A 144,179-nucleotide genomic window follows, 5' to 3' on the forward strand; every position below is an offset into this window, starting at 1 on the left:
TATAACTATTTCTATAAATTTTATTATTAAAAAATTAATTATGTATTATCTTTTAATGAATTTTTTGGTTGTATTCTAGTGATAATAAATACGAAGAAAAAACAGTGCTTAGCGAGCTCGAAAATTTTGCCGACCCACGGTCTTGGTTTTAAGGAGTTGAAGCAAATAAACAATGCGTTGTAGTAGTAGTAGTAGCTCAAGGATGAAGAATCTTGAAGACGCCATTATCGCAGAGCTTTCTGCTTCAACAAGCCCTTCAATGGCGATAGACCCTGAGCTCGTACGCCTTCGCTTGCAGCAGTTGCTTCCTTCTTTCCAAACCCCCGTTCACCCTCCTTACTCTTCGGTAACTGTCAATCTCCCTTTCTTTTTCAAGAAAGAATTCTTTCTATTTCTTTCAATTACCCTGTTGTTTGATGTTCGATTCTGTAATTTTATTGAAGTTTTGTTGAATTTGCGTGCAACCCAGATCTTTAATTTGTTTTTTTATATATAGATACTTATATGGAAGATTATTGAATTGGGAATCCAAGATATGACGGCAAAAAAACCCGTTTTCCTCTTTAGAAAAGAATTGAAATTTTAGGTCTTTAATTGTTTATTTATCTTCTCACTGTTGCCTTTCTTGGTGTTTTTTTAAAAAACTATTTAGATGATTCGACAAGCAATTTTGAAATTAAATGAGGAGTGTGGATCAACTGAGGAGGCTATGTCGAGGCATATAGAGAAAGAACACCCGGGTTTGCCATTCGCCCATGCTAGTTTCTTGAGTCATCATCTGAAGAAGCTTTGTAGTGAGGGAGAGCTTATATGTGTTCGTAATGAACGGTATATGATCAATGTGGATGATGATGTTATCGAGAATGTTGAGAAGGGCGATCGTGCCTTAGTCCAAAGGGGGAGTGAAGTTGAGGCTGTTGATGGCTGGAGTGGGGTAAATGAGGATCGAGCTCCGGAATCTGAGAATCAATATGAAGTTGGAAGACGAAGTGCTGAAGTGGATGCCCGGAATACAGCGTGTGAGCAAAGAATGGAAGCTGGAAGGGAGTCAGTTCAATCGGTTCAAGAAGGTCTAAACTTTAGCGGACAAATCAAACCAGGTAACCAGTTAAAGATATTTTGTGCGAATGGAGACATTGTATCAGGTAACGATGAACAGTATATGGTCCAAGTGGACGATGGTGATTTCGGGAATGAGGAAATGAATCATGGATTGAATGTCTCAAATAGCGATGAGAAGGAAGGTCAAACCTTGATTCAATTAAGTGGGAGAAGAGTCGAGGCTATTGATGGATGGAGTGGGGTGAATGGTGATCAAGCTGCGGAATCTGAGAATCGATGTGAAGTTGAAAGAACAGAGGGACCCAAAGAACAGAAGGAAGTCGTGAAGGAACCACTTACAGATGCTCAAGAAGAAAGTCAAAACTTTAGTGGTCAAATTGAAGTGAGTCATCATTTGGAAAAGCACATGGAGATTGATTGTGCCAATAACGAACACTATATGGTCCAGGTGGATGGTGGTGATTTGGACAAAGAAGATGAGGAGATGAGTCATCGGTTAAGCATTTCAGATAGAGATGAGAAGGAAGATCAAACCGTTGTCCAAGTAAAGGGGAGAGAAGTTGAGGCTATTGATGGCTCAAATGGGATCAATGGTGATCAAGATGCTGAATCTGAGAATCAATGTGAAGTAAAGGGGGAAGAAGTTGAGGCTATTGATGGTTCAAATGGGATCAATGGCGATCAAGATACTGAATCTGAGAATCGATGTGAAGTAAAGGGGGGAGAAGTTGAGGCTATTGATGGCTCAAATGGGGTAAACTGCGGTCAAGCTGCGGAATCTGAGAATCGATGTGAAGTAAAGGGGAGGGAAGTTGAGGGTATTGATGGCTCGGATGGGGTAAACTGCGGTCAATCTTTGGAATCTGAGGATCGATGCGAAGTTGAAAGATTTAATGTTGAAGTGAGCAGTCAAAATAAAACATGTGAGAAAATAATGGAAGGATTTGAAGAACAAAACGAAGTGGCAGAAGAAGTCGATGCAGCAAAAGGAATGCTAACTAAGGTGGCTCAAAAACGAAGGGGACAAAAGAGAAAAAGACAGAAGAATACTAAACGACAGATAAAGGTAGTTCATCCTATATAAAATCTGTTTATTGTATTCCAATTAGCTATATTTTCTTCATATAGTTCTTGTAAAAAAAAAACTGAACAAATAAAACACGACTGACCTGGTTGGGCTTAGTTGGGTGAATTAAAGGAGAATTGGGGTTTTGATAATGCTTATTGCTGTCTACTGTGCTTATGACACTATTATATGAATTCTGCTTATTGTAATGTTGCAATTTCTTTGTGTGAGATAAAGGATTGTTTGAATTGGTCATTTCATGTGCACAAAGATTATTTCCATTGAGAGAACTATTCAGTGTCCCCACAACCACAAATAATGTGTTGGAAATGCTCAAGTCCTTAAGTACCGTGATTTATGTGTCACATTTCGAATGGAAGTGATATTTGTTGACGTAGGGTAATTGTTGCATAAAATCCTCTCTTTTGACTAATTTTCTGATGATTTTTAGATCTTCATATTTTAGGTCACCCTTTAATCAATGCTAACATTGTTACATTACAGAAAGAGGGTTTCCATCATCAGTTGAGCATTTCAGATAGAGTTGAGAAGAAAGATCTAACCTTAGTCCAAGTTGTGGAATCTGAGAATCAACGGGAAATTGGAGGACATAGTGTTGAAGTCAGTGATCAAAATATAGCATGCAAGCAAAGAATGGAGGAACTTGAAGAACAAAACGAAGGCAGAAAGGAATCACTTAAAGAGGTTCAAGAAGAAAGACTAAACTCTAGTGGTCCAATAGAGGTGGCTGATGAAGTCAATGTTGCAGTAGAAAAGCTAACTAAGGTGACTCGAAACCGAAGGGGACTAAAGAGAAAACGACAAGCGAAAACTAAAGGACAGAGAAAGGTAGTTAATCTCTATTTTTGAAAGAAAAGTGGGGTCTCGTTAAACATAAGTAATATAACAACTGTTTTTAGTATTCCATTTAGCTATACTATTTTCCTATAGTTGTGATAAAATGGTTATAAACTGAACAGATAAAATATGCTTATCTGGTTGGGTTTAGTTTGGGGGAAAAAAAGGTGAATTGGGTTTTCGATAACACTTATTGCTGTTTACATTCTTAAAGTAATGTTTCAATCTCTTAGTATGATAAAGGTTTGTCTGAATTGGTTATTTCTTGTCAAAAAATATTATTTTCATTGAAATAACCATTCAGAATCCTCACAAATGATGTGTCGTAAATGGTCAGAGTTCTTGAGTACCTTGATTTACATGTTAAATTACATGTAAAGAGTTTCCATTGTTGGCATATTTTCGGTCGGGGGATATCATCATTCTTCAGTTGCTTTCTATAATTGCAAAGATTGCAGTATGCAGTATTTATTTGTGATTGAACTTTCAAAACAAACAACTTATTGAGATTTAATTCTTTGTTGAACTGAAACAGGTTCTGAAGAGTGATGATGATATCCCCCAGCCTACCATGGAAGTCGAGAAGAAATATGTCGAGGAGCAACAACAGCAAATGGAGGGTGGAAGTGGAGTAACAAAATCTGCTGGTAAACAAGAGCAACTACAGCAGTGTAAGATGATTAGTGAGCAAGTCCACCCACACAGCCTGAAAATCGACATCAGAACCAACATGCTGGTATTGCCTTGTGATAGGGATGTAAAAGACGTGAAGACTCGTCCAAAGCGTTCTGTCCGTCTTTTAGAAAAGCAAAAGAAAGAACCTTTAAAGCATGAGGAGCAGCAGAAAAGAAAGCTTCGCGACAAAAGATGGCGTTCCTTTATTGTTTGTGCACTACCAGCACCGCAATCAAGGACAAATATTGACCTGAATGCAGGTAAGCGAGTGACAGACTCGAGGTCTGCATCTCTTGGATTGAGAGAGTCAGGGGAGATCCTTTTAAGGCAACTTAAGCGTTCTACTCCTACAAAGCCTAGAGGTCTTCGAGGGAATACATCTAAGAGGTATACTCAAAGTGAGCCAAAACCAGATCGTGTGTCCAAAGATCTAGAATTCGAGAAGCAAGAACAGAAGCTTCGAGAACCAGAAAAGCTCCCGGAATATGAATTAAAGACCAAGCTAGCAAATTTTGGGGGTGATAAGGCAGCTGTATCGCCATCAATTAAAGGGAAAGCCTCAATGGATCAAGGGAACCAAACGGGTTTGTCAGGGGAGATCCTTTTAAGGCAACTTAAGCGTTCTACTCCTACGGAGCCTAGAGGTCTTTGGGAGAAAAAATCTAAAAGGTTTTCACAAAGTGTGCCAAAACCAGATGGTATTTCCAAAGATGTAGAACTCGAGAAGCAAGAACAGCGGCAGTTTCGAGAACCCAAAAAGCTTGAAAAGTATGAAATAAAGACCAAGCAAGCAAAATTTGGTGGTGACAAGGCAACTGTATCCCCATCAATTAAAGTGAAAGCCTCAATGGGTTTGTCTATTGTTTGTGCTTTGCCGGCATCACAGTCAAGGACAAATATTAACTCAAAGGCACGTATGCCACCGACAGACTCCATGTCCGCATCTCCTGAATCGAGGGAGTCAGGGGAGATCCTTTTACGGAGTCTTAAGCATTCTACTCCTAGAAAGCCTAGAGGTATTTGGAGGAGTACACCTAAGAGGTTCACTCAAAGTGAGCCAAAACCAGAGCAAGCAAATTTTGGGGGTGAGGAGGCAACTGTATCCCCATCAAATAAGGTGAAAGACCCCATGGATCCAGGGCACCAAAGGGACCGAATAAAGGTTTATGTTCGGAGAAGCAAATCCCAGCTAAAAGAACCCGGAAACCACAGCATTTGAAAAGAAACAGCTATGGGAGTTCCACATCTGTGACTGAATCAAAAATGACCAAGGGTTCCTTCCTGAGAACCTCAATCATCTGTAAAGAAAAAAGGGGTACTTTCCTGTTGAATCTACCTAGTGGTTATGCAGTTGGCATCCATATTAACTATGGTACCGTGCCGCCGGTTTGTCTGTTTTCTTCTTGCTATGGTGTTAGCTCTGTCACAGACTATTTTCTATGGCTTATCGTTGATCGAATGCTGACCCCGGTGAACCTTTGTTTATTTTCTGTTTCTGCTTTGAAACTATATGCTTGCTTCTGGTTTACCCATTTCTATCTTCAGATCTTTTGAAAGCATTGATATAAACTTATTGTTGATATTAGTGATACTAATGTTTTCCATGCATTATATTCACATTCTGGATTTGGGTAATTATTTGATACATGTGATCGATGTATAATAATACTTTATTTATTTTAATGTTTTTTTTTTGTAAAATCATGTATCGTAATTATGTCCGAGGATAATTTATTGGCATAATGCCAAAAAAACCCTTCATTTTTGATCATTTGATCACTTTAACCCTTATCCTATTTTTTAGTTAGTTTAACCTTTAACATTTCACTTTTGGTTAGAATAATTATCATTTGATGAAAATTGTTAACTTTTATTTGAATGGAAATTATTAATCGATTAATGTCGATTGTTAATATAACAAATTAACCTTCTCCAATAAAGTTACAAAGTGAATTGGCAAATTGTCTAAAAAGATAGGGCCAAATAAGGGTCACTTTTATTATTGAGAGTTAGAATAATTTAAGAAGAGAATAGAGCCTAAAATGGTATGCAATTAAATGTTAATGGCTATTTATAGTATTATCTCTATGTTCTAATGTAGGTTTGATATATAATTAGCATTGAATTTATTAGGGGTGGTAGACGGGTAAAATTTTGTGGATTTCGCATCTTATCCGCATCACTTGGGAAGGGGATGGGTATTAGTTTAGTGAGTAGTGGGCGAATGTGAATATAAAAAGTCATACCCGCCGTAGGTAGTGGGTCGGTGATGGGTTTAAGATCTTACTCGCTTCGCATCCCCCCTATATCTTCCCACCGACTAACTATCCACAATATAAAGTTTAGACCATTACGAATTTAAATATAATTTCAAAGATTATCTTGTAAATATTAAGATTTTGTAGGATATGATCAGTAATTTAATCAAATATTAAAGTATAAATATTTTTTAAATTAAAGTATGTCGTTTCTCCTATCTCAAATTGGTGGGTATACACGGGTACAAACTTGTACGGGATAGGTGGTAGATAACCAGTTAGATAATGGGTGTGGAGATGAATTTAAGAATGTAACCGCGTGGGCGGGTGTGGATTTAAAATTTTTACTCGTAGGTGTGAGTAAGTCGTTAATACGAAAATATTAAGTTGGTATGGTGATGGGAGAAAGGGTATACGCACATGTCCCGCTCGTTTGTCATTCCTAAAATTTATCAACTTCTTTCAATTGTTTTTTTTATCCAATTCAGTCCTTGAATTAGCCATGACTTTACAATGTGGTGACTGAATTTAAATAATTTTTAACATATGGTGATAATTTAAATAATTTTTAGCATGTGATGATATGGATATTTTAATAACCAATGGAATTGCAACATGCATTATTAATTATTAAATTGAAATATCACATCATATACGTAACAAATTGAAGCTATAAATCTAATAAAAACAGAACGCAGAGATAAAATATTTAAAAAATACAAGTTTAACTGCCAAAATAGACATCAAATCATAGATTAAACTTCTAGAATAAAAATATTGAAAAATTAATAATAAAAGAACAAAGCAAAAACAGATAGAAGAAAGACTTCTATAATTATAAACAAAAAAAAGTTGAAAAGGGATTGGAATTAATAAAGATAAAGAAAAGTTATAAAACGGTCCCTTGATTATAGGGTATTACTTTGTTAAATATCTTAGTTATAAAAAATTACAAAATAGTTCTCTATAGGGAGTTACTTTGTTGAATCTCTTAACTACTAAAAGTTACAAAATGGTCACCCAAACTATTGTTAAAAAAATTGAAGATTGTCTGAGCTATATGTTAACCTACTGACTGAGATATGATAAATTTTGATCTCATAATCTCAAACGACTATCGTATCTCAATAATCATGTTAATGTCCAACTCGGATGACTGTTAATGTTTTAATGAAAAAGTACTAGTTTGCAACATAATTAATAATTGACTGACTATTTTATAACTTTTGATAGTTGAAGAGTTTTGTAAAATAGTATTATATAGTCGAGGGAACATTTGTAGTTTATCCTATTAACTAATGTAGGGACAAGTCAGATGATCCAACCCATGTCCTAAGCATACTCATTGGGCTATCATTACATAAATTATTAATATCCACTTCGATAAACGCGCAACTTACTTGTATCTCTACTGTTAAGCAACACGGTTTCGCCGCCCCCACCGGTGGCGCCCACCGTCATTTCAAACTATAAAAACACCGTAAACTCAAACGCTATTATCAAATATCAATCCAAAGCCATGGGATCAAAATCTATCTGCGTAACTCCTTTCCTTTCACGCCTCCCAAATCACTGACCCAGGAAATCGACCTCCAAGGCGACGCCGACGATATCCGCCACCAGAAGATCGGATAACGATGATGACCCAAACTGCAACTGCGGCGGAGGACGACGGCGACCCTTCGATGAAAACATGATTGTTCTGCGGAAAAGGATACACGAGATGAAGATGATCGAGCGGAACTACGAGCCGCCGGCGGATTGGATGGAGTGGGAGAAACGTTATTACACGAGCTACGATTCGATCATATGCGATGTTCTGGGCGTTTTGCAGTCGGTGTTGATGAATACACAGCCGAGCTTCGCCGTGGGGATGGTTGCTTTGATGGTGTTGAGTTTGCCGGCGTCGGCGGCTTTCGTTGTTTTGCATGCCGTTGACGTGATTAAGAGAATAGTCGAAAGTGAGATTCATTTATGATATAAAATCCATAATGAAATCTGAAATATAATACTTAAGAGTGTTGAAATATTAATTATATAATATAATATAATACGTAAATTTATTTATTATAGTCACTTAATTGTAATTTATCGGGAAATTTTTTTGGTAAGGAGTATCATGACTATTAATGTTTGTAGACTTTCGATGTAGGTTTCTTTTATTGGTATTTTTCTCGATTTGTGATTCTACATGATTACATGGTTGGTAGTTTTTTCGAAGCCTGGTTTCTCTGTTTGTTTGTACAAGACGATCCGTTGTTTATCGTTAGGGTTGAACAAAACTCGACTCGACAAATAGTCCATTGGTTTTTACTTTTTAATTTTGCTCATTTTTTCTTTAAATTCGCTTTTATCTAAAATACATTCTATTTTTTTATTTGAAAAATGCATTCGACTTTGTTATTCTTACAAATAGGCCCTTGTTTTTTTTTGTTTTTAATTATTTTCAATTTGTGCACAAAAAGAAAAACAAAAGAAAATCTAATTTAGCAGAACAATAAGGACAAAAAAATGTAACTTATAAATTTTATCACTTCAAATTTTTTTTTCTTATTTTGATCATTAAAATTTATTTTTTTAAATCACTCATTAAATTTTTTATTTATTTCTATTTTGATCACTTGAATATTAAATAAAAATAAAAGAGTGACATGACAGCCACATCTATTGATATAAATTGATTTTTATTGACATGAATCTCATGTCATTTTTCTTTTTTCGTACTTTTTAGTTTTTTTTAAAGATGAAAATTTTATAGTTTCATGCTTATGTCATATTGAGGACACTAAAATTGTAATTCTCTAACGCTTTCTCTGATCACTCAAAATATTGATGAACTCATCTTATTATCTCTTACCACTCTATAAGTTTAAATTTTACCTAAATCGCTTTAAGACTCATAAAACTCCAAATCACTCTAATCTTTAATATCCACAATCTTTAAACTATCAGTTTTGGCCCGTTTTAGTACCTAAAATATCAATTTTGGCCCGTTTTAGTACCTAAACTTTCAATTTCTTTAAAAAAATCAACGTTAAATTTTGAACAAGGGTACTAAAATGAAACAAAAACAAAACTTTAGGTATGGTTTTGAAAAAATTGAAAGTCTAGGTACTAAAAAGGACCAAAATAGATAGTTGAGGTACTAAACTCATAATTTACCCAATCATAAACAGTTACGTGGTGGAACGAACTGCAGCAGTAATCGCCTGCTCTTTCTCAGTATTTCTAACGCAAAATCTAATGCTCTCTCACTTTCACTATCTTTGATCGAATCCTTCGTCAGTAAGATCTCTTCTCTTTAATTTATTTTCCTTTTAAATTTGTATTATTTATTAATGATCGTACATATTTTTATGTTTCGATTTCGCGTTGGTGAATTTGATTCCAAAAAAAGGTAAAAATGTCCGGCGTATCACTTGCTATGGCTCTTAGAAGTGATCCCGATCACACGGTGGCGGCAGGAGAAAAACCGGAGCGCAAACCGCAGCTACAGCCGCAATCGGAGGTGGGCGGCAGCATAATGGGATCGTTGCGTGTGATCGAGCTCCAACTGGTGGTTTTCATCATGGTTTTCTCGATTAGCGGCCTCGTCCCGCTCATCGATTTAGTCTTCCCCGCCTTCGCCTCCGCTTATATCATCGGCCTCTCGCGCTTCGCCTTCCCGTCCTGCGGTTACGTGCCGACCGCCTCGCAAGAGATTTTCCACGGCAGCAAACTCTTCAGGCTCTACGTGGTCATCGGGACGACCATCGGGCTTTTCTTGCCGCTCGCTTACGTCTTGGGCGGCTTCGCGAGGGGCGAAGATCATGATGTTCGAGCGGCGACGCCGCACTTGTTCTTGCTCTCGTTTCAGATTCTAACGGAGAATGTGATCGGCGGACTGTCTTTGTTTTCACCGCCGGTGAGAGCACTCGTACCGTTGCTATATACAGTCCGGAGGATCTTCGTTCTCATCGACTGGATCCATGATGTTTGGCTCATCAAAGCTCTGCCTACAGATGCACGACTGAAGGTAAATTTTCTCAACAAAATCCGCCACTGTCGATCATTCGACGTCTAGTTTACGATTACATCGGTTGTGCAGGACATCGTATGGCATTGGTTTGGGAAAGGCCTGGCGGTTGCGAACCTATTGTACTTCTCTATCAATCTCTTTCTCTTTTTGATTCCGCGATTCCTTCCTCAAGCATTCGAGAGGTATTTTAAGGAAAGGGTTGAGATACACGGCAAGACGGCGGAGGATAACCGTCCTACGGCGGCGAACAAGCCTCAGTCCACCAATAAGAAAGTAGATTGACTCGGAATGTGTTCAATTGCTCAAATTCGGATGTAAATGTTTAGACAATGGCATGTGTTTGATATACATTAATTATTATTTTAGTTTAGAAATAATGTAAAAAATTACTTTATTATAAATTACATAAATGATTCCCGATTATAGGATACTGTCTTATTAGGTATTTCGATTATTAAATGTTACAAAATTGTCCTCGAACTATAGAATATTATTTGTTGAGTTCATTGACTATCAAAGTTATAAAATGACCACCCGATTATTTATTATGTTCTAAACTCTTTTTCCGTTAAAGTGACGATATTCTGAGCTAAACGTTGATCTATTGATTGTGATATGATAAAAGTTGATCTTAGAATTTCAAACGACTATTATATCTCAATCATCATGTTAATGTCCAACTTAAACAACTGCCAATTTTTTAACGGAAAATGACGAATTTGGAATATAATGATTAATGAATAGTCATGTGATTATTTTGTAACTTTTAATTGTCGAGGAAGTTAACAAAGTAACATTCTATAGTCGAGGGACCATTTTATAACTTTTAATAGTTGAAGACCTTAATAAAACAGTATCCTATAATCGAGATAATTTGTGTACTTTACCCTACTTTATTATTAGTTGAATAGTAAAATGAGCTGAAGGGTCAATACAAATTCGTTTGACATGATTAGCTATTTTCGTGATATTCGGAGAAGTCAAGGGGCTTTTATCGAATTATCCCACATAGTTAGCAAAATAATCACGTTGCTAAGCGCGAACAAAGTAATCAAACTCTTGAGGCTTCATTGTAATTGTTGTATTTATGATAAATAATAGTACCACGTAGTTTATCTGATGCGCGTGAAGCTATAGCCAAGCGGCTGGAGAGTGTTTACTCATCCATTTCGGCAAGTTCTTCTTTTACTGGCATAACTTCCTCTCTTTTAAATTTGTTCATACACTGCCTACATCCATGAATGGTCATTCTATGGAGTACCAAATGACATGATTTTGGCATCCATATTTATGTCTATTTTTCCTAGAAATTGACCAAACTCTCCTCTGACCCTCTTTCTTTTAAAAAAAAAAAACTGTTTCCTTTGTTGCCTTCTAGGTTACCAGACGACATCTATCCTCAAGAATTGAGAGTGTGGATAATCGCCTGGATGAAATGGCTGATATCACTACTACTACACAAGAGGAGGTGAGATAGAAGCTTAAGTTTCATGTATCGATCCCTTTTGTTATTCACTGACAATTGATTGATTTGTTATGATACAAGACGAATAAAAGATGCTCTGTAATACCTCAAGTATCATGTCAGTGACTTCATTGAAAAGATTTAAAATTTAAGGATTTAATCGAATAATGATAGGGTGCAATTTAAACGAGATTCGCGACTGCTTTCTTTGCTTCTATCAATGTGTATGTTTTTCTATCATCTTCATAGGATATGACAAACGAAGGGGTAAACTGGTTGTGTGATTATGCCCAGACTATGGAACAGAATAAACCCACTTATCTGATCTGCAATGAACTATATGTTTTCCATCGTATCTCTTCTAACCTCCTAGACCCGGCCTGGACGTCACGGTCGAATTTCGGAGACCACGACATCGTTAATTAGATTGAACAGAAATCAAGAAGAACTCATGTCTTGCCATGCATCGTCGTTAAATCGTCAAAAGAATTCAAGAGTTCTTTGTACTTAAAAACATACCACGAGTTCTAGATTCGAAAACATTAAGAAAATCATTATCCCAAGTCCCATAAAAAGAAATACACAATATATATATATATATATATATATATATATATATATATTCAACATAAAACAAATAATAAAAAGTCCGAAAAGAAAACGTCCATACAATGTCTGGAAGATAATGACAATAAACGATCCTCTAAGTATGGATCGTAAATCCTAAAAGTCTGAGTAATTTGAAAAGACGAAAACTAGAAAATGAACTACGAAGCCCAGTATGCCCTCTAAAGTAAAGTAGATAACCAAGCATACACAGAACAATACAATTAAAGTACAACATTAAATCCGAATTTAATGAACATAAATCAACACCAAGGGCACTCTACTTTACCTTTCGCTATAGAGAAACATGACAGGGTTATAATCCCATGCAGATGTTAGAACCGGGAATTAATCTCAAATAGATGTCAGAACAGAGAATTAATCCCATGCAGATCAGAAATACATCAATAAGCAGATAAACAGTGGTGCTACATTATTCAGAAATATGAATGATACTGGTAACTGCAACCAAATTACAAACTTACTTTAAGCAGAAGTATTAACATAATAGTCAAACTTATCCGAGTATCAATTAGGTAAAGAAGACACACCTAAAGAAGATAACCGATATCAACTAAGCCTTACGCTTCCCACAGTCAATAGTACTAGGTCCTGCAGATCGAGAACCTAAAATAGTACTTTACCATAAATACAGATGCTAACCACTAAATAGAATATGCCATAAAATACCAATCTAATACTTACCCATATCTCAAAACTAGTGACTGGAATTGAGCTGAGGATGACAGACTGATCAGGGTCTATTGGAAAGCGCTCGGAGATACGAAAGTACCTTCATAAAATTAAATCAAAAAGTGAATTCAAAATCCCACACTTTACTTAACATAATTAAGATTAAATACGGAAAATGAGGTAAAACAAGGTCAAACGACTCAGGACGTTGAAAAACATAAATATATTGATTTTCGAAAAAAGTCAACGGTCAAAGGTCGGGTTAACTGGTTGACTAGTCCAGCTGCAAACCAGTTCAGTCGGTTTTGAATTTAAAACCTCATGAACAGTGACAAGATGGACACAAGGACGCCGGCGGTGAGAGTCACTGAGGCCGAAACGAAGACCAAACGGAGGGAAAACACAATAACTCTAGTGAGTGAGAAAAATAAACTGTTTGGGAAAATAATTTAACAGAACACGGGGAAAATAGCGGAAAAGGGAGTGATTTTAAGTTTTAAACCCAACCATGGGCAAATTATGCCTTAAGCCCCTGAACTATGCTTAAGTATTATTATTTTTAAACCTTTCAATTTAACCCACAACAACTAGGGTGTGTGACATCTCTCTTCTTTCAGCGGTATATATTTGTCAAGATTTTGTTATGCGAATGAATATACTGTGGTATGCTTGAGCTTGAAGCTAAACATATGAACAGATGATTATTGCTCTTTTGGATCACTGCCGATCACAATCACGTTTCTACAGCTGTGTTTTTATATTCACTTATTTTAGACGTTGGCTTTCATGCTGGTTCCTATGCCTCATGTTTCATCGTCCCGAGTGTTATTCAACTCTTGCAGGCTTCACCCACAAGCTCCTCCCGGCCAGCTCTTGAATCCCCCAAAGAAAGCACCGTCTAGGGTCAGATCCTTTTTCTCTTTAATGCACTGTGTGATGAATGAATACTGCTCTGAAATTAAATAATGGAACTTGGAAGTTCGGTTCAAATTTGTTCTGACTTTTCATCAGACATGTATGTAAAGATGACTGTCCAAAATTCTTCCGAAAATTTAGAAATAATGAATTTACTTATATCCGACACTCGCTTAACTTCGAGATACATAGATTGGAATCAAATCATGGCATCAAGTCCAAACCAAATGGTTCATCTAAAACAAGTTTTCGTCCCTTCTAGTAAATCCTTCTCTCCCATTTGGTTTCTGGCAGGTTAAGAGATCTTCCAGAAATGCTTTCTCCGGCTCTGGCCTTAAGGTTTTAGCCCTATCTCTCTCTGTAACAATTGGTCTCGATGTATCCTTTTTATGGTTTCAATGCTTATATTACATATCTGGTTTTCAGGAAGTAGGTGAATCAAGCAGCCATGATGTCAGCAACGGTAACCGGGCTCCAGAAGACGATACCAACGTCTCCTCAAGTTCCGGTTTCTTCGGGACAATGTTTTCCAGTCGGACCAGTTCTTTTCCTTTCCTTGCAAGAACTCGCAGCGCAACTAATGCGGTGCCACAACAGGTGGGAGGATCAAGTGGACAACAATAGCAAACACCCTATTTTCTGCTTGATTCGTATGGATGGCCTCTCCAGGCCTCAGGATTGTCTTAAAGACTCTTCAGTTCCCTTTGAATCGACCGGGAAATTTTAGATTTCTTTTTTATGTTATTTAGATCGTAGATTAAAGATTTGATGGATCATACACTTTCATCAATTAATAGCCTATGTGGCATGGTTTGGTTCGGGTTTTGGCCTTAAGTTGCAGCTGCATTTAGAAGATATACCAAGTTTGAATTCCATACGTAATATATTTCAGTTTAGATTTTATTCTTGTCTAATTTTAATTCGTTGGATATAATGTGGATAATGTGTATAAATCAAATTATCTCGGTGGTTAAAGGAATTGTTATTTTTAGAGGTTACGGTTCGAATACCAACAACTGTAGCAGGGTGATTGAGCATTCATTGTCAAATGGTTGAGAGTATTTAGAACATATAATATGGTGTTTATGCAAAGAATGTAAGATTATTAAGATATTAATTTTATTTGGGAAAAGGTGCTATTGATTAAATTAATAAGAAAAGGTGTAAATTGTTCAAATTACGGGGTGTTATGAAGTAATAAAATCTATTAGGTTAGTGATTAAAATATATATTTTCAAACATTAGTGACTAAAAGGAAAATATATATGAAGTTGAACAACTGGTTATGTAGTTTACCCTAGTGTAGTAAGTAACTAAAACCGGCGGCGAGGGGGTGTATACGTTGCAAAATGCTAACCATGTAATCGAACTCGTAAATCACCTCAATTCAAACCACAAAGCAATCGGAAAATCCAGTAATCAATGGAAAATTCTAATTAATTTGTAATTTTAAAGCACCAAATTCGTTTCTTTGTTCTGTAATTTTTGTTTCACCGTACTTTAGCAGTCGTCTCTACTGTCCCCGTATAGACGCCCACAACGTACAAACATACGGTTCAAACCGTAGTCGGCCATGGCTCTTCCTCTTGGCAAGTTAACTATCCTCGTCGGTGCAGGTCTGCGCTATCATCGCTCTTCTCCAATTTTTCATTTTTACGAATCAGTTATTGTTCCGTGTAATCGGGTTTTGTTTGGTTTAGCGAAACTAAATTTAGCGTTCGATCTGGACTGGTGTTCTGTTGTCGGGACTAATGTTGTTTAGTGCTTAGATTGATTGTGAATCTGTAGGGAATGTGTGCTCCGGCAAAGCTATGTTTTAGTGCTCTGTTAGATAGTGTATTGGGGAGCTGGATCATTGCTGTGGTACTGGGATTTTAATTGGATTGCAAGATGGAATCTTGTTTTTGTTAGCTGAAAGATGATCCACCTGCTGGAAATTGTTAGAAACGGCGAGGCCGGTGGTCTTGAATGATATTCGATCGAATAGTAAATGTCATTAGAACAATGATTTAGTAATCTGATTGAGATACACATTTTATACCGGTGGAGGATGATCCTATCTACTTGTTATGATACGGGACAGTAAGCTCATGAGGGATTTACTTTTTTGTGTTCTTAATGGATGAACTGGTTAGATGAATCATTGCATTGATGTTAGGTTCAAAATAGTATGTCCATATTTGAACATGTTAATATTTTAATATGTATTCCTCTTTAGAGGAGTCACGCAGCTACCAATTTAGCCATGCATCTTGTTCGTATGATTTTTGGCATTAAAATTTAGAAACTCTACAGTTTCAAGATTTTCCATGCATAATCCTTTGCATAAACGTTGAGGTGGACGTACATTAAGATGGGGGTTGAACTACCAAAATAAAATGGGTTAAAAGCACCTTTTGTATTGATTTGATTGTGAAATGTTGATGGCTTGTTGAACCCTGTGAATTGCATGGAAGTAGGACAGTCCAAATGAGGGGCTGAAGTTGTTATTACTTTAATGAGCATTCCCTTTTAGAAGAGCAACGCAGTTAACAATTTTGACACGCCTCTACTTAAATTAGCTGTTGTTTGTCCTTTAGGAGTTGTTGGCTCAATTCTTGACAAAGAAGGAGGCATGTCAAGTGTTTCTGATTTTGTCTCTGGTGCTTTCAAGGTATTTTCCTGCTTTTCTGAGCCATGGCTTAAAACCAAAGACATTTGTCTGTGTTCCTTAAAATATGTGATTTTGAGATGATGGTGCATTTACTTTATTCCTGAATAGGTAATTATTTGTCTCCTGCTGCAGATTGCTTATCGGCAACTTAAGCACGATGATTCCACACCGTCCGTAAACAAGCCACGCAACGACTATTTGGTGGCTCAGGTTTGTATATGATCTTCTATGTCGATTATGAGTATAGAATAATGCTATGAGTGTCTACTAAACTGGCAGTTGTTTGTGTTTCCGATGTTTAGAAGTAATTTTGCTTGTTTGATTGTTATGGTTTAAAACTAAAATGGCAACCTAAAATGTCAGGTTTATATTCATTTGAATCAAGAAAAAAAAATTAGTCTGACCAAAAAAAAGCATGAGATATGGGAAATTGGCAGATTAAGTTTGTGTACGTTACTGGTTATCCTATGTATTTTCATGCTTTTTTTACTTTCTTGAGCAATATATGATTGATGATGTTAAGCATTCGTGACATTTTTGTTACGAATTCTGTGTATATCATATAAGGGAAAAATTTTCGAGATAATGTTCTCGAATTTTTTATTTAACGATATAACGTACTCCCAAGATTAATTGTTCAAATAGGGCGAATTGCACAGTGTTGGCCGTAGGTCGCCATGCCTTCCGGGCGACCTACGGCGTGGCAGCTTCCGGCATAGGTCGCCATGCACTCCGGGCGACCTTGTAGGTCGCCATGCACTCCTGGCGACCTTGTAGTAGGTCGCCATGCACTCCTCCTGCTCCTCGCGTGATTCCTCTTGCCCTCGGATGCCCTCGCATAGCTCGCTCGAATGGCCTCGGTCGGATGCCCTCGGTCGGATGCCCTCGGTCGGATGGCTTCGGATGCCCAACGTGTTGGAACGTGCATGACACATGCAATCTCTCTCATAGCTCGCCGGGAAGACATGACGACCTAGTAGGTCGCCCGGATGGCATGGCGACCTACGACCAACACTGTAGATTTCACCCTATTTGAGCAATTAATCTGAGGAGTGCATTATCTCGTGAATTAATTTATTCGAAAACGTTATCTCGAGAGTTTAGCCATCATATAAGAGATGACGACTCTCCTATTATCCTAATTATATATTCTTCTTATTTTTTTCATTTATAGGCTAATAGCCGAAGGCAGGAACTACAAATCTTGGCTTCAAACAGACCAATTACCATTGTTACCGGACGTGGAACAGGTTATGATTTCTTTATCTTGCACTAAATGGCCCATCTTCTAACTAGGATTCTTAGCGAAAGTATTCCAAATTTTATTTTCTTGTCATCCTTTTATGTAATATGCACAACTAAGATGGATCAATTAATGATTATCCTCCATCTAATTCGAAAATTTTATTTCCTCCCTCTAATTCAAACAGAAAATTATATACTTTCTACCCGAATCCAACCCAACTTGACCCAAAATAATATATTTATAAAAATATTACTTTTATTCAATAAAAATAGAGATTTAATTGAAAAAATAATATATAAACTAGTCTTATTGCAATTATCCCTAAATATACGAAGTAAAATTATATTTTTTTCAAGTCAGGTCATATCGAATATTTTTCACCCTAAACTCGAACCCGACCCAACCCGAATATAGTCTCTAAAAACCTAATCCAAACTCGAAATTATTTTTCAAAAAATCCAATAAGATAGGTTCAAGTTGAGATCTGTCAAGTTCGGGTATGTGCCCATCCCTAGGAATATTATATGAAGTTGAATGCTTACCCTTAGAACCGGGATGGACATAGGCAGGGATGTCCTCCCTAAAAATTTAAAATTACCGTATATTTTAGATTTTATCTATATATGTTTTTATTGAAAATTTGTTTTAGTTCCACTAGAATTTTATAAATTCAAGTTTCCGTACCATAAAATCTTATATCCGCCCGTAGAATATAGAATAATCGTGTTAAAAGTTTGCAACAAATCACAGTTCAAGAAAGAAGAGAGAAGGGCAAGTTCTGGTCAGGCAACAGCAGCCCAAATATCGGAACGCGGTTCAAATCCCCATCTGATGCTTAGGTACGAACCGAAAGGCAGAAGTTTCTATGACAGAACAAAAAGCAAAACCAAGTTTTGGTCAAAAAAAATCCTTTTACATTACTTTTCTTAGGGGGTTTTTTAAGCATAAATTCCATTTGGAAGCTTCACTGCATTGGAACATCGAAAGCCTCTAACATTATCTACATGCAAAAATTATTCCATGCACTAACTTTGTATATATATATATATATAAAGAGGAGAGTTTGACCGTCGTTAACAACAACAGTCCAACCCCAAAAACACCATCTTTTCCTCTTCTTCTTCTTGGAGCTCAAGCTCATTGCTTGGACTACACTTCAATGGAGACCACTCAGAAAAAGAAAGGCTTCTTCAAAACCAAACTACCCAACCCTTTCTCTCGACCCTCCACAATCTCCAACACCGACCAGAACAACATGTCAAAGGTAAACTATTCGACGATTCCGATGGTGTCCAAGCAATCGACCGCCTTCAAGCAACACGAGGCCGTGTCTTACTTTAAGTCGCCTAGCTTCTATGACCACAAAGGCTATGCCGATGAACCATGGGGTTGTGGCGACCAAAACGTGGATTCCATGGCAGCCACCTTTATTTCCGATGTCAGACGACGGCGTTTCGAGTTCAATGGGGTCGACAACTGAGTCATCTTCGCAATGGCTGAGTTTATGAAACTAGTAATTTGGCTATATAGGTAACAAGGATTAGTGCTTCTAGTGATGAAATTTTATCCATCCTGAAGCGTGTTTCTGTAAAACCTACTATGGGGTTATCACAAGGTTAATCTCATGAGAAATTTGAACTATCAAGTTCGAATCTTATGATACGTAAGTATTATACGTGGGATTGACTCTACTTTTATATTAATTTTGAATCTTATTTTATATCAATAATATTATTGTTATATTAATTAATTTTGAATCTTCTTTTTTATCTTTGTTTATTAGCGGCGGCACCAACTTTAATGTTGGTAACCGACGGTCTTTTTATTTTCTTTTGTTTTTTGATTTCAATAAGTCTGATTGTATGACATCTATCTTTATGTCACGTCTTCAATAGTAACCAAAATTGTTTGATAAATTACTATAAGCCAAGTGATAAAATATTAATGTATTGATTCGTATTTGAAACTTAAATAGTCTTTTTTAAATATTTCATTTAAAGAATATATAAAAATACTATTATAATAAAATTCAGTCAAAGATTTAAAACAATAAAAAGATATAGTAAAAGTAGTATTTATGTGCTCAAATGAAGTACGCATAAACATTAAACATCGATGAAGGTTTCACCAAACCGCATGTTTTGGGACCAATTTGGAACCATATTGTTTAACCTTAAATAGATCAAAACAAAATGTCTACATTTGCTCCTTTGAGATTGAACAAATTGGGCCTCTCTTCCATCTTTGTTTTCTAATAAAACTATTAGATTTTATCTCGTTGTCAAAGTAGGTGTCCAACGTTTCATTTCGTTCTCAGTTTGTTTCTTTTTAAACGTCCGATAAATTCGTTTTCAATAGATTGAATAGTCAAGTCTCAAACACTTTGATTTTGAGAACCTACATGTTCCCCGTGCACCAATTTCGATCTATGCATCTTTATTCTTATTTTGACGACTTTAAATACCCCAATCATCAATCTCGTGTTTGGTTATTAAATAGGGGATTTTAATTGTTTTATTTAAAGGTTCTATAAATAATATAAAAAGATAAAATACTTACCAATTGTCCTAAACTGTAATTATTTAATTGATTCGATGACATAAGATGATCATTAAATTTATTAAATTATTATGAAATGATCACTTTATCATCATCGGTCATCAAATGGATGACGAATAATTTAATTATTAATATCTAATTTGGTCAGTCAATAGTTACTAAAATTTTATACTTTCTCAATATTTCTAGGTAATAAAATTAAGGGTAAAGTATAACAAATGGTCCCTTGAGTATAGGGTATTGTTTTATTAAGTCCATTGACTAATAAAGGCTACAAAATGATCCTTCAACTATACAATGCTGCTTTGTTAAATCCATCGACTATTAAAATTTATAAGTTGGCCACTTGACTATTCGTTATATTCCAAACTCGTCTTTTTTAGTTAAAAAATTAGCGATTGTCTAAGTTGGACGTTAACATGATGGATGGAATATGATAGTCGTTTGAGATTCTAGGATTATACTTTATCATATCGCAATTAGCAAATGAACATTTAACTCATAATACCATCAATTTTTTAGGGCCGAGTTTGGAACATAATGAATAGTCGGGTGATCATTTTGTAACTTTTAATAGTCGAGTGAATTAGAACTAGAAAAGTAGGTTTTATTGATGGCAAACAACATGAATAAGGCAAAAAAAAAAAGAAAGTAAAAGGGGGTGTGAACGTGGTTGTTACTTGGTGGGTTTCCCATGTGCGGTGGTTGAGAAAAATTGTCCAAAAAGTAAAGCATTATTGATGATAAGGTTGAATAAATTAACCCACTTTCATTTGAAGTGTTTGCAATTTATATTACATGAATGGAAATATGTGCATGCATTTGTATATTGCACCATAGGACAAGAACGGTGAAGAAGAAGACCCAGACAAAAGGCAGACCAAAAATGGTTCGTTTCTCTTTACAAAAGAGTGGTTCACCACTTGTACCGCCCACAACCATGGAATAGTGTAAAAATGGTGCACTTGCAACTATACAACATGTGGTCCTGCTATCCCACAAGAGCTTCCAACTTATGATGTTGGGGTACGACAACTTAATTCAAAGTTGACAAGCGGTAGAAACGCGATAACCGAAAATATTACAAAAGAATATTTTTGGTTAGTCGCGACCTAAAATATTAATTTTTCTAATTCTTTTAACATTCTCGGTTGAACATAAAATGTTACAAAGAATGTAACGTTTTCGGTTGCCAACAAAAAATGTTACGAATAAGGTAAAATTTTATGTTCAATCAAAAATATTAGGAAAAAATTAATATTTTATGTTGTGCCCAACAAAAAATGTTATATTTTTTATAACATTTTTTTGTTGTGCTTATTCCTTAACTTTAAATTAGAGTGTCATTACCAACAATCAGTTGGTCTAGTGAGTTGATGCACTAGTTCCCTTAAACATGATCAAGAATTCAAATCTTGACGTTTGTGAAATACGCAAATTGGATTGGAAGAGTCGCCCTCGCATTTGCATTACATAATTTAGATGAGTTAATCAATAAATCAGATACAAATGATTAATTAAATAAAATTAAACTGTCATTCCTTAAAGTCTCTCGTGATATTTGTATTACTTTTTGTTTGAATATTATATTTCCCTTGGATTGATTTGGAGTTTTTTTCTTAGAATAGGCACTTGGCTATAATTTAATAAATTTTAATCCGAATTGATTTTATAAAATAAAACATTTAGAAATAAAGATTAAATCAGAAACCAAACCCAAAAATAATAAAAAAAATGAATAGAATTTTAAATTTTATTTAAAAAAATAAAATTAGAATAATTTGTAAAAACAAAGATATATCAATAAACTAAAAAAAATAGGAATAAAGTAGGCCAGCTCCTTGACACGACCTGCCCTTGAAATAACCCCACTAAATGTGATTTTCGTAAAGAGAAAGTTTCCAAAAATGGAATAAGGTCCACGTGTCATTATAGTTGACGTTGACCTTGCTCGCCTTAAAATGGTAATGAAATCTGACATTTGATATTGCAAATTGAAAGGTGGTCCATCAAATTTGATTAATTTTTAATAATGTAAATTGCATTAAATATCCTCCACTTTGGGTCAAATTTTATATTTTTCTCGAATTGTTTTAATATTTCAATCATATCCTCCAAGAAAAGAATTTTCGGAGATCCCGGGTTCAAGCACACAGTAAGGTATTTAAACATTTATTGTTAAATGATTGAGAGTCTATAATCCTTACCATCTAATTTATTCTAATTTATTGGTTAATATATTTAAATTAGATACTACGCAGATTTATTATGGTAATAATCCTCTTAACTCAATTCACTATAATAACATCGCCATTAGTGCTTTCTTATTCTTAATTGATATGGAAAATGTTCACTTCGAACTTGAAATTAGTTTCGTGCTCCGACTCGAACCTAGGCAAAAATACATGAGCTTGAAGTCAAACATATGGACAAAATTCATTTATGATAGATAAATAATTCAAATTTTATCTAAAATCTTGAAACTTTTAAACATAATATTTAGTTCGGATCGTAAGATTTAATTCCATGCTAAACCCGAACTCGAATTTTGAAATCTTTAAAGTAGGGATAAATACAAGGGATCCCATCCACCATTTACATCCGCTATTGGATTTGAATGGGATGTTTAGTGATGGTCCCCCGCGGCGTCAGCCTCGCAGCATTGATTTGGATGGTTCAAAATTCAGAATTTCGATGCAATTGAATGTCAACAAAGCGTACACTCCTACTTACCATGTTACCTTTGTGGTTCCAACATCACTTTTAGTTTTCGTTCACCATAAAACAATGTTATTTTATTTTACTTTTGGGTAAATTACGTCATTTTAGTATCTAAATCACCCGTTTCGGTTCATTTTAGTACTAAAGCTTTTAAGTTTTTCAAAATCATACTTAAACTTTAGTTTTTACTTCATTTTAGTATTCCGTTCAAAATTTAACATTAAGTTTTGAAAAAAATGAAAATTTAGATATTAAAACGGACCAAAACTGATAGTTTAGGTACTAAAAAGTTAAGTTTTTAACGACTGAATACTAAAATAAAATATAAACTAAATATTAGGCATGGTTTTTAAAAATTGAAAGTTTAGACACTAAAACGAACAAAAACTGATAGTTTATGTACTAATTAAATGTGTAATTTATCTTATTTTTCTCGATAAACTATAATTTATTTATTGAATCATAAAGTTTCTAAACCTAATTTGTCAACCTCGTTAAAACATCTTTAATCTTAATTGAAAGAAAATATGGTCTTCTTTTATACAAAAGCATAACCCTTACAAGGTAGAAACCTTATTTCCCTACCACAACCACCAAGCTTAGAATAATTCATTAAAACATGGTTAATTATGTTAAAACACGTGTAACTAATAGATATGATGCGTCTTTATCATAATATATCAATATAAATAATATAACATCCATGCAAAATCAATAGATTCCTGGGTTTTCGCTAAACCAATTATACATGGCAATAAATAACCTTAAAGTCCACAACACCATGGTAGAGAATTAAGAAAGAAGGTTTGAAAAGAAAAAAACGTGGGTTTCGTCGAGAAGATCAAGACATCGACCAGGAATCAGTGTGGCTTTTGGTTTTGGACAGATTGATGAACGCGAAGCTCCATCGCTGTCGAGCGGCCCCGCACTGATTCATGACTGAGCGTCTGCGAAATGAAGAGCACAGTAGCACTGATGATGAATGGTTAACCATCGCTGTCAAAAAGAAAAGCTTTTAACTTTATGATTTGAAGGTCTCACTCACAAATTTATCATTTTATGGGGAGTTAATGTGTAATTTCATCGTATAATAACCTTTAAATTTACAATAGACAAGAAGCGAGGTTTCATATGTTGTGATTGAGTTACCAATTTAGTCCATCTGTCATGTCATCCGCCACATCATCAACCATCGTGGACTGCCACATCAACGCTGTAACGATTAACGAAGAAAAACATTGGTCAAACATTTATTTTATGAATTGGAGGCCATATTGAGAGAGAAAAAATAATATGAGGGTCACATTATTTTTTTTGTAAAAAGTACAGGGCCCTCTGATGGTTTTTTGCCTTTATAATATTTAGAGGGACTTAGACGCAATTTTACCCCATCCGGTTCGATCAAATATATCGAAATCTGGTGTTTAATAAAAATTTAAATCTCATCAAACGACCTCAGTAGTTAAAGGGGTGGTTGTTATCTTATCTCAAGGGTTTCGAGCATGACGTTTGTAGGGGTATTTGAGTATTCATTGTCAAAAGATAGAATCTTTCGATTTAATACTACCTTAATCAACATATTGAAAACATGTTAAAAAGATCATTCGTGTGATAAATATCTGTTGTATTTGATATGAATTAATCGATTAATAAATTAAATATAAAAAAATAAATCAAATCCTGTGCAAAAGTCAAATTGCACTTTAATTTGGGGACCGCTTCTTCCTTAAAAAAATCATCATTTTGGGAAAATTTGTTGGTTTCTTAAATTTGCTAATGATGTGAACAAATTGGACATGGACACCGAAATTGACATACAAAACAATAACAAGCGTTGAATATAACTAATGTTTATTAAACATGTGTATTTGGTCCGATGGTATATTTTTTACTGCAACGTCAAAATATACTAACAAAATCGACTTACTCCAACGTCCTTATAAAGCTAACTCTTTTTCTATATTTAATGTCATTGTTTAACGAGTTTAAGGTTGAACTAATCCCATTTAAGCAATTCATGGTCACTTTCTTACGGGTCAAACGGGAGAAAGGGGGGGGGGGACTCGACAAACAGCATATTCTGATTAGACTAATAGATGAATCGAGGAATGTCACGGACGATCATATATTCTGAAAATTTCGAATTCTTGTATAGTTTAAATACAAATTTTTAAAAAGTTCATGTACTTGATATAAAATTCTATGTCTGTCCATGGTTGAACTAGGGATGGATCTAGAAGTGTTGGGGGCAATCGTATCATTAAAAAAATTTAAATTCTCGTATATTTTAAGTATTTTCTTTATATTTTCTATAAATAACCTTGTCGAAACGATTTTTTTCTTAAAGGTGAAAAAAGGTGAGATTTTGAAAACCACATTAATTCTTAATTATCCCTTTTTAATTTAAAAACAAATGCGATTTAAAAAACCTCTCGTTTCGAAAAATTTTGAATTTCCTTTACGATTGAAAAATACGGTTCGAAGAGTCGCCACCAATCTTTGACTAGGGTGTGATTGGGCACCCAAAAATGTTTTGTCATTTTAAATAAAAACTAATTTTAATTAAAACAACAAATTGAAGTCTGCGTTACCAAAATCCGAGTTCGGGAGTCGGTTACGTGTGGGGAAGGATTAGCACCCCCACAATGCCCTAAATCGGTACCTAGTCGATTAATTAACGTCTTTACAATGAACTTTACAAATTCGAATTTATTTTGATTTTTGATCCCATAAAAAAAACTGTAAATTTAAAACGTTCAAAAACACTCAAGCAAATTAAATTAAAATTACCAAGTCATTTTAGAAAGATAAAGAATGTTCGATTATTTACAAATATCGAGACCAGATCTTAAAGATATAACAACCTTTTCTCGATATATTTAAATAAACGAACATTTCTTTTTCTCTCGTTCCAAAATTTTAGGTGATGAATCAATTTTTTGGTTTCACTTTCAGGATACACTTTTATTTTAAAATCATTAAAAGCGGACCTCAAATCAGTTATGACTGCCCACTTAAAACAATTTTAAATTAAAAGTGTATTACCCTTAATTCGATTATGAATATGTCGAGTTATGCACATGAGGATATCATACAAATTGTGCAAAAAGGAAGTCATGCCAAAATTAATTAATCAAAATTAAAAATATCATACAACGTGACATACAAAAAAAATATATACATATACTTTAATTAAAAATCATAAACCATGCATATTAACATATAATGTACAAATGTGACTTAAATACAAAAATGAAAACATGACATGCTAAACAATAATTTTTTTAAAATATATATACATATTAAAAAATGACTAAATTTAAATATACATAAAATTAAACATGCAAATCGAAAATTAAACCAATGACTAAAATGAACAACACGCATAAATAATAGATTTACACCTAAATAACCCAAATTAAGTAGTCTCTATGTAATTTTCCTAAAATACTAATCCGAAATGTTTAAGGGCTAAAAAAGTAACATAAAAAAAATTAGAGTTCAAATGCCTAAAACAATAAAAGTTAAATACAATAATACTACTTGGGACCGAAATTAAATGCACGAAAGCTATAGGAACAGAATTAAAAACATAAAAACTACGACATAGGGACAAAAACGAAACATAAAGAAATTAATAGTTCAATGTCTGAAACGGCAAAGATTAAATACAACAACACTTAAGACTAAAATTAAATGCGGGTAAAATAAAGAGACAAAATTGGAAATAGGAAAATATTCAGTTTGGGGACCAAAATAAAAATAAACACAAAAACTAGAGGGATTAAACGACATTTTCACCCTAAGGATTCGGTGGCTAAAAGTTAATTAACCCTAAATCTATAATATATATCCTAATTTTAATCTAAATCTAGACTAAACTTAAACCTAAACACACAGCCGCTCAACCTCTCCATCTCCTCTCTTCCACGCACAGCCCTGCACCTTCCCTTTCTACTCATTCTCGACCTCCTTCTCCGATGGCCACCGACGAGAGCCTAAACCCAAAGCCTCCCTCTGCTCACCGACCCCCGCTAAGGAGCCGGAACAACCCAGGTAAACTCTAAAACCCTCGTCCTCTCTTTCTTGTTTTATTCTAGTTTTTCTAAATTAAATCTCACATTTTCCATGACAATGGAACCAACACATAGAATAAATGGAGTCAACAAGACTCCATTGGTGTTCAGGCAGTCTAGGTAAGTCCTAACCCCTCTCAAATTTTCAGTTTTGAATAATTATAGCATACGAAAAAAAAAACAGATTGGAAAACAGAAATAAATGGAAGAAAAATACCTCGAAAAAATGTGTATTTAATTGCTTTCTCTGTTTTTTTTAATTCTGAGATTACACCTCTTTTTTCCTTGTATTCCTTTACACTATGAAGTGTTGATATCTAACAGAGTCCTCGGCTCCTAGTCATTTCTTTTCTGCAATGCTTTCCTTCGTTTCTGGTTCTCTGTCTGTTTCTTGTGTGCGTTCTCCGGTTCTGTCCCAAAAACCGCCCCTCACTGATTCTGTAAATTTTTTTTTTCTCTCTTTCCTTTAGTTTTAATCCCATTAAAACTGATGATGGGTGGTTATCTCCTAAAAACAAAAACTGCTAAAAACCGACCCTCAAACTGCTCTCTTCTTGTGCATATATCTGTTGTACATTGGGCTTGAATGGGGCCTGTAATTAGTTTGCTTCGGGCCTAGACTCGGATAAAAACGAGCATCTACAGCTGCCCCTCTTTGCTCATTGTCGTATAACGAGAATAGAGCAAAGATCAAAAGATGATCGAGTTTTTCCGGTCATGAGAACTTCAAAAGATTAAACCACTCACTGTTACTTCGGGATAAATGAGACTTGAAAAATCTTCGAATGATGGGTCTGCTCCCTCTTGTTCAGGGAGTAGAATTTGAATAATCTTCTGCTTACGGGTTCGCTCCCTCTTGCTTCAGGGAGTAGAACTCGAATAATCTTCAGCCTACGGGTTCGCTCCCTCTTGCTTCAGGGAGTAAAACTCGAACAATCTTTTGTCTACGGGTTCGCTCCCTCTTGCTTCAGGGAGTAGAACTCGAACAATCTTCTGGTGTGATTCTGCTTCACTATTCTTCCATGAAGGCTCAACTTCGAGGGTTAAACCTGAAAATCAAACGTTGTCACTCATTAATGTATGCTTGAAGATTTGAAAAACATTATACTCGAAAAAATTAGAATTTAAGAGAATCTTTGAGAATCCATTTCTCTTGCGGGAGCTTGTCTCGCAACAACTAGATATGAAAATCTTCTTGGACTCGACAGCCATCTAAACCTCTCTCTTTCTAGGACCTTGAATTAGTTAATGACTCCTGATGCGCATTTCCTTTTAATCAATTGATCTGCTTCTTTGTACTCGAGAACCTTCGCTTTCTTCCCACATCTGATGACCTGATAGTTTGCTCCAACACTATTCCGAAAAGGCTTAAAATGGCCCGAAGGACTTATCATCTCACTCAAAAGACTTACAAATGACCCGAAGGATTTCATCATCATGCTCGAAAGACTTACTGATGAATTTACTTCACTACTCTTCGGTGAAGGCTTACAAATTATCCGAAGGATTTAATCATGCTCGAAAGACTTACTGATGGCCCGAAGGATTTCATCATCATGCTCGAAAGACTTACTGATGGACCGAAGGACTTATAAATTGTGAAATTTTGAAAATCGCATTATTTGTTTTCAAAAATTTCATCTTCTCAAAACATCGTTTTCATTTTCAAATTCTTTTGAAACATCTTACCCGAAGGTTTTACGGATGGCCCGAAGGACTTATCATCTTGCTCTAAAGGCTTACAGATGACCCGAAGGATTTAATCATCATGCTCGAAAGACTTACTGATGGCCCGAAGGACTTATAAATTGTGAAATTTTGAAAATCGCATTCTTCGTTTTCAAAAATTCCATCTTCTTAAAACATTATTTTTTATTTTCAAATTCTTTTGAAAACATCTTACCCGAAGGTTTTACGGATGGCCCGAAGGACTTATCATCTTGCTCTAAAGGCTCACAGATGACCCGAAGGATTTAAGCATCATGCTCGAAAGACTTACTGATGGCCCGAAGGACTTATAAATTGTGAAATTTTGAAAATCGCATTCTTCGTTTTCAAAAATTCTATCTTCTTAAAACATTTTTTATTTTCAAATTCTTTGAAAACATCTTACCGAAGGTCTTATGGATGGTTTGCTTCACTGCTCTTCGGTGAAGGCTTAAGATTGACTTGCTCCAATCTCATGTGTGCAAGTCTTTCCAATCGATCGATTCACTTCTTTATACACAAAAATCTTTGTTTTTCTTCTATATCTGATGGTCATCACTTCAGAGTAATGCTTCTTCTGTGGATTAGACCTCTCAATTCTTCAGGGTATGCCTCTAAATGTAACTCCTTGCGTTTGAGGTTAGAAATTTTCCCTTCAAACTTGTCGGGATTTTGACATCATGAATCTTCTCTTTTCACAGGAAGATCTGTCAAAATCATGTATTTATGCATGAAACACTAATGCAATTAAATGTATCAGTGTAATGCATTTTCTTTTATGCAAATGATGTTTTCATGAATGCATAAATGTTGAATCAATTTTCACTTGGCTCCAGAGTGGTGAGCTTGATCTTCTTCTATTTGATCATTCTTTCAAGGGTCTACTTCATATGCTCGTGTAGCAACTCACGGTTTCCTACTTGCATCTTTGACAAGCCCTCTGATCTTCTTCTTGTCGTCTTTGTTTTCTTTCTTTATTTCGGAGAAAGTGTTTTCTCTCTCAACATCTTACTATAGTAAGAAATACGACTGTGTTGCCCCATTTCCGTCCTTGGCTCAATTATACTTTCAGAGTTGTTCTTCCAGGACTCTGCCATTGATCAATGCTCAGTTGATTTGCTTTACAAGGTAAGCTCTGCTCAAATTCACGGTCTGCCCCTAACACTTCAAGTTGTGAGGCTCATTCTCAATATCTTCTTGATCTGAATCTTGTCATCCCAACATGATATGGGTTTCTGGTCATGCCCCAAAGTGGGTACTCTTGGATCTCTTTGTGCCCAACATATCATAACTTGAATGTTCTCATTCTCGTGTCACTACATAGTAGTGTTGTCAAGTAGTTTGAAGGCGTCTCTTCACATTGTCATAAACACTTAAGTGCCTAATTTTTCTAACAAAATGTCTTGCATTTTATACAAGTTGTAATATGTGCCCCTTCTGAATAATGAGATCATCTTCTTCTTGATGGGTAATTGACAACGTCATAAGGAAATTTTATAAGTTTCATTCTTCATTCATTCTGTTCTCTTGGACCATCTACTTCAAGATCGTGGAATACTTCATGTTCTGGCATTGCTTATTCCTTTTCTCCAATAGAGGCATAATGAGTCTCACAAGCTTCAAGGACCTTTCACACTTGAAACTGTCATGTTTGAAAATGTTTTTCCCTTTTCTCTTATTATAGGGATCAAAGAATGAAAGAATTTTATAAAATATTGCCCCTTAATTCAGGCTCACAATCAAATCAAATCATAAACATGAGTTCAAAGAATATCAAAAGAATCAATAACTATTTAATTTTTCAGAGTTATAACTCTTTGACAAGTGTCAAAATTGATGAGTTGGCTTCAGGTTGTCTTCCTATTTTTTAAGGTTTCGGCCAACAAACTTACATTTCTTTCTCGGTCCTTGTGAACATCACAACATACCCCTCCTTCTGGCTTGGTATTTTTAATCGGATACGGACAAAATGGCGCAACTAGCATAATCAATTACTAGATTTTCTAGAAAACTTCTATTTCAGTTCTCTACAATCTTCCATTTGTTCAAGCTTCATAGACTCCTCTAACAAAGGCAGTGCAGAAATATCAGTCTAAAAATGAAATTTCTGAGTGCTCGTGTGAAATTTACTATAACAGGTGTTCCTTAACTCCCTTAGTCCATCTTTACCGAAACTCCTTATTCATAAAATTTGCCATTGTCTGGCTAGCTAAATTCAGCTTTATTGTAATTTGCCTTTATCGGGCTAGCTGAAGGGTTCATCTCATCACAAAGTCTTTGACTTGACAATCACAGTGGAGCATACACCGAATTGCCAGGTACCCGATCAAGGTCATGGTTTGAATATAATCTATTCATAAAGCCAGGGCTTTCGAGTTTCCTCTATAACCAATTGCTTTAGCGGAATAGCTCAGCTTTATTGTACACATATAATATAATCATTTTTATCAGGCTAGCTAAATTATGTCCATAAAGCCAGGGCGTTTAACCAATTTCTCTAGAGGGACAGCTCAAGCTTTATTGTATACATATAATATTATAATTTGGGTATACGGGTCCAATTTCTTAAGCTTGTCAAGAAGAACCTGTCATAGTCTAGGTGTTGTTGAAAGTCAGAAAATATCATCGTTAGAGTTCAATTTCCAAGCAACTGACCTAAACTAGATTCACCTACTCGACTATTCCATCTGTAAAGATCATAATCATCCTTGAACGTCATCAACAAAAGTGTGGTCTATTCAGTTTCGTGACATCATACACAAAAGATGCCCCACGTTGTCCGCTCCTATACAAACCTGAATACCAAACCTATTGTTCATCTCCTTATGATAGAAGAAGGCTATATCGGTCCTTGCAATAGAAGGATATGGTGTTCGATTGTATCTTCTGGAGATAAGGTAAAGGTCTTTGTTTTATCAGGTTTCAACCATGTCATCTTGTCAAAGATTTATAACTCTAATCATTTACAGAGTTTTTAATTCAGTAGGTATTCAAAGAATTTCAAGTTGCAAATTCGATTCAATGTTCACCATCCTCAAAGTAACATGAATTTATTTAAACATCATTATAAAAAAAACTGAGAAAGGATGAAAAACAAGTTCAAACATGATGTTGCAAATGAAATAAAGCTCCATAATGAATGAAATGATCTCCTCCTATCTAGGAGGCCTCATTACCCATCTAATGTCGTGGCACTTAACTCAAACGGATGTTACATATTGCTCTTTGATGCCCCACTCGAGCTCGTCATCCACTGTTCCACTAATTCCTCTGTTAACGTCCCAGTTGCCACAAGCATCTCTATCTCCTTTAACAGCGGCCTACAGTTTCTCGTAGAATGTCCCAATGCCCCAAGTGGAAATCACATACACTATCTTGATCATAGCTATGAGCAGAAGGGTCTGGTTGCACTTTCACTGGCCTCGGTGTGAGGTATTGACCTTCAATCAAATGGGGATACAGATCTGAGATAGGAGTTTGGAACACTTTCAAAGCATTTTTCGATCTTGGGACTTTCTTTGGACGCCTCGAGTAACCCACTACCCCTTTTCTTTTACGACTTTGAGAGCTCTGGACGTGACATTCATTCACCTCATCAGCTTGTTCCTTTTGATCGGTTGGGTTTTTAGAAGTGTTTTTCAAATTTCCTTTGCTGATTGCATCCTCAATTAACTCTCCAGCTGTCATAAGATCCTTGAAGTTATTCGTCGACTTTCCCAACATTAACTCAAAGAAAGGAGCTGGAAGAGAATCGTGAAACATATATGATATTTCTTCTTCTAACAAAGGAGGTTGAACTTGTGTTGCCACTCCTCTCCATCTTATGGCATATCTTTAAAGCTCTCAGTAGCTTTCATTCTTATCCTTTGAAGGTCAGGACGTTTTGGGGCTAAGCCTTTAACATATTGATATTGTCCCAGAAAAGCATCAGCTAGGTTGACCCATGTCTTGATCTGTTCTTTGTTCAAACGGTTATACAATACTATAGCTGGCCCAGCAAGACTATCATGAAAGTAATGAATCAACACATTGTCATTATTTAGGTACCCTTCCATCTTTCTACAAAACATCTTTAGATGAATTATGGGACAACTAGTGCCATCATATTTCTCAAAATTAGGCACCCTAAATTCATGTGGGATGACCAAATCAGGGACCAAACAAAGTTCTCTAGCTTCTAACTCCTTGTGAGGGGCATTAACAATCTTCATATCTTCAATGGCTTCATTCAACCACCTGAATTTGTCTTCAAATTGTTCAAAATTGATGAGGCTCGTCCCTAGGTCTGAGTTAGACGCTCCAGGGCAAATTATCACTCTTGATGTACCAGTCTGATGAGATTGATTTCCTTTATCCTCTATTTTCTCTTTACTAGCAGCCTGTGGTACCAGTACCTGGATCATTTGATTCGATATGCCTTGCAAAGAACCCGATGCTTGATTCCCCGTATCTTGTTGTGACCCGACTAACTGCTCTTGCAACTGATCTTGTGATCCCTTATGAGATTGCTCCATTATTTCCATTTGCTTATTCATGACGATGAGGAAGTAGTATGAATGGATGATATTGTTATTACTGTCACATAACCTTCCATAAATTATTTCTGTGTTTTTATAATTAATGCATGTAAAATGCTTAAATAAATACATATAATGCAAATGCCAGATGCAAATACAAAAGGTGTCATTCCAGAGTGACCATCTTAAAACAACTTTCATTGAACACAAAGGTTTCGGTTCATCAAGCAAACTTTACATATAACAGACAACTTTCACTCCGAACTTTTCTATCTCCTTCAAAAGCCAATTTAATTTCCACTCATGCTCGGGGGTTGAGTTGTCAATCTGCTTTAATTCTCTTGCAAAGCCAGCTAAATCAACCCATTTCTGAGCCACATTGCTTGCTTGGGTCATAACTTCTTTCATGACTTTGTCCCTTTTCTCTATCTTGAGTGCTGATTCTCGGAGCTGTAGACACTGATGTTGAATCTTCCTTGTAAGAAAGTCATTGTGGTTATGAAGCTCTTGCATAAGATCACTATAATCATCCACAATCTTCATCAACTTCTTGTTCTTGGCTCTAACGGCTTCTAGCTCAGCGTCATTCTCCCGCTTATGGCGCTGATATGAGATTTCCATATTGGCAATGGATCTGTTCAACGTCTGAATTTCGGCTTGATATTTTCCCAAATTATCAACAACTATATTGCGTCTTATTTCTGCAATATGTAAATCATGAGAAAACTTCTCGGCTCGACCCTCGTGTACCTTACAATTCCTTCTCCACTGTTCAGCGTCATTCCTCAGTTTAGCGACTCCTGTTATCCACTCATCTAGTACATTTCCCATACCAGCAAATTTAAAAGCCTGATTGATCCTTTGAAAATCATCTCGCATGGCTTCCATTTCTCTGCTCAATTTATCATTTTCACTTCTTAAATGACGAATCAGAGCTTCGTATTTTGGCAAACAATTTTCTTCTTGGATTTCCTTACTGATACCCTTACCTTTGGTCATTGTTGGTTCAAACTCAACAGGATAATCTGTTTTCAAAATGGGTTGTCCTTTCAATTCAAACTCCAATACTCCATGATCTAGAAGAAGTTGGACTCGACGTTTGAAGGTAGAACAATTCTCAATAGAATGTCCTTGAACTCCAGCATGATATTCACAACGAACGTTGACGTCATACCAACTTGGATATGGAGGTTGCAAAGGTTTTACATAATGCGGTGCCACTTCTCGGGCTTCTAACAGTTCATCATACAATTCCTTATATGATATTGGGATGGAATCACAATGAGAGCCACCTCTCAACTTGGGTTGAATTGGAGTTTCCATTTTTATTTCCCTTGATGTTGGAAGTAAACTATCAAACACCAACGAGTTCTGACTGCATGGCTTCTTTTCATCCTTCTGAACTTCTATAGTTGCCACTATTTCCTTGGCATTTCCAAACAACTTGTTGATACGAACAATGATTGTGCGTGATTTCTGATACTGACTAGAATCAACAGGTTCTAAAGTAGTCCATTGCGTATCTGACACCTCGAGATTGTTTTCATTGAGTTCTTTCTTTTCTTTTGTAGAAGTCTCTCTTCCTATGGACAAAACATCTATTCTATCCATCATCTTGGACATTTGCTCTTTTATCTCTCTTATCTCATTGTGCTCTTTGTGCGCCATATGATCTTTATGCACACAACCCTCCACTATTCTCGAAGCTTTCATAGGATGCCACTTCTTGACTATGTTATAGCCTGCTTGATCACGAAACCCTTTGTCCGTCATGAAAACCTTTTACTATGATGACCACTCACAATCAACACCTTTTGAATATGTCATGATCATGCAATGCGAACAAAGAGAAAAAATAATAATAATATAGAAACAAGTTAGTACAAATGAGATAACAAAATGACAAAAAGCAACAATAACAAAATAAATAAATTAATGCTAATAAGAATGCAAATGCAAATGCACATGCACAAGGTGTTAATCCTAAAAGTGACCACTATAGAACAACCTTCATTTAGACAACAAGAATTCAGTACACCATGTAGTCAAAATATAAATGTGATTCTTCATTTCTTTATTTCCTTGAGCCGTACTCTTCATGGAATCTAATATTGCGCCCAAAGTTGTCGGCGTACTTTATCACCTTTAATGACACCAGATGTCTTTAAATTGAATCTTGAGGTCTCCATTTTTACTTTCAATACAAAGTGATCTTCATGTCTTTGTGAAGGGTCTTCTTGTCCTTGGTATAATTATATCTATCTTCTGAGAATATCTTGGCCTTCACTCTTTTAAAGGAAGTCTTCAATCAGCTTCAGATTTCTTCATTCATTGGATGTCCTTCGTCATGGATCATCTGAATATCTTTGAACCTCCTGATTTTGACTACATGGTTAAGAATTTCTTGTTTCATTATGACCAACCTTCTTATTAGTCAATCACTTACGAATTAACCCCTTGTGATGACATGAAGATGCGAATGCAATAAAATCAAAATAAATAGACATAGAAAAAAAATGGGTTAGTACATAATATCAACAACAAGATAATAAATATCATAATCATTAAATAAAACCTACCCTTACATGTTGGCTACCCAATCATGTTTTAGTAGATCATACCCAACAAGATATCTACCCACATGCTTTGTTTGAACATTAAAACCCTAACCGTATAATATCTAATTCACATGCTTTCTTGACAAATAAACCTAACCGCATGATTTCTAGTTCGCATGCATTTATTCGAAAAGTGAAAATAAATGACTCAAAAAGCTTTTCCTTGTGTACCCTTCTCACGGGACTCTTAAGGTTCGGGTTAGGCTCGACCTAAGTTCGGGCTCTATGTTCACTATATGCTGGGTTCGGTTCTAAAGTAATAGGTTCTCGAATTGTCCTTGTCGGTGCCCCCTTGGGCTGTCGAACCCTCAATCCTGGCCCATCACAGGCTTTAAGGGATCGAGTTCAATTTCGAGGGAACACACCTCCTTATGTCCATGCGGAGGTGATTACCATCACGAGGACCATAAGGCGTGAGCTCCAGGAGCAATCCACTATCCCATGCGGAGGTGAAAACCACACGAGGGCATAGTCTCTCGCTCCTACTTAATTTGGACGGAGCGGGGTTTTAGCTCATGTCATGAAAATGCTGTTGTGCAGTGTGTGAGGAAAAGCGAAAAACAAACAATAAAAACACTGAAAATCAAATCCCAAAACACACAATTATTCTGAAACCATTAGCAAACAGATCAATACAACTATTTAATTGTTAATCGAATTAAATTAAAAAACCAAAATACAAACAAAACTTATTAAAATCCAAACAAGGGATCAAAAACCAAATTAAAATGAATTTATAACTTTCAATTGCAAAGACAATCAATTAATCGACTATCGGCCTGACTCTCTAAAAAAAAAGTTCCCCAGCAGAGTCGCCAAGCTGTCGAAACGATTTTTTTCTTAAAGGTGAAAAAAGGTGAGATTTTGAAAACCACATTAATTCTTAATTATCCCTTTTTAATTTAAAAACAAATGCGATTTAAAAAACCTCTCGTTTCGAAAAATTTTGAATTTCCTTTACGATTGAAAAATACGGTTCGAAGAGTCGCCACCAATCTTTGACTAGGGTGTGATTGGGCACCCAAAAATGTTTTGTCATTTTAAATAAAAACTAATTTTAATTAAAACAACAAATTGAAGTCTGCGTTACCAAAATCCGAGTTCGGGAGTCGGTTACGTGTGGGGAAGGATTAGCACCCCCACAATGCCCTAAATCGGTACCTAGTCGATTAATTAACGTCTTTACAATGAACTTTACAAATTCGAATTTATTTTGATTTTTGATCCCATAAAAAAAACTGTAAATTTAAAACGTTCAAAAACACTCAAGCAAATTAAATTAAAATTACCAAGTCATTTTAGAAAGATAAAGAATGTTCGATTATTTACAAATATCGAGACCGGATCTTAAAGATATAACAACCTTTTCTCGATATATTTAAATAAACGAACATTTCTTTTTCTCTCGTTCCCAAATTTTAGGTGATGAATCAATTTTTTTGGTTTCACTTTCAGGATACACTTTTATTTTAAAATCATTAAAAGCGGACCTCAAATCAGTTATGATTGCCCACTTAAAACAATTTTAAATTAAAAGTGTATTACCCTTAATTCGATTATGAATATGTCGAGTTATGCACATGAGGATATCATACAAATTGTGCAAAAAGGAAGTCATGCCAAAATTAATTAATCAAAATTAAAAATATCATACAACGTGACATACAAAAAAAAATATATACATATACTTTAATTAAAAATCATAAACCATGCATATTAACATATAATGTACAAATGTGACTTAAATACAAAAATGAAAACATGACATGCTAAACAATAATTTTTTAAATATATATACATATTAAAAAATGACTAAATTTAAATATACATAAAATTAAACATGCAAATCGAAAATTAAACCAATGACTAAAATGAACAACACGCATAAATAATAGATTTACACCTAAATAACCCAAATTAAGTAGTCTCTATGTAATTTTCCTAAAATACTAATCCGAAATGTTTAAGGGCTAAAAAAGTAACATAAAAAAATTAGAGTTCAAATGCCTAAAACAATAAAAGTTAAATACAATAATACTACTTGGGACCGAAATTAAATGCACGAAAGCTATAGGAACAGAATTAAAAACATAAAAACTACGACATAGGGACAAAAACGAAACATAAAGAAAATTAACAGTTCAATGTCTGAAACGACAAAGATTAAATACAACAACACTTAAGACTAAAATTAAATGCGGGTAAAATAAAGAGACAAAATTGGAAATAGGAAAACATTCAGTTTGGGGACCAAAATAAAAATAAACACAAAACTAGAGGGATTAAACGACATTTTCACCCTAAGGATTCGGTGGCTAAAAGTTAATTAACCCTAAATCTATAATATATATCCTAATTTTAATCTAAATCTAGACTAAACTTAAACCTAAACACACAGTCGCTCAACCTCTCCATCTCCTCTCTTCCACGCACAGCCCTGCACCTTCCCTTTCTACTCATTCTCGACCTCCTTCTCCGATGGCCACCGACGAGAGCCTAAACCCAAAGCCTCCCTCTGCTCACCGACCCCCGCTAAGGAGCCGGAACAACCCAGGTAAACTCTAAAACCCTCGTCCTCTCTTTCTTGTTTTATTCTAGTTTTTCTAAATTAAATCTCACATTTTCCATGACAATGGAACCAACACATAGAATAAATGGAGTCAACAAGACTCCATTGGTGTTCAGACAGTCTAGGTAAGTCCTAACCCCTCTCAAATTTTCAGTTTTGAATAATAATAGCATACGAAAAAAAAAACAGATTGGAAAACAGAAATAAATGGAAGAAAAATACCTCGAAAAAATGTGTATTTAATTGCTTTCTCTGTTTTTTTTAATTATGAGATTACACCTCTTTTTTCCTTTGTATTCCTTTACACTATGAAGTTGTTGATATCTAACAGAGTCCTCGGCTCCTAGTCATTTCTTTTCTGCAATGCTTTCCTTCGTTTCTGGTTCTCTGTCTGTTTCTTGTGTGCGTTCTCCGGTTCTGTCCCAAAAACCGCCCCTCACTGATTCTGTAAAAAAAAATTTTCTCTCTTTCCTTTAGTTTTAATCCCATTAAAACTGATGATGGGTGGTTATCTCCTAAAAACAAAAACTGCTAAAAACCGACCCTCAAACTGCTCTCTTCTTGTGCATATATCTGTTGTACATTGGGCTTGAATGGGGCTTGTAATTAGTTTGCTTCGGGCCTAGACTCGGATAAAAACGAGCATCTACAAACCTAATTTTCGGTTCCTTAAGTTTCTAATATAACTTTCTTAAAAGCCTTGTACATATAAATTATATGTTAGAGTTGAACCATTAATATAAAAGTAACTATGGACAAAGTGGGTGAATCCAAATAAGAGAGCATTTAATTTATCAATTAAAGGGGGAAAATAAAATCTGAATGGATGTATAAATATGTATTCTTTTTGTAACCATGTTTAAGTTATTGATGATTAGAGCCATCTTATATTCTTTTTGTAAAGTTTGAACTATTTGATCGGTACATAAATTATCAGTTTTGTTCCATTTTAGTATCTAAATTTAGATTTTTTTCAAATCATACCTAACGTTTAGTTTTCATTTCATTTTTGTAGCCTCGCCGTTAAAAACTCACCTCCTGAACTATCGATTTTTGTCCGTTTTAGTATCTAAACTTTCAAAAAAAAATTAAAAACTTAACGTTGGATTTTGAACGGTGATACTAAGGTGAAACAGAACTTAAAGTTTTTAACGAGTACTAAATTGAAACAAAAATTAAACTTTAAGCATAGTTTTGAAAAAATTAAAAGTTTAAATACTAAAACAGATCAAAACTAATACTTTAGATACTAAATACGTAATTTGTTTGTTACAAAACAAAATCTCCATGGTAGTTTGGTAATTATAAGGGAACATAAGAAAGTTCAGTTTGTTTTAAGGTTAGGTTAAATGCCCAAAGAATCCGTAAATGTCAGGTGGATTATCACGCATCTCTCTGCTTTCATCTCTACTCGACACGTGTCACTGCATTTATCGGTTAATGTTCCATCTCCTCATCAGATATCTTATCAGTCTAACGATGAAAAAAAATACATTTTATTAATTTAAATATTAAATTTAAATTTTGTTAAACCTTTGATAGGTGTGATGTCACGAGTTAATTTAATATTAAATTTTATTTCAGTTAAATATTATAAAAAATCAAATTTAAACATTTACTACTGTATCTGATATTAATATTTATGGCGACAATGCTTTTAATTTTTCTATAATTTTCTATATATTTTAAATAAAATAAAAAACTATTTAGGGTCGAACATGAAATTGTTAGATTTGAATATAAACCCTTATTATTTCACTTATATTAATTGAATCAACTACATCCTATGCCAAAGCTACGGTGGGAGGGGCCGTAGCTAGGGTTATAATTTAATTCGAATTCAACGAGTTTTAATTTAATATGATTTTGTAAGATCGATCTCTTAAAAAAAGCAGGTACATGTCAAGTTTGTAAAGGGCGATGTCAAATCTCGTTTAGGGTGAATTTTTTTGACCCGATCCGATATAATAGTATAATTATTCTATCTTTTTAAGAACAATTGTATGGTATATCTCTATAATTTTTCGATCATATTATATCGATATAATTCGTTACCATCTTTGATTTTGGCCTCTCAAAATTTTATATTCGACTATTTTTAAATCTTTGTTAATTTTAAAATTTTATAAATTAACTCTTGATCCCTCAAAATTTGTTATCTTCAATTGTTTGTTAAGTACTATTAGTTTTGAAACAAGGCGAATTAAGCATTGACTTTTCAAACTTTTGAGTCAAATTGCTTTATAGGTCCCTTTCAGTTTTAAAATTAGGCAAATTAAGCCCTGACTTGTCATTTACTCGGTTTAAATATATATTAAATCCATATTAATTTTAAAATTAAACAAATTAGAACATGTCATCCTAATTTTTAAATTTAAAAATAATTATTCAATAATTAGGTTATGACCTTCATTTTACTACTATTTATTTTTGTCCTGTAAAATTTTATCTTGACTCCGTCCTTGACTGTATTACATATTTTATTAGTGTTCTACAAAGTTCACTTCAGATTACGAGCAATATTTTATTGATAAATATTGAGTTCAATGATAAGTACATCGTAGTCGGAAAGAGAACGTAGGTTCGAATTAATCTTCTATTACCATAAAACAAAACTAAAGATACATCTTATTTTGTGACAAAGTTCTTAGTTAAGAATATCAAAAAGACCAAGAGAATAAATAGAGAAGAGGGGGGCCATTAAAGTCCCTCACCAAGAAGGAACCGAAAAACTAGTGAACCCCATTTCTTTTGGCTTTGAACCGATCAAAAGGGGAGATTTCTTTGGTTTTAGGGCTAGGGTTTCGGTCTGATTCCGAGAAGGAGAAATTACTAAAAACGAAAAATGGGGAGAGGTAGGGTTGAGCTGAAGAGGATTGAGAACAAGATCAACAGGCAAGTGACTTTTGCCAAGAGAAGAAATGGTTTATTGAAGAAAGCTTATGAGCTTTCAGTTCTATGTGATGCTGAAGTTGCTCTCATCATCTTCTCCAATAGAGGAAAGTTGTACGAATTCTGCAGTAGCTCAAGGTATGCATACACACATACACACACATAAATATGCATATACATACTATATATAATCATCATCAAACAGCTAACCCCCTTTCTGCAGCTGCTCTCATCATACTTGTTATGTTTGCTTGCTTTGGTGGAATGTTTATAAATGTTCTTTGTTCGTGTAGATCTGAAAAATCTAGGGTTTACAATTTTCTTCTGAGTTTGAAGAATACCCCAGAGATCTGCTCACATGTTTCCAGCTCTTTGTTAAGCTTCCTAGGGTTTTAATTGTTTTTAAAAATATAGTTTCTAATCTTTGTTTTGATCGTGAAAAGTTGGGAAAAATAAGAAACATGTTTGAAAATTAAACCAGACAAAAACCCAATGGATCTTTGTAATAAAAAAGATCCCCATGTTTTCTTGTGAGGCAATTGAGCTGCTTCAGAGATGTCATGGATCAAATCAGAGCAGGGAAGACAAACAAGACATTTCAGTACAGTGTCGGATTCCCAAACCTTTTCCTGTTTTTCCTCGGAGGATTTATGTCTGATTCTCTCCCCATGATCAGTTAAAATGATGTGTAAACGGAGAGATCTCTTCATGAATGCCTCTAGGATTTCTAGGGTTTTTTATTTTTCTTTTCTTCCAAACGCTGATTTTAAGGTTAGGGTTTTCAGCTTCTAATTAAACATCTTTCTCTTTGTATAAAATTATAATTCAATCTCGAACTTATCAACTCCGTAATAATTGTTATTACACGACATTACGAGCGTATTTGTAGATTTTACCTATTTTTTCTATCATGTTATTATTCATTATGTCTGTAATTACAATAAACACAATACGATTTAAGCATCGTTTACAATAATGATTGTTAGAAGACAATTGTTGTCATTATGTTTCATTAACTGACTTGTATATCCTTAAATTTAACTAAATAACTGTCATTACACGATGTCATAATAAATGTTGTTTTATAGTTTTTGCAATTTTTCGATCATGTTAATATTCATTATGTCTGCAATCATAATAAACACGATATAACCAAAACATTATTTATGATTACGATTGTTTGAGAACAATTATTATCGTTGTATTTTATCAATAGACTTGCATATCTTTAGTTTTAACTAAAAGTTAACTGATTAATAATGTTGTAGCATGCTCAAAACATTGGAGAGGTACCAGAAATGCAACTATGGAGCTCCTGAGCCAAATGTATCATCTAGAGAGGCTGCTTTGGTAACATTTAACCTCTGCTCCGAGTTACATAGACATTAATTTTAACCATTAAATCTCAGTAGATCGTAACAACAAGAGTTATTTGTTACTTAATTGAGTGTAAACTATAGTGATTTATGAACTTCCATCAGAAGAATATTAACTATAACATAAATATAAACAATACGATGATATCTTTACAGGAATTAAGCAGTCGACAAGAGTATCTGAAGCTTAAAGCACGTTATGATGCCTTACAAAGGTCCCAAAGGTGAGTTAGAAAACAACCCTAATGATCCCAACTCTAGGTTTATTCAATTATACTAATATGAATTTAAAGATAAATATATATATATATATCTAATACGAGTATGATCAAAATTTTTATATTCTTTATACGAATTCGTAAAATCCCATATTATTATAAGTATATACATTGATAAAATTTTGATTTGTTTATTAGGAATTTACTAGGAGAAGATTTGGGTCCTTTAAACAGCAAAGAGCTTGAGTCGCTCGAGAAACAGCTTGATTCATCACTGAAGCTAATCAGATCAACTCGGGTACTTTTTACATATTTCTCCGGATTAAATAAAATTATATAAATTTTTCAAGTAAATTAGTGAAAAATTACAGTAAAATATTTGTTAGTAAATTAAATATTGTGTTGTTGTAGACCCAATACATGCTTGATCAGCTCACTGATCTCCAAAGAAAGGTATGCCATTAACTATCTTAATTATGTACCAAAAAAAAACTATCTTAATTAATTAATTAATTAATTAATTATATGATTAATTCTTTAAATTCCATTATCTTTAATGCAGGAACATCTTCTTAATGAAGCCAATAATACCCTAAAACAAAGGGTAAGCTTTCTCTCTTATTAAATTAAATTCGGTTCGATCGAATAATTAACATTTTTTTCTTATAATTTAGAATCGGAAACCGAAATAAATATATTCTCTTTATCATCAAATCGAAATCGAACTAAATTCAATGAAAATCCAAACCGGATTACGGTTCGGATCGGTTTAATATAGTTAGTGGAAGGGTACCAAGTAAATCCACTGCAGATGAATCCAAATGCAACGGAAGATGTAGGCTATGGCCGTCAACCGGTTCACCATCATCCTCACCATGGCGATGCCTTCTTCCATCCATTGGATTGCGAGCCGACTTTACAAATCGGGTACGTACATTTCGATTCGATTTTCTAAAGAAGCACTGTAATTCGATTTGATTTCCAATTTTCTCAATTTTTATTTCCGATTACAGATACCAGCATGATCCGATGTCGGTCGTCACCGCGGCAGGTCCGAGTGTGAATAACTATATGACTGGTTGGTTGGCATAGTATTTATATATATGAAGGAGAAGAAACCATGGGCATGGATTTCTTCATAAGAAACTAGTTTATGTTATGCCATGAAAACAAATAGGTATAATGTCATGGACTTATTATTATTGTTATTATCATAAGCTACGTGTCTTTAATTAGGATGAACTATAAGAAACTCTGTGTGAGCTAGACAGTGCATCTTTGTAAGAAGATTACTTCCAACTTTTTCTTTTGAGATTAATCTTATATTAGTTTTAATTGAAAATTAGTTCGATTTTTTTGATGATACGAGAAGAAGATAATTCTATCTCACTCTTCTGGTAAAGATGAACATCGAGTCACAACATCATTAATAGATAAATATGGTATGATTAACATTTCTCATATTTTTTTGGTATATTAATATCTCATATATCCTCCCTCTAACCATACCATGTTTGTTCATTGAGGGAGGATGTATGAGATATCGAGAGGTCACTCACTCCTACATTTGGTATCGAATCAATCTTTTTTATCTAGTAATTAAACTATCAATTTTAGTTTGTTTTAGTACTTAAACTGTTAATTTTTCAAAATCATACTTAAAGTTTAGTTTTTAATACAGTTTAGTACATGTCGTTAAAAACTTTAATTTTTATTTTATTTTAGCACCCCATTCAAAATTTAACATTAAGTTTTGAAAAAATTGAAAGTTTAGGTACAAATGGACCAAAACTGAAAGTTTAGATACTAAGCACATTAAACTTTTAACAACAGAGTACTAAAATGAAATGAAAAATAAACGTTAGGTATGATTTAAAAAAAATCTAAGTACTAAAACAGACCAAAGTTAATAGTTTATGTACTAAATGAGTAACTTACCCTAAAAATGATTAAAAAAAATGAAAAAAAAAATTCATTTGAAAGTCATTAGGCTAAAGCCAGACGTATCACAATTCACATGCAGATTGGTTTTAATTGGTTGAAGCACTCGCATGGCCCTATGGGAATGATTTTAATACAAGGTAAAGTAAAGTGCATCCGAACTCATGTTTCATCATTTCAGATTTTAAAACAATAACAATTTAATATATTTAATGATTATCTATAACTTTTGAAACGAAAAATGATCATTTAAAGTTTAGGTACCAAATATACAAATTACCCAAAAAATTAAAGATTAATTGAAATTCTATGACTACTAATCTTGATTTGGAGCATTACGCATAAGTCACTCGTATATTACTTGTTCATATTCGTTTTCAAGCTAAATTAAAGAATTCAAATCATGCACAAACTTAAATAAATAGAGCACCAAGAATGCCAAGAGTATGAACGTTCAATATTGAGCGTTCAGCTTTGAACGTTCAATGTTGAGCATTCAGCTTTGAACTGACTCTTTGAACAGACACGGCCTTATACTTACCTCATATTAATTAAAAAAAATAAACAATATGAAATTCACAAATGTTTACACATGAGAATCCTTGTGCAAAGGGTACAGTTTATTTGTTAAGATCATTAGGTTAAAAAAATATCCAAATCATGAGAATCCTTTCGCAAAGGCATATACATTGCAAAAATATTTACAAAACAATGTCAAAAAAACATGAAATAATAAAGTTGAAAAGGTCAAACCATGAAAAAAATGAACCGAATCAAATTATCATGGACGGCTCAAAAAATCTGACCAAATCAAACAGGTCTCTCCCTTAGCCCGTTATCGGCTTAAAAATTAAAATAATAACGATAATTAATGAGGGGGGGGGGGGGAACAAACGAATACAATACTTATAGCCATTTTGCTCTTTAGATCTAACACATGAAGACTGGAAATTCTAAAACATCAAAACCGGCTTCTATAGGCAGGCAGCTTCCTCGGGCTTGAATCAAACCTGCAGTTTTCTCCATGCTCGTATGAGCATCGGGGACTGTGCAGTATGTAACACCGACAAAACACGGAGTTCTCAATTCAAGACGATGACCGACAACATTATTCCAAGGCAGGGACAACAGATACCACATGCAGCGAAATTAACCAGCAATGCAAATTGAGCCACAAGGGAACTAAGCGTAACTTATGATGTGGCAAAATATGCGACATTGTGACCAATCACACTAGAGTAATTTTCATATTGGGCAACATTGTGACCAATCACACACGAGTGATTTTCATATTGGGCGACAAATGTGATTGCCGGAAGATTATAGAGGAAATCACCCACAATCACAACGATATTGTTCTTGATTATAGACCGGATTGGAGGGGGGGTCTACTTCATACATTCAAGTATGAAAACAACTGAAGAAAAATCCAACTCCCCGCATTAGCTGACAATTTAACTAGTTAAAGAATAAAAAACTAAGTACTTACTATCTCTAACAGAAGCTTTCTGTCAAAACACCTCAACACGGACAAGTAGATAAATTGAATGAAAAACAGAAAAGATGCAGGCTGCAGTATATTCCCCACTAGCAAGTGTAGCAACATAGTCACTGGAATCAATTAGCTGATTCCAAAGTACAAAACCTAACTAAAAGATAAATAATCTGGGATCAACCTGTAACATATTTCCCAGATTAGATGGCTGACACATAATAAAGCATCTACGATCCATAAAGACCCAAAATACCATGGCATTAACACAACTGGACACTGATCATGAGAAGGTAGAGTAACTCGACAACTGCTGCAACATGAGGACGACACGACCGACTTTCAGACACCCAAACTGAGCAATGCTGGACGACAACTCTGGACCTTGTCGACCCTCAAACATGTCCTAGTACTCACTGGAACAGTAGATAATTGCAAATCAATGGAAAGAAAAACTAGCAAGGTGACATTCAAGTGTTTGTGTAACGAGCACTAAAATGCAGTAAATATAGTAACAGTTGAACACACAAATGCGAAAGTGAGATAAAAGAGGTAGGTGAAGGTCAAAAAATTCTTTAACCATGAATAATTAGGAGTATTGAAAACTCGTTGAATTCTTAACTTGTACAAATGTGGTCAACAAAAACAATAACTTCAAGTAACAAACTAGAACGAGAAAATGCATCAGAACACAAACCTGATCATTTTCATTTGCTGTTGGTGAGGTGTACTCATTTGACTCAGCCGGTTTTTCTGCTCCACAATTTTGTCTGTTGCACTTTGTTCTAAACGGATAGTTAATATTGCTACATTTCTCACACTTCCAGCTTCCCTCGGGCATCTTTTGTCCTAAAAAGCATGAAACACATGCATAAAACTTCAAAACATAAGAAGGTGATTTTTACAAATTCAAAAGAACTTACTTGAATTTTTATCTGATTTTGCAGCCTGCATTTACAAAAGAATATTGTTATAAATCAGAATATTCAAAACACAAAACTGTAATGAACTACTTTATGCATTAAGATGCTTTAAATAAAATCAAATCAAGACAAACCTGAGGTCCAGGCTTTGGTGTGTTGCATTTCCGCATGTTACAGACAGCTCTGAAAGAGAAGTTAATATTCCCACATTTAGGGCATTTCCAATCATTATCACGTATAGCATCTGCAAAAGATTAGTAGAATCAAGTTGTTGCATAAAATAGTTGTGATGCTAAAATAAGGGTATCTATGAACATAAAAGGTAGAGATATGACATACCAGAACCCTTTTTTTGTGATTTATCATCTGGGAAAAATCCTGGCCTTGGTCCCTGTAGGTGAAAATATATATCACATCACAAAATTTAATACCTACATAAAAAAATTGTAGCTCTGCTAAATGTTATAAAATAATGGTCCAAAGAGATTAGGAAAATTCCAGATCTGCAAAACATATATTGGTGGTAAAGACATGCTTTCGCTGCAGGTCCCTAAAAACTAAGCTTGCAACAAAGATAAGTGCTACGAAAGGCTCAGCTTGCAATACTAATTACAGTCCGAAAAAAGAGTGATTTCATAATATAATTAACCCTCTGACATACCATTGGTGGCGGACCCATGGGCAAGCCAAAACCATAACGGTCCATCAAAGGAGTTATGCCATACACCCCACCTGAAAAAAGAATAGTAAAACTTACCAATGGGATACTTCAATAGCATCATTTACTCACCAATATATGCACGGAGATTGTAGGGCATATTTTGCAGCTAAGAATGAATTATGATCAAGTGTTCTATGTCAAGAATTTAACTAGAATGAAAGAATAATAGGAGAACAGAAAAGTAAAATGAAGGAAAAAAGAAAGCATTTATAAATGGAAAAAAATTACCATTTCCAATCATAGAACCACTAGAAAAAGGGGGTGGCCCAGACATATGCAGGGGATGAAACTGCCACCAGGAAGACGACTTCCATACGGATAAGCTGATCCTCCGGGAAATGGAATGTCATACGGAGGAATAGAGGAACCATTGAAGAAGGAAGACCCATAAGGTGGCACACCCAGATACATTGAAGATGGCGCACCAGGACCTACATAAGGAGCAGGTGACGAATAATTTGGTGGGGGTTGTTGAGGCTTGGCAGCAAATTTCTGCAACAAAAAAATAACAACTTAATCTTAGAAGTAAAAAATAAAAGGAGGGGTTAATTTCTGAAGAGAACAAACAAATTGAAAAGGATCAATATCAACATAGTTCTTTAATTCCGCAACAGAACATATATCAAATTTAAAAGAATTATCACCAACAGATTTTCTTAAATGAAAACAGACTAACTAGACTGAATAAAACAAAGAATGCAGTTCGTTACTTCCGTGCACAACACGACACACACCGATCATTTTTCTTTATCTCAGCATAGAACCAAGTAGTAAATGCGTTAAAAACAACTAGCTAAGCACAAATTTCAACGAATCTACTCTTTTGTTACTCATTCAGTCATTCTCTTAAAACAATTTCAATCCGAACATCAGTAATTTATAATATGAGCCAAAACTACATCGACAAAACCAACCACATGCAAAAACCGGGATATTCTTCGAACATGATGAGGCTAATACCATCATTACTTACTGAATTATGACCAGCTGGCCTGGGTTGAGTGCAATTGCGCATATTGCAAGTAGTCCTAAATGAAAAATTCACATTATAACAACTGGGGCATGTCCAATCATCTTCCCTACGACTACCTTCAAATTTTAACAACAAAAATTACACACACAAATAAAAAAGGTACAAATTCAAAAGAGATTAAATCCAATTCATTAGCATACCATCCGTTCTAGCACGCTTCGCAGCCGAAGAGTTTCTATTATAGACCTGAACCACAAAACAAAACAAATACAATTAAATCACCTTAACATATGCAATATTTTACTAAAAAATCCAAAAGAAACCTATTTTCGGTTGCGAATTGAAATTTGATATATATTTTTTTTACGTTAGATAAACTTGGGATGGATGAATAGGTAAAAAATAGAGGGGGAAATCAAGAGATTAGGGGGGAAAAAGACTACCTGAGACATTGAGGCGGCGACCGGCGGAGATCTGGATTCCGATTTCGAAGACTCGTAATGGGAGAGAGGAGAGGGATTTTGCCCTAAGGATTAAAGGCCGGTGACGGGATTTTATCTGGAAAAGTGAGGTGATTTTATAATTAGGTTTAGGACGAGCATGAGACTCAAACCTGACACGTTCCTAACTTATCTGATCTCATTATATTTTTAAAAAAAAAAATTGACTTCGGGTCGGGTTATGTCAATATTTTTAGAAATTATGTTTAGTTCTGCTTCGGGTTCATGTTTAGTTAAAAATATTCAATCTGATCTGAATAAAAGAATTTATAATTTTATCTTATATATTTAGAGATAATTATTAATTTAATATTGTATATTTAGAGATAATTATAATAATATATCTTTATATATTATTTTTTAATTAAATCTTTATTTTTATTGAATAAAAATAATATTTTTTTAATAAATTCGGGTTGGATAGGGCCAAGTTCGAATTTTATTTTAAAAAGACGAGTCGAACTCAAGTAAAGTGGAATGTATATATTTTTCGGGGACTAGTTCGAATCAAGTGGGGATGTATAATTTTTGGGTTGGTAGGGTGGATCAAAAACCCGACCCATACTCATCCCTAATTAGGTTAACTACCTATATCACTTTAATTTCATATTTGCACATATTTCTATTAAATTCGAAAAGAACATATTACAGTCACTTACATTATAGATAATTATTATATTTTGGTTGAACTGTTAACTCATATAAATTTGACGATATGATACATTAGTTAAAAGAGATTAATTTTTATTTGATTCCTAAACTTTAGATAGAATATTAATTTAGTCATAAATTTTAAATAAAAATATTATTTCAATCCTTAAAATTTAGATAAGATATCAATTTGACTTATAATTTCAACCAAAGTCTTTCATTGGCTGCCACTCATCACCGTCAACGTGGGTCAACGTCAGTTCCAATCGATTGATACCACCAACAATTGTTGAACCTTAAAATTTACAGTTTATTCCTTTTTGATTTCCGAGACACAAATTTAATATTCATTTCACCCAAAAGAATATCTTAAACTAAACATATATAGCATAAATTTTTTCTATTTCCGTAGAATTGATCATTAATATTCATTTGAAAATTAAGACATGAGATGATGATAGCAAATAAGATTATACAAACCGATTTATCAAGCGAGTTCGGTGGTAAACGAATTATTATTATTTCTTGAGATCTAGAGTTCAAATACCAAGAATGTTAGAAGAATGAGCGTTCAATGCCATCGCACCTTATTTTTATAATATTAGCGGCTAATGGCATCATAAAGTAAACATCCGAATACAATTAGGTGAGTATAAAGGCGATGAAAGTGATCTATGAATCAAACATGACAATCTAGTGAACTAAACGATTTAATTTTCATCTCGAATCAAGCTCGAACCGAAATTCGAATCTTGAATTTTCTTACTAAACTATTGGGAACCTTCGAAGTTAAGAATTGTGCACAATGAAACATATATAGACGATGAATAAAACTTTGCAGCTGAAATTTTGTGTTAATTATCACTTTTTGGCTGAACGCATGCAGCATCCAAATCCAGGTCCCACGGCTAGTCTTTCATCAACCTTCAACCCTAGCAAGTGAAATAAAAGTCGGAAAACGAAATCGTTCAAACCCCTCGATGAATCAAGGGTAAGATAAAATGATAGAGACAGTCTGATATTCTGATCCAATACGAGTGTGTGATACGAATATGTTCATATCCTCATACCCTATGTTCCTATGTTGTTCTGATATTTCATTTTGTTTTTCGAGTGTCTTGTCCAATACTCGTGTCCGAGACATATTAGGACATGAGTACGATGATACAACTCACCAAGAACTTTCTAAATGCATAAAAGAAACTAAAAATACAAATACTTATTCGGATAAATAAGTAACCATATCAGAAAACATGTCGGATTCAGGAACTTCAAAAGAAAAGATGATCCGGAACAGTATAGAAAATATCGACGGTAGAAAACTTACTAGGCCCTTTCTGTGGACTTTTCCTCCGACTCAGAATCCACAGAATTTAGGGATGTTATCTTCCCGAACGACTCTTTTGCATCACCAAAGAAGTCTTTCACTTTATCAACAACTGTTTTAAGCTGGTCTTGTGTTGGAAGCTGAATTCCATTTGGAACATATATATATATATATGTATTTATGTTAGTAAGTCGATAAAGGCTGTCTTATTCAGGATCGGTAAGTGTAGGACATTGATATATGTCCAACGCAGGTAGGTTCAACTTTCTTTTCCAATATTATCAAAAAATAATTTCTATGTTCACCTCGATAACATCATTGGTAGCAACTGCAGCTTTGAGATTACCATTTTCCTGCACATTTAGTATCAGCAGTGAGTTTCCTCATCATCTAGGTGCACCAAACAAACAGTCCTAATAAATTATGTTATGTCGACTCTTCATCTTTTTACAAAACAAAATATCCGCGTCTGACACAAATATTCGACATTTTCACCGAGTCTGGGTAACATTGTTGAAGATAATAAAGAGAGAACCAACTCTGAACTAAACTTTATAAAATATAAGTGGGGAACATTACAACAAGTTTGTAACCATATCTGAACTCAGTAGCAGATTGCAGAATTCGGAATTGTTTAAACGCTGTCTTCTTAATCTCCTTCTCATCCTATTTGGAAAAAAAGAGAACAAGTAGTCAAGAAAACATTAGAACTCGGATTGAAATAGTGGAAAGTAATTAACACTGAAAAAGTCAAAATTCGAAAATATGAAACATTCATATGCTATGTTGCTTGAGTTTTTTTTTCAAAGTACCTGTTTCCGACCATATTTGGAACATAAACATGAAAATATTGGCAAAATAATGATCTAATGGGGAGATAATGTTAGGATCGAGAGAATTTACTCTGTAAATAACTGCTGCGAGATTTCTGGCAAGCGTATCTTTGTAGATGTACTTTCCTAGGAAATTGTCCTTTGCTGCAACCATGATCTTTGCAGTGGTGCCACCAGTTATAATACTAAGCGGGTACCAAAGATTAACCTGCACAAGCGATGAGACTTTTAATAGTCAAGAAAAATGCAGCAACATCATTTATATTGAAGCTAAAACTAGCCGAGCTACGTTCATGTTGTAAGAACCTCGAGCTCAAGTTTGATTTCAAATTTGAAGCTTAAAACTCAACATGAGCTCAGTCAAGTAGCAGTTTTAAAACTCAATCGCCATGCTTGATTTCAAGCTAGCTCATTCATTTTTGCTTGACATCGAGTTTGGATTTAACTCTGAATTAAATCTTAAGATAGTTGAATTCGATTGACTCGATAGCTCGAGCAGCTTTTCAATATTAATTTAAAAAATTAATCGAATAAGCCCATGAGATACTCGGATTATGTACAAACTACAAAGATACTCAAAGTTAATTGACTATATAGCTTGAGCTCCATTTCAAGATTAATTATTTATACTCGAACTCAAGTTTGAATTGAAGTTTTTCGATACTAATTAAACATAAAAAAAAGATCATTTAAGCTCTCGGACTACTTGAACAAAGTATTAGATACTCAAATTCATCTAGCTCAAGCTACTCGAGCTTGAGCTCAGCTCAGCTCTATACTAACTGAGCCGAGTCGAACCCGAACAATTTGTGAATATAATAGGAAACAAAATAAATACTTTTTTCAGGGGACGTTAATAATCGGAAACTAAACATTTGTTAGTGAGGAAAAGATACAAACATTGGCCATGCGTATGAAGATAACAAAGCGAGGGTTGCCATCGTCTTCAATCTTAGGCAAAGGAGGAGGCGGTTGCCTTTGGAACTGACGCGCCGCCATCCCCTTCTTCCCTTTAGCTTCGACCGCCAACTTCCCTCCTCCATGGCGCTGCCTCCGGCTCTGCTGCTGCGTCAGCCGCAAAGGCGCCGTTTTCGAACTGAACAGTGAGTGTTTCACTAACCTATCGACCGGTTCGTGGTGAGGTCTCGAAGTACACGACGGAGGAAGTATCACCAGCGCATATAGCGACATTGCAACCTCCAAAGAACTGAGAGGATGAGATTTTGAGAGAGAATTTTTATCTGTGGAGTGGCCCTTATCCACGCTTTAAGGATTTTCTGAGATAAAATAAAAAATTAAATTAATATTCACCAGACACGTGGCGTTTTCTCGTACCACTATAAATTTGTGTAAACTACACAAATGGTCACTCAACTATATGATTCTGCTTTGTTGAGTCCCATCACTAAAAAGTTACAAAATGATCCTCAATTTTAGGGCGTTGTTTTGTTGAATCCCAACTATTGAAAGTTACGAAGTGATCATTCAATTATTCATATAATATATTTTTTATAACTATCAGTATGGAAAGACGAGAGTGACCCTCCCTATCTAATTTGTTTCATTCGCAAACGTTAAGATTCGAACCTCTGACCTTATTTAAGGGATCTGATGTCTCATCCTATTAGAATAATTGATTGTTAGTAAAGTGAAAATTTATTAAAATATTAATAAAGATATGATATATTAGATATCGTTTATATAAGGTTTCAAGTTCGAATCATTGTGTATGCAGAAAAACTCTGCTGAGAGACTCACCCACCAAAGCTATGTGTACAACCTGAGTCGGTCCAAATTAATCAAACTAAGCTTTGAAACTGAGGGCAACAAAAAAAATGCTCACGTTAATATATAATCTTACTTTAATTGAAAATATTATTTTACGTAAATATACGTGAATATATATTTACGTAAATTAGTTGTAAAGACTATTTTTATTAACGTAAATAATTAGAGATAAATTTTATTTTAATATATAATCTTTTAAGAATGTATATTTAGGCAACTTAGTCACTATCTTCGTAATTATCTACTCTCTTTCATTGATCATCTCCAGCCTCAAATTTTCATGCCATTGTTAATGTTCTACCCCGAACAACAAGGTTCCGACAACGACGACCGATGTAACGGACTTACCTTGACTGTGGTGGTTTGGTTTTCTTCCTCGGGGTGTCACACGTGGTTGGGGATGCTTCGTCGTTTTTTCATTCCGACTCGTGTTGAAGCATTGTTGGCCTTTTATTGGAACAGATGCACAGGCCGAGAACCGTGACCAACATGAAGGGGAATCTAGTTGCCAAGAGATTTGTCTTCAAGAAGCATCAAACGTGAACATCAGAGCCATATACAAACGACGTCCGAACAACTCCTGTCGAAGTGTTGTCGGCTTTTATTTGAAACCGATACATGGCTGCCGCGCAATAAAAACGAGACCAAACAAAAACTTGCATGTTAACCCATGCAATAAACTTGCAAACAAGGATCGATCCTCTGCTTTCGAATCATCATTTCCGGATCATAAGCCGGCCCGTGATCATAATCCACGTCATGGAAAGGCCGATGGAGTCCACGACATCATTAACTGGGCCATGAAAAGGTAATTCTGACTGACCCGTCTAGGTCGGAAATACTATTTTAATACTAAAATGAGTTATTTGAACAGTCCAAAGCTTGTATGTGCATGGCGTTTCGACTGATACCAATACTAATACAGTACTGACTACATAAAGATACTGAAAAAGAAAAACTAAAGGAATGAGAGGAAAATATGGTAAAAAGAAACCCCGAAACGATCTAACCGAATAAACCGATAACGAAATATACGCTATAAGCACAAATTCAAGAAATATATAGATTAATTTAGCAAAAATGTTTTATTAGGTTTCACTAAATAAGCTGGAACCCTACAATACAGAATAATCTCAGATTGTCATATGCAAAGAAATTCACAATATATCAGTTCCACCCCAATAGAAAATCTGATAATCTTGAAAACGTGTTAATAATATAAATATATATGTATCTAACCTGATGAGCTGTTACCGATCGATTTTCGGGTTTCGAGCATGTCTTCCCTACTGAAATCTTTCTTTTCCGCGAGTTCTTCCAAGCGTTTCCATGTATTTTCGCGTTTAGCTTTGTTCTCTTCGTCTTTGGATTCGTCTTCCTGGAACTTAAGCAAGCATTCCTTGTACAGCTCTGGATCGAGATCGTAGAAGATTTTGCGGATGTTTAGAGTCAAGCTATGTACAGCTTGATTCCAGTGATTCCTCGCATTTTTCTCCAGTGCCGGTAAAATAATCGACAGTATTACTTTGCGGTTTTGAATGATTAAGTTCTCGATGTGATCGTTGTTCCACAAAAATAAAGCTCGCTCGGCAACCTGAGAAGTGGACAAAATAGACGAAAATCAACAGTTGCATTCGTTGAGGCAAAAATTATGAGCTCCATGTAAGATCAAATTGGTAGAACCCTTACTCGGACTCAAATGTAAGTATCGGATATGGGTATTGGGAAGATCATATCCCTACACCCATGTCCGAATATGCGTTGGAATAAAGAATCCGAACAATATAGGTAGAACCTTTCTTCAGGCAACACAGTATCGCCAAAATCAAAAATGAATTCATAAATGAAATGGAAAACAATATATATCTAAATAGAAATAGAATCCGGGATTTGTCGCTAGATCTTTCAACGAACCTCTCTAAATACATGGAAACCTAGGAAGAAAACTTAACATACCCATGTCTAACCCTTATTCATGTCGACACTTACACCCAAGTCCGAGTAACATATGTGTCGAACTGAGATACTTCAAGCAAACGAAGAGTCGGATCAACAATGGTAAGGGACTCTCACACGAAAGAAGATGCAAAGCAAATTACTAATAGGATGTTAATGAATTCAAATAACAACATTTTAGAAGATGCCCGTAGCTCAAACACTTGACCTCTAGGTTGCTTCAACCCATTTTTCTTGAAGAATCTGCTCCCGAAGCCCGTGTCTGATGCCTGCCTATTCAGACATGGGTATAGAGATGACGCTCCAAGGATCCTCTAAAAGCATGAAAAAACTTTGAAAACAAAAAAAGAAACTCATGTAGGACACATACTCGTTTCTGACACTCAAACCGAACTACCGAAGTCCAAGTAACAAAGCTTGACCCTTTATTGCAGTAACCATCATTAAAATAAGAGTTCGACCAACAATACTTCCCAACCACAAAATATATTCCAAAGAAAAAGGAGTTTTAGTTATAGATAGTTAACCTTGCTGATCTATTCCAATTTGCCAATAAGGCCACGGGACACACTCGAAAGCAGAAACAGCGGAACCGAGCCACGCTACAATTCCATTTGGTAACATTGAACTTATTTGTTAATTTCACCAGTGGAACCTCATGAGAAAACATTCAAAATAACTTCTTATAGGGACCAATCCTCTTTTGGAAAGTGCTCAAGCATTTCCCGACTGTACAACTAGGTTCTAACTTCTAATCTGAACAGTACATTCGACAATACAAAGTTGACACCGAACGGAACGACACCAAATGTATAAATCAAAATAATGCTTAACCTGAACTAATCGCAAAATCAATCGGTACATGTTGTCCTGGAGCATTTGCTTTACTTATCCTTGCATTATACATGTTCAGACATTGGTACAGGATATGGCTCACAAATTCAAGGAAAAACCTTTGAAAAAAGCATATTCGTATGGAACACGTATCAGCATCTAACACTTATCCCCGAGTTTGAGTAACATAACTGAAAAATGCACTTTAAATGCAGAATGAATCCAGATCATGGCATATATGATGCAATATTGGGTAAAGACACTAAGGTCTCCAAGTCAAAGATATGAAGTAGACAGCGATAAAACAGATTAAGAAATAACGAAATTAAGGCAAAGCAGAACATAACTTTCAAAGTTTCTCACCTGAAAGTGCAGACTGTTCAAACACTGAGCAATTTGGTGAAATAACGGCACCATGCAGCGCTGAAACTCGGGTGGCTGAGTTGCTTCTAAAACTTCCTCCAATTCATTTAGGAACATGACTTCCTTTGAACTATTTGTGATGGGCCAGTACTTTAATAACCCCCTAATGACAGTATCTGCAAGCTTGCAGTCTTTCTCGACAAACTGCGTGATGCAGTAAGATAACTGTTGGTGATACATTGCTAAGCATTTCGGTTTGTGCAAAGGAATTAAAACCCGAACAAGGAACACTTTATGCTCTTCTTTCAGTGGCAGTGCAAACCCGTTAATAATGCTGCCCAAAATTTCCAGAAGTTCAGCAATCCCATTGTGTTTCTCGGTCTCGAAAATAAAATGGAAAAAAATGTTGTTTATAGTTTTCCTAATGAACGGTCGATGCGCCATGAATTTCCCGTAGATGCGATGAAGAATTGTTTTCAAATATTCCCTTTCTCTAGGATCTTCAGAGTCAAACAAGTCAAGCAATTTCATGATGAAGGATTGATCGACATATCTTTTGGCTAATTTTGCATCGGTCTCAGGTGAGGCTATAAACCTCAAAAGAAACTCGTATACAATTTGCAAGTGTGGCCAAGCAGGATCCATCGAAGGTTCCTCCTCTTCCAAATCCAGGCCTTCTATGACTTTATTCTCTCGTGGTTGCGGAATAAGATTCCTAAACAAGTTTGCTGAAACCTTTTTAACAATTTCTTGCAGCACAGCATCCAGGAATTTCCCATTCGCGGAAGTCACATACTCGACAAGCTCTAACAATGTTTGCCGCTTGATCTCCTTTTCTTTGAGGTTCTTGGTGGGATCGGTGAAATCAAATACGACACAACACAAGTTAAGCTTCTTTATGAATAAGTTCTGCCTCTCAGAAGCCGGAACATCTTTGAAAGCAGGCAATGCTTCGAAAGAAGAGAATACATGATTCCCATTTGGCTTCAAACCTGAACTTTTTCGTCCAACATCTGGCGTAGAATTAGGTACAGCGACCGACGAAACACTCAAATTCCCAGACTTGCCGGCTCCTAAATTGCTGCCCCTCGAGCCACCACCCGAAACACTAGAATAAGTACTATGGTGTCCACCGTGTTCACGATGATCACCTGGCTTCGAAGATTTCCGAGGAAGCTTACTTAGAATCTGTTTGAGCATGGTTCATTCCCCTTAATTGCACAATGCAGATTCCGGAAAGTTATGTCAAACACCTAAAAATTCTTAGCACCAATCAGCAATTCATCGATAACCGAATCTACCTTCGATATAAGCCATAAGTAAAACCCGAAAATCATAAATCATAAGGATAACTTAAAATATGATATCTACGGTGGAACCAAAATCAAACTGCTAAAATAAGAGAACTAATCGAAATTCAACAACTTTCGAATCTCAAACATCCAAAACATAAACCCTTATTCAGCTTCAACCTCCTGGCTGAAAATCAACCCAACAACTTTGTCTAAAACAGTACAGATTGCAAAGAATTCAAACTAAAGGGACTGAAAACAACAAGACCCAGAAATTTAAACTCACTAAAAAGAAGAGATCAACACTAGTTTCTCTGTTCTTCCACAAAGGAAAGTTAAAAATTCAAAATTATAAATTTGAGAAATTAAAGAGAAAAAGGGGCTGCTGAAACACTTACAGAGAAGGTAATTTCAAGAGAATTCCATTTTGGTTAGCTCGTGGGTCTTTGTTGACTATGATTAGCTCTTCCTTCCTGGTCAAAAGTTCAAATCCATAACAGGAACCAGAAAGATCAACAACCGGTGTCTGGTAACGACGTCGTTAGGAGAAAAAAAAAGGATTTTGTCTTTTTGGGTATAATACACCATAGTTCACTGAACTATTCTCAAATTATCTTTTTAGTATCTAAATGTTTAAATATTACAAAACAATCGTTAAATTTCTCAAAGTATTACTAAATAATCATGGGTAAATTACATGTTTAGTATTGAAACTATCAGTTTTGGTCTGTTTTATACCTAAACTTTCAATTTTTTTCAACCATACCTAAAGTTTAGTTTTTATTTCATTTTAGTACTTTTGTTCAAAATTTAACGTTAGGTTTTGAAAAAATTGAAAGTTTAAGTACTAAAATAGACCAAAACTGATAGTCACGTTAAGTTTTTAAGGTGAGGTAGTAAAATGAAACAAAAACTAAACTGGTGGACACGAAAGTTCAGTAATTTCACAAATGAATTATACTCCATTTGATATTATTTCCAGGGTGAAGATACTAATTTTTTTACTATAATTATTATTATTATAATTATTATTATAATTATTATATATATTATTATTATTATTATTAAATAATTACAAATAATATTATAGGCCCAACAGACTGGCCCAAACAAAAAAACCCCTAAAACCTATTTAGGGTTTATATCTCAGCCAACCGCCGCCTTGTTTCTCAGCCGTTGGATCTAACTTAGATCCAACGGTCCAGATGGCGCCAGACGAAACCCTAGGGTCATGATACCCTAGGGACTACACCAGCTGCCGCCGCTCCACGTCGCTCCAGCCGCTGCCACGCCCCAACCGAAGGCTCCAGAAGTTCCAACGCCAGCCGTCCACGTTATGGCCATGGGGTGAGTCACCACTGGGAGTCCGGTGACTCACCAGACTCCACTCTTTTACCCGGTCCGATGGCCACACCGGTGATGGCTATAAAGCCATCACCCCATTTGCAAAGAAAAAAACAGACCCATAGAGACAAAAACCGAGAGCAAAGATACAAAAATAGAGACCAACTCACAACAACCAGCAACCAAAAACAAAAGAAAAGGGAGGAGAGAAGCTTACTGAGGAAGCTACGACCACCGGACCTCTTCAAACGTCACCAAAACCTTCAAAAATCGAAGGTACTTTCTTAGATTTGCTCCGATTGGGAGCGTTTTAAAAGAAAGGAACACCGGAACCGTCATTAGGACGGTCCGATCTACATAATGGTGTAAAAATAAATTTTTCCGGCCACCGCATCCGGTGGCCGGCGGTGAGAGTCACGGCGGCAGACGGCTGCCGTCCGGTGACTGGCTTCCCTCCGATGAGGGAAGCTAGAGAGAAGGGAGAGCTTTTATTCTCTCTCAGTTAGAGAGAGAAAAAAATGAGAGATGGCCCGAAGGGCCAGCCGGATTTGGCTTTAAATAGCCCTTCCCGAACGACGTCGTTTCGGGGAGGGCTATTTGTGTAATTAAATAAAAGATAAATCCTTTCCGCAGTCATCCAAATTTGTAAACTTTACATTTTAGTCACTAAATCAATTTATAATCCTTTTAATTCGGTTCTTTAATTTTAATTTTATTTATTTTAGTCCTTTATATTAAAATAATATATTTAGGGTAAATAACAGATTTAGTCCGTTAATTTTAATAATTAATATTTTAATTCCGAGTAAATATTTTTTAATTTATTCTAATATGATATTTGAATTTTATATAATTTTATTTTAGTCACCAAATTCATGAATAAGGAAAATAACATGTTTAATCCCTGAAATTTTAAATAATTATGAATTAGGTATTTAATTTTATTAAATTATAACTTAGTCACTAATTTTAAATATTTTCATAAAGTTTTACTGCTTTTTATATAGTTCTAATTTTTTTATTGATTATTTATGTTTTAATATTACTTGTTTATATATTTAAATGTTTTATTATGTAATCATATAAATATATATAATAATAATTTATATTTTTTCATAAATTATTTTAATATTTATTTTTCAATATCGAAGAAAATGGCAGTCTTAATACAACTGGATGTCCTATTCTGGTATTTTAAAATTAAATATTTAAAAGAAGAAAAAAAATTATTATAATTTAATTTTGTTTAAATTATATTGATATTTATTAATATCAAAGAAAAGAGCTGTCTTAAGGTACCTAGAAGCCATTTTCTGATATTTCTAAATAAGTAAATATCTTATTTATGTATATTAATATATTTTCGTAAAATTACCTGAAATAATAGAATTATGAATTAAATATATCCTTGAATTTTTAAATTTTTAATAATAGAGACAATTTATAATTAAAAAGTACCAATTTTGGGGCGTTGTAGGGGTGCTAATCCTTCCCTAAACGTAATCGACCACGAATCCCTTTTTATTATTAAAAAGAACAAATTTTTGGTTATAAACGCAGATCAGTTCATTTTTTTAATTGATGTTTTCTTAAAACTCTTTTAAAAAATAATTTTTAGGTATTCGACCTACCTGACCCAAAAGGCCGATGGCGACTCCCAAATTATTTTCAAAAACATTTATTCACATCAATTTTCCCGCCAAATAAATATTTCGTGCCCGGACGAAAACCGGTTACGACAGCTTAGCGACTCCGCTGGGGACTGGTCAATCTTTTAAAATCAATTATAAATTGTCTCTATTAATTATAAATTAAAAATTCATATATTTAATTTATAATTCTTTCTTTTCAAATTTTTATATATTTTCATAGTATTTATATATTTTCTTATTAATATTTTTATTTGCAAGTATTTTATTTCATTATTTATTTATTCTATTAGAGGTTTGAACATTTCTCCTCACACACAACACTTGCATGGCATAGCATAAAGCTCTATAATTGAGTTTGTCCCTTTTAAGTGGGAGTGAAAGCGACGTCTTCGTGAGAATTTATTCTCCGTGTCAGACCTAGCAAGTAACTTTCGGGGTTCATATACTTTATGTCTTCGTGAGAATTTATTCTCCGTGTCAGGCATAGAGAAATGTATCCCCTCGAATTGAACTCGATCCACTTTAGTCTGTGATGGATTAGGATTGAGGGTTAACAGCCCAAGGGGGCACTAACAAGGACAATTCGGGTACCTTTATTCTTAGATCTAAAACCTTGCATATAATAAACCCTAGAAACTCTTCCGATCTGAAGCCATGCTGAAATTTTGTCCAAAATAGGTGTACACATAGGAGAAATGAATTCTAACTTTCCTGTTAATTTATTTATTCTCTTACTGATTAAATTACATGTAAATTTAAATTATTTAAATTATGAAAAAACATGTTTAAATAAAAATATTTTGGTAGATATTATTATTAAATTTCTTTATTATGTAAACTAATTCATTTCTTTTTTGTGTGTTCTTTATTTTTTTCTGTTTGCATAGCATCATACAGGATAAAAGGCATTGATCCTCGTGTTAATTGTCTCATTGGAAAGCCTTCATCCATGGATAAAAAGTGTTCAAATCAAATATTTCTAAACTCAGAAGTAAGACAGTAGGCTGAGGACTTACAAAGACAAGGAGGAGACAGTCTGCAAGATGATTATGTATCGGACTTGGCCAGTTATGCTCCAGTTTCACTAAAAAGAAATGACATGCAAGATTTGCGAAGCATTTGGGAAAGTTGGGACTCAAACAAAAAATTGCAGTTTTATCAGACTTACGGAGACATCCCATATTTGCTCTATGTCGAAGTTGATGATGAATTACTCAGAGCCCTAATTCAATTCTGGAATCCAGGGTACAATTGCTTCACTCTCAATAAGGAGGACTTGGTCCCTACTATTGAAGAGTACACAACTTTGCTACATATAGAAGGGGCTTTGGAGAATCGAATCTATTCAAAGTCAATTAAAACTCAACCCTTTCGAGTTAAATTAGCAAAGATTGTCGGGGTACGAGAAGAATGGGTGGCATCCCGTACAAAACAAAAAGGCGAAAGCGAAGGCATTTCTTGGACCAACATTAAAGAACTTATTCAGAGTCATCCAGACACTAAAGTACGATTCGATCTATTTGCTCTGGGTATGTATGGTATGGTCATTTTCCCAAAAGTATTGGGATATATTGAAGTTGCAGTAGTAGATTTGTTTGAACAGCTACAAAAAAAGATTAATCCTACTTCTGCAATTCTAGCAGAGACTTTCATATCGTTAAATGCTTGTAGAAAGCTAGGAGGTGGACGATTCTCAGGGTGTACCCAGTTGTTATATGTTTGGATCCGTAGCCATTTCTGGAGGACAGAAAAGGTTTCATACCGATGCTTTAATACGGATTACTCACCATTAAAAGAATTTCTGGAGCAAAAATGGCCGAAAGAAATTAAGAAAGATATGTGGATTAATGCCTTTCGAAATCTGCAAAGCAATGACATCGTTTGGCGAGCCCCGTGGCAAATCCAAAGGGAATTCTTTTACAAATGTGGTGATTACAATTGGATAATGCTGCTTGGATTATGGGGAGGAATTGGATATGCACCACTTCTGGTCATAAGACAGTATGAAGGTCGTCAATTTGTACCTGTCACCGCTGGATTACATTCATCTGAGTTCGCATTCCACAGCAAAAATTATAAAAGAAATATCATGGAAGCCGTTACAGCTTGGAAAACAACCTTTTGTATCCGAGCTAAAGCAGCAAAAGAAATGCTAACTCCTGATTATGAGGAATGGAGATATGTCAGGAAAAATGAAAATATTCCTCTACTAGATCAAAAAGAGGATATCTCTATGGAAGATCGCATTAAGGTGGTTCCATCAGAGATTGAAATCCTGAGAGCTGAGTTTGAAGCAGAAAGAGAAGGCTGGTCGAAAGAATTAGAGCAAATGAGACAAGATAAAGCTATGTTGGGTGTTGACATTGACTTTCATTCATCACAATGTGCAATGTTGAGAGAAGATAAAGAAAAAGTTGATGATGAATTCAGAGCATTAAAGAAAAATTACCAGAAGTTATATAAATCCCGGAAAGTATCAGGACCAAGCCAATCAACAGTACAGATGACCAGAGAATTGAACATCGAGAAAAGACGAGTTGAAGATCTGAAAGGAAAGAATAACCGTCTACTCAAAAGCCTTGAGAAAGGAAAGCAAAAAATGGAAGATTTTGAGGTTGACAGAAGAGAGCGAATTATAAAACACAAAGCTGAACACCGCGAAATCATGAATGAAATGCAAAGAGAAAGGGATCGAGCCAAAGATTTAGAAGAGATGAAAAATGACATCTTTGATAAATTTGAAGGTGAGAAAAATATCATGTTCAAAGGATTTGAATCTGAAATGAACCAGTTGATTGCCGAACTTGAAGTCAGGGGCCAAAAGATTGAAGAGTTCAATATTGAAAAAGAAAAATGGGAGCTGGAAAGAAAGAATTTCAACACCAAACTTGAGGTAGAGCAAGAAGTGGCTAGCAATTGGATACAAAGATGCAGAAACAAGAATGTTCAAATCCAGAAGATTAATCAAAGAACGCAAGAAGCACGAACAAAACTTGAAGAAGATCTGGATCAGTCTAGAAACAAAAACTCAGAGTTTAACGCTTACATTTTGCAACTTGAAGAATCATTATTTCAAGAAAAGGTTCGTCTAGGACCTAATGATCTCAAAGAAAGTAATGAGGAAAGTGCTTCACTGCGAAGACGCATTATAGATCTTGAAAAAACTCTGTACAATTGCCAAGTCAGAATCACTGAGTTAGAGCAAACTCTTGAAGGAACTAATGAACAATGGCAAAAGTCAACTGATTTATATGTTGAAAGAAGTGAAGAAAGAAGTAATATGGTGTTCGAGGCCATGGTACAAATGAGCGAAGTTGCTAGATATGTTGGGGAACTAGCTGTTGAAGCTAAAATAATTGAGCATCACGTTGATCCAGTTTCTAAGTTTGGAAAGAAGGTGTCATGGTTAGTGAAAGAAATTATAGAGCTTAATAGGAAAGCTACGCCTTATCTGTAGTTATGAACTATTAAAGAAACTTTTGTATGCCAATGAAAGTTGTTCTATGACAGTTAAATTTTTGGGATCAATACCTTTTTGCATACATACATTTTGCATACATTCATTATTCATTTCATGATTTTCTTTATGTATAATTTTTATTATTAAGATAAAATTCATTAATTAAAATTTGGAAAAAATAATATCAGAAGATTTTTCAATCGCAGTTATTCTGGCCAAAAGAGAAATACAACATCACTACGGTACTAGACAAGCTACTAAGAGAATTATGGAGGATAAAATACAACGTATTGAGGAACAACATAATAAAGAACAAGCAGAAATGAGAATGAAGCTAGAGAAAATTGAAGCCAGTATTGCAAATTCACAAGACACCATGATGCAGAAAATAGAAGACATGTTTAAAAGGCAGGCTATTGTTGGAAAAATGCATGAAAATCATGTATCTTTCGACCAAGAACCTATGTATCCTTTAGGTTTTCCACCAGAACCAATTTATCACTCTGGTACTACACCTATACAAATCAATGCTCGCAAATCAGTATTTCAATAAGCCAAACCACATGAAAATCGACAAGTGGATCCTGCATCTTCAAGCAAAAATCCACTTATATCAGATGTGAAAATAGGAGATTTTAATGCTGAGCATCTAATCCCAGATTTGAATGAGTTGAATGAGAAAGAGAAAATAAATGAAGAATTGACAAGACAGATCAAGAGCTTAGAAGAACGAATGAAATCCGTGGAAATAACTGAATCATTCTACGGGTTTGACGCTAGTGAGTTGAGTTTGGTTCCAGACTTAATCCTCCCCATCAAGTTCAAAGTTCCCGAATTTGATAGATATGATGGTACCACATGCCCTTCATCCCACATTACTATGTTTTGTCGCAGAATGGCAGGATATGTGAAAGATGAGAAATTGTTAATTCACTGCTTTCAAGATAGTTTGACAGGACCAGCTTTAAAATGGTATACTCAATTGACCAAAGCCAACATTAGATCCTGGAAAGATCTGGCTAAAGCATTCTTAGAGCAGTACCGCCACGTAACAGACATGGTCCCTGATAGATGGACTCTCCAAAATTTGGAGAAAAAGAATAACGAAACGTTCAGACAGTATGCTCAGAGATGGCGTGACACGGCAACACAGGTTCAACCACATTTGTCAGAAAAAGAGGCCACAGTAATATTTTTCCATACATTGAAAGCTCCTTATTTAAATCATCTAATGGGGAATGCAACCAGAAATTTTGCAGATTTGGTCATTTCTGGAGAACTCATTGAAAATGTCTTGAAAAGTGGCAAAATTGAATCAAATGAGGGGTCTAGTTCCAAAAGACCTATGTACCGGAAAAAGAGAATGAAGTCAACAATGCAAACTCTTACAACAAGGATTCATCGAAAAGTGTTACAATAACCTAGCCAATGGTTAAGAAAGAGGAAACAAACACTAATCGAGCAGAGTCTAGAGGATCTCGAAAGGAAAATGAAAGGTTGTCTTTTACACCTTTACCAATACCATATGATGAGATCTATGATTCACTGTTAAAAGCAGATGTCATACGGCCCTATCCTTTGGTTCCCATGCAACCACCATTCCCTCTATGGTATGATGTAAAGGCACACTGTGTTTACCATGAAGGAATTATGGGTTATTCTATTGAAAACTGTTTGGAATTCAAAAGGGTGGTTCAAAATTTGATCAACACTGGAAAGTTGGAATTCAATTCACCATCTACATCAAATCATCCATTGCCAAATCATGGAGATAAAAACGTGAATGCAATTCAGGAAGAGAACATAAAGAAAGAAAAAACTGATATTTCTGAAATTAAATCTCCTTTTGTTTGGGTATTTCAACAACTCTCTTTAGCTGGTATAATTCCACAACAATTCAGGCCAAAGCATAATGAAGGCAAGAATTATTGTGAATATCATCAATAGAAGGGGCATGAAATTCAACTATGTCCTGAGTTTAGGGATTTGGTGCAAAAATTGATGAACAACAGAGAAATAGAATTCTTTGAAGAAGAACCAGGGAAAAAAGAAGATGATGTTTGCTCATCAGAGGATTCTAAACCTAGTCAAAGAACAAATGATCCTGTGATCATTAATGTGAAATCATCTACGGGGATTTCTGCACCAACAAAGCCGAAAGTAGTTATCACCACTCCTCTACCATTTCCATACAAAGATACCCGCAGGGTACCTTGGAATTATACTACCAATATTTCAATGGTAGGAGGATCTGTTTCTCTAGAAAAAACGGAAGAGAAAATACAGAGTCTGGGTTTGACGTCTGAAGCAGTAAGTGAAGTCGGATTCTTTACAAGAAGTGGGAGCTGTTACTCTCCCGAAACATCCAATGCCTCGGAACAAGTGAAAACAAAAGGAAAAACCATGGTAATACCCCAAAAGGTATTTGATGATGAATCCCCTCCAGCATTCAATGAGCCTGTGACAGAAAAACAAGCGCAAGAATTTTTGAAATTCTTAAAACATAGTGAGTATAGTGTGGTTGAACAACTACACAAACAACAAGCGAGAATTTCTATTCTTGATCTATTGATGAATTCAGAAGCACATAGAAATGCTTTGATGAAAATGCTCAATCAAATATTTATCCCTGAGGATATATCCCTCAATAAACTTGACAGAATTGTGGGACATATAGCCGCTGACAATTACATAACGTTCACGGATGATGAAATACCTGAAGGCGGAATGGGGTCAGTAAAAGCTTTGAATATCACGACACATTGTCATGGTCATGTGTTGCCAGGAGTATTGATTGACAATGGATCCACTCTCAACTTGATGCCTCTAGTCACACTTCAAAGAATGCATGTGGATAAATCACACATGAAGAGTTATCAGAATGTAGTGCGAGCCTTTGATGGTACTAAAAAAGAGGTGCTTGGGAAAATGGAAATACCGTTGTTAATTGGACCAGTCGTGTATAATATTGACTTTGTAGTGATGGACATCCACCCTACATATAATTGTTTATTAGGGAGGCCATGGATTCATTCAGCAGGAGCCGTTCCTTCTTCATTGCATCAGAAATTGAAATTTGTTGTTGATGGACAACTAATATGTGTCGGAGCTGAAGAAGAAATCATTGCGTCTGTAACAAGTGATGTTCCATATATTGAAACCAATGATGATGCTCTTGAATGCTCTTTCCGAGCTCTTGAATTTGTCAATGCAACTTTTATTGCAAAAGGAAGCAAAATTCCATATCCCAGATTATCTGATTGTACCAAGATGACGGTACGACAAACTTTAGGCATCGGAGCTAAAGCTAAGAAAGGTTTAGGAAAGAATCTTCAAGGGATTTCGGTTCCTGTAAGTATAAAGATGAAGAAAGATCGTTTTGGGCTTGGATTTAAGCCCAATTTTCAGCAAAAGAACAAAGAGATGAAAAGAAGATGTGAAGATAGAAAGGCAAGGTTGAAAGGGAAAGAAATCCTTTGGGAACACATGTTTTCCCACAGTTGAAGACCACATTCAGATCAGGGGGAACAATTAATGTAGAACAACAGCTTGTTGAAGCCTTTAAAGAAGAAAAGTTGACGAAAGATCGAAGCATAATTGAAGAAGCTATGAATGGATTATTTATCAACATGATCATGAATGACAACAAGACTGGCAAATACTTGGATAGGATTCGCCCATGTTTTCCTGGAGAAACACTCAACAATTGGACCACTGAAGATCTTCCTATAGTTTTTAATATTAACGCAGAGTAATATTCAGAACTAATCTTTATGTTTAGCTCAAAAGTATGAAAACTTTTTGTTATCTTGTAAAGGAAATTAGGTTAAATATAAGAAATCTTCTTTAAAATTTTCAGATGGCAATCAATCTTTACATTTTCTTACATTTTTACATTTATTTATTTCATAAATTTACTATATTTCTTTCGGAAATATGTCCGACTTAAATTTGCAGGTGTCACCATGTTAATAGCATGTTTATTCCTAAATTTAATCAAGAGATAAATTTAGAGCTAACCCATATATCTGAAAGAAATCAATGGGTGTGAGGATGAACTGGAATGTGATGTTCCTACTGAATTATTAAGACTGGTAGAAAAAGAAGATAAACAAATTCTACCTCACAAAGAAGAGATTGAAACTGTGAATCTGGGAACAGATGAAGAAATAAAAGAGGTGAAAATTGGTACTACTCTGACAATCCAGAAAAACAAGAATTGATAAATCTCCTTCAAGAGTTCAAAGATATCTTCGCATGGTCTTATCAAGATATGCCTGGTTTGAGTACAGATATAGTAATGCACAAGCTTCCAATCAATCCAGAATATAAACCGGTCCAACAAAAACTCAGGCGAATGAGGCCAGAAATGTTGTTACAGATCAAAGAGGAAGTGATGAAACAGATCAATGCAGGTTTCCTACAGGCAGCTAAATACCCAGAATGGGTAGCCAACATTGTTCCCGTACCAAAGAAAAATGGGAAAGTTCGAATGTGTGTGGATTACAGAGATCTCAACAAAGCTAGTCCGAAAGATAGCTTTCCATTACCCCACATAGACACATTGGTAGACAATACTGCAGGATACGCATGGTTTTCATTCATGGATGGCTTTTCAGGATATAATCAGATAAAAATGAATCCTGAAGATATGGAAAAAACAACATTTGTAACCATGTGGGGCATATTCTGCTATAAAGTGATGCCATTTGGATTGAAAAATGCAGGGGCAACGTATCAAAGAGCAATGGTAACTTTGTTTCATGACACGATGCACAAAGAGATTGAAGTATATGTAGACGACATGATTGCCAAATCCCGAACTGAAGAAGAACATATTCAAAATCTGAGAAAGTTTTTCCAGAGATTGAGGAAGTATCAATTAAAGCTCAACCCTGCTAAATGCACTTTTGGGGTAACTTCTGGGAAACTTTTGGGATTTGTGGTCAGCAAAAAAGGAATCGAGATTGATCCAGATAAAGTAAAAGCAATTCAAGATCTTCCACCACCCAATACAAAAAAAGAAGTTCGAGGCTTTTTGGGAAGATTAAATTATATATCTCGGTTCATTTCTCAATTAACTGACAAATGTGATCCAGTGTTCAAATTACTTCGAAAGAACAATCCTGAAGTCTGGAATGAAGAATGTCAAGAAACTTTGGATATTATTAAGAAATATTTATCCAATGCCCCAATTTTAGTATCACCAATGCCTGATAGACCATTAATTCTCTACTTAACGGTCTTTGAAAATTCAATGGGATGTGTACTGGGACAGCATGATGAATCTGGAAGAAAAGAAAAAGCTATTTATTATCTGAGCAAGAAATTTACTGATTGTGAAATTCGATATCCACCAATACAAAAATTATGTTGTGCCTTGGTGTGGGCTACTCGAAGACTCAGACAATATATGTTATACCATACTACTTGGTTGATATCAAAACTTGATCCTTTGAAATTCTTAATGGAATCACCAGCTTTGACAGGCAGAATGGCTAGATGGCAGATGTTATTATCTGAGTTTGATATTGTATATGTCAACCAAAAAGTGATAAAAGGAAGTGTCATAGCTGATTTTCTGGCCAGTCGTGTATCAAATGATTATCAGCCTTTGAGTTTCAATTTTCCCGATGAAGATTTGTTGTGCATATCCATGAATAAAGAAGTCAGGACAAATGATGCATCTGCATTTTGGAAGCTTTACTTTGACGGAGCATCTAACGCCTTGGGACGAGGAATCGGGGCAGTGTTAATTTCTCCAGAAAATATTTATTATCCCTTTACAAGTAGACTGGAGTTCTTTTGCACCAATAACATGGCGGAATACGAAGCTTGTGTCATGGGATTGAAAGCAGCTATAGAAAGAAAAATCAAATGTCTCAAAATATATGGAGATTTATCGTTAGTGGTGTATCAATTGCGAGGAGAATGGGAAACAAAAGATCCCAAATTGTTGGAATACTGAAATTTTACCCTCGAATTAGTGAAAGAATTTGAGAGAGTCACCTTTAATTATCTCCCTCGAGAAGAAAATCAAATGGCAGATGCTTTGGCTACATTAGCTGCTATGTTTCAGGCAACTAAGAAAGTTGATATGATGCCAATCAAAATGCAAGTATACGAAATTCCTGCACATTATTATAGTGTGGAAGAAGAGGTAGATAGTAAACCATGGTATCATGATATTCTGCAATATATCAAAAATCAAAGTTATCCACAAAATGCATCTGAAATTGATAAAAGAACCTTGAGAAGAATGGTTGCTGGATATTTTCTTGATGGAGAGATTATGTATAGAAGAAGCAATGATCAAATGCTATTGAGATGTTTAAATACCAGCGAAGCTAGAATCATCATTGAAGAAGTACACAGTGGAATATGTGGAACACATGCAAATGGTCTTTCCATGGCCAGAAAAATAATGAGATATGGATACTATTGGGCTACCATGCACACAGATTGCATTGATTATGCAAGGAAATGTCATAAATGCCAGATATATGTAGACAAGATTCATGTACCCCCATCTCCTTTACATGTAATGACATCACCCTGGCCATTTTCTATGTGGGGAATAGATGTCATTGGAGCAATCACACCAAAAGCATCGAATGGACATTGCTTCATCCTTGTGGCAATTGATTATTTTACCAAATGGGTTGAAGCTGCTTCATATGCTAATATTAAGAGGTCCACAGTCTGCAAATTCATAAAGAAAGAGATAGTTTGCCAGTATGACCTACCAGAAAGGATCATTACAGATAATGCTCTGAACCTGAACAACAAAATGATGACCAAACTTTGTGCACAGTTTAAGATCAAACATGCAAACTCAGTGGCATATCGTCCAAAGATGAATGGGGCAGTTGAAGCAGCAAATAAGAACATCAAAAGAATCATTACAAAGACCACTGAAACTTACAAAGATTGGCACGAGAAGTTGCCTTTTGCTCTATACGCATACCGAACTACTGTTCGAACATCTACTGGGGCAACGCCTTTTTCTTTAGTCTATGGGATGGAAGCAGTCTTACCAATTGAAGTTAAGATTCCATCGCTTCGAATATTGAGAGAAACAAAATTGGATGAATCCGAATGGATCCAAGCTAGATTTGATCAATTGAACCTTATTGAGGAGAAAAGAATGAAAGCTATTTGCCATGGACAGATGTATCAGAAACGGATGATGAAGTCTCATGACAAGAAAGTACATCCAAGAGAATTCCAAGAGGGTGATCTAGTACTAAAAAAGATCTTGCCTATACATAAAGATTTCCGTGGGAAATGGATGCCTAATTGGGAAGGGCCATACGTTGTAAAAAAGGCCTTTTTCGGAGGAGCGTTGATCTTGGCAGAAATGGATGGAAAAATTCTGAGAAATCCAATAAACTTGGATTCTGTCAAGAAATATTATGCTTGAAGAGAAAAAGAAAAGAAAGAAAAAAAAAAGAGAAAAAAAAAGAAGAGAAAAAAAAGGGTCAAGGTGAAAACCCGCAAAGGGCATCTTGTAACCAAAGGAAGGATTTGAGTTGAAAACCTGAAAGGGAGGCTCAAATGCATGTTGATATTAGGCATCTGGTAATTGAACCCTCTTAAGATTTTGACAGTTTGGGAGAAACTTCACATCTACAAGCATTTTGACAACGTTTGAGATCTTCCAGACAAAAGCTTACATCATTACTCTAAATTGTGTCAATTTGATTAATTTAGAAATACTTAGGCTAATAATTTGTTGAGACATTTGAATTTTTATCAATCTTATGCTTGTTATAACTTTGAATACAATTCTATTTATTTATTAACAAATTCCAAGTTCAATTTATTTGAGATTCAATTTATTTTCGAAAATTCAATTTATTCTTTTATGAATTAACATAATTTTGAAATAAGTTAAAGATTTCTGAATATCACTTTATGTTAATACTTTTAAATGCATGGAATACAAAGTAAGCCAATCATCATCATCATAAATCCATGAACAAGTCATTATTTGCACTCTGGATATATAGGATAACATTGGTTACAGTATTCCAAAAGTTGAAGATGACCAGTTTTACTGTTAACTAAATCGTTCCATGATTTGAAAAGAGTGGGATATATTGGAACAGCAGAAGAGACAGCTGTTGTAGCAGTCATTGCAAGAAAATGCACCAACAAAAATCTTCTAGTTCATCATGATGATGTTTATTGCTTCCATTAAGATTGTTACACGGGATGCTACCGATAACAAGGTCGAATCTGCCAAATCTACTCATCAATTGCTCCAACCGATCATCATTCAGTTCTTCAACATATGTTTTCAAAGATATGCCAAGACAGTAGAAGGCGACCTCTGCAGCACTGATTCCAGCAAAAAGAAACAGGACATTGATATCACTGGGGAACATATCTCTAGCAGATCCTCCTCCTCGTGTATGGTTTTTAAGGAAACCTAGAAGCATTTCCGCCTCATCAAGTTCAAGTTGAGCAACTTTATTCCTTCCAACCCATATTAGATTCCATTTTTAGCACTCATCAAGAACATACTTCTGGACACTCGAATGTGGCTCATTGTCTTAAGCTTCAAGAGCCTTACAGATCCTTTCTGTCAATTTGGCACTTCCTGTACATATTTATAAACATTTCAACTTTGTTCTTGGATCCCAAGAAGGCCATCATTTCTTTGTCAATGGAAAAGCATCAGCACATGGAGGAAGCAGAATAAGAGAAAATCTGTTCTTAATTGGCAGAATTATGAATATAGCCCTTTTCAGTGCAGCAACATGAAAATACTTTGAATCTTCGAATTCTGGCTCTACATCATTTTGGTCCAAACATTAACTGGAACAAGTGCCATGTGCTCATAACATCTTCTGGAATTGTTCTTTGAGTTATCTGATCTGGTTTGGTATGAACCACAGAACCAATCATTGAATTTGGAAGATGAATGTGCTCATAGCATCTTCTGGAAGTGTTCTTTGAGTTATCTGATCTGGTTTGGTATGAACCACAGAACCAATCATTGAATTTGGAAGATGAATGTGCTCATAGCATCTTTTGGAAGTGTTCTTTGAGTTATCTGATCTGGTTTGGTATGAACCACAGAACCAATCATTGAATTTGGAAGATGAATGTGCTCATAGCATCTTCTGGAAGTGTTCTTTGAGTTATCTGATCTGGTTTGGTATGAACCACAGAACCAATCATTGAATTTGGAAGATGAATGTGCTCATAGCATCTTCTGGAAGTGTTCTTTGAGTTATCTGATCTGGTTTGGTATGAACCACAGAACCAATTATTGAATTTGGAAGATGAATGTGCTCATAGCATCTTCTGGAATTGTTATTTGAGTTATCTGATCTGGTTTGGTATGAACCCCAGAACCAATCATTGGAATTAAAAGATGAATTGCATGATCGTCTTCATTAAGAAGCTTCTTTTCAAGCTTCTTCTGTTTATTCCTTTCCTAAAAATCATAGCCCAAGTTTCGCTTTTTCTTGTAATTGGGATCATTGCATAATGGCTTCCCATTTTTTACCGGAAGAAATGCGTCAGCAGCCTTAGCCATTTGAGCAGCACATATAAAATCTATCAATTCTGCAATTGATGAATCTGGACCACATCTCTCCATGGCTATTGAAGCTTCAGCCTCTGAGAATCCCATTTTTGTCAAGTATAACAGTTTATTCTCCTCATCAGAATCAGAATTCAAGATTTCTCGGTATTAAAAGAACTATCGATATCTGTGAAATCATCTTGAAAGGTCACTTCATAATCAGATGAGTTGTTATCAGAATTAACATGTTGCATGAATGCAAGCTTTTCAAGAGCCTATACTATTGAGTTTTATTCTCAAGAGGTTTTGTGACATTATATCTACATCGACATTTGTCAAAGATGATAGATTCTCTAATTTGAAGAAGAAAGATCTATTGGGTTTCTACAACTGAAGAAATACTCAGTTCACCAATCTGAAATCAAATAACTTAACATTCATGCATCATATTTAGGCATTTGCAAAAATATGTGCATTTTCATTCATTCTCATCCATGTTGAATTTTGACAGGAATTTCAAAGATTTTTAGCAAAGATTCAAATCCATCAATTGATGGATCAGCATTACCAGATAGAGTTCATAATGAGAAGAACTCATCATCTGAAGAAGGAAGAAGAAATTCATAATGAGAAGAATTTGTTCAACTTTTTGCTTGAATTCATCACTTGATGGATCAACTTTTCCAGAGAAAGTTCATAATGAGAAGAACTCATCTGAAGAAGGAAGAAGAAGTTCATAATGAGAAGAATTTGTTTAACCTTTTGTTTGAATTCATCATTTGATGGATTAAAATTTCCAGGTAGAGTTCACAATGAGAAGAACTCATCATTTGAAGAAGGAAGAAGAAATTCATAATGAGAAGAATTTGTTCAACCTTCTGTTCAAATCCATCACTTGATGGATCAGCTTTTCCAGTTCGAGTTCATAATGAGAAGAATTCATCTGAAGAAGGAAGCAGAAATTCATAATGAGAAGAATTTGTTTAACCTTTTGCTCAAATTCATCACTTGATGGATCAACATTTCCAGAGAAAGTTCATAATGAGAAGAACTTATCTGAAGAGGAAGAAGAAGTTCACAATGAGAAGAGCTTGTTCAACCTTTTGCATAATTCTATCACAGAAGCAGATAGATTAGCATAAACCTTTCCAGAGAAAGTTCATAATGAGAAGAACTCATCTGAAGGAGAAAGAAGAAGTTCATAATGAGAAGAGCTTATTTAACCTTTTGAATGACTCTATCACAGAAGGAAATAGGTCAACATCATCCCCAGCAGAAAGTTCATAATGAGAAGAACTTATCTAAAGAAAGAAAAGATTTTATTCAATATTTCCATATTAATCAAGTGAAGCCAAATTGATAAAAAATTTATTATCTTTTCGTCTTTGTCCTATTCTTGTTAACACAAGAATGAGCAAAGAGGGGCAGCTGAAGATACTAATTTTTTTACTATAATTATTATTATTATAATTATTATTATAATTATTATATATATTATTAATATTATTAAAAAATAATTACAAATAATATTATAGGCCCAACAGACTGGCCCAAACAAAAAAAAACCCTAAAACCCATTTAGGGTTTATATCTCAGCCAGCCGCCGCCTTGCTTCTCAGTCGTTGGATCTAACTTAGATCCAACGGTCCAGATGGCGCCAGACGAAACCCTAGGGTTATGATACCCTAGGGACTACACCAGCTGCCGCCGCTCCACGTCGCTCCAGCCGCTGCCACGCCCCAACCGAAGGCTCCAGAAGTTCCAACGCCAGCCGTCCACGTTATGGCCATGGGGTGAGTCACCACTGGGAGTCCGGTGACTCACCAGACTCCACTCTTTTACCCGGTCCGATAGCCACACCGGTGATGGCTATAAAGCCATCACCCCATCTGCAAAGAAAAAAACAGACCCAGAGAGACAAAAACCGAGAGCAAAGATACAAAAATAGAGACCAACTCACAACAACCAGCAACCAAAAACAAAAGAAAAGGGAGGAGGAGGGAAGCTAGAGAGAAGGGAGAGCTTTTATTCTCTCCCAGTTAGAGAGAGAAATAAAAAAAAAAGAAATGAGAGATGGCCCGAAGGGCCAGCCGGATTTGGCTTTAAATAGCCCTTCCCGAACGACGTCGTTTCGGGGAGGGCTATTTGTGTAATTAAATAAAAGATAAATCATTTCTGCAGTCATCCAAATTTGTAAACTTTACATTTTAGTCACTAAATCAATTTATAATCCTTTTAATTCGGTTCTTTAATTTTAATTTTATTTATTTTAGTCCTTTATATTAAAATAATAAATTTAGGGTAAATGATAGATTTAGTCCGTTAATTTTAATAATTAATATTTTAATTCCGAGTAAATATTTTTAATTTATTCTAATATGATATTTGAATTTTATATAGTTTTATTTTAGTCACCAAATTCATGAATAAGGAAAATAACATGTTTAATCCCTGAAATTTTAAATAATTACGAATTAGGTATTTAATTTTATTAAATTATAACTTAGTCACTAATTTTAAATATTTTCATAAAGTTTTACTTCTTTTTATATAGTTCTAATTTTTTTATTGATTATTTATGTTTTAATATTACTTGTTTATATATTTAAATGTTTTATTATGTAATCATATAAATATATATATATATATATATATATATATATATATATAATTTATATTTTTTCATAAATTATTTTAATATTTATTTTTCAATATCGAAGAAAAGGGCAGTCTTAATACAACTGGATGTCCTATTCTGGTATTTTAAAATTAAATATTTAAAAGAAGAAAAAAATTATTATAATTTAATTTTGTTTAAATTATATTGATATTTATTAATATCAAAGAAAAGAGTTGTCTTAAGGTACCTAGAATCCCTTTTCTGATATTTCTAAATAAGTAAATATCTTATTTATGTATATTAATATATTTTCGTAAAATTACATGAAATAATAGAATTATGAATTAAATATATCCTTGAATTTTTAAATTTTTAATAATAGAGACAATTTATAATTAAAAAGTACCAATTTTGGGCGTTGTAGGGGTGCTAATCCTTCCCTAAACGTAATCGACCACGAATCCCTTTTTATTATTAAAAAGAACGAATTTTTGGTTATAAACGTAAATCAGTTCATTTTTTTAATTGATGTTTTCTTAAAACTCTTTTAAAAAATAATTTTTAGGTATTCGACCTACCTGACCCAAAAGGCCGATGGCGACTCCCAAATTATTTTCAAAAACATTTATTCACATCAATTTTCCCGCCAAATAAATATTTCGTGCCCGGACGAAAACCGGTTACGACACAGGGCAATTGAAACTTATGTTACTCGAACTCGACTGTGTCCAATACGCATTTGGTTTTGGCTGATTGAGACAAATTTATTGCTTGATGTCAGGGCAAGTTGCAGAATATGATAAGCCTGGGAAACTACTGGAAGACAATGCTCCTTGTTTCCGAAGCTGGTGGCTGAGTTCTTGATATCATGGTCCAAAAGTAAAAATGATCACCATTTAGAATCTGGGTTGATCAACAGCAATGTACGGCAGACGAACTGAAAAAACATGTTGAGGGGTATCCCAACGGAGAGTGCCTCGAGAGCAAGAGCGGTGTTGAAGATTTCTGCCATTGAATGCTGATGACCAATGGATAGAAAAAGTTGCAGAGAATGATTTGTTTGATCCCCAAATGATTGAACATGGCAGCCTGTCGAATAAATCATTGAAGGAATTTTGTTTTTCGAGTGTAAGGGTCGAGCCCAACAACTGTTTATGACAGTGGAAATGATCATAGGAAATGATGTTACACAAACCAAGAACATGGTAATCGATGGTGGCAAATTTATATATCAGATGATGTGCATGAAAGTAGCTAATATATATTGTACAAACCAAGAAACCAATAACAACATATATAGAAAGATGTTACAGAATGAACAGAACACAAAAACAAACAATGATTCTTGAGAACATAAACCATAAGCCCTGGCCTTTTCCTGCAACAACAACAAACATAATTGTTCAAAGCTTCTTGAATAAAAATCCAATCGGATGTCGCCGTATTGTTTGTGTCGATTGCTTCAACGAAGATCACTGAATCACCATAACCTAATAAGAGTACATTTTTTAGGCAGTTAGACAGAGTAAATGAACGAATGAATACGTCCTGGGCTATGGAATATAGTGCTACTTACGACGGGAAGGAATCGTCTTGTTTTGCAGGAATCATTCGAGCCAACTCGCTATATTGAATATTGCTTCATTGCCTTCTTGTCTAATTAACTTGATGCCTACGATTGTTCGCTGATCCATCCTTTTTGATGTCCATGTTTTCTGAAGAAGACCGGGCGAAACGTGACCCAAACGAACTTCATTTAGATCAGGTAGACTTTCCCAGTCATGCGGCAGTGTCGTGAAATCTTCTCAATCAATGCTAAACAGCTGCTGAAGAGCAGGCATCACTCCTTTGTGATCACAACTTCTTTCAAACGAGGGCAAGCTGCAATTTTTAAAATCTTGAGCTTTTGGAATCCTTCAAGGAAGTCTAATCTCTCTCCCTCATATGCATTTAGTTGTTGGAGTTGTAAAAGATTAGGCAATGCTTGGACGTGAGGAAGAAAATCATCCCTCAATCTAGACCCGCGTAGAGACAATCGCCTGAGGCTGTCGAGCGAGTTAAACCAGTGCGGTACTTTGTCCAGTTTCCCGATTAGTCCAAGTTTCTGAAGGTCAGGGGGAGCAGATCCAAGAGCTTCCATCTTCGCTTGCTCATCTCTATTACATGATTTAACCACCAAGTCTCGAAGGTGTATCATTTTTGCAATGGCAAAGCACAAATTTCCTCTTTTCCTTAACATTGGCAACGTGAAGCCCTCTCAATTGTACCATTTTACTGAGTTGTTTGATGAAATCGCCACTTTCTTCCACAAAGGTCAAAACATGCAAGTTGCTTAGCAACCAAATGTTGGATGGAATTATAGGGCCAAACCAGTGATTTAATTTTAGGTAAATTACACATTTAGTACATAAACTATCAATTTTAATCCATTTTAATACCTAAACTTTTAATTTTTTAAAATATACCTAACATTTAAGTTTTGTTTTAGTTTAATATCTCACCGTTAAAAACTTAATGCATTTAATACCTAAATTATCAGTTTTGATCCGTTTCATTACCTGAATTATCAGTTTTGAGTCATGCCTAATACACACATTAGAAAACATATTACCAGTATCTGGTAATTTACACACATTCAAAGGGCTAGAGTGAAGAGATGTGTCAAAGTATTTGCTAGAACCTAATGATTGAGTACTACTTCCCTATGTAAACGCTCCAGGTAGAATGCAAGCTCAAAGGGTATAGACTAAAGGGATGATTTAGGAACTTATCCAAAAATTTCCAAAATGTTTATGCTATAATCAGAATTAGCTACCAAACTTAAACAATTAATTAGAAAAGCATTTACTTAATAAGCTGATAAATAACTGTACCCTTAAAATGCCTTCAAGGATACCAAACTTAAACAATTAATTAGACACTGGCCTTCATTATGTCTTTTTTGTGTACAGGGCCTATGCCTATACCACTAACAGGAATATTTACTTCTGGAGTTGTCAGAAATTCCAGCAATGCTTCCAAAGAGCCGAGGGTAGATGCTTGTACATAGACCCCATCCCCACTTTTGTCAATCCTACCCATGACCGACTGCATATCATCCTTGACTGCTTCTTTGATGTCTTCTGAATTCAACGCTCACATCAATATCTGAGTAACATAAGCATTGACAATGTTTTGCTTTGATCACATGATATATATATATTATTTTGTAGAAACAAATGTTAATTTTAATTAGTGTATAAACAGGAGGCAAGTTCTTTCCTCAGCGCCATATTTATTGGATTTTGTTCAGGTAACTATGTTTTAAATAATCATAAATGGCATGGATTTTTCATATATTTGGAGGCCATATCCCTCATTCATGTGTTGGACATGAGTGTTGTTATGGACGCCCGAAGTGCCATTGTTACAGATTTTTCTTGGCTCATATTGTGAACTCTTTTTTTTCTGTTAAAATCAACAATGCAAGTTTGAAGGGTCATTTCCTGACGGGACGAAGTTAATCACTATTCACAACCCGATCTCAAGCGAAAGTGGAAACCTGAAGCTTGCATTATATGGTTCTTTTCTACCTGGTAGGCCATGCATATATATATTTGGAAATGCACACTTCCTCAAAGAATATATGCATAATATATAAGTGATTTTACATGTTATTGATCCAAGTGTGAGTGTTAGAGGCTGATATGAGTCTAACACGGGTATGTTCTATGTTTTTCTAAGTTTCATTCCATATATCTGTAGGGTATTTGGAGGGTCATATTCAAATATGTGCCAGACATGTATATTTTAAGCAAATATATGCCAGACATGTTTAGAGTTTGATCAATTCCACATCAGTTTCAGTCTATATCATTAGGATTTGAGTGCGAGTGTTAGATACGGATAATGATTAGATTTTTCTATATTAATAGGATATGAGCAGTGTTAGATCTGGGTATGATTAGATTTTTCTAAGTGTTTCGAGTGAATCCTTGGAGGTCATAATTCTGCATCCATATGTTGAACATGAGCATTTCAAGAAGAATGTTAGGTGCCAACAGCATAGCTTTTGGTACCACTATATCTATGTGTACATAGCTATGTATGTGAGTTTATGATACGAGTATGTGCCTTATACGCGGGTATGTTCATATTTTTCCCAAGTTTTTCCCATGTCTTTGGAGGATCTTATCTCCATATCCATATCTGAAAATGTATCTGACATGTGCCGGACACAGGCACTTAATGAAAATGGTCTTAGTAACATAGGTACAGAGAATTGACCTCCAATACCATGCCATATAACTAACCTATACACTTCTGTTAAATTTTTCCAAGGAAGAACTGAAAGATCTCTGTGCTAACCAACAATTTTTCTGGTAGGAAGCCATTATCACTTTATCGAGGTAAACCCTCACCTGGATTTCGATCGAAGTAAAGCATTAGACATGCGGCTAAATATACCACCGGGAACAGCAACAAGATTTGAGGTCGAGCATTTTAGCCTTCCTCTGTTGATAAGCTTTTTGTTTGATCATTGGTTAAGCCACATAAGAGTTATTCATTGATCATGTTGTGAGCGTCGGTTATGTATATGTGTTGACACAGGTATGTTCAATACTTGTGTTTTTCCATATATTCAGAGATTCATACTCTTATACCAAGTCTGAATGTGTCTCAGACTAGTATGTTCAAGTAAAATGAAAAGTTGGAACAACATAGGTACAGATTTCCCTTTCTTGGGAAGTGTATGTGTGACAGACATATCGAGTATGTATTTGGATACGGGTATGAGATATGATCTTCCAAGTACATTAAAATCTTGGAAAAAAGTTGAACATACCACATATCCATGTACAACGCTCACACTCGGTGTTGTAAGAATTTAGAAGAGAGCATTTTGTTAATATAGGAGGGTTGTTTAAGTGTTTCTATTACATTAGTAGATATATTCGTTGGTTTAGGATCAGCACTTGATCTAATCCGAACCTATTCTTTGACTGAAAGATGTTTTCCTTTTCCAGCCCGGAGATAGTAAAACCGTTGTGCCTGTCAGCATTGGTGGTAACCGAGTGATCAGAGGAGGAAACGGAATTGTTGATGGCCCTGTCGACATTGCCAATATCGAAACAGTGGTGGAAATTACAAGGAGTGAAGGTTACGAGAATATGGAGGACACAAATGCTAGGTTATAACTTGAGCTAGAAACTTATTGTCATCTTGTTTTACTTCGATCTTATTTCACCAAAAGAATATATTGATTAGCAAGCATCGTCTACTTAAATACAAAAACATTGATGCCTCGACTTGTTTTGCAGCGAAGGCGAGACCGGACAAGATTCTGATTTTACCGCAACGATTTCTTCTGAGGCATATGCTAACATGTATGGCCCTACTACCGGTGATAAGATCCGGCTCGGCGATATGAATTTGTATGCTGAAATAGAGCGGGATTTTGCTGTATATGGTGATGAATGCGTATTCGGTGGCGGAAAAGTTATAAGAGATGGCATGGGACAATCATCTGGGCATCCACCCGATAAATCTTTAGATACTGTTATAACAAATGCTGTGATTGTTGATTACACCGGTATGTTCAAGGCAGATATTGGTATTAAAAATGGCGTAATTGTTGGACTTGGGAAAGCGGGCAATCCGGATACCATGGATGGAGCATCGCAGAACTTGATCATCGGTGTACGTTTCTTTTCATATGAATGCATTGTCCGACTATAGTTATACTAATGGCTGATTCCATCGATTCACAGGTCACTGAGGTTATCGCTGGAGAAGGATCGATCGTAACTGCAGGGGCTATCAACTGTCATGTGCACTTCATATGCCCTCAGTTGGTTCATGAAGCTATTTCAAGTGGTAAGCTACATTCTCAGGCATACATAGCTAAAGATGTTCCCGAAATACGTAACATGCACAAACCTTACATATCATTACGTGCTTGGTTTAGGCAAGAGCAAGAGAGTTATAAAAGGGACAACATCCATGTTACATAAATACTTCGGATTAATATAAATTATAGAATCATGTATCTTTATTAAATATTTAATGTAGGCATCACAACATTAATCGAAGGTGGGACTGGACCGGCGGAGGGAACACGCGCAACTTCTTGCACACCGGAACCGGCGCAAATGAAAATGATGCTGCAGTCCACTGATGACTTCCCTTTAAATTTTGGGTTCACAGGGAAGGTAAGATTAAGTTTTTTGCAGAATATATTCAACCTTTTTTTTCTTGTTAATTCATGCATAACATAACACATGTATGGTACATACATGTACTCGTATCATCAAAGTATGCGGCGTTGAAAATGTCCTCCCCTTGTAAACAAACCCGACGCGTCCTTAAACTTCCTATACAGTAGATGAACATCTTGACATGCTGGTATGAGAAGATAGCAGTGACATTACTTGAAGTCTTGAACTTGGATAAATGTCAGCATGCTCGATTTTTTCCCCAAGTTTTTCGATTCTCATCCTTTCCTATCTTTGCAGATGGTTTGCCATCACCTCAACAAGGATATTCCTGAAGATGTAGCGTTTGCGGAATCAAGGATCAGGGCGGAAACCATTGCCGCCGAAGACATATTGCACGACATGGGGCAATCAGCATCATATCTTCCGATTCGCAGGCTATGGGTGGCATCGGCGAGGTTTGTTTCTCATTTTGCATGTGCTTATAAGAGACAACTCTGGAAATTCCAAGATCGAAATGAGGAACAAGTTCAAATTCTTTCTTTGTTTCCAGGTGACAAGCAGAACTTGGCAAACAGAGGACAAGATGAAATCACAAAGGGGTCCTCTTAACAACGAAGAAACTTCTTCCAACCTTAAAATCAGACGGTACATCGCAAAATACACCATAAATCCAGCCATTGCTAATGGCATTGCAGAATTCGTCGGTTCGGTCGAGGTATATCATTTTCTTTGTACATATGTTGAAAATGTTCAGCTCTATAGATGATGACTTCATTGGCTAATATATGAGTTTCATCTTTCAGGTGGGGAAGTTGGCTGATCTTGTTTTATGGAAACAGGCCTTCTTTGGGGTAAAACCTGAAATGGTAATCAAAGGCGGTATTATTGCTTGGGCTAACATGGGAGATGCTAATGCAAGCATCCCAACACCCGAACCGGTAAAACTTCATATGCTCCGATTCTTTATGTTTTTTATTGTATTAGTTGTGGCCAATGTTTGTTGTGGATTCATACCTAGACATGAACTCGAAGATATGACTCTTCAAATACATGAAAAATTTTCTCGAGAATGTTAAGAGATGAATCGAAGAAACCTAGTTAAGCACTTTTATTAAAGATGAGTTGTCACAGGTGTTGTCAAGACCAATGTTTGGAACATTCGACAAGGCTGCAAGTGCCAACTCCATCGCTTTTGTAAGCAAGGTATGAATCTCTCTCGCTTTCTATTATTTATATATATATACATATATGGATATGTATACGAGGATAACAGAATTAGGAGTTTTACGCTTTTTTAAGACATGTAGATTGAACGAAATCAAATGCTGAGATTTATTCATTATTTTTTCGATAAATATCTCATTTTTTTACTAATGTTAATCTCAACCTTTGATTTCTCATCCAATGATCCTAAAAAGGTATAAAACTCTTATTTTTACACCGGGTGTAAATGAATCATGTGCCATATATATAATTTTTGGATGAATTCAAATAGTTATTTTTTTCATGAAAATTACGAAAGAAAAAAGATAATAATAATGCACAGTTTTATTCTTGGTCGTCTATCTAGTTAGATTCATCCAACGACCCGTCTAAGTAGGTTTTACTGTATATATATATATATATATATATATATCAACATTCACTTATACAATATAAAATTTAAAAATTTTGCGCATTTTCTGGATCGTTTGATTAAATAAATTCAAAATACGTATAATTTTTTTTTAATTTTACATCGTGCAAGTGTATACTAAACCAAACCGAACTATTGTTGTTTTATCAACGTTAGATACACGTGTATACATGAATATGTAGTGGTAGTACACATATACATGGGTTAGCATTTAATTACATCGTATAAAATTCAATTGTTTGACTAAATGAATTTAATTTATGAGATCCTACCACTACATATGTACGTATACAGACAAGTGTATGATAAATCAATAATGCTTCGGTTTGGTTTTGGAAAAAGCTTATGATTAACATGTAGCAGCATTCTCATTTTTTAAAAAAAATCGATGTCAATGCCATAAATAACTAAAATGGTTTCGGACAAGATCAAATCAAACCAAACATTTTTGGGTCATTATCCAAACCCTAAAACCCGATTGGAAACCAGACCAAAAATTGCAGTTGACTTCAGTTTTAGGGTTTCTCTATTACAATATAAGCCGTAAGTTGTATGGAAGAGAGTGGAAGCTGTCCGCAATACCAGAGGTCTAACCAAGCTTGACATGAAGCTCAATGATGCTCTCCCTCATGTTCAGGTGGATCCCGAAACTAATGTCGTGATGGCCGACGGCAAGGTTCTCACTTGTGATCCAAAGACAATATTCCCCTCTCCCGGAACTATTTCCTCTTCTAGATAACGCTCTAAAACTGTCAAAACCATCATTTCAATGGAGTTTTTCCGTTCAATTAGTCCGGCTATTAAACGGAGTTTAAATCGACAGACTTCAATTAAGTTTTAAACATTACACCTAATGCTCAAGTAAACTTGATTAAAACGTTACTAATAATTTAACGACTCAATTAGAATATTTTGAAATTCGAGAACCGATTCAAAATCTAGACATAGTTTGGGAACATTTGGTGCAATTAACTCGATGATCAATGAACATAAGGGGAGAGGATAACGTATGTAAGACAACCCTATCCTAGCTATTCCGTAAGGTTGGGGAAATGTCTAGTTATAGTTTCAGCCCTCAACCATCTTCAACTTTGAGATTTAATCCCTCAACTTTAGCGCAATTTATGTTCACTTTGACAACAGCAACTAACATGGTTATCAATTTAGACCTCTGCTAATAACATCATAAACGGACCGATCAAACTAAAGTAAACTGATTAAATCCTAAGTTTCAGTACTGATAGGAAATCTAAGAAATTGTAATAGACCAAAGTTTGCACGGTACCTCTACTCAGCCTGAAGGGACAACTAATTGGAAGTTAGATAAAATCCAGAATATGCAAACTTGGATCATCTACGCATGAGACCCTGGTTGAAGTAGTTTAATGGGTAAAGTACACAAAAGGTCTTCCTACTATAGGGTACCGCTTTAGTCCCTCTACTATTAAAAGTTACAAAATAGTACTTCAACTAATTGACAAAGTAACAGGCTTGCTTTGACACTGAAGTTACATTCACAGATATGCCATAAAAGGATTCCAGACCTAATTATAACTTGGATCGCCTAGTCCATAAGTGAAATATATCAAAATATACTTTTTCCCATAAAACGTAAAGGGCGTGTTAAGCATACAGACAAAATTTGAATCAATAATCTGTCAAGTGCAAGCCCACCATTTGGCCAGACCAGATAAAAGAGGGCATAAGATAAAATAACAAATCTTGAACACATCTTTACAGGGAAGAGAAATATTTGCAACATCTCGACTCTTAAAAGCTTCTTCACAGCACAAGAAAATACTGTACTAAAACCCCATAAAAATAATAATCCCATTAGATTAAGAAACAAACCCAGTTGGCACTGCAATTTTCATACAGCAAAGGCAATCCCTCATAGATGGACAATATTTTGCTAAGCTCATAAAACATTCCATAGATGATTAATAAATTACTTTTGATGTATAATGGTTACTGTCAATTTCTTCATCAATGAAAGGCAAAGAATGTCCTCCCTCTCCACACCAACCATCTCTTGCAAACACAATGTGAATATTAAAAAAGATGAACTGACAGTAGGAAGAAGTCATATTTTTAGTATTCAAAACCAGCTATAAAAAGAAGGTTTACATCATTGTTCCAACAAAATATGTTACACAAGTCTCAGCTGAAACTGATTTCTAAACGAAAAAGAGGCTAATATGCTACACCTTGCAATGCAGATTCGTATGCATTTTCATATGATGAACAAAGCTGGAAATCAAATTAACCTGCAAAACATCTGGCTCGCAGGTAGAGGCAAACAATATCTCCATCCAAATCATCATCAGTGCTTGCTAAAAAACAGCAAGAATGATCTTCTGAAAATAAAGTTTGCAACCTCCGTTGAATGCATCTCTCACCTCAATAATGTCCCTCCAACAATAATGTGAAAAATCTAAAACATGAAGATCAAATGGCACTGATGAATGAACTTTCTTAGCCAAACAAACCACCAGTACCCAATTCCCCTTGTTGCCACTCCTTCTTACGTTGCTCTTGCAAAGGATCTGGACTCTTTAGCACTCTTCTCATTCGCCTAACACGATGCAAAAGACATCATTTAAAAATTTAACAATAAATAAAACCCAAATTACAAAAACAAAAACAGCAGTCATGATGACTTTTTGTTTCTGTTGTTCAATACCTGTCTTGAGCATGTCGGGCAGGGAAAGTGGGCATGAAAGCTTTAGTCTTGGGAAGGGGAACTTCACGAAACCACTCATGGTTAAGAGCATCTTCAGCTGTTATACGCTGAAGATGATATCAGAAGGCTCAATCAATCATACAAAAAAGAAATAATGACAAGGTAACTCAAATAAATAAACAAGCCAAGTTACCTTCTCAGGATCATAAGTAAGAAGTTTATTCAGCAAGTCAAATCCAGCATCAGAGAGAACAGGTGTACCAGTAAATGATGTGGCTGGGAACTTTTTGCGCAATAGATTATACCTGAAAGGAAACATACCAGTCATTAATGCAACAACAAATTATTGCTTTGTTACTGAACTGTCACCAATGGAGGCCAGAAAGCCAGAACAGAATCACCCAAAGCTGGAAGCCTGGGAAAACAGTGGGAAAATAAGACAATGTGAATATTACACTCAAAAGAATCTAAAATCAAATTATATAGAGTTAATACTTACTGATGCTTGACAAAGTTGACCTTGACACCAGGCAACTTTGAAAAACCAGGCCATATTGTCTCATTTGGTGTGCCAAGTGTTCTGAAAATCTGCAATTAGTAACCCATGAAACAAATCCAAGACCATTAACCACCATGTGCAGATTCAAGCTATTCCAGAAATAGTACATCCAGATGGTAATGATTAATAAAAAGTAAGACCAACTACTTTATAATTCACCTTGTCAAGTTGATCAAATTCAGTTTTCCCACTGAAAAGTGCTTCTTTCGATAGTAGTTCAGCCATGATACAACCCAGAGACCACATGTCAATTGCGGTGGAATATTGTCTGGCTCCCAAAAGAAGTTCTGGTGCCCTGCAAAACAAACCAAAATATAGAAGATCTGACTACTAGAATATAAATGCTCACATAATTAATCAACCAAACTTAAGACAAACTAACAGCGCAAAAGCAAAACTTTACAAATGTTAAAACCAGCTATCACTCTAATGCATACGGGGCTCATACTTATAACCAACCACAAAGAGAGAAGTACAAGTAATAATTCAATAAACTTTAAGACATTAACAGTGCAAAAACAAAAGGTTAAATCTTAAAAGTATATAAACAGTAAAAATAGGGTTTAAGTTTAAATAAGTTCACAACAAGGGAAGTCCAAATAACATCTCATCAAGTCAAGTTTGTACTTTTCTCAAAGCTTTCTCCAAGGAACTGTTACATCAAGACTTAAGAAGTTTTACTATTCAGCATTTAAACAGATAACAATAGAAAAAATGGGGGATGTTTCTTTCAATAATCAACATTCAACACTTGCATGCCCAAATTCACATTTCAGAATTATTTTCCATACACCCAATCACAAACACCTTATGAAATTATAATTTATAACGATGAAAAGAAAAGAAAAAAAGTCATAATTTATTTCAACAAATATGAGGATTAACACATTTTGGAAAGTGATCAATGACATGCATATCTCACCTATACCAAAGAGTAACAACCAAATGCGTATATGGTTTTAATGGGATTCCATACTGACGAGCCAATCCAAAATCACAAATCTTCAATTCACCTTGGTTATTTAAAAGCAGATTAGATGTCTTCAAATCACGATGGAGAACCCAGTTATCATGGAGATACTTGACGCCCTCCAGTAGCTGCAGCATCAAGCATTTAACCTCACTTTGGCTGAATGGTTGTTTTATTGTTTCCATCAGCCCTTTCAGATCATGTTCCATGTATTCCATCACCATAAAGATACTATCAAGGCTACTGCCTACAACTACTTCTTTAACATCTACAACCGATGGGTGATGAAATGAAAGAAGAATGTTTATTTCCCTCAAAGAGGTCAGAGGAAAACCTTCTCTTTCTTTCTCCATCTTTACCTTCTTCAATGCCACAATTTCCCCCGTCTTCTTGTCCCTAGCTCTATACACGACACCATATGTACCTTCATCTATCTTATTTAGTCTCTCAAATTCATCTACACTCCTACATCCCTGAAGCATGTTTACACTTCTTAAAGGATGAAGTGTAGGTTCTGGTGTTCCAGGTGAATCATTTTCATTCTCAGAATCTGTATCAGACTCCCTAACACTATTGTCATTTTTATCATGTTCAACGTCAATCTCCATGTAGTCATCCTTCTCTGAATAGTTACCTGGGTAATCATCCCCACTTCCAGACCTGGAACGGGCAGCTCGTTCATCAGATTCAGATGATCTGGCTCTAATTCCCACAGGACCTTCCCTGTTAAGCTCCCCAAGCTCTGGTGTTGTTGACTTATTTCGAGATCTTTCATGAGCAGATTCTGAAAGAGGCAACTTCTTCGTTTTATGCATTTTCTCATCTTCTAAAATTTCACCCTCATCACTAGAAGAACTACCACCAGATGCCCATCTAGAGGAAGATATATGGCGGGTCAGTACATAATCTTCATCTTCTAGATGCCCAGCAAATTGATTGTTAACCTGCTCTTTTGGTGGGGTCAAATCCAAATCGAATGAAGACTCCAAAGCAGAGTATCCAGCAATTTCAGCAGCAACTGGCGAAGGAGATTGTGATTTATGGTTTTTGCTTTCTGTAACAGGAGAAGTCGGTACGGTCCCACTAGATATATTGTTAGGTGAACTGATAAGAGCTTTAGGCACTGTTGGTGGAGGAAAGGCTATGACTGCTGATGACTTCCTACTTTTTGATGCACTGCTTAATTCCTTGTCATCTATATCCCATACTATAGGTGAAAACCTCCTTTTCTTTCCCACAAGAGACTGAGCCCCATTATCCATTGCTTTCACAACTTCACTATTTTTAACCACTGACTCAGACTCCATGGCATCTTCAGATCCGCTTTCACTAGACAACTCACCCGGCTCCTTATCTACTACTCTAAGAGAAAACCCACACCGCCTGGGTCCACGACTACCTCCACCACCAGTGTCACCAGAGCCACCAGAATCGCTTCTACTCGAAGAGGGCCGATAGCCACCATTTACAGCTTCCCTCTCCTTAATATCCTTTTGTCTTACCCTAACTCTATCTCTTGCTTCCTGTGCTCGAACCCTTTCGTCATTACGGCTATCATTCCTAGATGACTCATAATCTTTAGAATTACCAAATTCTCGCCTCATCACCTCAAATTCAGAATCCCTGTTCCTAAACCCATTATCATGATAACCCCCATTCCTCCCAGCAGCCATGAGTAAACCTCAAATAGTCGGAAACCCAATTTCCAATTCAAGAAATTCCTTCTGAATCGGTTACTTATAAACCCTAAAGCCTCGAAAACAAGAAGCACGCCCCCAATTCCAAGGAAAAGCGAAACCCGAAATCCAGGGTAGTTAATCAATACGAAATCATCTAATAACAAGCAATCAAAAGATCCGAACCAAAGAAAAGTGTCAGATCCTCGATTTTCGAGCTGAATAACTCGAAAATGAACAGATTACAATGGAAAATAAAAGAAAAGACGAAAAGGATAAACCCTAGAAGGTCAAATTTTTCAACGATGCATCGATTTTCCCCAATTCTCTCAACCAAATTGAGAGAGAAAAGAGAATTGAGAGTATCTATGGCATACCGGTGAGGAAAAACATGGACGCAAAGGGCGAAAATCGGCGATCGCCGGTTCGCTGGAGGGGTGGGTGCGGAGCTTTCGATTTTCGAAATCTCGAGAAAGCCAAGGCGAGAAAACTGTGTTTTTTTTTTAGTTGGAGGCAAACAAAATTCCTTAAATTATTATTAATTAATTAATTGCAAATTTAAAATTTTAGGTGAATTGCATTATAGATCACTGAACTTAGTTGTAACATTCAAATAGATTATAAATATTTAGGGTAGAGTACACAAATGGTCCCCCAACTATAGAATATTATTTAATCAAGTCCTTCAATTATTAAAAGTTACAAAATAGTTACATGACTATTCATTATGTTCTAAACTTGTCATTTTCTGTTAAAAATTGATAGTGTTCTGAGTTGAACAATAACTTGTTGATCGTGATATAATAAAATTTGATCATAGAATCTCAAATGATTATCATATCTCGGTCATCATGTTAACGTTCATCTTAGACAATCATCGATTTTTTAATGAAAAATGATAAATTTGAAACATAACAAATAATCAGATGACTATTTCGTAATTTTTAATTTAATAAAGTAATATTCTATAGTCAGAGAATCGTTGTATAACTTTTAATAATCAAGAGATTTAATAAAATAGTATCTTGTAGTAGAGGATCATTTGTGTACTTTACCCAAATATTTAATTCATTAAATACATCTTCTAACCTTAATTATAATAAATTAATTGATATTTTAAATATTATTCTAAGCATTTCTCACACTATATTATTAAAGTAAAAATGTACTAGGGGTAGTGTGAGACACATTCGGACTTGGTTTATGAGTATGAATCTCCAAATAAATGGGGGAAAACGCAAATATTGAGCATATTTGTTTGGAAAAATACATAACCGACATTTACTCTAGAATCTGAGTAACATAAATGTACACAACATGATCAATGAATAAGCGTTAATAGACAGAGACAGACCCATGAGCCTTCGTCAGGGGTTGCAAGAGTATCAGGGGTGACACTTTTGAGGGGTGGTACTTGGATTAGGGATGGCACTTGTGGAGGGGTTGCTTGGGATACCCCGGACACCATGGAGGTCCACCCCTGGATGAGGGGTTGCCCGGGATACCCCGAGCTCCATGGAGGTCCACCATTGTTAATAGACTTAATCAATCAAACAACAAGCTTCTCAACAAATGAAGGTTAAAGCACTCAACCTCAAATATTTTAGTTGTTCCTGCTGATATATTTAGACGCATTCCATATGCTTTCCTTCGATCGAAATGTAACACCCTCAGACCGATAAGGGTAACCCGATCCGATCTGAGGTGTCATATTAGGGCCACCGGAGCGACCCACTATAAATATAGAGGAAATTTTAAAACCTTTTATCAGAGCATGTAAACTTATAAAATCATTTGCCACAATTTAAAAATAAAACAGATTTTCAGACTCGTATATAAAACAAAATACAATTACATGCCCCCTAATCACATGAACCATACTCTGCAAACAACGTCGGAAGAACTCTCTTACTGATATCGATAGCTGCACTGGTACAATTATTTTAACCTGCAATGTTGAGTAATAGAGCGAGCTTCGAAAAGCTCAGTAATACAGAACTACCAGATGATGCTGAAGAACGTGCAGATACAGATAAACATACATTTCTTTATTGGTTCAGATATCTACAGATTTTTATGCTGCGCGGAGATCCTATTGATATTTCAGATGGTAACGGACAATGAGCTTTCAGTTCAGAGAAATATTTCGGATGACTGAGTTCAAGAGATCAGAATAGGTTATCTAGTGTGTTCCCGTAAAACTAGTAAAAAGATACAGGTCTTTTTAAACATATTTATATATATATATATACCCTCATCCGTCACGTACAAAAAGTATAGGTTCCCCAGAACCATACAACCCCGTCACGTATAGTAAGGCCCTGAGCACAAAGCCGAGGAGCCTGCAAATAAGGCCCTGAGCACAAAGCCGAGGAGCCTCCAAGTAATCTTCCTCCAACAATACCCCCCAATAAAACATGTACCGTCCATAAACGGATATATCAAAAATCAAAACATAATTCAGGTAAAGTATCATATCAGAATCTAGGTCAAGTATCAGATCAGAATCCATGTCAATATCAGATCAGAATCCAGGTCAGGTATCATAACATAATTCAAATCAGAAATTAGATAAAATATTCATGTAATTAGAGAACACACCAGAGTTTACAAGTATTATTTAGAGGTACTATATCAGGCAGAGAAACACAGTTCTTCAGTATGTCGATAGAATGTTGGAATTTAGAATCACTATTGGAAGAGTTCATTAACAGACAGAATCATCAGTTATTCAGAATGAGAATTATCAGGATAATATCTTATTCGGACAGTTTTCAGAAGCTGTACGTAATCATAAGGGTATTCAGAATCCTTTACATCCATGCCAATTGATCGGATAATCAAACAACTTGAGAACGAAGATTCAGAACCTTAACAATCTATGTCGACTGGTCAATTCATTTTCCTTCTAGGGTATTTACTCTTTAATACCACAAATTCTTGTCCATAGATCATCTTCAGAAACATCGCTGAATAGATATTCCAATGGTCTTTATCTCATTTCCAAGCTTCCATGATATCATGAAATACTAACGTGCTTGATTTGTAGTTCATGTTCCTTAAGGACGATACATCATGTAAATTCATCCGAATTTCCAGGCTTATCCTAATCACTTACTTAATCCTCAGTCATTGAAGTTACTTATTTCATTTAGCATTCAAGTCGATTCCAGTTACTTCGGGATTTTCTGGAGTAATACAAACGTTCATGTATTTCAGATATATATTGTACTTCAGATCCATTCAATTTGATCTTCTTGGTTGATTTCTCTAACGAATATTCATTTCTTAGTATCGGATGTGATCCAGAGTTGAGCTGAGTACTTTTAAAATTATCATCGAACCACACTTGAGAAGACGAACACACATTCAAGAAACATCTATGTCATTCAGGTACTGACATATCCTTAAGATTGATCATCTTACTTAAGTTGTGATCCATAACTTCTAAAGGTAGTCCAACACCTATGCTTATTTGGATTCCTTAATTAATCCAAGGCATTTACTTAGAATAGGACACAAGGGTATTTTGGTAATTTTAGTGTTCATTTTTATTCCATTTATTTCATAGCTCGAAGATATCCAATCATTCTTGAGCTTGGTGGTATTCTTGGGTCATTTCCATTACAGGGGTATTTTGGTTATTTTATAGATTCATCGTATTTCAATCATTTCATTCCGTCTAATCTTACTATTAAATTCAATCTTATCATTTATTTCAGTCCTTTCGAACAATTATGACAATAGAACACCCCGACAAATTATTCTTCAGGTATTTACTTATAACTCGGATATTTCTGGGTCAAGTGTCTTCTCAGATTTTACAAACGAAATATCAAGAATTTTCCTGAACTAAGTCAAGATCTTAACAATCAAATCCGTACTTAATCGAGTTAAGTACGAATCCTCAAAGTATTTTCTCATTCAGGGTCAACTCGGACTATTTTACTTCTCAAGGACATTTCCGTAATTTCTTAACCAGATAATTTTGATATTAACTCTTAACGAAAATAATTATAATTTAGAGATCCTATGATTAATTGCTTTCTTGAACACTCTCTTATCTTGAAATGATTCCTTAATAGAATTCTAATATCTTGCATAAACCCTCTATGGGTTAAAAACCGATTATCCGTATTTCCTAAGCAAAATCTAGCATTTCTTAAACACATATGTAGTTTTATCATATCAATAAATCCTTTCAGAGTTATTAATCAACTTTCAGGGACAATTCTTGACATCTTACAACTTAAGGGTATTTTCAAAATTTTACCCTACCAGAGTATTCTCATAATTTCTCATTCAAGTACCTTTAACATTTAACCTTTAATGACATATATTATAAGCTACAAATCCATGATAATTTCTTTATCACTAATCACAGAACTCATAATATAATTCTAACAATCCATCAATTTCTTATATTAATCAGCTGAACTATAATCAGTTGCCAAATTTCTACTGTATTCGAATCGAGTGTAGAAATTCATTAACTACCCAAATGAGACCAATATTATCTTATTCATGCATTTACCGATATTCACCTGTTCATAAAGCATAAAGAGGTAGTAAAGTATTACCTCGATTTCCATGCAATACTAATCGACCATAAAAATTCCATTCGAACGCCTTTGATCTTCAATTCAACTTCCAAAAATTCCTCAGATAAATATCAACATAAATTATATAAAAAACGGAGCTTAATTACGATAAACGGATCGAATCGGGTGATAAATCAGTGAAAAATAGCTTATCGGGTTTGAATTTGGCGAAACGGACTTCAGATTCGGATTCAGGACGTTGAAAGCATAAAATATGACTTTTCAGAAATTTGGAATTTTTGGTCAAAATCAAGGTCAACGGGTTTGACCGGTAAATTCGAGGCTTTCGGGTTTGAATTTTGAAAAACAGACTGCGGAATCGGATTTGGAACATCAAAAAATGTCAGGATAGGTATACTCGGTCAAAGTCAAAGGTCGTTTAATGCCCGATCAAAGCCCGTCAAAGTTTTGGTCAATAATGGTCAACGATCAACGGGTCAACGGGTCGGGTCAATGGGTTGGGTCGGGTCGGGTTGTAACTGGTCAAATCGGTCAACTCTGCTCCAAAACAGGTCAACCCGATCATTTGGACCATCCCCACGCTCAGTGGCGACGCATGGGGGCGCGTGAGGCCCTTTCCAACTGCCTAAAAATCACGGAAAAATTCTTAAAAATTATTTTGAGCGATTCTGAGACACTTACAAAGCTTGGTTCATAATTTTGAACGGTGGAGAGCTCGATTTCAACAAATCGAAAACTTTGACTGCTTCACCTCCTCACGCGCCGCCGTCGACGGAGACGAAGGATGACACCGGCGGACTTAGAACGATGCAAGGAACACGATGGTGTGGGAGGTGTCGTAAACGGATCATCGGATCGTCGTGAATCGACGAAAAACCAATTGAAATCGAGTTATTACCGATGATACTTTTGACTGAAATTAACGACGAACGGCGACGATTCACGATAAAAGGTTTCAGGGGTTTTGTTCCTCGCTCGGCAACGAACACGATGGTGGTTTCGGCTCGTCGATCGGAGGTTGGACGGCGAGTAGATCGGAGTTGAAAGAAGGGTTGTTGGAGAGGGGAAAACTGGAAAACCATTTTGGAAACTGACATGGGAGAGATTTATAATTCAACATATATAAAAAATGGTTAAATCATGAGTTTAATCTCTCAATTTTCTACACTTCTTAAAACGGTCTGTCAACTTTAAAATTTTACAATTTAATCCCCAATTTCTTCTAAAAATACCAATTAAATTCACCACTTTATAATTTCTTAAATTTATCCCCTAAATTGAGGTGTTACAATTCTCCCCTCCTTAAAAGAATTTCGTCCTCGAAATTCTCTCATATCACATAATTGCAGAAATAAAACTTCCATCAGTTCTCTCATATCTTTAAGTAGCTTTTACAAAAGTACGAATCATCCACTAATCCTTAACCAACTGAGCATATATTCTTATCATAACTTTTCCTCATTTCAATAAAAGAATCCGAACGAAAATTTCTTTGAGTAATCAATTCAGTCTTTGTCATGAGAATAGGCTCATAGAGAAGTAGCATATCCAAATTTCATTTCCGGAGTCAAGTCAGAATTTTTCAGATAAATAACTCTCACATGGCTCGTAAGGTACTTAAGAGTGTTTTGACAGATGCTACTGATATTCCATTTTGTACAAGTATAGACTTAACGGATAGAAACTTCTGTTTACTCGATACAGATAGGGACTCAGTCCTGGAGTTCTGACTCAGAGAGGTACGATTGTAGTCCAGAGGCATGTACTGATCAGACATCGGTTTAAAATTCGACCGACCGATCCATATTGAAAATTTTTGACTCAAACCATAGCTCTGATACCACTAAATGTAACCCCCTCAAACCGATAAGGGTAACCCAATCCGATCTGAGGTGTCACATTAGGGCCACCGGAGCGACCCACTGTAAATATAGCGGAAATTTTAAAACTATTTATTAGAACATGTAAGCTTATAAAATCATTTGCCACTATTTAAAAATAAAACATATTTTCAGACTCGTATATAAAACAAAATGCAATTACATGCCCCCTAATCACATGTACCGTACTCTGCAAACAACGCCGGAAGAACTCCCTTACTGATGTCGATAGCTGCACTGGTACAATTCTTTTAACCTGCAATGTTGAGTAATAGAGTGAGCTTCGAAAAGCTCAGTAATACATAACTACAAGATGATGCTGAAGAACGTGCAGATACAGATAAACATACATTTCTTTATTGGTTCAGATATCTACAGATTTTTATGCTGAGCAGAGATCCTATTGATATTTTAGATGGTAACGGACAATGAGCTTTCAGTTCAGAGAAATATTTCGGATGACTGAGTTCAGGAGATCAGAATAGGTTATCTAGTGTGTTCTCGTAAAACTAGTAAAAAGATACAAATCTTTTAAAACATATATATATATATATACCCCCATCCATCACGTACAAAATGTGTAGGTTCCCTAGAACCATACAACCCCGTCACGTACAGTAAGGCCCTGAGCACAAAGCCGAGGAGCCTCTAAGTAATCTTCCTCCAACAATACCCCCTAATAAAACATATACCGTCCGTAAACGGATATATCAAAAATCAAAACATAATTCAAGTCAAGTATCATATCAGAATCCAGGTCATGTATCAGATCAGAATCCATGTCAATATCAAAACATAATCTAGGTCAGGTATCATAATAGAATTTAAATCAGAAATCAGATAAAATATTCATGTAATTATGGAACACACCAGAGTTTACAGGTATTATTTAGAGGTATTGTATCAGGCAGAGAAACACAGTTCTTCAGTATGTCGATAGAATGTTGGAATTTAGAATCACGATTGGAAGAGTTCATTAACTGACATAATCATCAGTTATTCAGAATGTGAATTATCAGGATAATATCTTATTCGGACAGTTTTCAGAAGTTGTACGTAATCATAAGGGTATTCAAAATACTTTACATACATGTCAATTGATCGGATAATCGAACAACTTGAGAACGAAGATTCAGAACCTTAACAATCTATGTCTACTGGTCAATTTATTTTCCTTCTAGGGTATTTACTCTTTAATACCACAAATTCTTGTCCATAGATCATCTTCAGAAACATCGCTGAATAGATATTCCAATGGTCTTTATTTCATTTCCAAGCTTCCACGATATCATGAAATACTGACGTTCTTGATTTGTAGTTCATGTTCCTTAAGGACGATACATCATGTAAATTCATCGAATTTCCAGGCTTATCCTAATCACTTACTTAATCCTCAGTCATTGAAGTTACTTATTTCATTTAGTATTCAAGTCCATTCTAGTTACTTCGGGATTTTCTAGAGTAATACAAACGTTCATGTATTTCAGATATATATTGTACTTCAGATCCATTCAATTTGATCTTCTTGGTTGATTTCTCTAACGAATATTCATTTCTTAGTACCGGATGTGATCCAGAGTTGAGCTGAGTACTTTCAAAATTATCATCGAACCACACTTGAGAAGACGAACACACATTCAAGAAACATCTATGCCATTCAGGTACTGACATATCCTTAAGATTGATCAACTTACTTAAGCTGTGATCCATAACTTCTAAAGATAGTCCAACACTTATGCTTATTTGGATTCCTTAATTAATCCAAGGCATTTACTTAGAATAGGACACAAGGGTATTTTGGTAATTTTAGTTTTCATTTTTATTCCATTTATTTCAGAGCTCGAAGATATCCAATCATTCTTGAGCTTGGTGGTATTCTTGGGTCATTTCCATCACATGGTATTTTGGTCATTTTACAGATTCATCGTATTTCAATCATTTCCTTCCGTATGATCTTACTATTAAATTCAATCTTATCATTTATTTCAGTCCTTTCGAACAATTATGACAGCAGAACACCCTGACAAATTATTCTTCAGGTATTTACTCATAACTCGGATATTTCTGGGTCAAGTGTCTTCTCAGATTTTAGAAATGAAATATAAGGAATTTTCCTGAACTAAGTCAAGATTTAACAATCAAATCCGTACTTAATCGAGTTAAGTACGAATCCTCAAAGTATTTTCTCATTCAGGGTCAACTCGGACTATTTTACTTCTCAAGGACATTTCCGTAATTTCTTAACCAGATAATTTCGATATTAGCTCTTAACGAAAATAATTACAATTTAGAGATCCTATGATTAATTGCTTTCTTGAACACTCTCTTATCTTGAAATGATTCCTTAGTAGAATTCTAATATCTTGCATAAACCCTCTAGGGGTTAAAAACCGGTTATCCGTATTTCCTAAGCAAAATCTAGCATTTCTTAAACACATCTGTAGTTTTATCATATCAATATATCCTTTCAGAGTTATTAATCAACTTCCAGGGACAATTCTTGACATCTTACAACTTAAGGGTATTTTCGAAATTTTACCCTACCAGAGTATTCTCATAATTTCTCATCCAAGTACCTTTAACATTTAACATTTAATGACATATATTATAAGCTACAAATTCATGATAAATCCTTTATCACTAATCACAGAACTCATAATATAATTCTAACAATACATCAATTTCTTATATTAATCAGTTGAACTATAATCAGTAACCAAATTTCTATTGTATTCGAATCGAGTGTAGAAATTCATTAACTACCCAAATGAGACCAACATTATCTTATTCATGCATTTACCAATATTCACATGTTCATAAAGCATAAAGAGGTAGTAAAGTATTACCTCGATTTCAACATAAATTATATCAAGAACGGAGCTTAATTACGATAAACGGATCGAATCGGGGGATAAATCAGTGAAAACATCTTACCAGGTTCGAATTTGGCGAAACGGACTTCGGATTCGGATTCAGGGCGTCGAAAGCATAAAATATGACTTTTCAAAAATTTAGAATTTTCGGTCAAAATCAAAGTCAACGGGTTTGACCGACAATTTCAAGACCTTCGGGTTCGAATTTCGAAAAACAGACTGCGGAATCGAATTTGGAACGTCGAAAAATGTCAGGATAGGTATACTCGGTCAAAATCAAAGGTCGTTTAATGCCTGGTCAAAGCCCGTCAAAGTTTTGGTCAATAGTGGTCAACGGTCAACGGGTCGGGTCGGGTTGTAACCGGTCAACACTGCTCCAAAACCAGTCAAACCGGTCATTTGGACCATCTCTACGCGCAGTGGCGGCGCGTGGGACACGTGGGGCCCCTTCCGGCTGCCTAAAAATCACGGAAAAATTCTTAAAAATTATTTTGAGCGATTCCGAGATACTTACAAAGCTCGGTTCACAATTTTGAATGGCGGAGAGCTCGATTTCAACAAATCGGAAACTTTGACCGCTTCACCTCCTCACGCGCCGCCGTCGACGGAGACCAAGGATGACACCAGCGGACTCGGAACGATGCAAGGAACACGATGGTACGGGAGGTGTCGTAAACGGATCATCGGATCGTCGTGAATCGACGAAAAACCAATTGAAATCGAGTTATTACCGACAATACTTCCGACGAACGGCGACGATTCACGACGAAAGGTTTGAGGGGTTTTGTTCCTCGCTCGACAACGAACACGATGGTGGTTTCGGCTCGTCGATCGGAGGTCGAACGACGAGTAGATCGGAGTTGAAAGAAGGGTTGTTGGAGAGGGAAAAACTGGAAAACCATTCTGGAAACTGACAGGGAGATATTTATAATTTAACATATATAAAAAATGGTTAAATCATGGGTTTAGTCAGTCAATTTCTTGCACTTCTTAAAATGGTCTGCCAACTTTAAAATTTTACAATTTAATCCCCAATTTCTTCCAAAAATATCAATTAAATTCACCACTTTATAATTTCTTAAATTTAGCCCCTAAATTGGGGTGTTACAAACCATGATAGGGTTTACCTCGATAAAGTGATAATGGCTTCCTACCTGAAAAATTATTAAATGATTAGCACAAAGATATTTCAATTCTTACTAGGAAAAAAATCCTACATGTTAGCTATACAGTATAACATTAGAGGTCACTTCTCTTTACTAATGCTACTTTAACCCTTCGTTTTCTTTCAAAGTGCAAGTGTCCAGCACGTGTCAGCCACATTTTTGGACATGGATATAGAGAAAACATCCTCCAAATACATGGAAAAAACTTAGAACAAATTTGAACAAACCCATGTAAGGCACATACTTGTATCCAACACTCACACGAGTCCAAGTAACATAGCTACGTATACATCGTTCTTGAAAGATATGTTGTTGGCACTAATCATTAATACACATATTCGACATATGGATACATATATATGACCTCCAAGGATTCTCCAGGAAAACTTAGAAAAATCTAATCATATCCATATCTAACACTCAAATCCTAATAATATAGAAAAATCTAATCATTCTTCCTATCTAACACTCACACTCGAATCCTAATAATATAGACTGAAACTGATTCAGAATTTATCAAAATCTCAACAAGAAAAATAAAAGATATGAATAAAAGAAGAGAGTTTGCAGCACCTGAACTGGCCTGTCTCCAGAGTTAAAGACTTTGAGGCTTACTGCTTTCCTGCCATCATTAAGTGTAATCATCCCATCTTTGGGGATCACATTACCGGGAACCGTTTTATCTTCCATTTCAGGTTTCATACTGGAAGGCACTGCAGTATCAATGTTCTTTTAGTTCCCATCGGGGTACTTCATATTCTCAAGCAGTAACAATTCCAAGTTTCAACTATACAGCATAGTGTATAAAAGTAATTACGAAAAGACTTGTTTGATGATTTTATTTAAGCTGGAGTGTAAGTGTCAGATATGACTATATGTCAAATATGGATATGCACAAGTTTTCTTGGATTTTCATGTATTTGGATATCCTCGGGGGATTATTATTTCACTCGTATCTGGCAGACAAATACTTCAAGAAAAATGAAGTGTCAAAGCACATAGCTTATTGATATATCATGAGGTTCATATTTCAAAAGCCAGACAGGTTAGATCCGAAAAGAAATGAAAAGAATTGAAACTTGAACATGAGCTCTATTCTTTCATTTGAGGTCACGCACGCAAAAAAAAACTGTGTACAGAAACATGTTGTTCAACTTTCATTTTGCTTAAAATATCCATGTCTGACACATGTTGGAACATAAATATGGGGATATGACCCTCCAAATACCCTAAAAATACATGAAACAAACATAGAAAAAATAGAACATAACCATGTATCGCTGCTTACACTTGGGTCAAACAACAACTAAGATCACTGATATATCATGCATATATTCTTTGCGGTAGTTTGAATTTCCAAATATACATATATATGGCCTACCAGGTAGAAAAGAACCATATAGAGTAAGCTGCAAGTCTCCATCTTCACTAACGATTGGATTATGAATAGTGATTAACTTTGTCCCATCAGGAAATGTACCTTCAACCTTATATTGAAATAAATATTAGTTTACTTGCATTGCTGGTTTTAATAGGGAAAAAAAGAGTTCACAATATAAGCCAAGAAAGTCCGAAGCAATGACTCTTCACGCCTGTATTGCTCCAACTCCTCATTTTTTCTCAAAAGTGTCCATAATAACACTCGTGTCTCACACATGAACGAGGATATTATCTCCAAGTATCCTCCAAATATATCAAGAATTTCAGAAAATCTGACCATATCCATGTCGAATATATACCTGTATCCTGCACTGATATGATTAGATTTTTTTTAAACTTTTACAAGATTTGAACTTTTAAGGATCCTTAGAGGTCACATCTCCGTAACCATGTATGGGACCTGAGTACTTCTACGAAAATGTAGAGTTAAAAAAACATAAGGTTTAGGATATAAAGCATAAGAATTGCAAATGAAAATTTAATGCCATTTATGTTTACTTCAAACATAGTTACCTGTACAGAATCCAATAAATGGGGAACGGTCGAACGAACTTGGCTCCTGTTTATACATTAATTAAAATCACCATATCCCCAGTCCGGATAGCAAATTGACTTTGTAATATATACATATAGACAAAATTGCAGAGTATAAGAATCACCTGAGTGGCAATGAGAGCAATAGCTTCAGTATAATTGAGCTTAAGCCCACAAGCCAGGCGCTTCTGGGCAAGGAACCCTGCATTATGAAGGGCAAGCTTCTCCACTTCTCTTGGTGTTAATTTCATTATTCTCTTCTCTCTTTTTTAACTCTATTCTACCTCTTCCATTCAAATTCAATGCCAAATAGCTTTTCTCCACCACCAAAACACCTAATCAGGATGTATTAATTTGATAAAATGATTACTACTTTTCTTATCAAGATTCGTAACCAATTAGAAAATAGAGCTAAATTTGAACTGTCTGATCAACAGTTGACTGGAAATCTCAGTAATAACAGATGATGATGAATTCATAAATCATACCCACAGTTGGATTGATGTAGGATTTAATTAACTACATTAATTACTGCTATAATTTCTAAGATTGTAGTCTTACCCGTTGAAGGATGCTGAAAGTTACTCACTCCACCAGATGGTGATCTCATATGGGGGACTGTGAAGCAGTTGTTTTCATCTACACTACTTTGGACTTCGGGGATTTCGAAGAAACTCGCTATACAGTGCTTGTACCTTGTTCTCCTCAATGTAGTTCCCTACCTATCATTCAAAAAAAAAAAAAAAGGTTCCCTACCTACTTATGATACTATATTACACAAACTATAAATATATAGTAACTTTTCAGTTTATGCCATTTCTAGGTTATCTTAATTTTCTATTATGATTAGAATTTTGATAACATTTAACTTGAATTTGACGAGTTTTAGTCTAATTTTACATAACTGATTTTTTTAAAAGAAAAATATTCGAGTTAGGTCAAGTTTAATTTTTTAGTTATCATGTCGAGTCCCATCATATTTAGATTTAAGATAAAAATATCTAACCTAATTCGAGAATAATAGTACAATTGACATTTATATATTTAAAAATAATTGATATAATATAACTCTCCCCATATTCATTTAATTAGGTCTAGTTTTACCTAATAAAGATCGAGTCAGATCAGATTTAGATTTAGACCGAGAAATGCCTAATCCACTTGAAAAGAACAATATGATTGACCTTTATATATTTGAAGATAATTGGTATAATACCTCTCTTTATATATTTATTCAATCAAGTCTTTAATTTACTTAGTAAAAATAAAAAACTATATATATACATGTATCGTATTGGATCACAATGGGTGCATAATTTTATCTTTTAAAATCATACAGGGTTATGATAACTAAAGACAATTGTTTTCTTCTAAAATAGTGGAGACTCCGATATCTAAAATTGTCTTTGATTGTCGTACTGAGTCTGATCAAGTTCAAGAATTGTATTTGACAACTCAAAATCAATAAACTTTTATCATGATATTATTGAATCAGACATTATTTATATATGAATTTCTTTTATGTATTTAAGTATAATTTTTAACATATTCTTATTAAATGATTGAAGATAAATTCTATGTCTATTATTGTCGTCGTCGTCTGATTAACTCATATAAATATATATATTTTTGATACGCATCGTTTGCATTACTCTTTTTTTTTTTGCATAAAATTTATACAATTTTACTTCATATTTTATTTATTTATTTTTTATCTTGGATGGCATTAACATAAAAGAAATAGAATAAAAAACCTTTCACACAAGTAAAAATGTCCTTTAAAGCGTGTATTTTAAAAGGCATTTCTAACGTATACATCTTTATTAAAAAAATGGCATTTTGATTAATATTTGGGAATTTTGAATAAAAAATTAAAAAAATATTAATTTAATAAAATAATTCAATAATGTTATCATTTGTACATAAAATGTAATGTTGAATATACTAAATTATCGTACTCTAATAATCACTATTTTTATTAAGAAAATAATTTTTATATAATTCACGAAAATCAAAAACTAAATTATTAATAAAATTAAGGGTTAAGTACACAAATGGTCGGTAGGGTACTACTTTATTAAATCCATCGATTATTAAAAGTTAAAAATTGATCTTTCGACTATTAAAAGTTACAAAATGATCATCCGGCTATTCATTATGTTCCAAACTTGTCATTTTCTGCTAAAAAATTAATGATATTATGAGCTGAACACTAACCTACTGACCATGATATGATAAAATATGATCTTAGAATCTCAAACGACTATTATATTTCATTCATCATGTTAACATCCAGCTTAAACAACTGTTAATTTTTTAATGGAAACAGATGAGTTTAGAATATAATAAATAGTTGGGTGACTATTTTGTAACTTTTAATAGTTAAAGGACTTAATAAAATAACATTATGTAATCGAAAGATTATTTTGTAACTTTTAATAGTTAAGAGACTTAATAAAATAGTACCTATAATTAAGAGACCATTTGTATACTTTACCCTGAAATAAAAAGGAGAATAATAATACTGAATTTATCTTACTTCAGGTACAAAATTCCCACTAACCAGACATGCCGATCACTTCATTTTCACTGTTCCGCAGCCGCTTACCCGCCGTAACCACCGCCATCCGCCGCCAATTACCACCCGACCGCCACCTCGTTATCCTCTCCGCCAAGCAGACTCCTTCAAATCCCAGACACAACGTATCCAGAAAACCCCAACCCAACAAGAATCTCCTCAAAGCCAAACACATTTTCAAAGACTACTCCTCCTTAGCCCCCGTCCTTGCCCCTAATGAAGCCCCGCCCCTCTCTGATTCCCAAGCCATCGGCGCCGTCGCCGCCGCCCAAGCCAACTTCATGCGGGTTATCGTCCAAGGGGAACAGAAAGAACCCGGGGATAGTTCTAAGGCCGGGGTGGAGTTGCTGTGCGTGGTGAAGGCTGTTTTGAAGAAGATAAAGAGGAGGGTTTTGGTTGGGGACAAGGTGGTGGTGGGTTCGATTGATTGGGTGGATCGGCGTGGGGTTATCGAGAATGTATTCCAACGGAGCTCCGAGATCTTGGACCCGCCTGTCGCCAATGTCGACCACTTGCTCGTGCTTTTCTCGATGGAACAGCCGACGATCGAACCGTTTATGCTCACGAGATTCTTGGTCGAAGCTGAGTCCTATGGAATTCCCCTCACCCTTGCTTTAAACAAAACGGAACTCATTGATGAGGAGGTTCAATTCTTGACGCTCTCTTGATATAGAACTGACCACAATTTTTTTGTTGTTGAAGTTCTTCATATATTTGGAGAGCTTGTTCTTACGTCCCAATATGTATTCAATACGAGTGTTTGTTCTAGAAAAAAATGAAGAGTTGGAATTAGATCAACAGATTAGGGGAAAATAGTCAAAAGAGAAGTAAATTGAAATTTCCATACATTTTTTGGCTAGCTCTAGTCTATCATTCAAGCTTTGCAATTGCTAGTTGTTTGTTCATAATATTATGGTAATTTTACTTACTCTAATTTGGATACGAAGTTGGAAACAAAATGGTTGTTGTTCGTCTCATCGAATCTATTTTACTCACTTGTGCCGGTAGTGTCAAATTCAGGTATGTGTCCAATACGGGTGCTCTAGTTTCTTTTTGAAGTTTTTTCATGTATTTGGATTCTTGAAGGGTTGATGTATCTATGTCTAAAAATGTGTCATACATGAGTGCTTGAAGAAGAAGAAGAAAGTCGAATAATATAGCGTTGAATACCCCGATTTGTGGTTTTTAATATTTGAATCTCATTTACATTGCCAAATAATATTTGTGTATTTTCTTGGCAAATATACATACTGGGACTTTGAAATGCATTTGCAGACTATTTTTTCATGGAAGAGTAGGTTGCGGGGCTGGGGCTACGAACCTATCTTTTGCAGTGTTGAGACCAAAAATGGACTTGATTCTCTTGCATTTTACTTGAGGGATCAAACAACGGTAATTGTTGGTCCAAGTGGGGTTGGGAAGTCAAGCCTTATCAATGTTCTCCGAAGTCATCACCGCGCTTCTGATTCTCTTGAAGGAGAAAATTTGTTTGATCCTGTGGGTTTGTTTCCTCTTTATTTAGTACTTCATTTTCATTTTTCCTTTGCGTCAACATGATAAATGCTGTATATATATTGATAATTTTGTGGGTGAGATTGCTAGGGTTTGAACCCAAGGTCTGATGCCTCGCAAGCCTCTTGCCACAAGATCCTGAGGTTGTTGGCACCATATATTTTTTTGGGTTGAGAACAATAAGTGCTATGTGTGTGTGTTTGTATTGATCACTTCCGGGTGGGGTTGCTAGAGTTTGAACCCAAGCTCTCATGCTTCACATGTCCAAGAGATTGTTGACACTATATATTTTCTAGGTTGAGAACAATAAGTACTATATGTATGTGTGTGTATATATATATTGATAATTTGGGGCGGATTGCTGAGGTTTGAACCCGAGCTCTCATGCCTAACTAGCCTCTTGTTATAAGGCTGAGAGTTTGATGGCATTGTATATTTTCTCTTCCTTAAAGAACATTTCTCTCCTTAGATTTTGGGCAGCAAGTGGTTTGAAGATCAGAGAGTTGGGGAGGTTTCAACAAGAAGTGGCAGAGGAAAACACACTACTCGACATGTTTCATTGCTTCCCCTATCGGGAGGAGGCTATGTCGCCGATACTCCAGGGTTTAACCAGCCTAGCTTGATGAAAGTGACAAAGCAATCTCTTGCACAAACTTTTCCCGAGGTAGCTTGCCTGCTAACTGAAAAACAATTTGGTTGCACTTCAGTCTCTTTCAAATGTACATTTACACTTGTTGGTGTTATCTGATATCTTTGTTCTATTTTCTTTTCCAAGATTCGGAAAATACTAAAAGACAGTGAACCTGCGAAATGCTCATTCAATGATTGCTTACATCTGGGTGAACCTGGGTGCATTGTGAAAGGGGATTGGGAAAGATATTCATACTATTTTCAACTTCTCGATGAGATCAGAATCAGAGAGGAATTTCAGCTGAGGACGTTTGGGACCAAGAGAGAAGGCGATGTCAGGTACGTAAACTAGAACCATATTGCTCCGATTCTCTTTATTTGAAGTATACACACTCGATGCACTAGTCCGACTCATATCCATACATGGGTATAAGGATGTGACACTTTATAGGCTCTCCGAATACATAGAAAAGCTTATAAAATATTTAACATGATCATGTCATTCGTGTATCCACATCCGACACTCACCTCAAAGCCCAAGTAACTGTTTTTTTTATAGTTTTGAAAATGGCAGTCTAGTGAGAAATAACAGCTTCATCTTCTTTCCTTATTTTCTCAACTTTTCATCTAAGATGTGGTTCAAGTTTTTTGAACCAAAGGCTTATGAATCTTTTCAAGTTGGTTCTGAAATCTAAAATGTCATTTGCAGGTACAAGGTGGGAGAATTGGGCGTTCAGCAAGCTGAACCTCGATTGGAACTGAAGAAACATCGGAGGCAGTCGCGGAAAAAGATTAATCAGTCGTTGTTAGATGAGCTTGATGACGATGATGATAGCTTGGACTTAGAAAACGACCCCATTGTAAGAGCAATAGAGAATGAAAACCAGTAGGGAATTTTCAATGCTGTATTGTACAGTGTAAGTGACAAGGTTTAAACCAGACAATGAAGAGAATCTAAATCACTTCCGAAGAGTTTTGTGAAGTCTTTTATGGTTGCTTTTTCTCAGCTAGTTCACTATCTTTTAGGGTTAATTGCAAGGATGTTCTTTAGTTATGACATCAATTTTAAATTGACCCTTACACTTAAAAACGTTCTAATTGAATCACTAAATTATCAATATTAGAATTAATTGTAACTTAAATATTAAATGGATATTTAAACTTCAAAATGTTTTAATTAAATTATCAAATATTTTAGTTAAATATCATTTCATATTAGACGTTAAATGTTAATTTAAATACAAGGTATATTAGTGATCACTAAATTATACTAAAACAATCATTTTGGTTATTAGAATTTTAAAAATTACAAAATATTTATTAAATTTAGGCAAAAGGGTACCAAAGTCCCTCGTACTTTTTAAAAAAAAAAAATCAATGTGGCATTCCACTTTTTTTTTTTTGCATCCAATGTGGCCCTCCAATTAAAAAAAACTCAATGATGTCGTTTGACCAAAGTTTTCCTTCGTTGGCCAACGACTCCATTATTTTGTGTTGACGTGGCACGTTAAGCAGGCTAAAATCCTATTTTTCTCTCAATATGGCCCTCGTATTCAAGAAAAAAACTCAAACTGGCCCTCCTATCTTTCTCTCTTCTATTTTGGTTATTAAACTTTAAAATTTTCAATTTAATCACTCAACTTTTGTATTGCTCATGTTTTAATCATCATGATTTATTTCATTAATATTTATGTATGATATGGCATTTATGTATGATGTGGCATTTTTTCTTTCAACCAAATATTTCTTCTTCTTTTTTCTTTCATTACCAGATTCAGTGAACCCATGATGAACTTGTAAAATTTTTTAAAAAAAAAACTGGGGACGAGCTACTTGACTGAGCAATGAAAGAAAAAAAAAATCTTTGGTTGAAAAGAAAGAAAAATGAAATGAGAGGATAAAAAAGGAGAGTGGAGATTTGGAAATATATAAAGCAGATGGAATGTTTTTTAATTTAATTATACTTTTGGAAATATTTTTTTGTTTCAATATAATTTTAAAATTTTAATTTAATTAATATTAATTTAATATATATTTAATAAAATAAGAATAAAAATGTCACATCATACATAAACATTAATAAAATAAATCATGATGATTAAAACATGAGCAACTTAAAAGTTGAGTGATTAAATTGAAATTTTTTAAAGTTTAATGACCAAACTATAAGAGAAAAAAATGAGAGGACCAGATTGAGTTATTTTCTTGAATTGGAGGATCAGATTGAGAGAGAGAGAAAAAGAGTTTGGCCTACTAAATTAGCTCTGTACTTTAATTTGTTAGAATTCGATCCTCGTAATTTACAGAAAATGAGATGATCATAACAAATTTATGTTATAACGAGTTGGAATTGAAAATATAACGTTATTTTCGATTTCCCCCCTATTTCATCGTCATTCTATCCAATGATCGAATAATTCAATTGTAGGAAGAACAGGTGAGGTTTGATTTCATATTTGTGGATGCCAAAAAGGAGGATTACATGAAATTCCATGAGAAGGTGATGAAATTGGTGAAAATTGGAGGGATAGTAGCATAGGACAACATTTTATGGTTTGGGTCAGCTGCATACAAACAAGAGGATAAAAAGTACAATGAAATGCCTGAATTTGTACATAGAAGTAAAGATTATGTGATTCAATTTAATAATTTCTCAGTATCTGATCACCGAGTCTAATCCACTCTTCTCTCCATTAGAGATGGTCTCGCCCTTTGTAGACGCTTATATTAATTACTTTACTTACGATGGTATAAATAATATTTAAGATTTAGAATCAAATTATTATGCACGAATCAAGTGGTCTCTGTGATAAATGGATTGTTCCTTGAGGACCCGGGTTCGAGCATCATAGATGCCAAGGGTGTGAGCACACAAGAGATACAGTTAGATGACACTTCAAGTAAATTGAAAATGAAATTTGATCAAGTTCATTCGAGTTTCAAACTTAAAACTCGACTCGAATTTCATTATACTTGGATTAAAAAGAAATGTGAAACAGTTTGTTCCCAACTTCGAAACGAGATTTAATCAAAATAACGGCAGGTGGATAAGGTCGCACACAAACTTGACGATGACGTTCCGGCTAAAGCCAAGCAAGCGATTAACCAAGCCCGACATTTCGATCACACGGCAGCGGAACATTCTCGGAAGCTAGTCGACGAGGCTCGAACCGAGGGACCGCGAGGAACGTTGCGTGGGTGAGTACAAGCACAGCTCGTTGTGGTAATGCTCAACCAAGTTGTGAGTAAGTATATGAAGTATATCATCTTTTTCATATAGCTTTTTAAAAGTTACTCATGACATTGATCGAAAATATTTAAAGTATACAGATAAGAAGGTTGAATAATTTAAATATCTATTTTTAACGAAAAATACTTAATATAGATGAAAAAAGTAATATACTTTAAATATTTATTTTGACTAAAAATATTTTGGATACTTAAATAAAAAAAATGACACACTTAGAGTACTTATTTTAAATTTGACATAGATCAAACGGTACCAGTGGTTAAAAAATTGTTATTATCCCTTAAAATCCCTAGTTCGAGTATTATGTGTAAAGATATAAATTTTTATTGTAGAATGATTTAGTATCTTTCAAAATGATTATAATATTACAAAGAGTGACATAATAGGGAGCAAGTTGGCTATTTTCCCATGAAAAGTTCGTTGATAAAGTTGCCAAATCTGACCAAATTAAAAACTATTTTGGAAACTTCTTATATTTCCACAAGCTTCAACAATCAAAGTGCTTCTTTCAATTAAAAAAAACACCTTTTTACACCATCAATATTATTTAATTTTCTCGATTAAATCATTAATTTACCAATTAAATTTTTTTATTTATTAAATCGAGTCAGATAGACGAAAGAATAACTCGTCCCATCAATGACCATCCCTAATATACACACAAAGATAGACTCGATAAATTCAATCAAAATACCTTGAATATTAATCATTTACAAATTTGAGGGTTAATTTTACCTCGTTTTATACTTAAATTGAGGCAATTTGAGATTTAAAAATTCTTAAATTCAGGTCAAATTTTCGAGTTAAGATTAAAATTGACATGTCTATCTATGTGGAATATAAGTATGAATGCTTCAAAGAAAGGGTAAACTACACGTTTAGTACTTAAATTATTAGTTTTAGTATATTTTAGTACCTAAACTTTTATTTTTTTTAAAAAAATCATACTTAAAATTTAATTTTTATTTCATTTTAATACCCTTGTTAAAATTCAATGTTAAATTTTTTAAAAAAATTGAAAGTTTAAGTATCAAAATGAACTAAAACTGATAGTTTAGGTACTAAATGTATTAAGCTTTTAATGTCAGGTATTAAAATGAAACAAAAACTAAACGTTCGGTATGATTTTAAAAAAAATTAAAAATTTAAATATTAAAACAGATCAAAACTGATAGTTTAGATAAATACATAATTTACCCTAAAAAAATACCTAGAATCCAGGAATTAGAGCAAGGCTAGCCTGATAAAATTTTCTGACACTTTCCCCAGAAAATAACGCAGGGCCCTAAGCTAATGTTTTCAACTCAATTCATCAATTTTCAGTTTTTTTTCCAACCATTTCACTGGGAATCAAATTCATTCAAATAACTGTACACACACATCTTTCGTAATCCACCATACTAAAATGCAACTTTTCTCACTATATTCAACAAGATTCACCAATTCCATAACCATGGAAGACAAAATCCATGGAATTTGAAAAGAAATCATCAAAGAGAAAGAGTTAACTCGGAATTTCATATATTCATGGAAATTTCAACCACAGAATTGTTAATCTTTTACAACAAAATTTTTCAGATTCTTAATGTAGAGCTCACAACACAGTTGTAAAGATACAATTCACCGAACTCTTTGCTTCTTTTACCACTATTATATTACATAACTAAATTTCCAAAAAATATATATAATATTATATAATATAAGAGTTAATGGGCAAGAGTCAATACCCGGTTGCTTATAAGCCACGGTTCGTCGGTTGGCGAACGGAAATCTGGACCGGAAGGGAACGACCGGTACCGGACCCACCGCAGCTTCTGCAAGCCATTCGACCCGACCCAGCGCAAGTCCGGCAGCCGACATCTCCATCGGACCAACGGGAACAAATGCACGCGATGCGACCCGTGCCGTTGCAAGTCGGGCATCTCGGAGACGGGCCGGCCATGGGTTTTTGATCCATGACGGATTTGACTAAGACGGCGCCGGCCAAGACGCTCAAGCCGGTGGCCACCTGAGTCAAAACGTTCGGAAACATATCGCCGGATAAGATTTTTTTTCTCTGATTTCAACGGGATTTGGAGCAGTGAGAGGAAGACGAAAGGAACTAATAGAAGCCGCAGAAAATGTAGAAATTTGAGAAATAAAATGGGAGAATATTTGAGATTTTTTTTAGGAAAACTAAAATAATTGGCTGTGAATTTTAAGTAAAAATAAAATAAAAGAGGATTTGAATTGTACACGTAAAGCCTATGGGTTTTTGGTGGTGCATATGGGGCTTTGGACTTTAGGGCTTTGGATTGTAGCTTACGTTATCCCACATGATAGGATAGAGATGGATGGATGGATTGTGTTAGATTAGGTCGAATTTTTTTATTAATTCGATTTGATTAAAGAAATATATACTTTCTATTCGAATCTGATTTAAAATAAGAATCTAATTAAAAAAATAATAGAGAGATATTATAATAATTATCTATAAATTTATATGAAAAAAATTATATTATTATCCTTGAGTTAGGTCGGGTCGAATATTTTTCACACTTTATCCAAATCTGATCCGAATTCATTTTATATAAAATCTGACCTACTCCAAAGTCGAATTTGTTTTATAAATTCAATCTTATCAGGTTGGGTCAAGTCAGATATGTCGATTTTAAATTAAATTAGCATCCCTCATTAAACTAAGTTCTTATTAATTTAATCTTAATTTTTTACAATTATTTAAATTTAATATCTAATTTGATAAAAAAAAATATAATTTGAAATTAATATATATATATATAAAGAGATATATTATAACAATTATCTTTAAATATATAAAATAAAATTATACTATTATCCCGTATTAGATAAAGATTTTTTTACCTTGAATTTGAATTCATTTTTTTTAAAAATAAGATTAACTTTATTGAATCAGATTAAAATCAATTAGATTCTGATTAAATTATCATCCTCAAATAACATTATATGATATAAATATTATATAAAAAGTATAAAATACAATAGAATAATATAATTATATTGTATACGAATCTTGTCTGAAATTAATCCTATTTAAGTTCATATATTCAGTTTGATTATCAATTTACAGGCTCATATGACTTGATTAATACAATTTTTAAGTTTGGGAGCTCAATTGGATACTACTTTCACGGAGGGACTCAGTTGACATTTTTGAAAAAGTATAAGGATTAAAATATCCCTTAAGCCAAGAAGTTAATAGTAATATTAAGAAAAATAATTGTACAAACCAAAGCACCACTTTCCGTATTTTTTTTATACATCAAAGTTTAGGTCAGGGGTGGAGCCCCAGTCCAGGATCAGAATATACTTAAGATCTAATTGAGATTTATAAAAGAATTTATAGATTATACACTAAGAGTGACGGTGATAGGATTCGAACTTAATCTTATAAGCTCAAATTCTTTAATCTCAACCACTCGTTGTCCCACCACTTTCGGTACGAGTAATTCACTGGCCAAAAGAATTGGTGAAGTTGAAGACTTTTATTGCGTATAAGAATTAGGAAAGGGGGTTTGTTGTTTCGAGAAATGCAAAATTATTTTAAGATTACATTATCATGAGTTTTGAACTAAAAAAAGAGAGTGAAATAAAACAAAAAATTACATATGGATTCTTCGTCAGTGTTTGGTTCTGCATTTTCTCTCTCTTAAGACCCCAGTTGGAGGGCTTGAAACTATGATGCCACAATCACCATGCAACCAATACGAATATTTAAATAAACCTCCGAATTTCGATCGAGCTCGGAACACCCCTTTGACTGTAAACATCACTTGATTGTTTGCGATCTGGTCCCGAAGGAGAATTGTTTCTTCCATTGAAAGCTTAACCTGACTGGTTATCATATGAACATTTGCAAACATGGTCTCACCTCTTGCGGCCGAGAAAGGTTCCAAGAATTGAGTAGAAATCAGGGAATTCTCGAAGTAAAGACCGAGATACATGTGACTGAAATCGATGTTCACCTTCTTGTTTGGATTTGTGAAGTTAGCCAGTAGACTAACATCGGCATTGAGCAGATAACCCATGTCGAGAGAGGCTGCATTCAAGGTGACGCCGTTGAGATCAAACAGTGGACTATGTGGTCGATAGACGAGGTAGACTATGAGGACGATTAGGCCTCCTAGTATCATGATCAGCAAAAGAATTACACAGACAATTGCCGCAGGCCATGCTATAGGGTTGGTTTGATGGTCCCTTGGGAGAAAAGGACTAGAGTGAGGACGATGATCTTGGAGATGCCTGCCGTGGCGCCGGTCACCTTCGGTGATTTCACGCTGTGGTCTTATCAGTGATGAGCTAGGATGTTGGTCTTGAAGTTGGGGTTGCAGCATTTCTTCTTTTGGGGTCGGATCTTGAATCGATGAGGGTCGTGGTCGTAATTGGGGGTGTCGATCCTCATTTTGTACTGGTGGCGGCACCCAGACATGTAATGGCGGGTGATGTTGGCTTTCATGATGTGGCTCTGGCAGAGATGAACCGAGTGGATGAGGATGTTGTTCTTGATCTTCAGGATCCCTTAGTGGGACACGGTGGTTACGACCGCGTCGTGGCAGCAAGGTAGCAGGTAGATAATGGCGTTGCTCGGGCGTTGTACCATCAGGATCTTCAATAAAATGTGGGTTGGTTTCAGCATGTCGATGAGCCATTCTGGTAATATGAATATATGACTAGAAATGAAGTAAAACTAAGCGATGAAGCTGGGTAATTAGTGAAAAATGATCAACTCCATGGGAGCTTCATGTAAAGGCAAAGAATCAAACAAAAACCGAGGCAAGTAATCTTTGATGATTCCTTTTCTAGATGCCACGTAAAGGGAGGCTTTGATTCTTGCTACTTGGAACTTTGCCTAGATATACTTAGGAGTGTAAATTAACAGAGCGTTCGGTGAACTGTTCGTGAACCGTTCTTATAACTTTCGTTTATGTTAAGTTGTTAAGCTAAATAAACAAAAATGAACAAAAATATTATGTTCATCTAATAAAATAATGAACATGAATAGAGGTGAACATGAATAGATGTGTGTTCAGTTCGTTTATGTTCACGGACAAACTCATTTATGAGCTCGTTTATCAACTCATTCATTTATGTTCATGAACAAACTCGTTTTGTAACAACCCGGAAATTTGAAGAAAAAAATATAATTGTAATTTGAGGTTTTAATTAAGTAAATTGGTGAAATTTGGGGACTAAATTGAAAGATTTTAAAACTTGTAGTTTATTTTAGAGTTGAAAAAAATTCAGGGATCAAGCCCTAAATTTAACCCTGGAGTGTCAACATTCACACGTTATAAGCGTGAAATTCATTCTGAAATCAAAATGAATTTTACCAAATTTCCTCCCTCAAAGCCCCAACTTCCAACCACGATTCCGACGTCGTCTGACCTCCGATTGTCGATTTGAAAACACCACCGTGTTCATCATCGAGCGAGGAACAAATCTCTTAAATTAAATGAAGTGAAATGCTGCCAAACGTTGTAAATTTTAAGTCAAAGTCTCGACGTTTTTTTAGCTCAATCACCGAGAAAATCTTAAATTCATCGCCGATCGTTGCTCCGTTTACGACACGTCCCGCACCATCGTGTTCCTTGTGCCGTTCCAAGTCCGCTGGTGTCATCCTTGGTCTCCGTCAACAGCAGCGCGTGGGGAGGTGAAGCGGTCAAAGTTTACGATTTGTTGAAATCGAGCTCTCCACCGTTCAAAAATTTGAACCGAGCTTTGTAAGTATCTCGAAATCGCTCAAAATAATTTTTAGAAATTTTTTCGTGAATTATAGGACACCAGAGGAGGTCCCACACGCCGCCACTACGTGTGGGGAAGGCTCGGCCAGTGTTGAAATCGGTTTTTAACCGGTTTGACCGGTCTGAACCGGGTTGATCGGTCCGAACCGGTCCGACCCGACCGTTGACCCAACCCGACCCGTTGACCCGACCCGACTCGTTAATCGTTGACCGTTAATCGTTGACCACCTTTGACCAGTACTTTGACCGACCATTAAACGACCGTTAATCTTTTCTGAATATATATATCCTGATATTTTTCGACGTCCCAAATCCATTTTTGGGATCCGTTTCACCAAATTTGAACCCGAAAGTCTTCAAATTGTCAGTCAAACCCTTTGACTTTGACTTTGACCAAGAATTTAAATATCCGGAAGGTCATACTTTATGTTTTTCGACGTCCTGAATCTGATTCCGAAGTCCGTTTTGCCAAATTCTGACCCAAAATTCCCAAATCGAGCATGTGAATCCAAAAAGGCTTAATATTTTAGTATTTTGATTATTTATTTGAGATTTGGTTAAGGAATTAATTCAGTAAAAATATTTTATGAAGGTACTCGTGTTTCACCTGAGCAAGGATCAGTTAGGTCCAGTGTTGTCCATTCGTTAAATCATCCTGAACCGCGTACTACGAGAATTACCCGTAGGTTTCTGTATATTATTTAAATAAAAATTAAGATTATTTATATTAGGATTCCAATATGGATTTTTCTGATTCGTAGGATCTAGCGCTGCAACAGAGCGTGATCGATAGACTTAGTAGTATGCTTCCTTATCTGATTTCTCAGACTGTTACAAGTGTGTTTCCTGACGGTGTTATCTTACTGTTTTAAACTATCATATGAATTGTTTCAAATTTATGATGATGTTGAATGTTATTACAACACGATGAGCTAGGATGTTGGTCTTGAAGGTGGGGTTGCAGCATTTCTTCTTTTGGGGTCGGATCTTGAATCGATGAGGGTCGTGGTCGTAATTGGGGGTGTCGATCCTCATTTTGTACTGGTGGCGGCACCCAGACATGTAATGGCGGGTGATGTTGGCTTTCATGATGTGGCTCTGGTAGAGATGAACCGAGTGGATGAGGATGTTGTTCTTGATCTTCAGGATCCCTTAGTGGGACACGGTGGTTACGACCGCGTCGTGGCAGCAAGGTAGCAGGTAGATAATGGCGTTGCTCGGGCGTTGTACCATCAGGATCTTCAATAAAATGTGGGTTGGTTTCAGCATGTCGATGAGCCATTCTGGTAATATGAATATATGACTAGAAATGAAGTAAAACTAAGCGATGAAGCTGGGTAATTAGTGAAAAATGATCAACTCCATGGGAGCTTCATGTAAAGGCAAAGAATCAAACAAAAACCGAGGCAAGTAATCTTTGATGATTCCTTTTCTAGATGCCACGTAAAGGGAGGCTTTGATTCTTGCTACTTGGAACTTTGCCTAGATATACTTAGTAGTGTAAATTAACAGAGCGTTCGGTGAACTGTTCGTGAACCGTTCTTATAACTTTCGTTTATGTTAAGTTGTTAAGCTAAATAAACAAAAATGAACAAAAATATTATGTTCATCTAATAAAATAATGAACATGAATAGAGGTGTGTTCAGTTCGTTTGTGTTCACAAGCTCATTTATGAGCTCGTTTATCAACTCATTCATTTATGTTCATGAATAAACTCGTTTACCCGATTCTCTTTTTTCTTTTATTTTTTGACATTTTAAGTATTGGTGAAGATAATGATTAAATAGAACACATGATAAAAGTTACATTGTAAACTATGAATTTAAGGAGTTAAAGCACCAATGGCGTAATTTTATCATTTTTCTTTAGCTTGCAAATGAAATTAAAAATCAAATATATAAACGAACGATAACCAAAAACTAAAACAACACTAAACAAACATGTTCATGAACACATTTGTGAACATATAAACGAACACGTTCGTGAACATTAAACGAACGTTAAACAAACATGTGCATGAACACATTCGTGAACATATAAACGAACACGTTCGCGAACATTAAATAAACGAACATGAACACCTTCAAAAATAAATAAATGAATATAAACACAATATTGAAAATTTAAACGAACATGAACCAAACACAGACACCTTAAAAAATAAATAAACTAATACAAACATAATCTTGTTCGTTCAAGCTGAGTTCATTTACACCACTAGGTATACTTAGGGATGAGCATGAGGCCCGAACCCGACCTGACTGGGTCGGGTCGAGTTTTTCTTTAAAAAAGATATTGGGTTAGGGTCGGATTTTTTAAAGGTGATATTCGGGTCGGGTTGGAATCAGGTTTAGGGTGAAAAATACCCGACCCGACCCGAAAAAAAAATATAATTTTAGTTTATATATTTATGAATAATTATAATAATACCCCTATATATATTATTTTTTCAATTAAATCATTGTTTTTATTGAATAAAAATAATGTTTTTTATTATTTTTTGAGTCGGGTCGGTTTCGGATTTTATCTAAAAAATTTGGGTCGGGTGAAGGATGTAAATTTTTTTGGTCAGGTCGAGTTGGTCGAAACCCAAACTAAACCCGACTCATGCTCATCCCTAGTGTACTGTTTGCAAAACCATGAAAATAGTTTTTGGGCATGGCAACAAGCCCTGCCCAAAGGTTAAGACCCATTTTGACCAGGCTTGACCCATAGGTCCAGATTTATTATTCGTTTAAATATTAAAAATGCTTTTATAACTATATTCAAAGAAAATTTAATTTATAAATAGTAATTAGGGCTGGCTGGAATTACAAAATGCCTCATCCAAGGTATGACCGAGACAGGCCGTATAGGTAGCTCAGCCTCGGACAGATCTAATGGCAACATTTTGGGTACGTACATGTGCATGACTACATGATATGAGATGAAATGTAGCATTCTTTTCAGAAAAAGGGTAATGGTTAAATAAAGTTAAAATAACTTTTAAAAATATATGAATTATTTAATTATTATTTTTATTTCTAAATAAAGTGAAAATTAAATTTTAATTTAATAATTATTTAAGTAAGTATTAGGTTCAGTATAATAAAATCACACTATAGTTGAGTGACTAAGCTTTCGGTGACTAATTTAAAATATCTCAAATTTGAATCTTATAATCATCGAAAAATATTGATTTTGTGATGATATTGTTATATAAGTCAAATTCAAAATGTGGTAAAGTTTACCCAAATGACTAGTTTAGCTCAATTGTTGAATGATTTGTTTCTAATGTAAGATATTCAATATCAATTCATATCATACTAGAAGCAAACATAATTTCTATATTTTTATAACATAGGTGATGACATATGTCACCAGCTAATTGGCAGAATAAAATTAATTAAAAAATATTGACAAAGAAAAAAGATAATATAGTAAGTAAAAAGTAAAAAAAATGACATGTTATGCCACATAAGCATTACTGTCAATGATTTTAAAAATTTGAAGTTTAAATATTAAAATTAAAAAAATGATAATTTAGGTACAAAATTGTAATTTATCCTTTCTTAATATTTACTTAATAAGGACAATTTAACTAGTGATATGTTTTGGTACGTTGCTTTAGTGGTAAGTTGCGGTATGCGATGTGCGATATATAAATTTTCGTCGAATATAGGTATATGCACAATGACGGATCCATAAATATTTTTCAAAGTGGACACACATATATATTAATCACGTAAAATTTTGATAAAAGATAGTCACAGCTAAATTTCAGGGTGAACAAAACTATTAAAATATGTAAATATCTGAAGAAAATTTAAATTTCAAGGTATGCATGTGTTAAAATTAACACATGTGAACTAATAACTTAAAACTAATAATAGTTTAATCGAGAACTTATAATTACAAGAGAATGTAACACTTTTATTAATATACAATACAATTGCAATATAACACATTTACCCCTTTATTTTTTTTCTTTTCTACCTATAAGTTCTCTTACTCTAACACATTTTTTACACTCTTCATTACTCTAATAACAATGATAAATCTCATCTCATATTTATAGATTTTTTCGTTCATTCAATTGTTGATACATGTCAACATTTTAGCTAATCTTATAAATGTTGAGAATCTTTTATAGATAATTCTAGATGTAATATCGAATATTACAAATATCTAGATTATTTTATGAATATTTTTAGAAGTTGAGAATGTTATGAACGGTTCTAAGAAATACAGTTGCACCAAAAAATGTCATAGTTTATTAAGAAATATGGTCCGATCTGAAATGTTAATATTTTTATTAATAAAATAAGATGCGCCCATGCAGTAACGAAATTAGGTTGTAAAACAAAATAACTAATCCTTAGCCGGATACCCGGATACCCGATTTTTTTTAAATGTTTTAAAAAATAATTATTTAATTTAATATATAATATTATGTTAGATAAAAAAAATCCCATATATTGGAATGTTCTAAAATAATAGTTGTTTACTTTAATTTAATATATAATAGTTATTTACTTTAATTTTAGGGACTCTTTTTTATATATAAAATAATATTATATTATTATATATACCCGGATACCACCATTGTGTTCGTTGTCCGACCTACTTGCCGTCCGACCTCTGATCGACGAGCCGAAACCACCATTGTGTTCGTTGTCAACCGAGGAACAAAACCCCTCAAACAGTTCGTCGCGAATCGTCGCCGTTCGTCGTTAATTTCAGTCGGAAGTAGCGTCGGTAATAACTCGATTTCAATTGGTTTTTCGTCGATTCACGACGATCCGAGAATCCGTTTACGACACCTCCCGCACCATCGTGCTCCTTGCATCGTTCCGAGTCTGCTGGTGTCATCCTTGGTCTCCGTCGACGGCGGCGCGTGAGGAGATGAAACAATCAAAGTTTTCGATTCGTTGAAATCGAGCACTCCACCATTCAAAATTGTGAACCGAGCTTTGTAAGTGCCTTGAAATCGCTTAAAATAATTTTTAAGAATTTTTCCGGGAATTTTCTGACATCGTAGCACTGTTCGCCCGCCCCCACGCGTCTCCACTGCGCGTGGGAAAGGAAAAATGATCGGTTTGACCGGTTTTGGAGCTGTTTTGACCGGTTTGACTGGTTCTAACCCGACCTGACCCGTTTACCCAACTCGACCCGTTGACCCGTTAACCGTTGACCGGTGTTGACCAAAAAATTGACAGGCTTTGTCCGGGCATCAAACGACCTTTGACTTTGACCGAGTATACCTATCCTGACATTTTTCGAAGTTCCAAATCCGATTCCGCAGTCCGTTTTTCGAAATTTGAATCCCGAAGGCCTCAAAATTTCCAGTCAAACCCGTTGACTTTGATTTTGACCGAAAATTCTAAATTTGTGAAAAGTCATATTTTATGCTTTCGACGTCCTGAATCCGAATCCGAAGTCCGTTTCGCCAAATTCAAACCTAGTAAGCTATTTTTCACTGATTTATCATCCGGTTCGATCCGTTTTTCAGAATTAAGCTTCGTTTTTGATGTAATTTCTGTTGATATGGATCCGAGGAAATATTGGAAGATGATTTTAAGATCGAGGGCGTTCGAATAGAATTTAATGGTCGATCAGTATTGCACAAAAATCGAGGTAATACTTTACTATCTCTTTATGTTTTATAGAACATGTTGATATTGATAAATGCATGAATGGAAATGTTTTGTTTCATATGTGTAATTAATGAAGATCTACACTTGATATGAATACGGTAACAAGTAGGTAACTGAATATGGCTCAGATGACTATTATAAGAAATTGGAGGACAGTTGAAATTAAATTACAAGTTCTGGAATTAAGTGATAAAAGAATCAGCCATGGATATGTAGATTTAAGTGATAAAAGAATCAGCCATGAATATGTAGATTATAATTTATCTCATTAAAGGTACTTAGATGATAAATTATGATAATATTTCGATTAGGTAAAATTACGAAATTAACCTTATGTTGGAAAATGACAAGTATTGTCCCTGGAAGTGGATCAATAATCTGAAAAGAATTATTGATCTGATAAAACTATTGATGTGCATAAGAAATGTTAGTTTTACTTGGAAATTATGGATAACCGGTTTTTAACCCCAAGAGGGTTTATGCTAGATACTAGAAGTCTTTTAAGGAATCATTTCAAGATCAAAGAATGTTCGAGGAAGCAATTAATCATAAGATCTCTATATTATATTATTTTCGTTAAGAGCTAATATCGAAATTATTTGGTTAAGAAATTATGAAAATGCCCTTGAGAGGTAAAATAGTCTGAGTTGACTCTGAATGAGAAAGTACTTTGAGGATTTGTACTTAACTCGATTAAGTACGAATTTAATTATTAAGATCATGTCTTTGTAAAGAAAAATTCATGATATTTCGTTTGTAAATTCTGAGAAGGCACTTGACCCGAAAATATCCGAGTAATGAGTAAATACTTGAAGAATAATTTATCGGGGTATTCTGTTGTCAGAATTGTTCGAAAGGACTGAAATAAATAATAAGATTGAATTTAATAGTAAGATCAGACGGAAGAAAATGATTAAAATACACTGAATCTATAAAATGACCAAAATACCCTTATAATAGAAATGACCCAAAAATACCACCAAACTCAGGAATGATTGGATATCCTCGAGCTCTGAAATGAATGGAATAAAACTGAACACCAAAATTACCAAAATACCCTTATGGCCTATATTAAGTAAATGTCTTGGATTAATTAAGGAATCCAAATAAGCATAGGTGTTGGACTGCCTTTAAAAGTTATGGAACACAACTTAAGTGAGCCGATCAACCTTAATGATATGTCAGTACCTGAATGACATAAATATTACTTGAATGCGTGTTTATCTACTCAAGTTTGGATCGATGATAATTTTGGAAGTATTCAGCTCAACTCTAGATCGCATTTAGCACTAAGAATTGGATACTTGTTCGACAAATCAACCACAAAGACCGAATTGAACTGAACAAAAGTACAATATGTATCCGAAATTCAAAAACGTCTGAATTACTCTGGAAAACCCCAAAGTAACAGGAATAGACTTGACTACTAAATAAGCTAAGTAACCTCAATGACTGAGGATTAAATAAGTGAATTGGATAAGTCTGAAAATTCTAATGAGTTTATAAGATGTACTGTCCTTATGGAAGATGAACTACAAATCAAGCACGTCAGTATTTCATGATACAATGGAAGCGTGAACATGGAATAAAGACATTGAAAGATTTATTCAGCGATGATTCCGAAGATTATATATGGACTAGAATTTGTGGTATTAAAATGTAAATACCTGTGAGGACAATGAATTGACCAGTCGATAAGCATTAGTTCTAAGAGTTATTCATCTGGAGTTGTTCGATAATCTAATAAGTCGACAAAGATTGTAAAGGATTCGAAATACTCTTATGATTTGTTAAGCTTCTGAAAAATGTCTGAATAAGATATGATCCTGATAAATCACATTATGAATAACTGATGATTATGTCAATTATTGAACTAATCCAATAGTGATTCTAAATTCTGACATTCTATCGTATATGAAAGATCATTGTTTCTTTTGCCTGATAAGATTATCCAGTACCTCTGAATAATATCTGTAAACTCTGGTGTGTTCCCTAAACATATAAATATTTTATCTGATTTCTGACTTGAATTCTATTATGATACATGACTTGAATTCTGTTCTGATTTCTGATCTGGATTCTGTTCTAATATATGTTCTGAATTCTATTTTGATTTCTGATATCTCCGTTTACTGACGGAAAAATGTTTTAATTGGGGGGTATTGTTGAAGGAATTATTTCCGCAGGTTCCTCGGCTTTTGCTCAGGGCCTTACAAGTTGTGTGGGTTGGGTATATGGTTCTGGGGAACCTACACAATATGTTGTGTTGGGATGGGGGTATATATATATATATATGTTTTAAAAAGATCTGAAAAGTTACATGGTTTTTGGGAACACACTAGATAATCTATTACGATCTCCTGAACTCAGTCATATGAAATATTTTTCTGAACTGAAAGCTCATTGTCCGTTACCACATGAAATATCAGTAGGATCTCTGCCTAGCATAAAAATCTGTAAATGTTCGGAAACAATAAGGAAATATATATTTATCTGTATCTGCACGTTCATCAGCATCATCTGGTAGTTCTGTATTACTGATCTTTCCAAAGCTCACTCTGTTACTCATCTTTTCAGGCTAAAAGAATTGTACAAGTGCAGCTATCGACTTCAGTAAGGGAGTTCTTCTGGTGCTGTTTGCAGAGAATGGTACATGTGATTAGGGGGCATGTAATTGTCTTTTGTTTTATATACGAGTCTGAAAATCTGTTTTATTTCTACATACTGATAAATCATTATATAAGTTACATGTTTTAATAAAAGTTTTAAATTTTTCGCTATTTTTTACAGTGGGTCGCTCCGGTGGCCCTAATGTGACACTCTAGATTGGATCGGGTTATCCACATCGGTCTGAGAGGGTTACACATCTTTAATGGAGAAAGAATGTAATATTTTCGAGAATTTGATCTGGTCAACGACTGTTTAGAAATCATAAAGGAAGGATGGGTGGTTGAAGTACGACATATTTGGCGAGAAGGAAACAAATGCGCTGATAAACTGACGAACCTTGCGCTCATTCAAGAGGAAGATTCCTCCCATTTATAATCGCCTCCAATTGAAATCAAAGCGATGTTGGGAGCTGACAAGAACGGAGCGAGCGAGTTAAAATTTTAGTTTCATATTTTCCATGTGTACCAAAAAAAAAAGATTCCATATAAACAAGGGAAAATTACATTATTAGTCATTAAAATTTATAGAGTAAGATATTTATTACTTAAACTATCAATTTTAATTCATTTTAGTATGTAAATTTTCAATTTTTTCAAGACCATACTTTTAATTTTTATTTTATATTTTTTATGGATAAATTACATCATTTATCCAGAAACTATCTTCTTGTTCTTATTTTGATACTAAAGTTTAAAAGTTTTTCATTTGACTGTTTAACTTTCAAATTGCTCTTATTTTAACCGTTCTAATTTATTTTATTAAAAATTTGGTGATATGACATTAATTATTATTATTTTATTAATAAACAATTATAAAAATAAAATAAAAAATCAAAATGATTAAATTAAAAATAATTTAAAAGTTAAGTAATTAAATTCAAAATCTAAACTGTGGTGACCAAAATAAAAGAGAAAACAGTCTAGTAATAAATGATACAATTTACCCATAAAAAATTTCAACAACAAAATATTAAAAAACACATTTGGTAAGATTTAAAAAAATCAAAATTTTAAGTATAAAAAGGAATCAAACTTCTTTTTTTTTTTTGTTCTTAAAAAAATCATCACCTTCGTCATTGTTGGTTAATGGTGCCACTCAACAATCATCATTTACAAAAACATTTATATCTTACTCCTCTCTTTTTTTCAAATTGATTTTCCATGAAACTCGTTCAAAAATCAAATAAAGTACATAAAAAAGTTCGGCATTCTATTGCAATGATCTCCTTCGACGACCGTCTGATCTTCTAACGAATAAATGGTCCTAATCAAATCTAACCAAATGAGCTTGATTTTTATCAAACAATTAAACTCGAGCTTTAATCGGTTCAAACCGAAATTCAACTCCTGAATTCGAAGTTTTTAAACAGGTTTTGTGTTTATATAAATAAAATTCAGGTTGAAGGTTATTAGAAAGCTAAACTACAGGCTGCCAACTGAAATTAGATGAAATGGTACAAAAGTTACAAGGAAATCACATTGCATGCCTATGGCTAACACAAACTGGGGAAAGATTAAATCAAAAACTAGGCGACGGAAAGAGAAGGAAATATATGTGCACGAAATATTTCATGCGAAAGCGCCAAATCACGGGTTCGAATACCGAATCATGAGCATCGGGATAGAGTAATCATTGAAATATACCTATCATACGGCATACCTATCTCGGTTTCCTCTTCATCATGCATCTCACTTGTAGCTGGATAATTAGTGACTTGCAGATTTCAAGAGGTGTTCCAGATATCATGGAGCAGAAATTTCTTTAGCTGCTGCTCGTCAACCTGTATAAATGAAATGAAACTCTTTGTTCGAAGCATCTTTATCGCCGAACAGGTGATCTCGACCTCGACCTCCTTCCCCTGCAAAAAAAGAAGTTTTGTAAAATAAACAAAGTAGAGAAACGTAAAAAGTTAGAGATTCGGACCTCCAACACTTTCACCTGAGTTTGGATTGATGATGGTTGTGTATGTCTCATAAACACTTAATCTAATTCTACGGAATGTGTGGTAACATACCTGGTAGTCTCAGAAGAAGAGTAGGGAGAATGCCTGTGCTGAGAATGCTTGCTATGTGGTGACCGCGAAACTTGTCTAGAAATCAAAACATACATCATACTGATTTGGTAAGTTAAAACATATATAATCGAGAAAAATGCTCAGCCTCGTGCAGAGTCAAACTCGATAATGACCAGCCAGTTAATGTTATTGTTTTCTTTTTGTGATAAATGGAAACCGAATACCTTCAAGAAATACCTAAGAAACTGAAAATAACGAAACCCTTAGGAAAGAGGGTTAAATTAGAAAGTGACAACCGATTCTTCTTATTGAATAAATCATATAGAAGAACAAGAGCTCCGGAACATTCAACATAGCACCACTACTGATGTTGTCAAAATTTCCATCTAATTTGCATTAGAGAATGCAAACTGAAGTCAGATGTGAAATAATAATTAATAATAAAGATCGGTGTAGCTATAAAAGGAGTTGAGATATAACATAAAAAGGAACAAACATAGATCACTTGAAGAAGGATAAAACTTAATATTTCCAATAGTCACAACCAAACTATAATATTCGTATAGGAAAGTAGCAAACACATAATTTGACAACACAAGGAACAAATTTTAAACTAAAAAACCATACTTGGGTAAATCATCCACTAAAATCACAAAGGAACTTGCAGGCAGAAAAGGTAATAATCAGCAGTACAATTCAAATGGAACAGAACATGAACAAGGTGCTACATGGGGCGATAATAAACCATGAAAGTTAGTTCAGTACTCGGTAGCATTTGAAAAAGGTCAAGATGTTTCTTTAATTTAAGTTCCTATTAATTATCATGACAATATCTGCAAACAATAGAACAGATCAAACCTGACAAGGGCTCAGTCTGCATAAAAAGAAGATGCAAAGCATGAATAGAAGTGATCAAGTACCGTTACGTGTTACCTTCTTCTAGACTTGACAGGAGAAGGTGATGACCGTTTTCTTGAACGTGACTTCCTGTAGTACACAACAGAAAACTAGAAGCTAAATAGCTCAATTTAAGGGCAAAAAGGAAAAAATAATCATTAGATCTCAATGGCGAACCTCTTAGAACTGTCTGATGTTTCATCACTTGATTCATTACCATGATCACTGGAGTTATCCTTACTCTTTCTGCCTCTACTGCTGCTGGACAAGGACCTTCTTTTCTTGTGCCTGCTTGAGTCACTTCCACGTTTATGTCTTGATCTATCTTCTTCTTTTGTCCGTTCTCTTTTCCTGCCAACATCTTCTTTGGCACCAGCTCTATTAGATCTACTTGCATCTTTCTTGTCATTCTTGGTATCATGATGACTAGATCTTTTTATTGAATCAGATTCCTTGGCTTTCTCCGCAGATTTAGGCTCTTTTTCTCTCTCTTTTGAGCCACTCCGATCTTCTATCTTTTGCTTTATAAGCCTCTCATCCTCCCTCATGTAATTCTCATCTCCCTTCTGCTCTCCCCTACTCTTAATGACCTCCAACTCCCTACCACTACCGGGGTCTTTACTGAAAGAACTCTTTCTACTTTCATGTCGATCATTCTTATCTGATTTTACTCTCGTTTCCCTACTTTGTGATTCGGGTTTTGTTGATCTTTTGCCAGCAGATTCACCAGGCAGCTCGGAATCAGATTTTTTGGTCACCCGTTCCACTAAAGTATCATTCATCTTAGAACCATTATTTCCATCTTGCAGCTTTCCACTATTAATATTACTTCGGTATCCAGAAACCACCTTGGAAGAAAATGATTTTTCATAGTTCCTATCTGCACTGTCATCAGTAGTGTCACTTCTGTTATTTGACTTCATATCACTTCCAAAATTCTTTACAGCTCCCTTGTGCTCATCAAGTACCGCCTGTAAATTGCCATTATCTGTTACATCACTGTCTTGTGAAAGCTTCTTACTGCTGGACTGCACAACAGCATCAGTACTCCTTGAATTTGGCATCCTGGAACTTTGAGTTTCATCATGTACATCTTCATCATCAGAGGCATAGTTTGCAAGGCCTAGCACATTGTCAGGGGAGCTTGAACTAGATTTTTCTTCAGCAGTGTCTGATTCTTTCGCTTTACCTGGAACCAGTACCCTTGCAGAAGCCTTAGGAGTTGGGACAAGTGAAGAAGATGGTGATACCTTGTGATTTGAAGCAACAGTGTTGTGATCAACTGCAGTTAAGCAGTTATTAAAAAATGGTGAAATTAAGAAAGATAGCATCATGAAAAAATATATATCAAAGACTAAGTTAGAAGACGTGAGTCCTTGCATAAGAAATATCCAGGAAAAATTATCCATATGCCAGCCTCCACTTACCTTCAACTATTGAGTCATCTTTGTTAACAACATTGGTTGCAATTTCACTAAACAACTCATCTGTGACCTGATCAATGGCATGGATTAGATCTACAGCACACATGCACAAAAACACACAATAAAACAACCATAAGTGCTTAAAGAGTAGCAACCTTTAAAAGGACTTCAGTTAGCACACGTTTTATCTCCTGGTTAATAGCTGCAGTTCTAGCTGCTTCAACATAATCCTGCAGAAATAAAATGCAGCAGGTCATGTCTCAAGGAAATCAAATTATAATGAGAGAACTCATCTATGGCATATTCAGATATAAATGAGTTAAAGGCAGAAATTGTAAAACCTCATCATCATCCTCTTCTTCAGTTGATCTAGAAGAATCAATGCTTTTGCTATCTGCTTGATCATTTTTAGCCAAGGATTTATCAACAGCTTCATCCTCAATGGAGTTTGTTTCTTTTTTTGGATGTTCTAGAGAAGACTTAGCTATAGCTTTGTTCCTTAATATTTCTTCCTTAAGCCAATTAGGCACAGGACCCTGGATAAAATTCCATGAGAAGAACTCAGCAACAACATCATGAAAGCTTTCACATTTAAGACAGTGACGTCAACTGTTAAGTATTCAATACCTTTTTGGGTCGTTCAGAAACAGCCCCATACATATCACCAGGAAAGGCTGCAGCAGGATGAAGTTGAGTTCCCACACCAAGACCAAATGGAGCAGTTGCAGATGGAATGTGTGGCTGAAAACTAGGCCCAGGAAACCTTGGAAATGAAGGTGTATGTCCAGAAACTGGGGAAGGTGCAGACATCGGATCATGCTGAGAAATGGATTTTATATCAGTAATAGTATTACTAAAACTTGTAAACAAATGAAACATAACAGACAAGGATTGAAGGAAGACCTGTGATCGAGGTGGAAGAACATGAGGATAAACTGCATCAGGTGCAACTGGAGGAGTCCAGGAGTTAAATGATGATGACATAGCAATGGGATCAATGCCTCTCCCTAATGGTTCATGATGAGCAGCATAATTGGATTGCATTTGTCGTTCGTGATCGTTATTATACCTAGGTGCAAAATCTAAAGGCCTATCGCTAAGATCAGCTTCAGGATCTGCTGCTTGACTGCCATACAACAAAGACTGCTCACCTTGCACTGATCTCCCAATATCAGGCAATGGAGGTTGCATATGATGATATGCTGACGCTTGAGCCGATGAAATGGGCAAGGGCAATGATTTATATGGCTGCTCCTTTTCATCTGCAGACTTTTCCTTCCCTGGCATATTAGAGAGAAGTCAAATAGCAAATAAAACAAACTTTGACAGCCTTAGCAGCCTTTGGCTGTCATTCACATGAAAAGCCAAAATTCAGCACTTCTCCCATCTGCTCTATAGAAGATATTTTATTGACAGCAAGACTAGCTTATCGGAGAAAAAAATCATCCACTTAAATCTTTTCAGAAAAAAAAAATGGCTTAAGACTTTAGTATTATCATAACACAACCTTAAAAAAGAAATATTACGCAACTATATTAATTAGAAATATGCAGCTAGAAAATATCTCATAAGTGGTCATCTTTCTTTTTTTTGATAAGAGTTTCAGGCCTCGTTAAAAACCTCCTTCTTGATTAATGGAGTTTATATGAACTCCTTAATCAGTGGAAGGAGGAAAAGAGCGCCTTAGGATTTTATTGAACCATAAAATTACATAAGATACAACCATCTTACACCCCACCAACCAAATAAACTTAAAACAACCATAAAACACCCGAAATATAAGACTAGAATAGAATCAGCCAATTCCTTCTTTAGCTAAGGCATCAGCTTTCTTGAATCGAAGAATCCTGATAACCTACCCAAGAACATTTTCAATTTAATCTTACTTTTTAGGCGCTCAAGGAATACAAGGAAAATATCTCATAGTGTGTTTGGATGGAGGGGAGTAGATAAAAGTAAAATGAGCCAGCAAAAGGTTCACGGATTTTTCTAACAGGGAGAAGGGTGTTTTAGGAATGAATCAAATCCCTTCAGATCTTCCTATTTGAAGTTCAATCAAATCAGGAGATAATGAAAGTATAGTAATTTCAAGCAGATGGTTTTAGCTTTTTACCCTTTTTACTTTAAAAAAACTCATATCAGGAGGCATGCTTGCAAATATTCATTGCATATGAATTTCCACTACACTTTACTACTACCCTCACATTACCACTCAATTACTTTATCTCCTTTTATCTTACAGCATTTACATATAAGTTGCCATTTGATTTTCGAATTGAAGCCTCCATTTATCATATTAAACTAAGTATTCATATCAAAGTATTCAGCACACGATATAGTAACCTTACTGTGACAGATATATTACCAACAAAACATATGCATTCTTGTGCAACTACTAACAAATCTTTCTGTTCATATAGTTTGATATATTGCACAATACTAAGCTTGTGGTTTGCTGATTTGATAGAAAATCAAGCAGCAAAAATATAACAGACCCAGTAAAAGTATGTAAGAGCTAAATAAGTAGTTCAAACATTTCCAAATGTTAAAAGAAATGTCATTTCTAGGCACTTCTAAGTAGCTGGTATAGCTCATGATACTTTAGCTAGATATGTGAACAAGTAATGATAATGGCAACAAATGAAACTTTTTGACATGTTCATACGTCATTGAATAACTTCAACAGATATAGTACCTATGTAGGGGTGGGGGGAGGGGGACTGTAATATCTTGACATAATTTAGCATATATATTATCTAATTTAATAGTTAAAAGTCTTAGCATATATGTTATCTAATTTAATAGCTAAAAGTCCAAAAAAAGGAAGTAATTCCAGACTACAATGCCATGCCATTAAATTCTTTCCCCAACAATATCCATCGAAAAACTTAGTAACAAAACCAGCATGGTGTATGAACATTAGAAAATTATTTATACGTTACAACAGTCCAGATAACATTCATATAGCCAGCGTGGACTGGTAAGAATCAACCATACTAGGGAGTTCGTTCCACATTAACTATTATTTGCCAAGTAGATTTTTTTCATATGACAAACAAAGCCATTAGGTTGACCATTAAAAGTGGATATTCCAACACAAAAGCAATCACTCAAAGAACCAAGTACATACTTTCAAATAGCCATTTCTCAACTGAACTTTGTGGACAATTTGTAGTCATGCGAAGGACGAAAATTTGGATCACCAAAGCATCCAAGAAATAAATAATTAAAAACGAATGAAAGGAAAGACTCTTTACCAACTTTGAGAAAAGAATACCAATATGTGATGGTTCAATCTTAGATGAATTAGCTACATATTACTTAACCAAACTAAAACTAGCATTTTAAAAATAATAATGAAAGGAAAAAAAGTGTGAACACAATTTTAAAAGAAAAGGTACAAAGAACTAGGGTAAGACCCTTTCAGTTTATATATATTCCAGTCAGTCACATTATCATTTTAGTTAGGCTACATACCCTACACATCATGAGTTTTTCTGAATGATAGTTGCTTAAGAGTTCCTGTTTAGAAGTACAAAAAAACTATTCAAAAATATAGAACAGAGTAATAGAAATCTTTGACCAATGGGTTCCCGAATGATATTATTTCAACACAAGAAAAGGATGTGTAGAAATGTGGTCTAAAGAAGCAGTTCTTCAGCACAAGCTGCACAAGCATGTTCAATTTACTAGGTGAAATTATTACCTGAAACAGAAGAATAACTAGAAGGTACCTCCTGCATATGAACAGATGAACTGGCAGACAAACTTTCTTGGTGAAGAAATCCACTGTTCGGATCCATAAGAGAAGTTCCATCTCTAACATGGTAGGGCGGACAAGCATCAGGAATATACAAGACGGTCTGGAGCTGTTAGACAAAGTCTCATTTGGATAAGTTGCTGGAGGTACATGAGGAGATACTGCTGGAACAGGGAACTGCTGATAGCTAGAAATTGGCAGTGACTGTTGAGCATCCATATAATGAGAATCAACAGCTTGTGAATATGGATCATGAAAATGATTTTGCTCTTCTGGCCTGCCAGCTGGAGTAATTTGTGGTTGCCCATTCTGGTCCTGCATTGCAGCCCTAGTGTTTGCCCATTCTCTAGCTTTGGCTCCCCAATCCTCCACATTGTTGTGGGCTGGCACCAGAAAATTATTACACAACAAACCCATTAACACCAACATACGATAAGAAAAGCACACAGGTTTAGGTTAACTTTGATAATCAGGGCATGTGGCTTGTATGGGTAGCAACACAGAAGTTCAGATCATACATATCACAATCGGAAACTTAAATTATATGGATAAACAACAGCTGACCACTAGAACAATTGCCATCATGGTAATAAGAAATACATTCCTATCAGTAACAGTTGGTTCCCGTTCCATTTAACCATAAACAAGGAGGTGAAATAGCATCCATTGAAATGAAACCTCAGTCATTCCATCCATCTATCACCTTAATTACAATTTACAATAACAGACATACAGCGAGTTAACATCAATGTAAGAAGTTTGCAGAGCCTTTAAGTATCACCGTGGGTGTATAAGTAGTTAAATTAACACACACCAAATATATAGTTATATACTATTTGCATGTATAGGATAAAAATGCTTCAGAAAATGCCCATATTAACATTTACAAGGAGCAGTCAGCAGTCCTACACATATGGAAATAACAATATAATTCTACTGAAGACGATGAAAAGCTAAATATCGTGGGGAATGAAATCAGAAAACCAGATAAATACCCACCTTGATGATGAGACCAATTTGTATTGTTACATTCCTATAGAATTAAAAAAGAGCCAAAAAAAAGTCAGTGGATGAAATGAACCCAAACAGCAGTAATTTACTTAACATTATAAATAAAAAATAGACAAAAATAACATAAAAAGTCGGAATTAACCTGATTGACGTGAGAGAAAGTATTGGGAATCTGCGAAGGAGGCATGTAAGGTCTATGAACGGGAGGAGGCGGGGGTGGAGGCAAGTGGTTACTTCCGTTATGAGGGTGCGGGGGGAAAGGAAGAGAATGAGGCAGAGGATAAGCGGAATGGTCGGGATGCGGAGGCGGACCCCACTGGTAAGGCGGTTGCTGAGGGGAAGGAGGATGAGGAGGAGGGTGGTACTGTGGCGCAGAATGAGAGTGATTATGCTGCTGCTGCTGCTGCTGGTACTGAAATTGATTGGAGTACCAAGACCCCGAAGGCGGAGCAGCAGCAGCTCTCGGAGGATGCGGCTGCGGTGGTGGCTGGTACTGATAATAATGTTGTTGTTGGAGGTGGGGATCAGCCGGAGCAGGTGGTTGCTGCTGCGGCTGCGGCGGAGGCGGTCGCATGTAGCGATGCGGCTGCTGTTGTTGCTGCTGATACGCGTCCATTTTCTTATACGGGAGGGCTAGGATTTTGCTGGAAATTTTCAGTAATTTCCCTTATGATCTGATTGAAACTCGAAGGAAAAAATCAGATTACTAGATGAGAAAAGGGGATTTTTTTTGGTGTTGTGAGGGTTAAGTGAACCCATAGGCCATGAACCCTAACTTTCTCGTGTGTATAGATCGTTGAAATTGCTCTACCTCACGCGCCGTTTTGATGATCACGCGCCAAGTCCCTAGGCCTGTGAAAATGGTCGGCTCATCTCTAGGCCAACCAGTCCAGCTTTGGATAATATTTTTGCACCTTGGTTTGACTTCAAGGATTGGGCTGTTTGCTATATCCAATTATAATTATTTTAAAATATTTTTTAATCTCTATTGATATTTTTAATATAACAATATAAATATATCAACATTATCGTTTTGATCAGGGGACTCGAATTTTTTGAATTTTAATACGATCTCAGTAATCAAATAATAATTATTATTTTTAAGAATTTAAATTTAAATATTGTATCTACAAAAATATTTAAATATTTATTCTCAAATTATTAAAAAGTTTTCGAATGATGTATAACACGTGTCCACCGTAAACCTTTTAAATACCAAAGATGAGAAAAAAACTTTATTGGGACAAGCATACATCAAGGCCATGAACTTTCTTATTAATTAACTTAAAAGCTGAAAGTATAGAAGGGTTTAATTTATTCAAATTTAGTTTCTAACATTTTATTTTTTTTATCTGTCATTTGATTTGACCTGAATTTATATAGATTCATTCAATCTGAATCTAATTTAATTTATGAATAAAAATTGCATTCGACCCGATATAAATAAACATAGTTTAATTTGTATGAGGTAAATAGGAAATTATTTGAAAAAAATAAAAATATGAGTATTATTACAATTATCTCTAATATATAAGAAAAATTATACTATTTTTTAAATTGGGTCAAGTTAATTTTTAACTCTAAATATGACTCTATTCTTCAAAAAAATATTTAGTCATATGATTCAATTTTTAATTTTAAAAAATTAATCTTATAAAATATATCAAATCAAAATTTACCAAATCCGAGTCTCATGCCCACCACTAGCCCTAAGTAGCAAGTCGCGAGTAGGGTTGTAAATGAGACTAGATAGATCGCGAGCTATTCGAGATTGTCTTGGTTAACGCTTGATCAACTCTTGAATCGAATAGAGTTGACTCGAGCTTGAACTCATTTGAATTATTAACAAGTTGAAACGAGCTACTTCATACCCGAATTAAAAAACCGGTGGTCGTTGCCCACCAAATTACATCGGTCGACTTGTTTCAATGTGGTGGTCACAGATATGGCCTTAGTTTTGCGAGAATCAGCCCCAAACTCCACAAAAACGGCCAAGAACGTCTCGGCTTCCATCGTTCCGATCTCCGCCGTCCGTCGTTGGATCGCCTCAGTTCAAGTATGTTGCTCGCCGACTCCTCTTCTCCCTTTCGACCGTTCGGATTCTCAAACGAAGTTCCTCGCCGCCGACAAAGCTCCGACCGAAGGTAACTCCCCTGTCTTTTCTTCTTCTTTTTTTATCGAAAGCAAAAAAAATAAAATAAATAAAAAACAGTAAAAAATGCCTTGGAAATTTTAGTTTTTTCTTTTTATACTTTTTTTTTTAATTTTCTAACAGAAAAATGGAACCCAGATTACCATGTATTGTTCGGGTTTTATACCCATTTACAGAGAGAGAGAAATGATTCTATTTTGTTGCTTCCTTGTTGTTTTCTACAGGAGGTGGCGTGGAGCTTGGGTTTGGCGTGCATGGGGGTGTTTTGCTGAGATTAGGACAGAGGGAGGTGTCCATCGGTTGGGAGAGTGGGAGGCTACCTAGGGCTAACCTAGACCTGGGTCGGGTTTTTCGAGTTGCAGGTTGAGTTTTGGTTTGGGCCCTGGGTCGAGTCTTTTTTTGGGTCTCGGGAAAAATGGTGATTACAACGATATAAACGCTTTAATTCTATATCATTGAAACGTTAACCCATTAACAATAAGATGGCGTTATAGTTTAATACTGACGTGTGATGATAGAGAAGTTGAACATTTATTTATTTTTTATTATCATCTTCTTCATCATCAAAGTTAAGGTTTCTTCTACCCATTTTTAGTCACCCTCATAAATTGTCAATCTCTGATGTCTTTTGCAATCAGATATTGATGATCTTGTCTCATCATCCTCTACTACTTTATCGGTTTAGATTTTTCCAAAACGTCTTTAAAAGTCATGAGATTAAACATAAATACACTATTTTAGGGTTTAAGAGTTCTCATATTTGAAAGATTTTGGTGTTTGATCGAAAATCAGAAGAATGAGAAGCATCCGTCGAGAAAATGAAAAACTTACCTCAAAACTAGTCTCATCGGACAGTCGAAGGAGACCAAAGTAATAGAACGTCAAAACTTTAGATAGACTATTAAAAGTTACAAAAATGGTAAATCAAATCTTTTTTTATCAAAGGGTAAAGTACATAAATGGTCCCCTAACTATCGAGTATTATTTTATTAAATGCCTTAATTATTAAAATTTACAAAATGATCCTTTGACTATAGAATGTTACTTATTTAGTCCATAGACTATTAAAAGTTACAAAAATGGTCACTCGATTATTCTTTATGTTTCAAACCTATGCTTTTCCGTTAAAAATTGATAGTTCTCTAAGTTGGATGTTAACATGATGATCGAGATATGACAGTCGTTTGAGATTCTATGATCAGTTTTATTACATCATGGTCAGCAAGTTAACGTTTAGATCAGAATACCGACAATTTTTGTAATGAAAAATGACGAGTTTGTATCATAATGAATAGTCGGGTGACTATTTTGTAACTTTTAATAGTCGAGGGACTCAATAAAGCAACGCTCTATAGTTGGAGGACCATTTTGTAACTTTAAATAGTCGAGGGACTTAATAAAATAGTACCCTATAATTGGGTACCATTTGTGTATTTTACCCTTGATTAAAAATGGTGAACTTTCATTTTATTATATTAATGAGTTTTTTTGTTAGTTAATAAAAAATATGAAAATTTAATGCTCGAAGATTGGGGAAGAAGAAAATGAGATAAAAAAAAGATAATGATTTGTAAATTTTAAATTATGAGAAATATAATGAAAAAATAAATGTGATGTGTACTCTTATAATTAACCGCTAAATAGATATTTTATTTATCATCAAGATATGTAGTCCCTTCCAGACATCGAAGGAACAAGCAAACTACACGACGACATACATAACAACATAAACAACGCCAATCGTACCAAAGAAACAAACGTTAGCTAGGGTACATTATTCTACGACAAAAAAACCCGACAAATACACGAACAAATCATCTATTTAGCCGATTCGGTCCCGTTATTCATCATTATGAAACACAACGGTGGGCATAAAAAAGGCATCGGCCAGAGCAACACTCACTGCTCGTATAGCAGGATCCCCCCAAGGGTACACAATTTTCAGCCGGTTTGTTAAACAAGAAAACGTTGGCGAAAGGGTCCCGAATGTCGACACCGGTGATGATGGAGAATGGCGTAACTCTGTTACGAGCAGCGGTAACTGCCGGAGCCATTGCAGCCGATAGCACCACTGCCATTGCGACCAAAAGCAAAGCGAACTTCCTGCACTCCATTTCTTATAACTAGTTTAGCTCCTGTGGTGTAGAGTAGAGATGAATCCATGTCACCCAATACTCCTTTATATAGTGAAGGTGGCGGGACTAAATTGAATTCATATGAAATATGTGTCTTCTAAACAATAATAGGGAGTAGGGACCAATATAATAAATGGGACAGAGAAGCAAGAAATTACGTACACTTGTTCAATTAAAACGTGTCTACATTTACCTAATACAACTACCACCGTACACAAGAATTTATGTCAAGGGGATAAATTTGAAATTTTAAAATTTTAAGAGGGTGAATTTGAACTTACAAAATTTCAGGGGATGAAAATAAATTTTAATAGAAAATACATAAAAAATATAAAATATATATAGTAATTTTAAAATTTCAAGAGGACGACCGCCACTACCGCACATTTTTTATTAGTCTGAGTGATTACGAGGATACTATTTTTTTGAATTTTTTGAGCTAATGATAACGTACATATATCCTATAGAGATAACTGCTTGAATCCAATATCTCAAGTAAAAATAACACTCTCTTTAATTATTAAAAACCGTTTGATGGATTAAAATTACCACCACACCTAAATGTAGAATATCTCTTTCAATTTGGGTTGAAGTTTGTATCTGCCCAAATGAAGCATTAGAAAAAGAATGTGTATTTATTTTATCATTGAACTTTAAAACGTTTTAATTTTAATATTGAAGACTTTAGGTAAGATATAAACACTGAAACGTTAACCCATTAACAATAAGATGATGTGATAGCGTTTAATATTCACGTGTGATGATATAGAAGCTGAACATTTATTTATTTTTTATTATCATCTTCTTCATCATCAAAGTCAAGGTTTTTTCTACCCATTTTTAGTCACCCTTAGAAATTGTCAATCTCTGATGTATTTTGCAATCAGATATTGATGAACTCGTCTCACCATCCTCTACTACTTTACCGGTTTATATTTTTCCAAAACATCTTTAAAAGTCATGAGATTAAACATAAATCCACCATTTTTAGGGTTTGAGAGTTTTCTCATATTTGAAAGATTTTGGTGTTTGATTGAAAATCTGAAGAATGAGAAGCATCCGTCGAGAATATGAACAATTTACCTCAAAACTAGTCTCATCGAACAGTCGAAGGAGACCAAAGTATTAGAACATCAAAACTTTAGATAGGTTTTCACCGATTTTTAGTGAGTTTCGTAAAAAAAACCAATTCAAAGAGAAGATAGAGGAGTGAAATACAAATTTTATCACAAGCTACTTATGCCTCTACGCACCTATGGCTGGCTCACAAGTAGCTCATTCACCTTCTAACATGCCTTTCCATAAAGAGTTAGCTCCAAACATCATGACATATCATCAAGGTGGCTGTTCATGAAGTGTCTCCGCTTCAAGAGGTGCATCTTTGGTGAAGAGTTTTTACTCAAAAGATGCATAAATCATGAAGAGACATGAGGCAAGCATCCAAGGGATTACAACCATCTCACTGGTGCTCGAGCCAAACATTTAATTTTTTATTTCATACCATCTTCTTCTTTATTAAAGTTATGGTTTTTTCCACTCGTTTTCAGTCGTCCATGAAAATTTTCATCCCTTAATGTCTTTTATGATCACCTTAAACACCGGCGAACTCGTCTCATCATCCTCTATTAATTTATCGGTTTAGATTTTTTTTTTCAAAAACTTTTAAAACTCATGAGATTAAACACAAATCCACCATTTTCAGGGTTTAAGAGTTTTATCGGGTTTGAGGGTCTCGTAACGTTTATTTTTCAAAATGAAACGATTTTTATTTTTTAAATGAGGTGTAAAAATTTATTTATTTAAAAATCGAATAAAATTTAAATATGAGTGAAATTTAGAAAAGAATTGGAGCCGCCATCGACCTTTGGGTTAGGTAGATCGAGTACCTAAAGCGTCTTAAAAATAATTTAAATAAATATAAAAATCATTTTTAAAACAAAATTGATGTGTTTACCAGAAATTCATCTTTAAGGGATCGAAAGTCGGTTGTCTGCAATTGTCCAAATGCGTCCCTTGGGGTTCAGCACCGTAAATTTCAAAGAAGCAATTGTCTGCAATATAAATATATATTTTTAATCAATTCCATACTTGAGGGTGAAACTATTAGACAAACAGCAACGTATATTAGACCACTTCTATTAAATCTAACTTGCCTTCTCATCTAGCCCATGAATATAGCTTTCAGTTGCACTCATAACCCTCCCAAAAGGCAGTGGAAATTCAATATTACCCCACCTACAAAGAAATGAAATCACCTCCAAGGGAAGGGTTGCAACAAGTGGAGCACAAGCTTCTGATGTGAAAGGTGACCCAGTTGGACAAAGATGGTCTTAACCCGTATGAAGGATAACCAATCTTAGCTAAGAAACTATTAAGGGAAAAACAAAATGTAAACTGAGAAACGGTTCCAGATAATTTCAAAGTGCCTTATCCCAATTCTCTTCAATTTCAATCCCTCCACACTCTGAAAAGCTAACGCTGCAACCAAGTCGCTCAGAGACAATGTAAAGGTAGAACTCTTCATTGTGAGGGATGAAAGGTTCAACAATGAATGTTGTAAAGGCCCCTTGCGTCCACCCATTTCTACCTGCAAGTCACAAGCAGTTAACATGAAGTCGAACCTGAACCTCAACAATGACAAATTAAAGGCTGAAAAGAAAAACAGAGGGTGACCTAAACCTCTTTTTCGAGGCGCTCTTTCACAAAAGCAACAACTTGAGCAAAATCCAGATTTAAGCCAACCAAACCACTCTTCCCACGCTTTCCAAACAGCATATCAGGTTTAACAACCAGTTTCTGCGACGAAAGCCATGGCTCCTTCTCTACTAGCTGTTTTTTTAAAAAAATCGGTCTCCGTAATCTAAAATCAACAGGAACAACCAAACAAATCACTCAAAGTTCAATGAATCAAGGAAGATCCGCATCTTAAATTCATAAAACCAGCAGCACAACCAGACAAATCACTCAAAGTTCAATTTCGTACAATAATAATGCATCAAGGAATCCAGGAAGATAGATAAACATCCTAAATTCATATTCAAATTTCAAAACTTCCTGATCTAGGAAGAATTTTATTTTCCCCAAAACTAAGAGTTATTAAAGCAACCGAATCTTCCTAACTTCATCCTAGATCTGGAAATTGATATTTTTTTTAAAACATATATACTAGAGAACTTCCTGATCTAGGAAGAATTTTATTTTTTAAAAATGACCAATCAAAGACCAACAACTTATTCGAATAATGAGATAAGTCACTTGATCCCTTAAGAAATGTCAGATGTTTAAATCTTAATGTTTGCGAATAGAGCCAATTGGATTGAGTGGCCCGCTCTCGCCTCTGCAGTACATGATCTGGATTAATTGGTCAATAATAAGATACAGTGATTAATTAAAAAAAACCAATCAAATAACTATTAAAATAGTTAAATCAAGGGTAAAATGCACAAATGGTCTCCGACTATAGGACATTACTTTATTAAGTCCTCAAACTATTAAAAGTTACAAATCCTCTGATTATAAGACATTGCTTTGTTGAGTCACTCGACTATTAAAATCACTAAATGGTCATTCAATTATTCATTTGTTTCAAAGTCGTCCTATTTCATTAAAAAAAATGACGATCGTCTAAGTTTAACATTATCATGTTGACTGAGATATGATAGTCGTTTGAGATTCTAGGAGCAAATTTTATCATATCTCAGTCACTAGATTGACGTAAAGCTCATACTGTAGTTAATATTTTATTAGAAAACGACGAGTTTAGAATATATAAATAGTCGTGTGATAATTTTGTAACTTTTAATAGTTGGGAGACTCAACAAAACAACGCTGGTAATCGGGAGACCATTTGTTTACTCTATCCTTAAATCAATTATATATATACAAAAAGATATTAGAGGTTTTTGTACTTTTTAAAAAAAAATTAATACGAAGCTCATATTATTTTTTCTCTCAACGCGATCTTCTAACCATGTATCTACATTTGTATGCTTTATAAAACATAAGGGTTCTTCACGTTTTAACCTTTAAACATATATCTACATTTACAAAATAAATGCTAACTCGTGATTTTTAACTGAAAGATCAATCGACCATCATTTGAAGCGACCGCCGCCGTAGTTCCCCGACTCGCCGCCCGTGAACTCACCCGAGCTGTACTCAGGTTTCCATGAGGCATGCCCGTACGACATTTCCCTTGAACTGAAATCTTCACTAAAATTGTCGAATACGGAGCCGGTGTCACTGCCGAATGCCATCCGCCTGAATATTGAAATCTCGTCACTGTATTTGCTGGAATCATAAGTTGTGCTTTGACCCACTTTCACCCCGTTCGACAAATCCGCCCCCTCGAAATCCAATGCTCTTACCACCTGTACGATGTTTAGGTACCAAAATAAATCTGGTGTCCGGATTTAGGGTTCATTTATATTTTTTTTGAATCAATAAGGATCGATCATTTTAGGTTAATCGTTCGAGTTCTTTTTGAGTTCGGATCATTTTGGATTCAGATTGTTTTACACAAAAGTCAATTGACCAACAATCAGTTAGTTTAATGGAACGAGACACTAATCTGTTAAGCAAGGTTAGGAGTTCAAATACTGACATTTACAAAATAAAATGGGTTAGGAGGAGAGATGGCAATGGACCTTGAACCTGAACATTTGTGTGTGTTGGATTTTTTTAGACTTTATTTATCGTTTTTTATTTTGTTATTAGTTGTATTAAAATTAATTTTCCTCCATGGGAGATGTGATGTGAAATTAATCAATAACAGTTTTATTACATTAAAAATAGGTTGAATGGTCTTTTTTAACAGACCCGTTGGATCTGGGTCTCAATTTTCTAGACTCGCAAATCCGGGGCGGGACTGGATCTAGGATGTGAAAATGGGTGGATCTGGATCTAGCTGAATCCGGTCCAGATCCAACCCGTTGTCATCCCTAGTTAGGAGAGTCACCTAGGTCTCTAAATGAGACGAGACAAACTATGAGCTATTCGAGATCAACATGAGTTCTTAACGAGCTGAAACGAGCTACTTGATATTTGACTCGAAAAACTCGCTAGCAACTCGAAAATATATTATATTAAGATTTTATTTTAAAAAAATAAAATTTATAAATAATATTAATATTTATGTGTTAATTTTTTAAAAAAGAATGTAGTATAAGGTTTTATTATATTTAAGGTTCAAGTTCGAGTTTGAGGTTGAGGCTTCAATCGAGTTAAGTTTAATATTTCTTTTCATTTTGATTTTTTTCTATCTTTTTCGAGCTTTAATTTATGGTTTCGAGTTCGAGTCTTACCTTTATGATCAAACCGACTAAGAAAGGGTTCGATTTGAATGAGTTAAGGTTATTAACTTTTTATGATCAAATTGACTAAGAAAGGGTTCGATAACATTACCAGCGCCATTCGAGGTCGCTTTGCGGCAGAATGCCGCACACAAGCGGCGGCTGCCTCGATCATTATTAACACTTCATCCTCTACGTAACGCTTCTCCAGCCGCGGATCAATTAATTCACTATAATCGTCATTTTCAAGGGCTTGGATGAGTCGAGGCCGCGCCTGTCAAAATCACGACACAATATTTATTCTTAT

The 144,179-nt window shown here is 35.0% G+C and overlaps 12 protein-coding genes, 1 long non-coding RNA gene and 2 pseudogenes across 18 annotated transcripts in view; 5 read left to right on the forward strand and 10 right to left on the reverse strand.

Moving 5' to 3' along the window:
- The first annotated feature begins 129 nt into the window (after window positions 1-129).
- Window positions 130-5,155, forward strand: LOC120115836 (trichohyalin-like). 2 transcript variants are annotated; one of them, XM_039136439.1, is made up of 5 exons: window positions 130-346; window positions 653-1,690; window positions 1,943-2,128; window positions 2,633-2,977; window positions 3,522-5,155. In XM_039136439.1, the coding sequence occupies exons 1-5, from the start codon at window positions 173-175 to the stop codon at window positions 4,878-4,880; spliced, it is 3,102 nt and encodes a 1,033-aa protein (XP_038992370.1). In that variant the 5' UTR covers window positions 130-172; the 3' UTR covers window positions 4,881-5,155. The 2 variants fall into 2 exon arrangements, with proteins under 2 accessions (XP_038992370.1, XP_038992371.1); XM_039136440.1 differs by lacking the exon at window positions 2,633-2,977.
- A 4,167-nt stretch (window positions 5,156-9,322) lies between these two features.
- LOC120115959 lies at window positions 9,323-10,219 on the forward strand. Its single transcript, XM_039136562.1, has 2 exons — window positions 9,323-9,934; window positions 10,007-10,219. The coding sequence occupies exons 1-2, from the start codon at window positions 9,323-9,325 to the stop codon at window positions 10,217-10,219; spliced, it is 825 nt and encodes a 274-aa protein (XP_038992493.1).
- Window positions 10,220-38,047: 27,828 nt separating this feature from the next.
- On the reverse strand, window positions 38,048-58,852 carry LOC120115837 (serine/threonine protein phosphatase 2A 57 kDa regulatory subunit B' theta isoform-like). 2 transcript variants are annotated; one of them, XM_039136442.1, is made up of 4 exons: window positions 58,761-58,852; window positions 57,071-58,323; window positions 55,153-55,511; window positions 38,048-38,065 (listed from the first exon to the last, which is right to left on the reverse strand). In XM_039136442.1, coding segments are annotated over exons 2-4 (1,560 nt in total). In that variant the 5' UTR covers window positions 58,271-58,323; window positions 58,761-58,852; the 3' UTR covers window positions 38,048-38,064. The 2 variants fall into 2 exon arrangements, with proteins under 2 accessions (XP_038992373.1, XP_038992372.1); XM_039136441.1 differs by lacking the exon at window positions 38,048-38,065 and having other exon boundaries at window positions 54,957-55,511.
- On the forward strand, window positions 40,985-44,032 carry LOC120115839 (agamous-like MADS-box protein MADS4). Its single transcript, XM_039136443.1, has 8 exons — window positions 40,985-41,312; window positions 42,443-42,524; window positions 42,707-42,774; window positions 42,967-43,066; window positions 43,180-43,221; window positions 43,331-43,372; window positions 43,547-43,695; window positions 43,782-44,032. Exons 1-8 carry the CDS (start codon window positions 41,128-41,130, stop codon window positions 43,858-43,860), a joined length of 747 nt encoding a protein of 248 aa, XP_038992374.1. The 5' UTR covers window positions 40,985-41,127; the 3' UTR covers window positions 43,861-44,032.
- On the reverse strand, window positions 46,226-49,390 carry LOC120115838 (annotated as a pseudogene).
- On the reverse strand, window positions 50,724-53,395 carry LOC120115941 (protein HHL1, chloroplastic-like; the record flags this gene model as incomplete). Its single annotated transcript, XM_039136553.1, has 6 exons — window positions 50,724-50,901; window positions 51,297-51,436; window positions 51,602-51,649; window positions 51,876-51,962; window positions 52,200-52,337; window positions 53,030-53,395. Coding segments are annotated over 6 exons (780 nt in total), but the record flags the coding sequence as incomplete, so codon positions are not given.
- Window positions 58,853-78,816: 19,964 nt separating the features above from the next.
- LOC120115960 (disease resistance protein RPM1-like) lies at window positions 78,817-79,173 on the reverse strand. The gene has a single exon (XM_039136563.1). It carries the CDS (start codon window positions 79,171-79,173, stop codon window positions 78,817-78,819), a length of 357 nt encoding a protein of 118 aa, XP_038992494.1.
- A 1,957-nt stretch (window positions 79,174-81,130) lies between these two features.
- On the forward strand, window positions 81,131-85,544 carry LOC120115961 (annotated as a pseudogene).
- Window positions 85,545-86,884: 1,340 nt separating this feature from the next.
- Window positions 86,885-91,142, reverse strand: LOC120115841 (cyclin-dependent kinase G-2-like). Of its 4 annotated transcripts, none has more exons than XR_005515512.1 (7): window positions 88,974-91,134; window positions 88,211-88,346; window positions 87,992-88,080; window positions 87,686-87,797; window positions 87,493-87,599; window positions 87,209-87,384; window positions 86,885-87,139 (listed from the first exon to the last, which is right to left on the reverse strand). XR_005515512.1 is itself a non-coding variant. In XM_039136445.1 (7 exons), the coding sequence occupies exons 1-7, from the start codon at window positions 90,692-90,694 to the stop codon at window positions 87,285-87,287; spliced, it is 2,175 nt and encodes a 724-aa protein (XP_038992376.1). In that variant the 5' UTR covers window positions 90,695-91,132; the 3' UTR covers window positions 87,146-87,284. The 4 variants fall into 4 exon arrangements, 3 of the variants coding, with proteins under 3 accessions (XP_038992376.1, XP_038992375.1, XP_038992377.1); XM_039136445.1 differs by lacking the exon at window positions 86,885-87,139 and having other exon boundaries at window positions 87,146-87,384; window positions 88,974-90,062; window positions 90,153-91,132; XM_039136446.1 differs by lacking the exons at window positions 86,885-87,139; window positions 87,209-87,384 and adding an exon at window positions 87,894-87,907 and having other exon boundaries at window positions 87,492-87,599; window positions 88,974-90,062; window positions 90,153-91,142.
- Window positions 91,143-101,125: 9,983 nt separating this feature from the next.
- On the reverse strand, window positions 101,126-102,656 carry LOC120115939. The gene is made up of 3 exons (XR_005515518.1): window positions 102,560-102,656; window positions 101,752-101,891; window positions 101,126-101,166 (listed from the first exon to the last, which is right to left on the reverse strand). It is a non-coding gene; the product is annotated as an uncharacterized LOC120115939 (long non-coding RNA).
- Window positions 102,657-105,706: 3,050 nt separating this feature from the next.
- On the forward strand, window positions 105,707-108,854 carry LOC120115842 (small ribosomal subunit biogenesis GTPase RsgA 1, mitochondrial-like). Its single transcript, XM_039136448.1, has 5 exons — window positions 105,707-106,374; window positions 107,006-107,227; window positions 107,712-107,906; window positions 108,018-108,211; window positions 108,582-108,854. Exons 1-5 carry the CDS (start codon window positions 105,721-105,723, stop codon window positions 108,760-108,762), a joined length of 1,446 nt encoding a protein of 481 aa, XP_038992379.1. The 5' UTR covers window positions 105,707-105,720; the 3' UTR covers window positions 108,763-108,854.
- Window positions 108,855-112,762: 3,908 nt separating this feature from the next.
- LOC120115807 lies at window positions 112,763-113,328 on the reverse strand. The gene has a single exon (XM_039136407.1). It carries the CDS (start codon window positions 113,152-113,154, stop codon window positions 112,858-112,860), a length of 297 nt encoding a protein of 98 aa, XP_038992338.1. The 5' UTR covers window positions 113,155-113,328; the 3' UTR covers window positions 112,763-112,857.
- Window positions 113,329-114,760: 1,432 nt separating this feature from the next.
- LOC120115962 lies at window positions 114,761-115,789 on the reverse strand. The gene has a single exon (XM_039136564.1). The coding sequence runs from the start codon at window positions 115,787-115,789 to the stop codon at window positions 114,761-114,763; it is 1,029 nt and encodes a 342-aa protein (XP_038992495.1).
- A 10,853-nt stretch (window positions 115,790-126,642) lies between these two features.
- LOC120115843 (peptidyl-prolyl cis-trans isomerase CYP95-like) lies at window positions 126,643-133,365 on the reverse strand. The gene is made up of 10 exons (XM_039136449.1): window positions 133,230-133,365; window positions 130,427-130,803; window positions 130,151-130,342; window positions 129,865-130,059; window positions 129,679-129,753; window positions 129,527-129,593; window positions 128,277-129,381; window positions 128,136-128,189; window positions 127,203-127,277; window positions 126,643-127,046 (listed from the first exon to the last, which is right to left on the reverse strand). The coding sequence occupies exons 1-10, from the start codon at window positions 133,324-133,326 to the stop codon at window positions 127,007-127,009; spliced, it is 2,277 nt and encodes a 758-aa protein (XP_038992380.1). The 5' UTR covers window positions 133,327-133,365; the 3' UTR covers window positions 126,643-127,006.
- Window positions 133,366-142,675: 9,310 nt separating this feature from the next.
- The window catches only part of LOC120115963 (proline-rich receptor-like protein kinase PERK12), a 5,055-nt gene continuing 3,551 nt past the window's right edge, over window positions 142,676-144,179 (reverse strand). The window contains exons 6-7 of the mRNA XM_039136565.1: window positions 143,985-144,146; window positions 142,676-142,951 (exon numbers count right to left, since the gene is read on the reverse strand). Of these exons, the coding sequence (XP_038992496.1) occupies window positions 142,676-142,951; window positions 143,985-144,146 (438 nt within the window). The remainder of the gene's footprint in view (window positions 142,952-143,984; window positions 144,147-144,179) is intronic.

This window comes from Hibiscus syriacus, unplaced genomic scaffold (genome assembly GCF_006381635.1).
Source record: "Hibiscus syriacus cultivar Baekdansim isolate YM2019G1 unplaced genomic scaffold, ASM638163v2 tig00110279_pilon, whole genome shotgun sequence".
In the NCBI taxonomy this organism is placed as follows: Eukaryota; Viridiplantae; Streptophyta; class Magnoliopsida; order Malvales; family Malvaceae; genus Hibiscus; species Hibiscus syriacus.

Excerpts from the sequence above, each read along its gene's own strand:
- LOC120115960 (XM_039136563.1), bottom strand. The coding sequence starts at position 79,173 with ATGATACACCTTCGAGACTTGGTGGTTAAATCATGTAATAGAGATGAG.
- LOC120115807 (XM_039136407.1), bottom strand. The coding sequence starts at position 113,154 with ATGTTTCCGAACGTTTTGACTCAGGTGGCCACCGGCTTGAGCGTCTTG.
- LOC120115837 (XM_039136442.1), bottom strand. The coding sequence starts at position 58,270 with ATGCTCAAACAGATTCTAAGTAAGCTTCCTCGGAAATCTTCGAAGCCA. Across the intron at positions 55,512-57,070 it reads TGAACAGTCTGCACTTTCAG|GTTGCCGAGCGAGCTTTATT; the intron begins GTGAGAAACTTT and ends TCCACTTCTCAG.
- LOC120115842 (XM_039136448.1), top strand. The coding sequence starts at position 105,721 with ATGCCGATCACTTCATTTTCACTGTTCCGCAGCCGCTTACCCGCCGTA. Across the intron at positions 107,907-108,017 it reads TTGCACAAACTTTTCCCGAG|ATTCGGAAAATACTAAAAGA; the intron begins GTAGCTTGCCTG and ends TTCTTTTCCAAG. Across the intron at positions 108,212-108,581 it reads AAGAGAGAAGGCGATGTCAG|GTACAAGGTGGGAGAATTGG; the intron begins GTACGTAAACTA and ends TGTCATTTGCAG.
- LOC120115836 (XM_039136439.1), top strand. The coding sequence starts at position 173 with ATGCGTTGTAGTAGTAGTAGTAGCTCAAGGATGAAGAATCTTGAAGAC. Across the intron at positions 2,129-2,632 it reads ATACTAAACGACAGATAAAG|AAAGAGGGTTTCCATCATCA; the intron begins GTAGTTCATCCT and ends GTTACATTACAG. Across the intron at positions 2,978-3,521 it reads AAACTAAAGGACAGAGAAAG|GTTCTGAAGAGTGATGATGA; the intron begins GTAGTTAATCTC and ends GAACTGAAACAG.
- LOC120115962 (XM_039136564.1), bottom strand. The coding sequence starts at position 115,789 with ATGGCTCATCGACATGCTGAAACCAACCCACATTTTATTGAAGATCCT.
- LOC120115841 (XM_039136444.1), bottom strand. The coding sequence starts at position 90,694 with ATGGCTGCTGGGAGGAATGGGGGTTATCATGATAATGGGTTTAGGAAC. Across the intron at positions 88,081-88,210 it reads AATTTGATCAACTTGACAAG|ATTTTCAGAACACTTGGCAC; the intron begins GTGAATTATAAA and ends TACTAATTGCAG. Across the intron at positions 87,385-87,492 it reads GCCCGACATGCTCAAGACAG|GCGAATGAGAAGAGTGCTAA; the intron begins GTATTGAACAAC and ends GCATCGTGTTAG.
- LOC120115839 (XM_039136443.1), top strand. The coding sequence starts at position 41,128 with ATGGGGAGAGGTAGGGTTGAGCTGAAGAGGATTGAGAACAAGATCAAC. Across the intron at positions 41,313-42,442 it reads GAATTCTGCAGTAGCTCAAG|CATGCTCAAAACATTGGAGA; the intron begins GTATGCATACAC and ends ATAATGTTGTAG. Across the intron at positions 42,525-42,706 it reads CATCTAGAGAGGCTGCTTTG|GAATTAAGCAGTCGACAAGA; the intron begins GTAACATTTAAC and ends ATATCTTTACAG.
- LOC120115843 (XM_039136449.1), bottom strand. The coding sequence starts at position 133,326 with ATGGATCCGAACAGTGGATTTCTTCACCAAGAAAGTTTGTCTGCCAGT. Across the intron at positions 129,382-129,526 it reads AGATGACTCAATAGTTGAAG|TTGATCACAACACTGTTGCT; the intron begins GTAAGTGGAGGC and ends GCTTAACTGCAG. Across the intron at positions 127,047-127,202 it reads TCTTCTTCTGAGACTACCAG|GGGAAGGAGGTCGAGGTCGA; the intron begins GTATGTTACCAC and ends CTTTTTTTGCAG.
- LOC120115959 (XM_039136562.1), top strand. The coding sequence starts at position 9,323 with ATGTCCGGCGTATCACTTGCTATGGCTCTTAGAAGTGATCCCGATCAC. Across the intron at positions 9,935-10,006 it reads CTACAGATGCACGACTGAAG|GACATCGTATGGCATTGGTT; the intron begins GTAAATTTTCTC and ends TCGGTTGTGCAG.